We start from the raw sequence: 111326 nt of genomic DNA on the forward strand, positions 1-111326 counted from the left end.
GCCCGCCTCTAACCAAGGAGGTTGTAGGTTCGATCACTACCAGTGTTAGAGTGATCTAGTGGTATAGCTGCCCGCCTCTAACCAAGGAGGTTGTAGGTTCGATCCCTACCAGTGTTAGAGTGATCTAGTGGTATAGCTGCCCGTCTCTAACCAAGGAGGTTGTAGGTTCGATCACCACCAGTGTTAGAGTGATCTAGTTGTATAGCTGCCCGCCTCTCACCAAGAAGGTTGTGGGTTCGATCCCTACCATTGTTAGAGTGATCTAGTGGTATAGCTGCCCGCCTCTACCCAAGTAGGTTGTAGGTTCGATCGCCACCAGTGTTAGAGTGATTTAGTGGTATAGCTGCCCGCCTCTTACCAAGGAGGTTGTAGGTTCGATCCCTACCAGTGTTAGAATGATCTAGTGGTATATCTGCCCGCCTCTAACCAAGGAGGTTGTAGGTTCGATAACCACCAGAGTTAGAGTGATCTAGTGGTATAGCTGCCCGCCTCTCACCAAGGAGGTTGTGGGTTTGATCCCTACCATTGTTAGAGTGTTCTAGTGGTATAGCTGCCCGCCTCTAACCAAGGAGGTTGTGGGTTCGATCACTACCAGAGTTAGAGTGATCTAGTGGTATAGCTGCCCGCCTCTAACCAAGGAGGTTGTAGTTTCGATCACCACCAGAGTTAGAGTGATCTAGTGGTATAGCTGCCCGCCTCTCACCAAGGAGGTTGTGGGTTTGATCCCTACCATTGTTAGAGTGATCTAGTGGTATAGCTGCCCGCCTCTAACCAAGGAGGTTGTAGGTTCGATCACTACCATTGTTAGAGTGATCGTGATCTAGTGGTATAGCTGTCCGCCTTTAACCAAGGAGGTTGTAGGTTCGATCGCCACCAGTGTTAGAGTGATCTAGTAGTATAGCTGCCCGCCTCTTACCAAAGAGGTTGTGGGTTTGATCACTACCATTGTTAGAGTGATCTAGTGGTATAGCTGCCCGCCTCTAACCAAGGAGGTTGCAGGTTCGATCACTACCATTGTTAGAGTGATCTAGTGGTATAGCTGTCCGCCTCTAACCAAGGAGGTTGTAGGTTCGATCGCCACCAGTGTTAGAGTGATCTAGTGGTATAGCTGTCCGCCTCTAACCAAGGAGGTTGTAGGTTCGATCGCCACCAGTGTTAGAGAGATTTAGTGGTATAGCTGCCCGCCTCTTACCAAGGAGGTTGTAGGTTCGATCGCTACCATTGTTAGAGTGATCTAGTGGTATAGCTGCCCGCCTCTAAACAAGGAGGTTGTAGGTTTGATCACTACCATTGTTAGAGTGATCTAGTGGTATAGCTGCCCGCCTCTAACCAAGGAGGTTGTAGGTTCGATCGCTACCATTGTTAGAGTGATCTAGTGGTATAGCTGCCCGCCTCTTACCAAGGAGGTTGTAGGTTCGATCACTACCAGTGTGAGAGTGATCTAGTGGTATAGCTGCCCGCCTCTAACCAAGGAGGTTGTAGGTTGGATCGCTACCAGTGTTAGAGTGATCTAGTGGTATAGCTGCCCGCCTCTTACCAAGGAGGTTGTAGGTTCGATCGCTACCATTGTTAGAGTGATCTAGTGGTATAGCTGCCCGCCTCTAACCAAGGAGGTTGTGGGTTCGATCGCTACCATTGTTAGAGTGATCTAGTGGTATAGCTGCCCGCCTCTTACCAAGGAGGTTGTGGGTTTGATCCCTACCAGTGTTAGAGTGATCAAGTGGTATAGCTGCCCGCCTCTAACCAAGGAGGTTGTAGATTCGATCGCTACCATTGTTAGAGTGATCTAGTGGTATAGCTGCCCGCCTCTTACCAAGGAGGTTGTAGGTTCGATCCCTACAATTGTTAGAGTGATCTAGTGGTAGAGCTGCCCGCCTCTAACCAAGGAGGTTGTGGGTTCGATCCCTACCAGTGTTAGAGTGATCTAGTGGTATAGCTGCCCGCCTCTAACCAAGGAGGTTGTAGGTTTGATCACTACCAGTGTTAGAGTGATCTAGTGGTATAGCTGCCCGCCTCTAACCAAGGAGGTTGTAGGTTTGATCACCACCAGTGTTAGAGTGATCTAGTGGTATAGCTGCCCGCCTCTAACCAAGGAGGTTGTAGGTTTGATCGCCACCATTGTTAGAGTGATCTAGTGGTATAGCTGCCCGCCTCTATCCAAGGAGGTTGTAGGTTTGATCGCCACCAGTGTTAGAGTGATCTAGTAGTATAGCTGCCCGCCTCTAACCAAGGAGGTTGTAGGTTTGATCGCCACCATTGTTAGAGTGATCTAGTGGTATAGCTGCCCGCCTCTAACCAAGGAGGTTGTAGGTTTGTTCCCTACCAGTGTTAGAGTGATCTAGTGGTATAGCTGCCCGCCTCTAACCAAGGAGGTTGTAGGTTCGATCACTACCATTGTTAGAGCGATCTAGTGGTATAGCTGCCCGCCTCTAACCAAGGAGGTTGTAGGTTTGATCCCTACCAGTGTTAGAGTGATCTAGTGGTATAGCTGCCCTCCTCTAACCAAGGAGGTTGTGGGTTTGATCCCTACCAGTGTTAGAGTGATCTAGTGGTATAGCTGCCCGCCTCTAACCAAGGAGGTTGTAGGTTCGATCACTACCAGTGTTAGAGTGATCTAGTTATATAGCTGCCCGCCTCTAACCAAGGAGGCTGTAGGTTCGATCACCACCATTGTTAGAGTGATCTAGTGGTATAGCTGCCCGCCTCTAACCAAGGAGGTTGTAGGTTCGATCACTACCATTGTTAGAGTGATCTAGTGGTATAGCTGCCCGCCTCTAACCAAGGAGGTTGTGGGTTTGATCGCCACCAGTGTTAGTGTGATCTAGTGGTATAGCTGCCCGCCTCTAACCAAGGAGGTTGTAGGTTTGATCACTACCATTGTTAGAGTGATCTAGTGGTATAGCTGCCCGCCTCTAACCAAGGAGGTTGTGGGTTTGATCCCTACCATTGTTAGAGTGATCAAGTAGTATAGCTGCCCGCCTCTATCCAAGGAGGTTGCAGGTTTGATCCCTACCATTGTTAGAGTGATATAGTGGTATAGCTGCCCGCCTCTAACCAAGGAGGTTGTAGGTTTGATCTCTACCAGTGTTAGAGTTATCTAGTTTGATCCCTACCATTGTTAGAGTGATCTAGTAGTATAGCTGCCCGCCTCTAACCAAGGAGGTTGTGGGTTGGATCCCTGGCCACCAGTAATAGAGTGATCTAGTGGTAAAGCTGTCCGCCTCTCATGAAGGAGGTTTCGGGTTCGATCCTCACCAGAGTTAGAGTGATCTAGTGGTATAGCTTCCCGCCCCTCATCAAGGACACTAAAATATGTCCCCTCAGTCCTTTGATATTGTTTAAAAGTAATAATATGTCAATTCAATACAATTCTATGTGACGATCATCTTTGGGTTCGAGCTCCATCAGAGTCAAAGATTCCCAGCAGTGAATATAGTATAAGAAGAGTAAAATAATCTAAACTAATGACACTCATTTCATGCGGTAGCTTGTAGTCCATCTGTAACAATTTGAATACGCACCAAAAGAGTTTGTATTTGTGCAATTTTCAATACCTATTGAATACCTAACTGTTTGTTGCTGTGTGTTATTTAGAATTAGTTATGGTTTACTTTCTGTGAATGGCCGCCGAAAGAAGAAATATCGTCACACGTGTTGTTAAACTGTTACAGTTACTTCAAAAAAGGTTGAAGTGACTTTTACAAATTTTATGACTGGAGAATAACACTGTTTCGTTTGTAGTACATATTTTTTTCAGATCTAGAACATTATCATTATCAAAATAAAAGCCATTCATGTATGTTGAACATGCGTAATTATAGCGTTCACTGCTTTCGCTATGTTTGACTTTCAATTAGTTCGCGGTCAAAAAAAATAACCGGTTTAAATGTTTCAGGTACGTCAAACTATCTAATCCAGAGGCGTATCCCGTCCACCAACCAGAAAGCAGCAACAACAAAACAAAAACAAACAGCAAAAAATAATTGTCAATCTTATCGTCCCATATCAGAATCGTAGAAACAAATATGCATAGTTTACATCACAATTTAAAGCTGCACGCTCACAGACTGTTTTTTCAACTTTTTTATTTTTTGTCTTGGAAAGAGCATTTGTTTGCGTAAACATCTGCAAACAAATGATCAAATATTGCTGACAAAAGATCAGATCGCAGGTTTTCATATTTCCGTTAGAAAATGTATTAAGAAAAATGCATAAAACATAAAATATTTTGAACTTAAATACAAAAGTCTGCGATCTAATTTTTGTAAGCAATCTTATATAACTGGTTTCCATGCATTTTCGCAAAAATTGGCTCGTTCCAAGACAAAAAAAATAAAAAGTTGTCAAAACGTACAATCTATAAGTGCAGCTTGAAGTAAAAAAGGGTTGTGGGACTGGGGGTGCACGTCCTAAAGTGTGCCCCCATGCCATAAAGAGCGCCCCTTTAACATCAAATCATTGAACCGCCCCAGCATCATAAGACAACTTGCATATAAAAGAAACTAAAACAATATAAATAGAGCTATTCACTCAATCGAGCGCTCTGACAATATATTAGACTAAACACTTTGATAGCACGAGTATTCAGACTACCGTTTGGGACACTTGATTGTTCAAATTGGTTTGCACTCCATATGAAAGGATCTTTTGACACAAATTCCTTTCGAGGGCTACAATGCGCCTTTGATTACAATTTGGTCTATTTTTTTCTGCTGCGTTTTACAATTTTTTATATATATATATATATTTTTTTTCATTGAGTAAAAGATATCTGAATGGCTTCACAACATGAGAAATAACTTGAAACCCGCTGGCATTTATTGTAATATTTCAATTCGATTGCATATTCATTGACTTATTTTAAGAGGTTTTCAATAACTACTATTTTGCAAAATTATTATTTTGTGCACAATAAGCAATTCCATGAAGGCTATATCTTTAGAAGTGAAATCACTCCTTTGGCGTCCGAATTCCATTTTATTTCGTATAGCATCTAAATTGAATGAAATTCCCATGCTTGTACGTTTCTTCAATATATTTATACGCATGCATGTTTTGATTATTCTAAAATAATGGCATTGCAATGTATACATCACTTCACAGTTTATCTTCCATGCAGAAAAAATATTCCAGTACACTCAATTTAGTCTATACGAACTGCTGTTTAATTGAATTAAAGATGAACTTCATTTATTTATCACGAAAAAAGAGAAGAAATGGGCCGCCGTCCATGAAAGGCAAATACTAGTAGGAAACAAGAAACGTCTCAAGACGTTTAATTAGACTGTTGCAATAATTAATGTGTGTGTAAACTGGCGATTTCTCTTTCTGCAATACGTTTTTAGAATACCGTCGGAATTGTCGGGCCATCAAAATATCGAATCAAAACCACAATCGAAAAAAATCGTAACTTCTCGGACATCTCCGGCAAGCACGGTATATTTTTCTGGACAGTAGCCGGTTGATAAAACCACCACGTTCAAATAAGAGTTCCAAAAATGCTACAGGTGCCCTGGTCGTCCGGGGGGAACATATCTTGGTCTCTACAGCAAAAATGTCTTCACAATCGAAGCAAACATAAACCGTGGTGTAGACGTAGTATTTTTTGCTCGTTTTGGAGACGTCAAATTCTTGCCCGAGCCAGGAAACCGGTTTAAACACCGCATAATGGGTCATAGAAAGTGTAGGTCTTGTTACATTGATGTACAGTCTGTTTCAAACTCACTTTAACTGACACTTTGTGAGTCTAAAAACTCGTGTCAGCCGAGTAAATTAAGTAGTTCACTAAATAAATACGACATAATTGTGCACGATGATTAGGGTCAACAATGCGACGTCTATCTGCAATTCAGAAAAAAACGCTTACTATACAATGGCTACAACGTTTACTGTCATTTAATATATAGTAAGCAAAGTCATACATGTGTATAGGTTTTGTGTACCTCTTGGTATTAAACTCAAGTATAAATATAAATAATTGTAATTGGTTGCTCATATTCAGGGCCGATTCTAGGATTTGAATTTGTTAGAGGGTGCGCAACATAGACCTATGGTGTCCCTATTTTCAGAATCGAAAAATATACATTAGGGTCTAAACATTTTAATAGGGGTTTGATAGACCTCTGACAGGAAATCTTTAGCAAATTTATGGTATAAAATGGTGCATTCTGGATTCGCTTGTGGTATATACATGCTACTATATATACTAGTTTAGTTTAAATACGATTCTTATCCTCATCCTGACCCCAGTACTCTTCGCCGTCCAGTACTGACCACTTGGAGGTCCAACTTAGATGCTTAAAGACCTGTCTACATAATGTGAAATGTCATTACTTATACCACACAGACTGACCGGTATTTATGGTCTACTTGATTGCCCTTTTCTATTATCGGTGTGTACTTATAGATGGTGCAAAAACAGTTGTATGAAAGAATTCAATGATAATACATCTTTATTAAAAATATATAAATATAAAATCGCTGTTTACTTAAGTCCGCCTTTAAATGCCCAATTGCTGTGAAACGTACACCATTTTATCAGCAAACATTTATATTTCTAAAGGACATGTGATATTACATGTATTAAGGAGAAATTATAAAGCGCTCGTGTATAATTTCAATACCCCGAGCTGTGGGTGCTGTAACTGTTGTTTACCATGTTGTCAAGGGCAACGTTCAATAAATAGCATGCGTTATACATGTAAAGGAATAGCGTTGTAATTTGTCAACGTGCTAGAACTTGGATGGCTCAGCCCCGCCTTCTGGTAACCATTCAGAGAAGGGCGTTAATGGATAGACGAATACAAAGAAAATAGTCTCAATCATAGTACAAAAAAAAGATCTTACATCTACCTCGAGTATCATTTGAACCCACGACCTCTTTTTTATAAAGAGACTGGACCACTGGACCACGGAGGCTGTTTATGTGCTGTTGTTGTTGTTGTTGTTGTGAGGGGGGGGGGGTGCATGGTTTGAACAAAGCGTTCTTGAGCCCCAATACAACTTGAACTGTTTCGGCTGTCCGGTTAGCGCAGTGGTTAGCGCACTCGCTTCTCACCTTGGCGACACGGGTTCGATTCCCGGCTTGGGCGCATGTGAGTTTGGAATGTGGTCACCAAGCCGGACAAGTGGGTTTTTTCCAGGTTCTCCGGTTTCCCCCACAACTCAAGACAACACTCTCGTGTAAAATCGTGCCATCGAGAGTGATTAATATAATGTTGTACTAACTTGTTTCACAATCGTTGTAAAATAAATATGTTTAAACTTAACTAAACTAAACTAGCTGTTTTTATGCATGTTCATAGATAAATAATCCGGCCAGCTACAATATACAGTGTATGCTCTGGTATATAGACAATAGCAATAGAACTTTCCCAGCTCGCGGAGATGCCGAGTATTTACGATGGCTTCTATAGACTATGCAGGAGACGAGTGATAGCTATTAAAACGGTGTGTATCGTAGCCAACTAGTGGGCCACTGTATCACTGGGCCATTCATTGACGAGGGCCGATATCTCGCTGGTATAGCTCGCATTTAAGACAATCCGCTACGAAAGCGGCTGTGAAGATGCGCTAGGGGTTGAGTGTCTTTAAAACTTGCTGTTTATTTATTATATTTATCATATTTGCAGTGGTTAAACCTCTTTTATTCAATTCAACGGCAGTTTGAATACAAACGTTTACGTTGTTTGTTATTTTAAACAATATTTCTGTTGACACTTTTGATAGACATTGTTTATAATTACTGGGTTTGAACTGACAGTATAATTGATTGAATAGGGTCGAATAGTAAACTTACAATAAATGTGGTACTCGCTATTGACAGTTTACGCTAAAAAGATTTTGACCAGCGTTTTTTTCTGGTGGCATTTCGGGACGTATTATACCTATTCTGTCTAGGTAAATACTGATTACTTAGCGTAAATTTCAACTCCCACGAATACTTTGCAGGATATCTTTCATCCGCTGGACTTAAAGTTGTGAAAAATATATGATAAATTGACTTTTAGGTAAAGGATAACGCAAAATACATACATATAAAATGATAACTGAAAGTGATATTTAACTTAGAGTTTAAGCGTTGACTCTTGCACTGTACTGCACATAATCGAGTCGAAGTTTGCTCTGAGATTTTGATACAGCCAAAATCTAGGTAATGTTGAATAACTGATTCGTCTAACATTAAATGAAGATGTTTAAATAATGATTACGAACTGGATATGTTCAATGGGATTATGAGATAATCGAACGATAATGGTATTAACATCGGATAATTGAAGTAAAATGTGAAAACTGGAAAATGATTCGCAGGCAGACTGATTATCAACAATGAGTACGAAATTACGGAGTACTCTGCGACTACTTGTTATATCGGTGAGTTTTTTTTGTTCATTTTTGTCCATGCGTGGTATGAAATAATTAAGACCCCCCCCCCCTCCAAAACATCCCTGCAATTACTTGTTATATCATGAATGAGGACTTTTTTTTCCAATTCATCTTATGAAATGTTTGAGCCCCCCCCCCCCCCCCACCGCTTCCACACCCACCCCCACCCACCCCACCCCTTTTAAAAGAATCGCGATATTCGCCAGCATTTGATAATTCCATCAGCGTGGTTGTATGCGTTACGCAGACCTTCAAGCTTGTTGAATACTATTTGGTAGGCAAATTATGGTTATTTAGGGTGCAACGGGGGAGGGGGTACAAACGCAGTGTTATTTAGTTTTAATGTCAAGGTGCTTATGTATAAGCCGGGTTTTAAATGCCATGCCGCGTGATTACAAAGATGGGCTTATTACAGTAAATACATCTACTGGTAAAAAGGACACACTAACCTTATTACTACGGTCATTTTGTCAAATGCAAATGCAAATATTTAAGCTCAGACATAATGCTTTGGTTATACAATGATGGCACAAAGTGCATGAGAGTCAATGTAGTATGGAAGCGTATAGTCGTAATATATACTGATGATGTGGTCATGAAGTCTTGACGAGTTGTTTTATGTCGACCGAAGTTAAGACGTCTTCTCTACTTATTGAATGGATATGTCGACTTATTTCGTGTCGACCACATGTCTGCTTAACCTATTCGTCGACACAATTTATGTCAACTTCTTCTAATTAATAAGTGAAAAAATCGACATCATTTTTACAATATGTCGTGTTATAAATCGTTCTTAAATAGCCATAACACGAGTCAACGAGATGCCATGATCATATCATCAGTATATACGATATACGCTTCCATAATTTAGATTACCATTATATGATCAGACTATCTAACAAAACTTGCATCTACCAAATTATTTACGAAGAATCGCTGATGTGTGCGTATATTAAATCTTGTAATGAAGCATTGCATAGTGAACGCTTTTTCAACCAAAAAAGCAAATTTTGCACTTGATTTTGTCCAAAAAAAAGGAAAAAAGTGATGTCATCATTATTATTGCTAGATAATTTTAACAATTTTAAATGGTTTGCACTGGCTCATAAAAAGGATAGAGTGAATAGTTGGGGAATACTCATGCGAATGAAAGTTCATTGACAGGAACAGTGTGAAATGTTCGTAATATATCATGAAAGGGTCGCTGTTCAAACATGTATTGACCCTGACGTTATCTATGACGTACGGTGGTTGCCAATAATGAGTCACGAGGATGGAGACTAGTTGCTCCTTGACTCAGATAACGAAGAGTTAATGATATATTTTTATTTAGTTATGGTAGTTTATGATTGACAAAAACGGTCGAACGAGATCAAAAAATACACAGAGAAAGGTCCATATCTGTTAATGACTGATTGAATGTTCTATTCAGCGAAGGGGTTTTGTTTTTTGCAACACGCGTTTCAAGACAAGGTCAACTAAGAGAGCCGGACTCTAGAGGAAAGTACTGTACTTTTGTAGATCCGTCGACGACATGATATTTCACGTCTATGTAAAGTAAGGACTCTCAAAATTGACCAGTTAAAATGTCCAGAAAACAGACCACACTCGATGCTTAAAATTGACAATTCAAATACTAGCAATTTCAATTCGATGAAAATATGAGTGTATGAAACCTATTTTAAGGTTTTGCTAAGGGTCTACCTCTTTAGGTGGTCTATATTTCGGCGATATACGATCAAAGTAATATGGTAACAAGTAGAACGTACTCCGATAGTAAGCTCACACAGATAAACCCCTTTGATAGTCGCGACAGAGGTTTCGATGCAGATTAGCAGCGCTTTAAATTGATAGGTTATATGATTAGACAGGTGTTTGGAGTTGCAGTATATGTTTTGTGATATACGAGAGACTTTTTTAAGACTCATTTGATAAGCCAAACTTGCAGTAGCCAGTGTTGAGGGTTGTTTATGTTTTGATGATATACATTTTATATAAATCGTACTGACAGCAAATCTTATAGGGCGGCACAGACTGAGGATGGGGGTAATATTAATAATGTACAATGTTTATTGCCACAAATACTGAAATTGTGCCGTATTTGTGCTAATGAAGGAGGCTGAAGTTGTAATAAACATTATTATGATTTATGATAATCCAACACACAATTTACCATTGGTTACACTGGTTTGTTACGACTCAGGTGCCCCCAACGTTGCACAAACCGATTTTTACTCCATCACCCCCATCCCTCACCCCCATTACCCCACCAACCCCAATTCCTGTTGACGCTTGGAATATTTTTTTTTTAATCCTCACGGATACCTGCGTGGTTCTTAAATAATCATATTTAGCTCTACTGACGGAGCGTAACATTAACAGCAACATGGATGCATGTATTGCAGTCCCATCATTTTTATAGCTAACAAATATCGTTTACTAAGCAAATGTAATAAATAGAAAGATCCCGAAATTTTAGTTGATTTATGTTCATTTTATCTCATATTATGATATTCTACATATAAATCAACACCTGGTTAGAAAATGATCTCTCAATTTGTAAGGATATTTTCATCCGCAGCCAAGATGAAAGTGAATACGATGATATCCGACACGACATCTATATTTATAATATAATACGTACTGTATTTCTGTCGCTCGATCTGCAATTAATAGTTTAATATAGCCTTTTCATTCATTCGGAACACCTTTGCCAGTTTTCATCGAAATGAAAAAAATGCCGAGGAGTTCCGATAACATTAAGCGGAGTGACCTCCCTTGTAATCAATTATGTCACTAAATATTCACGTTAAATTCACACTTTTTTCATCACACAATACGCTTTTGTTTCATAAAATTGTATCACCATATAACATTAAAGACAAAACAAGTGTTTAATTGAGGACACGTGCATTTGTTTGTCCTGCAAACGTTCGAAAACAACATTTATTGTCTTTCACCACAAGACAAATTTACAATTTACAAAACCGCCAGATTTCCCAAAAAATCATACTCTCATGTAACTGTGTATGTGTAAAGTAAACTTCGGAATGGAAGTGGCCCTTAAACCCATGACTTCTCCATATGATATCACTAGGGCAGCTCTCTTACCAAATCGGCTCATTGGGATCTTAACCACAAAACTAGAAAGAGGACAGCTTTTGCGTTTGTTATGTTAGTGATCCAGGGCTTTTTCATTTTCCTTCAGAATGAGGCTATTTCTCAGTTGAAGAAATGAATACTGATCTGTTTGTTTCTTAATCTATATTAATATTCCATTTATAAATTATAAGTGAATAAATTAGCTTCAAGTGCATGTGTTAATCTTTTTCAATTTGTAGTGTTTGGGAGCTAAAATATCCCAGCATGAAGGGGCCAGGCCATTCCCAATTTTGCTGAAAAAGTGCTGTGGTCTAAGCATTACACTGTTTTTAACACAATAGGTTGTGGGATTGAGACCCACCTGATATGTGTTTTCTTGGGCTCTGAAAAAAAACGCCAGCAGTGATGTCGGAGTGGTTAGTATATCAAACTCAGTCTCTGAATGAGTCTACTCTGGGTTCTTTCACCACTCAGACCTTTTTCAATGATTGGTAATTGTTAGCACCTTGAGGAATGGTTAATGGTAATCATCGCAGAGGTTACCAGGTACCGTGATAGAAAGTTATAAAATTGTACCTATGTTTGTCCCCATAAAAGCTTTTCGGAGCTAACAACATTACTTGTTCATCATAGAGAGCCTTAGATGTACAATAAATCTAACTTTTATAAAAAAAAATGGGATTTTTTTTTGTTTTGGTTATATCGCTGTCTTCAAAAATCAGATCAAATAAATTGTAATTAAATAAAGTTGTGGATACCATAACTATTTTGCAAAATTATTATTTTGTGCACAATAAGCAATTCCATGAAGGCTATATCTTTAGAAGTGAAATCACTCCTTTGGCGTCCGAATTCCATTTTATTTCGTATAGCATCTAAATTGAATGAAATTCCCATGCTTGTACGTTTCTTCAATATATTTATACGCATGCATGTTTTGATTATTCTAAAATAATGGCATTGCAATGTATACATCACTTCACAGTTTATCTTCCATGCAGAAAAAATATTCCAGTACACTCAATTTAGTCTATACGAACTGCTGTTTAATTGAATTAAAGATGAACTTCATTTATTTATCACGAAAAAAGAGAAGAAATGGGCCGCCGTCCATGAAAGGCAAATACTAGTAGGAAACAAGAAACGTCTCAAGACGTTTAATTAGACTGTTGCAATAATTAATGTGTGTGTAAACTGGCGATTTCTCTTTCTGCAATACGTTTTTAGAATACCGTCGGAATTGTCGGGCCATCAAAATATCGAATCAAAACCACAATCGAAAAAAATCGTAACTTCTCGGACATCTCCGGCAAGCACGGTATATTTTTCTGGACAGTAGCCGGTTGATAAAACCACCACGTTCAAATAAGAGTTCCAAAAATGCTACAGGTGCCCTGGTCGTCCGGGGGGAACATATCTTGGTCTCTACAGCAAAAATGTCTTCACAATCGAAGCAAACATAAACCGTGGTGTAGACGTAGTATTTTTTGCTCGTTTTGGAGACGTCAAATTCTTGCCCGAGCCAGGAAACCGGTTTAAACACCGCATAATGGGTCATAGAAAGTGTAGGTCTTGTTACATTGATGTACAGTCTGTTTCAAACTCACTTTAACTGACACTTTGTGAGTCTAAAAACTCGTGTCAGCCGAGTAAATTAAGTAGTTCACTAAATAAATACGACATAATTGTGCACGATGATTAGGGTCAACAATGCGACGTCTATCTGCAATTCAGAAAAAAACGCTTACTATACAATGGCTACAACGTTTACTGTCATTTAATATATAGTAAGCAAAGTCATACATGTGTATAGGTTTTGTGTACCTCTTGGTATTAAACTCAAGTATAAATATAAATAATTGTAATTGGTTGCTCATATTCAGGGCCGATTCTAGGATTTGAATTTGTTAGAGGGTGCGCAACATAGACCTATGGTGTCCCTATTTTCAGAATCGAAAAATATACATTAGGGTCTAAACATTTTAATAGGGGTTTGATAGACCTCTGACAGGAAATCTTTAGCAAATTTATGGTATAAAATGGTGCATTCTGGATTCGCTTGTGGTATATACATGCTACTATATATACTAGTTTAGTTTAAATACGATTCTTATCCTCATCCTGACCCCAGTACTCTTCGCCGTCCAGTACTGACCACTTGGAGGTCCAACTTAGATGCTTAAAGACCTGTCTACATAATGTGAAATGTCATTACTTATACCACACAGACTGACCGGTATTTATGGTCTACTTGATTGCCCTTTTCTATTATCGGTGTGTACTTATAGATGGTGCAAAAACAGTTGTATGAAAGAATTCAATGATAATACATCTTTATTAAAAATATATAAATATAAAATCGCTGTTTACTTAAGTCCGCCTTTAAATGCCCAATTGCTGTGAAACGTACACCATTTTATCAGCAAACATTTATATTTCTAAAGGACATGTGATATTACATGTATTAAGGAGAAATTATAAAGCGCTCGTGTATAATTTCAATACCCCGAGCTGTGGGTGCTGTAACTGTTGTTTACCATGTTGTCAAGGGCAACGTTCAATAAATAGCATGCGTTATACATGTAAAGGAATAGCGTTGTAATTTGTCAACGTGCTAGAACTTGGATGGCTCAGCCCCGCCTTCTGGTAACCATTCAGAGAAGGGCGTTAATGGATAGACGAATACAAAGAAAATAGTCTCAATCATAGTACAAAAAAAAGATCTTACATCTACCTCGAGTATCATTTGAACCCACGACCTCTTTTTTATAAAGAGACTGGACCACTGGACCACGGAGGCTGTTTATGTGCTGTTGTTGTTGTTGTTGTTGTGAGGGGGGGGGGGTGCATGGTTTGAACAAAGCGTTCTTGAGCCCCAATACAACTTGAACTGTTTCGGCTGTCCGGTTAGCGCAGTGGTTAGCGCACTCGCTTCTCACCTTGGCGACACGGGTTCGATTCCCGGCTTGGGCGCATGTGAGTTTGGAATGTGGTCACCAAGCCGGACAAGTGGGTTTTTTCCAGGTTCTCCGGTTTCCCCCACAACTCAAGACAACACTCTCGTGTAAAATCGTGCCATCGAGAGTGATTAATATAATGTTGTACTAACTTGTTTCACAATCGTTGTAAAATAAATATGTTTAAACTTAACTAAACTAAACTAGCTGTTTTTATGCATGTTCATAGATAAATAATCCGGCCAGCTACAATATACAGTGTATGCTCTGGTATATAGACAATAGCAATAGAACTTTCCCAGCTCGCGGAGATGCCGAGTATTTACGATGGCTTCTATAGACTATGCAGGAGACGAGTGATAGCTATTAAAACGGTGTGTATCGTAGCCAACTAGTGGGCCACTGTATCACTGGGCCATTCATTGACGAGGGCCGATATCTCGCTGGTATAGCTCGCATTTAAGACAATCCGCTACGAAAGCGGCTGTGAAGATGCGCTAGGGGTTGAGTGTCTTTAAAACTTGCTGTTTATTTATTATATTTATCATATTTGCAGTGGTTAAACCTCTTTTATTCAATTCAACGGCAGTTTGAATACAAACGTTTACGTTGTTTGTTATTTTAAACAATATTTCTGTTGACACTTTTGATAGACATTGTTTATAATTACTGGGTTTGAACTGACAGTATAATTGATTGAATAGGGTCGAATAGTAAACTTACAATAAATGTGGTACTCGCTATTGACAGTTTACGCTAAAAAGATTTTGACCAGCGTTTTTTTCTGGTGGCATTTCGGGACGTATTATACCTATTCTGTCTAGGTAAATACTGATTACTTAGCGTAAATTTCAACTCCCACGAATACTTTGCAGGATATCTTTCATCCGCTGGACTTAAAGTTGTGAAAAATATATGATAAATTGACTTTTAGGTAAAGAATAACGCAAAATACATACATATAAAATGATAACTGAAAGTGATATTTAACTTAGAGTTTAAGCGTTGACTCTTGCACTGTACTGCACATAATCGAGTCGAAGTTTGCTCTGAGATTTTGATACAGCCAAAATCTAGGTAATGTTGAATAACTGATTCGTCTAACATTAAATGAAGATGTTTAAATAATGATTACGAACTGGATATGTTCAATGGGATTATGAGATAATCGAACGATAATGGTATTAACATCGGATAATTGAAGTAAAATGTGAAAACTGGAAAATGATTCGCAGGCAGACTGATTATCAACAATGAGTACGAAATTACGGAGTACTCTGCGACTACTTGTTATATCGGTGAGTTTTTTTTGTTCATTTTTGTCCATGCGTGGTATGAAATAATTAAGACCCCCCCCCCTCCAAAACATCCCTGCAATTACTTGTTATATCATGAATGAGGACTTTTTTTTCCAATTCATCTTATGAAATGTTTGAGCCCCCCCCCCCCCACCGCTTCCACACCCACCCCCACCCACCCCACCCCTTTTAAAAGAATCGCGATATTCGCCAGCATTTGATAATTCCATCAGCGTGGTTGTATGCGTTACGCAGACCTTCAAGCTTGTTGAATACTATTTGGTAGGCAAATTATGGTTATTTAGGGTGCAACGGGGGAGGGGGTACAAACGCAGTGTTATTTAGTTTTAATGTCAAGGTGCTTATGTATAAGCCGGGTTTTAAATGCCATGCCGCGTGATTACAAAGATGGGCTTATTACAGTAAATACATCTACTGGTAAAAAGGACACACTAACCTTATTACTACGGTCATTTTGTCAAATGCAAATGCAAATATTTAAGCTCAGACATAATGCTTTGGTTATACAATGATGGCACAAAGTGCATGAGAGTCAATGTAGTATGGAAGCGTATAGTCGTAATATATACTGATGATGTGGTCATGAAGTCTTGACGAGTTGTTTTATGTCGACCGAAGTTAAGACGTCTTCTCTACTTATTGAATGGATATGTCGACTTATTTCGTGTCGACCACATGTCTGCTTAACCTATTCGTCGACACAATTTATGTCAACTTCTTCTAATTAATAAGTGAAAAAATCGACATCATTTTTACAATATGTCGTGTTATAAATCGTTCTTAAATAGCCATAACACGAGTCAACGAGATGCCATGATCATATCATCAGTATATACGATATACGCTTCCATAATTTAGATTACCATTATATGATCAGACTATCTAACAAAACTTGCATCTACCAAATTATTTACGAAGAATCGCTGATGTGTGCGTATATTAAATCTTGTAATGAAGCATTGCATAGTGAACGCTTTTTCAACCAAAAAAGCAAATTTTGCACTTGATTTTGTCCAAAAAAAAGGAAAAAGTGATGTCATCATTATTATTGCTAGATAATTTTAACAATTTTAAATGGTTTGCACTGGCTCATAAAAAGGATAGAGTGAATAGTTGGGGAATACTCATGCGAATGAAAGTTCATTGACAGGAACAGTGTGAAATGTTCGTAATATATCATGAAAGGGTCGCTGTTCAAACATGTATTGACCCTGACGTTATCTATGACGTACGGTGGTTGCCAATAATGAGTCACGAGGATGGAGACTAGTTGCTCCTTGACTCAGATAACGAAGAGTTAATGATATATTTTTATTTAGTTATGGTAGTTTATGATTGACAAAAACGGTCGAACGAGATCAAAAAATACACAGAGAAAGGTCCATATCTGTTAATGACTGATTGAATGTTCTATTCAGCGAAGGGGTTTTGTTTTTTGCAACACGCGTTTCAAGACAAGGTCAACTAAGAGAGCCGGACTCTAGAGGAAAGTACTGTACTTTTGTAGATCCGTCGACGACATGATATTTCACGTCTATGTAAAGTAAGGACTCTCAAAATTGACCAGTTAAAATGTCCAGAAAACAGACCACACTCGATGCTTAAAATTGACAATTCAAATACTAGCAATTTCAATTCGATGAAAATATGAGTGTATGAAACCTATTTTAAGGTTTTGCTAAGGGTCTACCTCTTTAGGTGGTCTATATTTCGGCGATATACGATCAAAGTAATATGGTAACAAGTAGAACGTACTCCGATAGTAAGCTCACACAGATAAACCCCTTTGATAGTCGCGACAGAGGTTTCGATGCAGATTAGCAGCGCTTTAAATTGATAGGTTATATGATTAGACAGGTGTTTGGAGTTGCAGTATATGTTTTGTGATATACGAGAGACTTTTTTAAGACTCATTTGATAAGCCAAACTTGCAGTAGCCAGTGTTGAGGGTTGTTTATGTTTTGATGATATACATTTTATATAAATCGTACTGACAGCAAATCTTATAGGGCGGCACAGACTGAGGATGGGGGTAATATTAATAATGTACAATGTTTATTGCCACAAATACTGAAATTGTGCCGTATTTGTGCTAATGAAGGAGGCTGAAGTTGTAATAAACATTATTATGATTTATGATAATCCAACACACAATTTACCATTGGTTACACTGGTTTGTTACGACTCAGGTGCCCCCAACGTTGCACAAACCGATTTTTACTCCATCACCCCCATCCCTCACCCCCATTACCCCACCAACCCCAATTCCTGTTGACGCTTGGAATATTTTTTTTTTAATCCTCACGGATACCTGCGTGGTTCTTAAATAATCATATTTAGCTCTACTGACGGAGCGTAACATTAACAGCAACATGGATGCATGTATTGCAGTCCCATCATTTTTATAGCTAACAAATATCGTTTACTAAGCAAATGTAATAAATAGAAAGATCCCGAAATTTTAGTTGATTTATGTTCATTTTATCTCATATTATGATATTCTACATATAAATCAACACCTGGTTAGAAAATGATCTCTCAATTTGTAAGGATATTTTCATCCGCAGCCAAGATGAAAGTGAATACGATGATATCCGACACGACATCTATATTTATAATATAATACGTACTGTATTTCTGTCGCTCGATCTGCAATTAATAGTTTAATATAGCCTTTTCATTCATTCGGAACACCTTTGCCAGTTTTCATCGAAATGAAAAAAATGCCGAGGAGTTCCGATAACATTAAGCGGAGTGACCTCCCTTGTAATCAATTATGTCACTAAATATTCACGTTAAATTCACACTTTTTTCATCACACAATACGCTTTTGTTTCATAAAATTGTATCACCATATAACATTAAAGACAAAACAAGTGTTTAATTGAGGACACGTGCATTTGTTTGTCCTGCAAACGTTCGAAAACAACATTTATTGTCTTTCACCACAAGACAAATTTACAATTTACAAAACCGCCAGATTTCCCAAAAAATCATACTCTCATGTAACTGTGTATGTGTAAAGTAAACTTCGGAATGGAAGTGGCCCTTAAACCCATGACTTCTCCATATGATATCACTAGGGCAGCTCTCTTACCAAATCGGCTCATTGGGATCTTAACCACAAAACTAGAAAGAGGACAGCTTTTGCGTTTGTTATGTTAGTGATCCAGGGCTTTTTCATTTTCCTTCAGAATGAGGCTATTTCTCAGTTGAAGAAATGAATACTGATCTGTTTGTTTCTTAATCTATATTAATATTCCATTTATAAATTATAAGTGAATAAATTAGCTTCAAGTGCATGTGTTAATCTTTTTCAATTTGTAGTGTTTGGGAGCTAAAATATCCCAGCATGAAGGGGCCAGGCCATTCCCAATTTTGCTGAAAAAGTGCTGTGGTCTAAGCATTACACTGTTTTTAACACAATAGGTTGTGGGATTGAGACCCACCTGATATGTGTTTTCTTGGGCTCTGAAAAAAAACGCCAGCAGTGATGTCGGAGTGGTTAGTATATCAAACTCAGTCTCTGAATGAGTCTACTCTGGGTTCTTTCACCACTCAGACCTTTTTCAATGATTGGTAATTGTTAGCACCTTGAGGAATGGTTAATGGTAATCATCGCAGAGGTTACCAGGTACCGTGATAGAAAGTTATAAAATTGTACCTATGTTTGTCCCCATAAAAGCTTTTCGGAGCTAACAACATTACTTGTTCATCATAGAGAGCCTTAGATGTACAATAAATCTAACTTTTATAAAAAAAAATGGGATTTTTTTTTGTTTTGGTTATATCGCTGTCTTCAAAAATCAGATCAAATAAATTGTAATTAAATAAAGTTGTGGATACCATAACTAACAATTTTAATTTGTTCACCACAAACGTGCATATTCCTGATATGTCCCATATGTGCACAACCTCACATGATCCAGTCCAAATGGCTGTCTTTATTTTTCAGATGTGTGCAGTATGCAGTCTATCATATTCCAGTGATATAAACAGCCATATACCTCAAGGTAAATATGTCACAATTTAATGAAAAATGATAAATCATTGAAGTTTTATGTTTGAAAAAATCTGGCTTTACCACAACTTGATTTCGCTATTTTCTCAAATAGGATCAGTTGGATAAGCAGAATTACAGATGAAAAATGCATTCACACCTTATGTTTTTCTTTGTTCTAATTTGGTTTTTAAAGGGACTCATTCATGTTTTTTTATTGGTAAATCATTAGGAGTGTGGAACCATTCAACAAATGTTGATAAATGCTCATATATTGTCTTTGAAGTCCACAATTTTGAGATACTTTACTAACATGGATGATTGTTTGATTGACATTATCACCTGATTGCACCAATGTTTTCAGTTAAAATTAAAATATCTCTCAGCTTGGTATGAGTCCCTGTGGGCAAGTGGATACAGTAACATTTTGTAATTTTTTCTTGACTTACTCACTGGTGTGGGTTCGTTCCCCACTAGAACCAGGTGTTTTTTTTATACTTTTGATTTTTTTTCTGCAATTTCAATATTCATGTAAATTAATTGTTATGTCAAAGTTTTCTGTTGCATTATCAAGAAAATTATTTTTGGTGTCAAAACATGAGCAAGTTCCTTTAAACCCAAGTTCAGAAGTCAATTGAGTATGTAGATCTATGTTTTGTCTCTGTAAGACCCGCCAGGTATTATTTATTAATCAGACAGATTGTTTAATAAATGTCTGGAGAAATTTTACAGGAGATTTATTGAAAGAATAGAAAAAAAGAATGTTATGTTCCTTGTGTACTTGGTGAAATTTATTATTTAGTTATTTTGTGTAAGATTTAATGTCGGTTTAATATTGAAACAATCCCCTAGGTTGTGATACCAGTATGTATGATTCTAAATTGTAAAACAAACATAAATAGGTATTGTGATTTAAAATCACTTCTTAATGTTAAAAGCGGTGAAGTATTGAAGGAAAAAATGACAACTGAATATTTTTTTAGCACGTCCATCGTTGTCTTTCTAGAAAAAAGTATGAATTTGTGGTAGTCTTTGTGTCGTTGTGGTATTTGTTGTCTTGCAGAAACTAACATTGTTTACATAGTTGAGCTTATACATTTAGTTGAATTTTTGTTGATGAGCTATGTCCCTTTATCATCTTAGAAAAACCAAAAAAGCCGATCATTGACATTTGCGTGGGGTGCTCTTGCATATATAACAAATGCTTTGGATTACGGATGTTTCAGTCATCAAAATTAGTATTTTGGATAAACAAGCCTGAATTCTTACACTTCTGCTAGGCATTAAACGTTTCAACAAGCCCTTCTATATAACATTCAGTATTGGAGCCAGCCCAGAAAGCATTTTACCTGGGCATGGCACAGCCTTATGGGCGAATTTCAACCAAAATTTCAGATTATGATTGTAAGACTGCTATTTAAGATTGTTTTTTCTTCAAAAGGGTTTCTTTTACTGTGTTTTCATAATTATATTTGTCTGATGTCAGGTCTACATTTTGACCTCTGTGGAAATTAAAACAGCTTTTTATTCTCATTAAATACACAAAAATATATTGGAAGAGTAGGCCTTTTGGCTTCTTAGTGTTAAAGTTTACAGCTGAATTTAAATACTTCACAGTTGTCTAATACACGATTAACATGCCTTTCTCATCATTGAATGCCCTTATTTTAAACATAAATATTATCATTGTGGTTTTAGTGCCAATGTCGAGGATCAGTAAAACCAAATATTTAAGTTTGGCTAGACTTCTTCCCATGAATGAGTTTTCTGAATGAAATTTTAACATTTTCTTTGATCAGTTTTAAACTGTGACTGTTCTTTGTGTTTAAAGATCCATTAAAAGTACATTTTTTTTCTCAAAGTAATTGTATAATTTATATTAGAGATTGAAAATTGGTTCCAAACCAAATCGATCATTGGAAAAAATTATTAGGCATGCCATCTGATTATGTAATTAAAATGAAACTCATAATAATGTATAAAATTAAGTATGAAGAAAGAATTACAAATTCAAATGTAATCTGTTTCACTTTATAATGAGTAAACATAAAGGATGTCTAATGTTTTGTTTAATTTGTTTAGAAAAAACTTTTCAATGATAAATTTAAGGTTTAAGTACCGTAATTGCCAGATAAAAGACTGATTTTTAATTCCAATGTTCTACTGTTCATTTTTTATTTAATTAAATATAGGCATTTCACGATAATCGATTACGTGATTTTGCAATCGATGAACAGCAACCTCGATGATAAAATGATAGACTTTCAATGGTACGCTGTACTCAATCAACATTTTATCTCGAGAGTATATCAAATGAATGATTTTGCTTCTTTTTTCATTATGCTTGCATGTTACGATAGATGTCTGTTTGCATGCAGTGTGACTCCTGATTTGATATACTAGTATAGGAAATAAAAGAGAAAAAAAAATGATCGTTTGTCATGCTATTCAGACTGGGTGGTACAAAATGTAAAGCTTCCACCTCAAATTGGAGCAAGTTAAATTTTATTCTGAATATCTACTAGTTTTCTTTTCTTCATTATAATTGTAAATTCAATCTTTTTTGGCTTTACAAGTAAGTATATCAAATATCAGTCGCAATGAAAACCTTTATTTTCATATATCTCTATTAAAATTGTTACTTTTATAGTTACACTTAATATGAGGGTAAATTTAGAAAGGCATGACTTTGTTTATAAATGCTGAGGGGCTTGAAAGTAAAAGTCAATAAAAAGTAAAAATTTATATTATAAAGTGCACCAAAACATATATCTGTGCATTTGATTGTGAACTTGATTATTGCTGATTTTGCACATATCTCCTTGATAATAGTTATTTTCAAAAACTAGCTGCAAATATCGCTGTGGTTTGCCACAAGTATGAGTTACTCATAACACGATCTTTGTTCGCTATTTTCATATATATTTTTCCCAACAAAGAGAAGCAGGGAAATGGTGCTTACACCCAATTTATCACTTCTTTGAGCATTAAGGTGTGTAGAAACCTCAAACATACTTTATTGGCCATTAATTGATAGATTGATGATTGAAGAAGTGATTTGATGGTTGTTTATTCAGAGAATATTTTTAAAATGTATGATATGTACTGACTGTTTAAGATCATGTGATCTATGGTAAATTTTGTAAAACATACGTTGGAAAAAAATCAGTATTGTAGAGGCTTTGTTTCGGAACGTTAAAAGCATGTAGGTAATACATAAAATATAAACATTCAAAACAGAATGAGAACATTAAAAAATTTCTCAGAATTTTAAAAAAGAAAGAATTGAATTCTTAAAGATGTGTCATTGATATAAATTGCAAAGAGATAAAAAGATATTTGATGAAGAAAAACAAAACATCCTTCACATTTTCAATGATTTGCAGTACTTTGGACAATCTCATAAGCTGTAGTGGCGCATTTTTTACAAAAGATGTTCCAAAGTTGACAGACAATAGAGCTGAATATTTTTAACCTGCATGTTTAAACCATTTCTGAAACTTCACAAGTCAATGTATCAGAACCTTGATGGTCTTGAATGGATAAAGCTATTAATTGGATAAGTATGTGAAGATTCTACAGGAATCAAGCAGAATCGAACAGAAATAAAAGAATGTCAAAGACTAATTTCATGTTAATCTTATAACATGCTATGATATTGTCCCATTGAGGGGTTTTCAATCCACTCCCTAGTCACCCTGCAGTGGGTGATAAATATCCCCCTTATTATAAATAGTGTGTGAGTGTGGGTTGCTGGGAAATATTCAGACTAGATTGTTTTTTATAAAACATTTTCTCACTAGATATTGACTCAAGACAGCGCTTTTCAATTAAAAAGAAATGCTAGTTTGTTTTTTGCAGAATACCCTAGGAAGCCTTCCAGAAATATGTCTATGGCACACTTGTTCTGTGCAAAATCCCCTGGAAAGCCTTCCAGAAATATGTCTATGAGACACTTGTTCAGTGCAAAATCCCCTGGGAACCTTCCAGAAATATGTCTATGAGACTCTTGTTCTGCTCAAAATCCCCTGGGAAGCCTTCCAGAAATATGTCTATGAGACACTTGTTCTGCACAAAATCCCCTGGGAAGCCTTCCAGAAATATGTCTATGAGACACTTGTTCAGTGCAAAATCCCCTGGGAAGCCTTCCAGAAATATGTCTATGAGACTCTTGTTCTGCTCAAAATCCCCTGGGAAGCCTTCCAGAAATATGTCTATGGCACACTTGTTCTGTGCAAAATCCCCTGGAAAGCCTTCCAGAAATATGTCTATGAGACACTTGTTCAGTGCAAAATCCCCTGGGAAGCCTTCCAGAAATATGTCTATGAGACTCTTGTTCTGCTCAAAATCCCCTGGGAAGCCTTCCAGAAATATGTCTATGAGACACTTGTTCAGTGCAAAATCCCCTGGGAAGCCTTCCAGAAATATGTCTATGAGACTCTTGGTCTGCTCAAAATCCCCTGGGAAGCCTTCTAGAAATATGTCCATGAGACTCTTGGTCTGCTCAAAATCTCCTGGGAAGCCTTCCAGAAATATGTCTATGAGACACTTGTTCAGTGCAAAATCCCCTGGGAAGCCTTCCAGAAATATGTCTATGAGACTCTTGGTCTGCTCAAAATCCCCTGGGAAGCCTTCCAGAAATATGTCTATGAGACACTTGTTCAGTGCAAAATCCCCTGGGAAGCCTTCCAGAAATATGTCTATGAGACACTTGTTCAGTGCAAAATCCCCTGGGAAGCCTTCCAGAAATATGTCTATGAGACTCTTGGTCTGCTCAAAATCCCCTGGGAAGCCTTCCAGAAATATATCTATGAGACACTTGTTCTGTGCAAAATCCCCTGGGAAGCCTTCCAGAAATATGTCTATGAGACTTTTGGTCTGCTCAAAATCCCCTGGGAAGCCTTCCAGAAATATGTCTATGAGACTCTTGGTCTGCTCAAAATCCCCTGGGAAGCCTTCCAGAAATATGTCTATGAAACACTTGTTCTGCGCAAAATCCCCTGGGAAGCCTTCCAGAAATATGTCTATGAGACACTTGTTCTGCGCAAAATCCCCTGGGAAGCCTTCCAGAAATATGTCTATGAGACACTTGTTCTGCGCAAAATCCCCTGGGAAGCCTTCCAGAAATATGTCTATGAGACACTTGTTCTGCGCAAAATCCCCTGGGAAGCCTTCCAGAAATATGTCTATGAGACACTTGTTCGGTGCAAAATCCCCTGGGAAGCCTTCCAGAAATATGTCTATGAGACTCTTGGTCTGCTCAAAATCCCCTGGGAAGCCTTCCAGAAATATGTATATGAGAGACTTGTTCTGCACAAAATCCCCTGGGAAGCCTTCCAGAAATATGTCTATGAGACTCTTGGTCTGCTCAAAATCCCCTGGGAAGCCTTCCAGAAATATGTCTATGAGACACTTGTTCAGTGCAAAATCCCCTGGGAAGCCTTCCAGAAATATGTCTATGAGACTCTTGGTCTGCTCAAAATCCCCTGGGAAGCCTTCCAGAAATATGTCTATGAGACACTTGTTCAGTGCAAAATCCCCTGGGAAGCCTTCCAGAAATATGTCTATGAGACACTTGTTCAGTGCAAAATCCCCTGGGAAGCCTTCCAGAAATATGTCTATGAGACTCTTGGTCTGCTCAAAATCCCCTGGGAAGCCTTCCAGAAATATGTCTATGAGACACTTGTTCTGTGCAAAATCCCCTGGGAAGCCTTCCAGAAATATGTCTATGAGACTCTTGGTCTGCTCAAAATCCCCTGGGACGCCTTCCAGAAATATGTCTATGAGACTCTTGGTCTGCTCAAAATCCCCTGGGAAGCCTTCCAGAAATATGTCTATGAAACACTTGTTCTGCACAAAATCCCCTGGGAAGCCTTCCAGAAATATGTCTATGAGACACTTGTTCTGCGCAAAATCCCCTGGGAAGCCTTCCAGAAATATGTCTATGAGACACTTGTTCTGCGCAAAATCCCCTGGGAAGCCTTCCAGAAATATGTCTATGAGACACTTGTTCTGCGCAAAATCCCCTGGGAAGCCTTCCAGAAATATGTCTATGAGACACTTGTTCGGTGCAAAATCCCCTGGGAAGCCTTCCAGAAATATGTCTATGAGACTCTTGGTCTGCTCAAAATCCCCTGGGAAGCCTTCCAGAAATATGTCTATGAGAGACTTGTTCTGCACAAAATCCCCTGGGAAGCCTTCCAGAAACATGTCTATGAGACACTTGTTCTGCGCAAAATCCCCTGGGAAGCCTTCCAGAAATATGTCTATGAGACACTTGTTCTGCGCAAAATCCCCTGGGAAGCCTTCCAGAAATATGTCTATGAGACACTTGTTCTGTGCAAAATCCCCTAAGAAGCCTTCCAGGAATATGTCTATGAGACACTTGTTCTGTGCAAAATCCCCTAAGAAGCCTTCCACGAATATATCTATGAGACTCTTGTTCTGTGCAAAATCCCCTGGGAAGCCTTCCAGAAATATGTCTATGAGACTCTTGTTCTGTGCAAAATCCCCTGGGAAGCCTTCCAGAAATATGTCTATGAGACACTTGTTCAGTGCAAAATCCCCTGGGAAGCCCTCAAGAAATATGTCTATTGCACACTTCTTCTGTGCAAAATCCCCTGGGAAGCCTTCCAGAAATATGTCTATGAGACACTTGTTCAGTGCAAAATCCCCTGGGAAGCCCTCAAGAAATATGTCTATTGCACACTTCTTCTGTGCAAAATCCCCTGGGAAGCCTTCCGGAAATATGTCTATGAGACTCTTGTTCTGTGCAAAATCCCCTGGGAAGCCTTCCAGAAATATGTCTATGAGACACTTGTTCAGTGCAAAATCCCCTGGGAAGCCCTCAAGAAATATGTCTATTGCACACTTCTTCTGTGCAAAATCCCCTGGGAAGCCTTCCAGAAATATGTCTATGAGACACTTGTTCTGTGCAAAATCCCCTGGGAAGCCTTCCAGAAATATGTCTATGATACACTTGTTCTGTGCTAAATCCCCTGGGAAGCCTTCCAGAAATATGTCTATGAGACACTTGTTCTGTGCAAAATCACCTTGGAAGCCTTCCAGAAATATGTCTGTTGCACACTTGTTCTGTGCAAAATCCCCTGGGAAGCCCTCCAGAAATATGTCTATTGCACACTTGTTCTGTGCAAAATCCCCTGGGAAGCCTTCCAGAAATATGTCTATATATGTCTATGGCACACTTTTTCTGTGCAAAATCCCCTGGGAAGCCCTCCAGAAATATGTCTATGAGACACTTGTTCTGTGGAAAATCCCCTGGGAAGCCTCCCAGAAATATGTCTATGAGACACTTGTTCTGTGCAAAATCCCCTGGGAAGCCTCCCAGAAATATGTCTATGAGACACTAGTGTTCTGTGCAAAATCCCCTTGGAAGCCCTCAAGAAATATGTCTATTGCACACTTCTTCTGTGCAGAATCCCCTGGGAAGCCTTCCAGAAATATGTCTATGAGACACTTGTTCTGTGCAAAATCCCCTGGGAAGCCTTCCAGAAATAGGAGACACTGTTTTTTTTTAAGACCAGGTAATATAATCCACTGGATTAATGTCACAATCTGCTGGGTTCGTATTACAGAAGCTTCTTAAAATCATTTTAATATAATTATCATAACTTTAGTGTAAAATTTGGAACTACTACTTTTTTTTAATAATCTAATTATTCAAAATGGTGTTTCAATTTAAAAAAAACTTATGTTCTGTATTTTAATTGCAGAATATACATTAAAACATAATCCTTTTCTTCCAGTTAAATAAATCAGTGGAATAAGGAAATATTTAAATTAAGGGTAAAGGTAAAGGTCATTGTAATATGTCTCCTGGTTTTCTGACCTAAAATCCATGAGGTTTCCAGATATACGGGCATGTCAGATATAATGAAATTGCACTGGCAGCTAACATAAGAATATCAGGGGCTCAGGGTGCATGAAAGATTTTTAACTATGAAACTTCCTTGTGCATGAAAAACCCATCTTGTACCGACATGTGTGCATTTGTGTCACAATGCTTCATTTACTATGATGCAACAAGTGGATGTCTTACTAGATTTCTCAGAATGATTGTTTAACCCCTACGCACCGTGCGATCATTATCAAATTATGTAATGAATTTCAGATACTCTTCTTTGGAGGTATTGTGCATGTTCCCGACATTCACGCTTAAAATGCATTTTGGCAGTCACTGCCAGGAGTCAAGATGCATTTAATAGAACTTCTTTTCAATTACTCAATTATTGCGGTCATAAAAAAATCTGAGCTAACCCATTTTGGAGTAATAGTCTTTTGTTTATTCTTGTCAAAAATATTAGACTGTTTAGGTTTGTCTGTTTTGCCAGCATTGTCAGTGTTAACGTGAATACAGTAGGCGAGCAAACAATTAAACCTTGGCCACAAAACAAAAGCTTGTGATACTCAATTTAAGCTTGGAACACATGTTGCACAAGACACATGTGCACATGTACAGCAAGGCCCACAACTCTGTGTTCAAAACTTGAACAATTATGCCCCTGGTTTGACTGACAAAAAAACAACCCACATCCAAACCCTGGCATTTGCTTCACAGCGCCTTTGTGGAAAACAATACCTCAGTTCTATCACCTCCAATTTCTGTCACTTCAGCAAAAAGCGTCTGTAAGTGCATCACATAAATATTTTATTATCCTGAGAAGTACACAATTTTCATAGGAAAAACATAAAAAATCCTACTGACAAAATTTTCTGTCATAAATGAAAGAATTTTACATTAACAGTGATGGAATTGTCTTGATAAATTAATGATTATTACTTAAGTCGTATTATCTTTTTTGCTCCACTGACACAAATATGTAACAAATGTCGTTTGATATTGTTCTCTTAACTCATTACGTAATTTATTTATTTATAGTTTTCTACTGGATAATGAAAAGCCAAAATATTTTTTTTGTGAACTGTCAATTTTTATTTTTGCTTCTCTTCGGCCAGTTATTGCTACAGAAATGTATGTACAGGTGTCTGCCTGTCACTCTAGAGGCTGTGGGTTTGATTCCCACCAGGTGGGTCTGGTGGCATTGATATCTGTTCTCATGTTAGAAGTTGGGGGTTAAATTCCCACCAGGGTGAGAGTGGTCTAGTGGTATAGGTGTCTGCCTCTCATCCAAGAGGCTGTGGGTTCAATCCCCACCAGGGTGAGATTGGTCTCATGGTATTGGTGTCTGCCTTTCACTTAAGAGGTTGTGGGTTAGATCTCCACAAAGGTGGGGGTGCTCTAGTGGTATAGGTGTCTGCTTCTCACCCTAGATGTTGTGGGTTCAATCCCTACCAGGGTGAGAATGGTCCAGTGGTTTAGGCATCAGCCTCCCACCCTAGAAGATGTGGGTTCAATCCCAATCAGGGTGATATTGATCAAGTAGTATAGGTGTCTGCCTCTTAACCCAAGGATCCTTAACCCTCCTTAGGTTGTGGGTTTAATCCTCACCAAGAAATGTGGTCTAGTGGTATAGATGTCTGCCTCTCACCCAAGAGGTTGTGGGTTTTAAGCCAACCAGGGAATGGTCTCTTGGTTTCAGTAAAAGGACACAAATACTGGTGTCTATCTAGGAAACAGACTTTAATATCAGCAAACCACTTCACAATAATGCTATACTAAATTAGTATAAACAAAAGAAATGGAATGAATCAAACAAGTTTTCTTAAATTTTACTTGTGAAATTTGTCAGGAATACATTGAAATGATTTTATATTTTTCGAGCTGAAACAAGAGAGACAAAGATATTGCACACCTGTCGAAAAAAAGTAAACCAGTCCACATCTGAAAGAGCATTGTCTGTTTCTAGCCGTCATAATTCACAAATTGTCTTTGATTTCTGTCTGCTGACAGTATATAGTTCCAAAAATCTGCACAAAAATCTGCATCATTTGCCAAATTGCCAACGTCTGCTCTTGTTTGAAACAATGGTGCTCTACATTGTTTTTCTGTCTGTGGATATAACTTTTCCCGCTTTTGTTATTGGGCTGGACATAAATCTTTGTCATCACATTTTTTTTTCGATCAAATTGAAAGAAATATTTTCAGAATATCCTGGTAGTTAAAGGCCCATTAGCTGCAGTTTCAGTGAAGTAATGGAATGTTAAATATTTCTAATTTTTATTTAAAAAACATAAAAAAATATGTTATGTCTTAAAAAAAAAATATGTTACCTCAGTTTAAGACAGATTAAGTAAGAGGGTTTTATGATAAAATTTTACTTCATCATTGTGGTGGAATTTGTCAACCTTACAGTGAAAAGTTTTCAACATTCAAATGTTTGCACAGGTTTTCCTGTTAGCTCAGTGGTTGATTCATTTGCTTCCCATCAAGGTGACACAAGTTGGATTCCCGGCGTGGGTGCCTGTGAGTTTGGTTGGTGGTTACCAACCCAGACAAGTGGGTTTTGTCTGAGATCTCCAGTTTTCCCCACAACACAAGACTACTCTTGTGTAACAAGTTTTCCCCACAACACAAGACCACTCTTGTGTAACAAGTTTTCCCCACAACACAAGACCACTCTTGTGTAACAAGTTTTCCCCACAACACAAGACCACTCATGTGTAACAAGTTTTCCCCACAACACAAGACCACTCTTGTGTAACAAGTTTTCCCCACAACACAAGACCACTCTTGAGTAACAAGTTTTCCCCACAACACAAGACCACTCATGTGTAACAAGTTTTCCCCACAACACAAGACCACTCTTGTGTAACAAGTTTTCCCCACAACACAAGACCACTCTTGAGTAACAAGTTTTCCCCACAACACAAGACCACTCTTGTGTAACAAGTTTTCCCCACAACACAAGACCACTCTTGAGTAACAAGTTTTCCCCACAACACAAGACCACTCTTGTGTAACAAGTTTTCCCCACAACACAAGACCACTCTTGAGTAACAAGTTTTCCCCACAACACAAGACCACTCATGTGTAACAAGTTTTCCCCACAACACAAGACCACTCTCGTGTAACAAGTTTTCCCCACAACACAAGACCACTCTCGTGTAACAAGTTTTCCCCACAACACAAGACCACTCTTGTGTTACAAGTTTTCCCCACAACACAAGACCACTCTTGAGTAACAAGTTTTCCCCACAACACAAGACCACTCTTGTGTAACAAGTTTTCCCCACAACACAAGACCACTCTTGTGTTACAAGTTTTCCCCACAACACAAGACCACTCTTGTGTAACAAGTTTTCCCCACAACACAAGACCACTCTTGTGTAACAAGTTTTCCCCACAACACAAGACCACTCTTGTGTTACAAGTTTTCCCCACAACACAAGACCACTCTTGAGTAACAAGTTTTCCCCACAACACAAGACCACTCTTGTGCACATCCTGCCAACAAGAGTTACTTAGTATAAGTTATCATAACTTTCATCACCATCGTTCTAAAATATATGATGTTTAAACTAAATGTTTATATTGACATTCTGTAGGTTAGTTGAACTTTCTTTGGAACAGTTTTCTTTTTTGTTGACATGTTTCATCAGAATGTTAAAAACAAAACAGAGAGTGGGGCTTTAACTATGTCTGCTCAAAGTTAGCACACATGTTGGCTGCAGCCACTTGTATAACAATGGTTAATTCTATGGTTTGGTTAAAGTTAGCCATTTATTGATTGGTCAATACCGGTATTTATCCAATATTTACTCTTGACCAATCAAATAGCTTTTTGTGCAAACAATGCACTAGATAACCTCAGCACAACTTATTCTTTTCTTTACAATTGGCTGCATTCATTATGTGAAAAAGTTGCTTGGAATTTATATGTATCACATAATCATTGTTAAGTCACTTTCTTTGTTTTTTTGTCAATGAAAAGTAATTGTTTTATGGTGCTTTTATCCTGAAAGACAATCATTTAGTTGCAGATGGCGCTGGCTGCTGCTTAGTTCTACACTCCAAAATATTTTTATATACAAATACAATGTTTCTTTCGTACTCAATGGTACAATATGGTAGAATATTTGATGAAGAAAGCACACTTTATTCTTCGTTAACTACCAAATCAAAATGTTTGTGGCTTAGGCAATGTACTCACTCATATATGTGGTAAATGCCTTGTAAAAATGATGTTATCATAAGAATTGTTTTGTTCAATGTTGATATCTGCTAAGAATGTACATCATTGTGTTGGCGGAAAGCTCAGATATTTTCAGCAAATTAACTGCAACACCTTTTTCAGTTGGTCTGTTATTTTAAGAAGGAAAGTTGAGGTAATGTGATTGCCTTGGTGAAGGTGTTTGCGTCTTTGTGGAGCAAAAAAGCATTTACCGCAGTAATAACTCAAAGCCCACTAGTGATATTCAAGTAAAAATTGAAGACCCATAATTCGGGCTTGAATAATTGTTCAGGTTTGCCCGTTCTTCAACTGAAAGAAAGAAGAAACTTAGGCATTGTTATTAGTTTGATAACTGATGCAGATGTATTCTGAATCTGTCTTAATTCAGTCATCTGTCAATTTTTTTAATTTTTTTTTCATTTATGCATTTGCATCACCTGCATATAATTATGCATTCAGTGTTTTATTCCATCTTTTTGTGAAAGGGGCCAGTGTCCTAAGCACTGTGAAAAAAAGTGACAAAATCCCTCAAATCATGATTTTACTATAGTAGGTTTCAAAGAATGAAATAAAGCAAAGGCAATTCAAGATGCAGAATTTTAAGAGACTAGGAATGCATTTAAACATAACTGTTCTATTTGAGAAACAAAATATGAATGTGAATTTTGAGTCAAATTTTGCGAAAAAACCTATCCTTTTTGAGATTGTGATGGGCGAAATTTTGCGAAAAAACCTATCCTTTTTGAGATTGTGATGGGCGGAATTTCAACAAGAAACACTGGCATAAAAAATCAGAATTCATATTAAATTGTTAATATTTGTTAGAATCAGTCTGATTTTGAATAAAAATGTGAGCTGGATGTTTACCTAGCTGAAGATGTCTTGAAAAATTGGATTACAGAAGTGGATGATGCAATTAGTGATAAAATGATGATCAAGTACTGCCGATAATCCATTGTTTAAAATATATGCATGTCCAAGATTAATTATTTACACATCATTACACATAATTATGTCACATCATTTGTGTGTGTGTGTGTGTGTGTGTGTGTGTGCGTGCGCGCGTGCGTGTGTGTGTGTGTGCTGGGGGGGGGGGTAGGTGTGAGTGTGTGTGTGGGGGAAGCAGAGGTGTGGGTGTGTGCATGCGTTTGTGCATGCACTGTGTATGTGCGTGCTTTCATGCGTGCATGGTGGGTGTGGGGGATTGCAAACTTTTGGAAGTTACCAATTGTTGGTCCCTTCATGCAATACCATTCAAAGGAGCCAGTGAAGTAAACCTCATCATTTCTAATTGATGACTGTTATATCATTCATAAAAGCAGATAATATATTGGTATGTCATTGTTTAATACGATGAATTTAGCAAATAGCTCTTTAAGGAATGTTTATTCTTTCCAAAATTCCATCATGCAGAATGTCAAATCCCATCTCAAATGTATTTTGCATTTTAAGTATCATTTTTTAAGTCTGCACAGTGGTATGGTGTTAAATCTAAATACATGTGCATGACCAAAGGGTTCAAGCTGGGATTAAGTAAGTAGGACTGACGTTTGAATACTGATCCCTCGCAATTGGTTTGTACCGAGAGGGGGATTATGGGAGTTTGGGGCTGAATCAGTTCTGTACATATCCCGTGTGTCAGAGTATGGGGGTTTGAGATTGAATTAGTTCTGTACATAAGCTGCTACAACATTTATTGATGCTCTTAACTATAGTAAGTATACAAAGAAATAAAAACTCTTGATGGGTCGTAAGTTTTCAGCAGATTGGTCCATATATATATCAGCGTATTTTTTGCTCTAGCACAGTATTTTATGTAAGCTATTGGCTAATTTAAATTTTTCCAGCACCAGTGAAAATGGTAGACAAATGTTTTAAGTGTGTGAAAACATTTCTAGGAAACTCTACCAAATCTAATGCTACACATAAAATAAACAAAACTCAATTAGAAATCAATTACCGAATATACACATTTAGAAGGTAAAAGCTGGAACTAGGATCAGATTTAACTATGATATTCTAGCCTATACATTTTTTTCAACATGCATGCAAAATCTTTAAAGTAGCTTGTGACTTCCAAGTCTGGTATTCCATGTGCATTGTGTCCGCATACAACTGTTTTCTTGATATGTTGAAGTCTTACCTGTTTAATTAATACTGTTGGGTCTATTCTATGTGTCCACTTTTGCCTCGGATCTGTGTCCTCTAAAATTGCGCAGTGGGCACACATAAGCTGACTGGGTTTGATTTGAAAAATATATTCTGTTGAATTGGTGGCAAAACACTATTTTATGAAAAGTTAATAAACTATTATGCATGTTTAAAACTCAATTCCATAAAGCAAATATACAGAGAATGTTCAATTATAGTCTTGATTTGTTTATCTTAACTTAAATATTATTTTCATGGAAATGAAAGTCCAAAACTGATGCTGTGAGTCTTCATTTGCGAAAATGTTTGATTTATTACAGGTTAAACGCACAGGTCGCAAAATATAGTAGGCTATAAAAGTAAAAAAATGTGGCATGTTTCTTTAATGTGATACAATTAATGCTGTTAAATAAGGGTACATTATAGTGATTGTTTAGACTGTTCACTTAATTGCATGCCAACAGACAAGAGACCAGCCTTTCAAGCATATTAACTTTCGTTTTGATGGGACAATCTGACAGCAATTATGTAGGGGATGCACAATTTGCCCATTATGTGCATAAAGCATCTTGCCCTTTTTGTAACCAGTCTAATTTACAAGGCGACAAGTATTCTTTTAGTTTGAGTGATACAGTCTCAAGGAGGCAAGCAATTCGGGACTTATATTACATTGCACTTTGATTTCAACGCTGTCAATAGATTCCAGCACTTACAAACTTAATTTATATGTTTTTTATGTTCTTAATTCAACAGATTTTCAAAATACTCACTTACGGGTCAAAGGTCTGAGGCATACAAATTGAATATTGTAGGAATCTAATTAAGGGTATTGTTACCATTGCTTTGGGCTAGATGCAATAAAACTTCAGTAAAACCTTGTAGATATTTTTTGTACCAAGGTGACTCATAATGCACCATTGTATTCTTTTTTTCGTATTTACTTTCAGAATTTGAAGTTATTCTACCCGTAGTCTTTCATTATGACGAGCAGGAAGGGATCCCTCCAACTACCGACGTATATACTCACCTCAAAAATCGGCGACGAAGAAGTTTGTCTTCCGACATTTTCATCAATATTACAACAGACAATGAAGAATTCCATATTCAGCTTACTCAAAATCACAAACTCCTAGCACCTGGGTTTAAAGTGTATCACCGTCATCCCTCAAGAAGTTCTTCACAGAATGACACCGATGATGTCATCACAGAAACTGATGACATCACGGATGGCAGTGATGTTGATATGATGTCACAGTGCCTGTTTAAAGGCAAGGTGCTCTCCCATGATGATGCGCCAGCAGCTTTTTCACTTTGTAATGGTGTGGTAAGTGAAATAGCTTCTGATCATGTGACTATCTCATGCTTCCGTACATAGAATTCTTTCTGAACTTAAAAAAAAAAAAAATTCAAAACTTAAAAAAATGAAGTATTGTCATTGTCTTGTTTTTGCTATGGTTATAGTCAATCATTGAGTGAAAAATGTCCTGTTCGTTGTAATTTAGGAATGTTATAAGAGATTCCCATGAAATGTTAACACATTTTACAATGACACTGCAATTATGTGTATAAGCAAGTCTAGTCACTCTAGTTTACATGTTTGAAAATTATACCCCTTGATAAGCTGAGAGAAACCTATAAATGAAGACTTGCTTTTGAAAATGACAAATAGTGAGATTGTATTTAATTCCTTTTAGTTGGTGAGTGACTTTTTCAGAGGCATTGGACAAATGTTCAAGCAAGCACCTTTTAAGGTTATTTTCAGAATAGGATGATGTTCTGCTTCTGTCGGTGGTGCATTTATTGTTAAGTGTGGTAATCATGTCCAAATATGTTACAGCGCTAATGGCAGACTTTTTGTATTTAAAATGTGATTATGTAATTTATTTTACTGATAATATTAATGTAATTATAACAGTAGCAGTTTTATTAAGTAAGAAAAAGAATGAATAACAAATTACTTTTAATCAGAATTTAATGACACTTTTCATGGATATTTAGGTATTACAGCGGCAAACTTTGATAACTTTAAACTTTCAAAGGAGTCACTTTGTTTATATCTTTTGCCGAATAAATTATGCAAGTTTGTCATATAGTAGGTATGCCTTAATAACTACTTCTAGTGCAGTTTGTTGTTTTTTAAATAGAACATAAAGCAAAGATCGCAAATAAATCACGTTGAGAGGTTTGTAAGTGACAAAGAGAGGGCATTCCAACATAAAGTATGTTACATTATATTAATCGTAAATGCAGTGTTGATGAAATTCTAACATTTATCATAACGGCTTAATCCGTAAATGATAAAGTCAGATTGAAGTTATGTTGCGATATTTTTTCTCCAGTAATTATTGAAGTGATTAACGACATAAGTTGGCTGGTTTTTAAATGAGTCATGTCTGAAGATAATGTGAAGAATAATTTATAAGGGTTTTGTTGTCAAAAAATTTATGTGTTTTAATAACATTGTCATTGATGTCGGTGGCGAATGTATTGACTGGCTGATCTATCAGAGTGATTTATGGCATTCAGAATGGCCTTGTTGTTGTCAATATAGGTCTACGGAATGATTAAACCCATAAAATGATATACTTTCGGTAGATTTTCTGATTAATCTCCGTCATTAATGTTTTCATTTTTGCAGTCGAAGTTATTTTATTGTGAATGGCACAAGTATTCAAAGGAGACACATATTCATTCACTAAAACTAATTACGATGTCAGCAGAAGAGTCCTTGTATTCGGAAAAAAAATGAAGAAGTGAAATATTGAATGGTTATAATCAATGTAAATATAACGATTTATGTCAAGGTATTTTCAACCATTACGTACTTATATATATACGGGCGTCAATGGTTTGTTCCCATACAATGTATGAATACACACAATTGCACATGGATGATTTTTTGAGCAGTTTATTTTTTTCTTGTAATACCTTTTTATGCATTTTAATATGTTTTTAGTTGTTTTGGTGCCTATTTGTATAATATATATTTTTGCAGGCATCCATTAATATAAGAAATGTGCATGGTAGTGTCATAGCCTTGCCATCATCACTGTTTGAATGCTAGCACAATTATCATCATCATCCAAAAACCTTTAATGTTGGAGGCCCTTCCTCTGAACAGAAATTTATTTGGTTTGAAGTGTTGGCAGGGGGGTTAGGGGTACTCCCCCAAGATTATTTAAATAATTTCTAGTCTGAAATGGTGCTTTTTAGGCATATTTTTTTTTTTTTTCTCCTTTATTGAAATAAAAACTAAACATGGACGATTTTAGGGTAAGTGCGTGCCAGGTGCGCCCCGGGATCTGCTAGTGATATGTGTGACAAGTCCAATCATTTTTTATAAATTATTTGTTGAGTTGTGCCCCTTGATAGAATGAGAAAAAAAATGGATGAGCCTTAAAACCTGTTTGCATTGCTCCTATCAAAACAGCAATAAGTAAATTACGCTGGTGTAGGTCTGAATACGAGGGTCAAAGTTTTAAACACCTGTTTTAGCTCTATTGCAAATTGTCACAGAACGTCTCCAATAAAGCATCATTAATTTGTCATAATGGCAATTAAACTTGTAACATCTTATCAACGCTGATCTCTGATTGTCAGATAATTGTGAAATAATTAACGTTAATTGTTAAAACTTAAATCTTGATCTGCCAGTGTTGTATTTCACCTTGTTATATGGGCCAAATAGTTACAGATTGCCATGATAATGGGTTACAGTACTTTTTTTCATTTTGTCTTATATATTACCAAAATATTCTGTATTATTCAACATGTTTTCAAGTATTTGTTAGAATACATTATTAAGTTCCTTTTTTTGTATCTAGTGATTTCCATATTCTGTGGTCTCACATTATTGTGTTGTTTTTTCCATTAATGAGTATTTCTCTCATTATATACTGCTACCTCAATCTGGTTATCATACTACAGGTTTAAAGCTGCATTCTCACAGATAGACCGTTTTTACAACTTTGTTATATTTTGTCTTGAAATGAGCAAATTTTTGCAGAAACATCTGCAAACCAATGATAAAAGATTGCTGACAAAAGATCAGTTCGCAGATTTTTATATTTCTGTTTGAAAATTCATGTTTTATGGCTTAAACTGTTACTAACAGTTAAGAAAAATTCTTAAAACAGCAATTTTTTAACTTAAATATAAAAATCTGTGATCTAATTATTTCAGCAGTCTTATTTAACTGGTTTCCATGGATTTTCGCAAAAAATGGCTCTTCAAATTTTTTCCAAGCATGGCATTTTTTTTTGCTTGTGCTGGGCTCGAGGGCTTATGATACTTTGGGGCACTAACCTAATCATAACTTTTAGACTTGGGTTTGGGCTCTTGATAGTGGTACCTATGGATGATGCAAACGAATAAACTAATCCAATTTAGAATGGGCTGAAATTGATTTACATCAAGTATCAAGTTTTGCAACATTATCAATGATTTCAATCATAAATAAATCAGTCTGCTGATTGCCTTTATGTGAAGTACTGCCATTTTAGTTGTCGAAATTTTTTTGATTGATATTCAGGGTAGTTCTTTGCTTTAAATTGACAGGACACTTCTAAAGTTTCAAGTAAAACAATTGTTCCTAATGACTTTAAGATAACACAGATAAGATTTGGATGATCGTGACATGTGACTGTCCTAATTATCAATATGACTAGCTAGCTATTCAGCGCTTGATTTATGTTCGCGACAAAAAACTGAAGTTGATCACCATGAAATGCATTTCAGTTTTTTTAATGAACCGCAATTGATCATAGAATTGGTTTGATTTTTGTGAAAGAGATTAACTTGTAAGGTTAGAGATTAACTGTCTAGATGGTTTTGAATGTAAAGCAAAATTAGTACAATGTAACCTTTCTGATTTCCACGCTTTAAATCATTTCAGGTGATTTGAGAGACACTTAAATTTGTCATTGTCCCATATAAGATAATGATTACAAATGATGGTAGAATTATAACATAATCTAACTTTAACAGCCTATCATGTAACATATTGATTATGCTTTAATATTCAACTGAGCCAAAAAAAAATTAGTAAAGAAGAAAAAGCGAAATATGATTAATGATTTCCAGGATAATCATAGGATAATCATCCATTTTTATCCTGGATTGAGATCTGCAAAGACTAGATACCTAAGTGTAACAAGAGAGAACATTTGATAGAGAATGGTGTTTTTACCAGATAATCTTAGCCATAAATTAATTAAATAGTTTTTCATCTTTATTTTTCCTCTCACATCTCCCAAGTGCTTTTTGAAAGAGATTTGCCAAATGCAAGAAATATATTGGGGAATTCATCAATTTATTTGATTATTTTATGTAAGAGGTGTAACGCTCTTAAAATCCTAAGTATCTTTTTACTTCTGTTTATAAGAACAGTATACAAATAAGTGGCAAATTTGTCTGCAAGGGAGATAATTGTTGTTTTTTAATTATGACTGTTACAGTTACCTCCACTGTTTCAAGGGGTTGCCATTCATCATTGCATTATGCTATAATTGTTTCTCCTGTTAAGTATGGCAGACACAATAGGGATAACTATGTCCAGCAGTGGCTAGTATTGGGAATCGATTTGAGTTTGACTGTCGATAATCGGTTCCACTGATGTAACCAATTATGGATAGTACAATCGTTTTTTGACAACATGATAACAACTGAAAACGTCCGAATGTATAAATTAACTCAAAGGAGAGAGTTGGCGGAAATTAACGGATCACAAAAAACTAGAGGAAAGAAGAAAAACAACTCGCTGGTTAAATTGATGATTGATTATGACCAGATACAACTGATTGTCAGCGATTTCAGACTATAATTGATCATTGGAACATCACTAGCAGCTGCACACTTTAATTTCTGATCAGTAACTTTTGAATGATTTGTAGAGCCTTAAATATTGGTATGCACATTGGTCAAGGTCAGTAGGTCATATGTGACCCCTATATTGATTTTTGGGTCAGTTAAAGGGTCAAGGTTTTTTATCTTTCCCAGGAAAATTATTTTCGCTCCCTACATTCACGGCAAGCTAGATTGGTAAATTAACAATTGTCTTATTAAATATCAGAATTTCTATTGTCTTATAACACAAACTATATATTAGAAACATTGTCTTCCCAGAAGAAAACTTCAATAACTTTTAAATTAGACAAATAAAGAACTTGTTATTCTATCAAAACAAGAATGTTTTCTTGATAAAACATATTAAATGTTGATATTTCCTCAACTTTCTTTTGTTATATATCTATAACTTGATAATAAAACAAAGTATTAGTTTACACCTAAAACAATTATCGGTTCTTATTTAAACTTAAATGACCCCAAAATTAACTTTGAGATTTTCCGGATTTCTTGATAAAAATGTACAGGTGGCATATCAGTGCATACAAATTCTTGTCTGTTGCAGTCTTGCTGTTTTATTATCGATAAACCAACATATTTTTGCAGGGTTAGAACAGATAACACCTTTTCATTGGATCTTATCTGGCCCTTGATTTATTTACATTTTATAGTCAATTAACTGTTTCTGCTGATATACACTAGTTGTGAAAAATGTTCATTTGCTAATAAAACGCATATTTTTGATAAAACATGGTCCCGTCTGTATATCGGCACTTTTCAAAGAGTTTTTCGCGCAACCATGGGAGTTTTCTACCACTGCCTGATAACATTTTGATGTCTTGAAGGGACCACCTTTTTTAAAAACAATAAATAATTTTTAAGTAGGAAAGAAATCTCTGGATGATTATGATAATCAGGCGAGCATGTAAAGATATAGAACCGTGGGACTGATTTATGCCCCGTTCCGTTTTGGGCGGCATTTCTGGGCCATATTTTATTTCTTGTTATAATTTGTAAAGTTGAATAGTGAGACCAAATTATGATGATAGAATTAACATTTAAACATTGATTAAAATTCTTGAGATATTGCAGAATGATGCTGCAAAGATAATAAATAAATCATTTTTGAGATACCAGACGTTCAAGAATGTTTTAAAGTTATTTGTTTAGGCCAGGGAAAAATATTTTTTAAATTCTCATCCAGATTTTAGAGGAAAAAAATGGGCAGGTGGGCAGATATAATTCTTTAAAGAAACAAAGGTGAGCTAGGTTTGAAATCTCGTGCTATTTTCTTGGATTGTGACCAACTGGGCCAGTATTCAATATTGATCTCATCCTTAGACATGCTTCGGGAATTCCATTCAGCCTATTGGTCAGCTTTATGTACAGGCCAATCAAAACACTTAGTTGCTTATTGAATACGGCCTGGTCTGAGGTCGATCTAAATGTGTGAGATACATGTTCCGAGGCTGAGCAGGGATGACAATAGAAATTAATGATTTGGTCTTATGGAACATTATTATGCATTATGTAAATTTCAGCAAAATAACTTTGTTCCTAAAAAAAACACACAATCTGTCATCATGTGTTAAAATGTGAAGTGAATTGAAGAGAAATTAATAAGTTTTAATAATTCTCTCACTTCTCCTGTATGTACTTTCAACAGACAAGTTAGTATTAATGATGCCATCAGAAATGTTAAAAAGATCATCACTTTTAAGTCGGAGGCTTTTTAGATAGAGGTTATAAACTTCTTTGCCACTACCAAGTTTGATAGGATCATCGGTTTAAAAGGTACCGGTAGATGGTTCATCTGTCTCCACTTCAAACAATCATAATGGTTTATATTTTCTAGTGTACAATCAAGGCCCGATATTTGACCAGATGAAGGGAACGGCTCAAATCTTAAATTTAAGTTTTAGTGGCACTGACATCACAAAAGTATAAAAAAAAGGTGCCTGTCATAAAATTTAACATTTAATTTTTGACAGTCCTGCATCAACTCATAATAAACATTTTGATTAGTCGGTTGTTTGATTGAACAACTGGAAATGTCACTTAAAGCTGCACTCTCACAGATTGGCCGTTCAATGGCAACTTTTATTTTTTACCAGGTTTTCACATACTGAAACCTGGTTATTAGAATGATGTATGTTGTTGTTCTGGGGGGCGGGCGGCCAACTGGCGTACAAAGACACCTATGAAACTGAATAACTAGATAGGATTGACATATCATGACCAAACTTTGTTGATAGGGATTAAGGATACCTTTCATGGGATTGTGTTTAGAGCCCCTATGGTCAAGGTCACTGTTTTTAATTATAGAAAAATGGTGAAACTGAATAACTTTAGTAAGGGTTGACATATCTTGACTAAACTTGGTATTTAGGGAGAGTTAATGGAGACCTTTCATGGTATTGTCGTTGGTGCCCCTAGGGTCAAGGTAAAGGTCATCTTTCCTCAATATAGAAAAAGTCACCAATGAAACTGAATAACTCTAGTTAGGGATGACATACCTTGACTAAACTTTGTATATAGGAAGAGTTCATGGAGACCTTTCATTGGATTGTGTTTGGGGTCAATGTCAAGGTCACTGTTACTAAAAATAGAATAACTGTTAAAACTGAATAACTTAAGTAAGGGTTGACATATCATGACCAAACATTGTTTATTGTAAGGGATTAAGGATATCTTTCTTGGGATTGCGTTTGTGGCCCCAAGGGTCAAGGTCAAGGTCACTATTACTTAAAAAGAAAAATGGTGGAAACTGAGTAACTTTAGTTAAGGATGACATATTTTGACTAAACTTGGTATTTAGGAAGAGTTTATGGATACCTTTCATTGGATTGTGTTTGGGACCCCTAGGGTCAAGGTCAATGTCACTGATATTTAAAATAGACTGTTGAAACAGAAATAATTTTAGTTAGGATTGACATATCTTGACTAAACTTGTTATTTAGGAAGAGATTTTGAGAACTTTCATTGGATTACACTTAGGGCCCCTGGGGTCAAGGTCAAAGTCACTGTTACTAAAAATAGAAAATGATTGAAACTGAATAACTTTATTTAGGGCTAACACGTACACTTTACCAAAAATATGACATCGGAATAGTAAACAAATAGTTATTTGACAAGAAAAAATGTATTTAAAAAAAAAATCAAACTCAATTATTATAACTTTTAAGCGATGTTTAAAAATGGATAGACATTACATCTTCATTATTTTTTTGCATCTGAGCATGAAAACTGTCAGTCAGACAGACAGAACACCTTACAATTTTAGTCTGACTGTATCCAAATTTACTAGTCATGACTGTCAAACAAATGATTATTGCAGTGACAAGTCATGATTGTTGAACAAATGATTTTCGCTATGTGTGCAGTATAATAAATAAGTTGTTTTAACATTCTCAATTGTCTTTGAAAATCACAGTGGAATGTCACACCTCAATGGGGAATGTTGCTAAGTTACATTCTGAATGAAGCAATTGTCTCCAAATAACTTTAAATTTATTGTTAATTGACCTTAGCCAAAAACAGAAGGAAGTTTATGCAGTCAATGCTTAAGTTTGGTTTATAAGAAATTTACCTTATCTCAAGGTAACTTCAAAGCCATAGAATGAGAAGGATTGAAGATAAAGGTGTCTGTCTCCCACCCAAGGGTTTGTAGGGTACGGGGCCTCGTCAGGGATACCTCCTTGTTGCCTCTTGATATGGGATCTATGCCCCTTTGCAGTACTGCATGGGCACATGTTTACATACTGTGTCTCAAGTCTGAGTATAGCCTCAGAGAAGCAATTTTTCTAAAGGACAAAAAATAATTTATATATTTTTTCTATACAATCTGTGTTAATAGATATTGAATATTTCATGTGCTAATATCTTTAATTCAGCAGTTTTTACTATCAATGCTCTGCTTAGAAAGCAAGTTGCAGTTTGAATCTGAGTCTTAATTGCCACTAATATCTCAAAGCAATATTCATGGTGAATTGACATTAGCTCTTTCTAATCAACAAGGTTGTCGGCAATGGCTTCTTTTGTTTAATATAGCTTTGTGGTGCTCTGCTAGAAAGCAAGTTTCAAAGTTGCGGTTTGAATCTGAGTCTGAATTGCCACTAATATCTCAAAGCGATTTTCATGGTGAATTGACGCTAGCTCTTTCTAATCAGCAAGGTTGTCGGCAATGGCTTCTATAGTTTGATATAGCCTTGTGATGTCCTAGTGTGAGGCGGTCAACTAAATAGGAGAGGTGGGGGGTTGTAATTACATGCCACTTGCCTTAAGAGGCTGACCAAGTATACTGGCCTTGTTAGGCCATGACATTGCCTCCGAAGTTTTGCCATTGTGTTTGCAAAACAGATATAGTTCCATTGATAATGAAGATGAAACCTTGATAAAACCAGAGTTATTATAATTTGAGGGGTTAATGGTCGTTTAAATGGTAACTTGATATGGGTAACAGTGGTTTGTAAATAATTGACGGTATGTGATGGTGGTTATGTTTCCTGCATGATATGTATGTTATGTTTCTTAATGCTTTCTAAAGATGTGTATGCTTCTGTCTTATAATTAATTGATACAGCAAAAATGGAATTGGCCGATAGGCTTTAAAAAACAACTCAAACAAGGGCTTGTTCATTTAAACGTCAAATTTTGATGATTTACAAAATTATTGTAAAATAAAGAGAAATAAAGTGAAAGGTGAATATACGGAGTTTTGTTTCTTAATAGAGGTTTCAATTAGAAATGAAAATCTCCGCAGGATGTCTTTATAATTATATGACATAAGACTTCACTTTCGGGGTGGTAAATTATCACCAGAAACGAACACTCAAGTTCAATATCTAATAATTATATGTAATACAAACTATCTCACACACTTAAGCTAGATTCTATTCTTCTACGACTATTGTTACACTCTTAAAGGTATTTTTTATGTCCGCATCAATCTTTCAAATTACCAAATTTGTCAAATAAGTAAAATAAGATACGTCTTGGAGAGGCTCGTTTGTTCGAGGTACGGAAAGAGACACTGGATATCAGACTACCGTACGACTGGATCGTGAAACAAAGTCTCGACAAGTCTATATCAACTTTCTCTCCTTTCATCGAGAAAGCAACTGACAGGCCGCTGTCGTGTGGAGTAATGTTTCAAATATGGCTGATTGTTATGTGGAACAGTTCCTTTTTTGATGAAGATTTAGTAACAACCAAGTAGAAATTTGAAGTATTTATGCAATAATTTTTCAATGCAGTGTGTGTCAAATTTACAATATACAGTAATTTGAAATGGAAATTCAAATTGTCATACATTCAAGATCTTTGCAGTAACTGAAAAATAGGGTAAACTCTAGAACAAGAAATTGTTGAAAGAAATAGATTTTCATTCGCTTAAAGAAAAAAAAGCTTCCCATTGTTGATATAGAAGTGGGCCCTTTGGGGTTCTGTTTGTAGCTGCACATTGTTAGGAGGGAGTTATGGCCCTTCAATAAGCAAAAATAAGCAATTTTAAATTATGTTCCTTGCATTTGATGGTAGAGACAATTATATGAACATGTTTTATAAAAAGAGGATGGAGCTACATGTTTGCAGCTCTAAATATTCCAATTTGTTCCCTTTCATTTTGGTTGGAAATAAATTAGATCAGGTGTGAACATTTCCCATAAACTAACTATCTCCCGTTTGACTGTACAAAACAATGCATTGGTATAAATACAGCTTCTATTGGCTGTGACATACATTTGTTACAAACATAAACTAATCATATGATTAAAGTTGATACTTTGTTGTGTAAATACTCTAAAAAAAATTGCTAACCTTGAACCTAAATGAAAAATTAAAAATCTATGAGCTAGCCTGGTCGAAAATTTTATTTCCTGTGTAAGTGATTTTTGCCTATGCACACTGCACACTGCATCTTTAACTTCTTATAATATATACCTGGTGAAAAGAGTTGTAAACCTGCTGAGATGTTTGAAGCACCTGATTGATAATAACCAGGCGTTTGATATTTAACTTCCAAAATGAGGCAAAAATCACAACTGTGAAAACAACTCTGTTCAAGAACTATTTTCCTACTGGTAGCTATAACTCAGGAACAATTTAAAGATTTGTTTGAAACTAATGGTATACATGTTAACAATGGCAGTACAAACATTTCTAGTAAAGAACAATGGATAAACACTAATATTCATTTGTAAACTTTGTGGTACTTTTGTTATAGTTCTGTTTATACTAATTTATCTAAGTTTCATTGTGATTAGACAGATATAAGCTTATATGAATCAAGTCTGTTTCAGGGGTAGGAACCTGTACTCATGTTCATTTTAAGCGGACAAGAGAAGTACCACTGGTGGTGCTCAAACCCACAACCTCTTGGGCAGGGCTTCTTAGAAAATAAATGACAATTTGCTTGTCTTGACTGATTTTGACTTTGCTGGACCTATTTTAGTAACAGAAAATGACCAAAAAAAATGTTCACTCCTTTTTAGCTTGTTTGATTTTTTAGCTATTGTCGTCAAGTTCTATTGTCGTCAAGTTCAATTGTCGTCAAGTTCTATTGTCGTCAAGTTCTATTGTCGTCAAGTTCAATTGTCGTCAAGTTCTATTGTCGTCAAGTTCTATTGTCGTCAAGTTTTGTGTTTATGTGACTTACATGAAAACTATCAAAGCTATCACTTTCAAATTTTGGAATACCTGTTCACTATCAAATGTACAATATGAAATAAATAAACCGTAAAAGGATAAAATCAGATGAGTGCTCAGCACCCGCAGGCTGTGCTCTTGTTTAATTTCGGTCCAAACCGGCTCAAACAAAGAACCTCTTGGGTATTGTTAAGATTAGCTCCAAAAATCACTGTTACATTTTGGGATAAATACTATATAGTTCTGCTGTTCATGCATGCAAGATAAAAAAAAATCAATGACTCAATATTAAATTCAATCTTTTTATTTTTATTTAAATGATTTCAATTATTCAATACTTGATGAAGGACAGAGCTTTACTGTTAAAAAACATAATAGAAAAGAATGAGAGGGTTTGTCATGTTAATGTCAAAAATTAGCATTTTCACTTTGTTCTTACTTACCATTAATCAACTTAATAAACTGGTTAGTATGTTTCTTTTTTATGCGTAAATGAAAAATAGTCCTTTCATCTTAGGTTATGCTGGTTCAGGAAGAAAAATAGGTAATTAAACGCAGAATCAGCTTCGTTGTGAAGCAATCATCTTGGGACCTTTTTGTTTAAGAAACATTCACATTTGACAGGTTCAGACATTGAAAAAAAATTTTTTGAGTGAATTGAGAACAACACCCTTGTTTCAATGATAAAACATTATCAGTGGTTCATTTTAGAGCTGTATTTTAATATTTATTTAAAAATTTGGTGTAGGATGCTCTTTTTTACTGAATAGCATTAGTAACATTATTTCAAATTAAATCAGTTTAGTTTTTGATTTACAAATTCAAAATTTGCTTTAAAAATCTTTTTTATTCAAATGAATATAAAATAATTCATTTGTTATATATCAAATATATCTTTTGCACTAAAAACTATTTGTTTTCTTATGTTTCGGGGATTTTTTGAGAGACAGGTTTTGATTTTTTTTTGTTATATATCTGATAGTTATGATAGAAAAGTCCATTTTTGTAAATGGACATTAAGTTTATTTTTCACAATAGCTGTTTCACATTCAATATTGATTCTAATATACATATATAGCTATTTTCTAAATTGTGGAAGTTAGGAATTATTTCTCTGTATCTTGAAAATAAAATGTAGTATTTGGGAGTACCGTATTTTCTCGACTATAAGGCGATTCGCTTATAAGACGGCCCCCTAACTTTGCCCATGAAATCTGGTGCTTTTTGTTTCGACTTGCTTATAAGACGGGGTCAATTTTTAAGCAAATCTAAAATGCTTTAATTCCTCCGAATGTGTAAAAATGTTCAAGCTCAACGGACAATTATCGACTTTCGCGGTAACTGTTTTTGTTTTTACTCAAAAATGGCGGTCAACTGTGAGCTCTCTATTTGGAGGTAGGTTAAAAATTAGTACATGGTTACGCGTTAAAGTTTGCAGGACAGGTCGTTACTTATCCGAATTGTAATAATTAATCAATAACAACTTATGTTATATCTGTCAAACTAATTACTGTATACTGACACGCGCCATGAGAAAAATGCAGATCAAACGGTACACTGTGTGACGTCAGAGCACGCACGGTGAAGATATTTCGTGTTGTTGTTTACTTAATCGCCCCATACTTGTATCAGCAGACGATATACTGGATAGACGAATACCCTATGTAAAATTTTACTGATTTTGACTTGATTCTTTTTTTAATATTTTATCGACTCGCTTATAAGACAGGTCCCCTACTTTGGGGTTAAAAATCGGGACCCAATTTCCCCGTCTTATAGTCGAGAAAATACTGTACTACTATAATACTGCTATAATTTCTTACAACGTTTATTCCTTATGAAACATTTTTTTATTTAGTTCAATTTCAATACTTTAGTACTGGAGAAAGCACTATAATGAGTATCTGACAGTAGTTAAATCTGGTATTGAGTACCTTTAAAGTGGCAGAAAACAATGAAGTGAAATCTGGTATTGAGTTCCTTTAAAGTGGTAAAAAACAATGAAGTGAAATCTGGTGTTGAGTTCCTTTAAAGTGCTGGAAGACATTGAAGTGAAATCTGGTATTGAGTCCCTTTAAAGTGCTAGAAGACATTGAAGTGAAATCTGGTATTGAGTCCCTTTAAAGTGCTGGAAGACATTGAAGTGAAATCTGGTATTGAGTCCCTTTAAAGTGCTAGAAAACAATGAAGTGAAATCTGGTATTGAGTCCCTTTAAAGAGGCAGAAAACATTGAAGTGAAATCTGGTATTGAGTCCCTTTAAAGTGCAAAAAACATTGAAGTGAAATCTGGTATTGAGTTCCTTTAAAGAGGCAGGAGACATTGAAGTGAAATCTGGTATTGAGTCCCTTTAAAGAGGCAGAAAACATTGAAGTGAAATTTGGTATTGAGTCCCTTTAAAGTGCTAGAAGACATTGAAGTGAAATCTGGTATTGAGTCCCTTTAAAGAGGCAGAAAACATTGAAGTGAAATCTGGTATTGAGTCCCTTTAAAGTGCTAGAAAACATTGAAGTGAAATCTGGTATTGAGTCCCTTTAAAGTGCTAAAAGTCATTGAAGTGAAATCTGGTATTGAGTCCCTTTAAAGTGGCAGAAAACATTGAAGTGAAATCTGGTATTGAGTTCCTTTAAAGAGGCAGGAGACATTGAAGGGAAATCTGGTATTGAGTCCCTTTAAAGTGCTAGAAAACATTGAAGTGAAATCTGGTATTGAGTTCCTTTAAAGTGGCAGAAAACATTGAAGTGGAATCTGGTATTGAGTCAATTTAAAGTGCTAGAAAACATTGAAGTGGAATCTGGTATTGAGTTCCTATAAAGTGGCAGAAAACATTGAAATGAAATCTGGTATTAAGTCCCTTTAAAGAGGCAGAAAACATTGAAGTGAAATCTGGTATTGAGTTCCTTTAAAGTGGCAGAAAACATTGTAGTGAAATCTGGTATTGAGTCCCTTTAAAGTGGCAGAAAACATTGAAGTGAAATCTGGTATTGAGTTCCTTTAAAGTGGCAGAAAACATTGTAGTGAAATCTGGTATTGAGTTCCTTTAAAGTGGCAGAAAACATTGAAGTGAAATCTGGTATTGAGTTTCTTTAAAGTGGCAGAAAACATTGAAGTGAAATCTGGTATTGAGTCCCTTTAAAGAGGCAGAAAACATTGTAGTGAAATCTGGTATTGAGTCCCTTTAAAGAGGCAGAAAACATTGAAGTGAAATCTGGTGTTTAGTCCCTTTAAAGTGGCAGAAAACATTGAAGTGAAATCTGGTATTGAGTTCCTTTAAAGTGGCAGAAAACATTGAAGTGAAATCTGGTGTTTAGTCCCTTTAAAGAGGCAGAAAACATTGAAGTGGAATCGGGTATTTAGTTCCTTTAAAGTGCTAGAAAACATTGAAGTGGAATCTGGCATTGAGTTCCTTTAAAGTGGCAGAAAACATTGATGTGGAATCTGGTTTTGAGTCCCTTTAAAGTGGCAGAAAACATTGAAGTGGAATCGGGTATTTAGTTCCTTTAAAGTGCTAGAAAACATTGAAGTGAAATCTGGTATTGAGTCCCTTTAAAGTTCTAGAAAACATTGAAGTGGAATCTGGTATTGAGTCCCTTTAAAGTTCTAGAAGACATTGAAGTGAAATCTGGTATTGAGTCCCTTTAAAGTGCTAGAAGACATTGAAGTGAAATCTGGTATTGAGTCCCTTTAAAGTGCTAGAAAACATTGAAGTGAAATCTGGTATTGAGTCCCTTTAAAGTGCTAGAAGACATTGAAGTGAAATCTGGTATTGAGTTCCTTTAAAGTGCTAGAAAACATTGAAGTGAAATCTGGTGTTGAGTCCCTTTAAAGTGCTAGAAAACATTGAAGTGAAATCTGGTATTGAGTCCCTTTAAAGTGCTGGAAGACATTGAAGTGAAATCTGGTATTGAGTCCCTTTAAAGTGCTAAAAGACATTGAAGTGAAATCTGGTATTGAGTCCCTTTAAAGTGCTAAAAGACATTGAAGTGAAATCTGGTATTGAGTCCCTTTAAAGTGCTAGAAAACATTGAAGTAAAATCTGGTATTGAGTCCCTTTAAAGTGCTAGAAAACATCGAAGTGAAATCTGGTATTGAGTCCCTTTAAAGTGCTAGAAAACATCGAAGTGAAATCTGCTATTGAGTCCCTTTAAAGTGCTAGAAGACATCGAAGTGAAATCTGGTATTGAGTCCCTTTAAAGTGCTAGAAGACATTGAAGTGAAATCTGGTATTGAGTCCCTTTAAAGTGCTAGAAGACATTGAAGTGAAATCTGGTATTGAGTCCCTTTAAAGTGCTAGAAGACATTGAAGTGAAATCTGGTATTGAGTCCCTTTAAAGTGCTAGAAGACATTGAAGTGATATCTGGTATTGAGTCCCTTTAAAGTGCTAGAAGACATTGAAGTGAAATCTGGTGTTGAGTCCCTTTAAAGAGGCAGAAAACGTTGAAGTGTATAATTTGTTAGCAAACAGTTTTTCATTAATATCATTCTTATGTAGGGGTTAATAAAGGGAAACTAAACTGTTGGTTTTGATTTCTTTGTAATTCATTATATTAAGTTGCATCTGATGTATTTAAGTCACTTATTAACCAGTGTGCCATAAAATTCATAAATTGTGACTCGACGCAGCTGATGTCGTGATAGTAGTAAGTTATTAAAAAAAAGTGAAATGTTTTACACTGAAAATGATATAAATATTAATTTCATAAAGTATTATAAAATAGGAAGTACAGTATTAATTTTTTTTATATTTATATACATTAAATACACATCATAATGGCTTGCTTAATGATGCACATGAATTTAAGTATTTTATAATATGTTTTATTTTTTCTGGAAATGCATTGCCAGTCCACATACTTCAAATTTCATATTTGTTCAGTGTGTTTTTAAGAAAAAACACATTATGATTTATTAAAAAACTATTTCTTTACATATATAAATACTAATAATAAATAGATGGTGTTACACCATAAAGCATAACAAACTCTGTATGAGAACCAGTAGCTGTTACAGAATCTGACAGTTCATGACATATAATTTTTTACTTCAAAGTATGACAAAACTAAAACTGAACTTAACATTTAATCAAATTGTAACTTTAGCATTTGACAATCTTTTTGACAATCATTCATGAACAGTCTTTTAAGCATTGTTTTCTGTGTCTATATTGTGAATCAAAATAATGGTTTTCTGCTTCATGTCATGAATGAGCAAGTGCTCACTCATTTTGGGCTCTTTGAAAGACTGATGCATTTAGCCATAACAAGCTCATTGAAAAAGTTCTGTCTTAAGTCAAACCACCCTAGCTGCGCTCATTGAAAGAGCTCTGCCTTGAGTAATAATAACGTCATTGAAAGAGCTCTGCTTTAATGCATAACAATCTGTGCTCATTAAAAGAGCAGTACCTTTAGCCGTACAAGCTGTGCTCATTTAAAGAGCTCTACCTTTAGCCATACCAGCCTGTGCTCATTGAAAGAGCTTTACCTTTAGCCATATCAGCCTGTGCTCATTGAAAGAGCTCTACCTTTGGTCATACCAGCCTGTGCTCATTGAAAGAGCTCTGCCTTTGGTCATACCAGCCTGTGCTCATTGAAAGAGCTCTGCCTTTGGTCATACCAGCCTGTGCTCATTGAAAGAGCTCTACCTTTGGTCATACCAGCCTGTGCTCATTGAAAGAGCTCTACCTTTGGTCATACCAGCCTGTGCTCATTGAAAGAGCTCTACCTTTGGTCATACCAGCCTGTGCTCATTGAAAGAGCTTTGCCTTTGGCCATACCAGCCTGTGCTCATTGAAAGAGCTCTGCCTTTGGTCATACCAGCCTGTACTAATTGAAAGAGCTTTACCTTTGACCATACCAGCCTGTCCTCATTGAAAGAGCTCTGCCATTGGTCATACCAGCCTGTGCTCATCGAAAGAGCTTTACCTTTGGCCATACCAGCCTGTCCTCATTGAAAGAGCTCTGCCATTGGTCATACCAGCCTGTGCTAATTGAAAGAGCTTTACCTTTGGCCATACCACCCTGTCCTCATTTAAAGAGCTCTGCTTTTAGCCATACCAGCCTGCCCTCATTGAAAGAGCTCTGCATTTAGCAGTTCCAGCCTGTGCTCATTGAAAGAGCTCTGCCTTTGGTCATACCAGCCTGTGCTAATTGAAAGAGCTTTGCCTTTGGCCATACCAGCCTGTGCTCATTGAAACAGCTCTGCCTTTGGTCATACCAGCCTGTCCTCATTGAAAGAGCTCTGCCTTTGGTCATACCAGCCTGTGCTCATTGAAAGAGCTCTGCCTTTGGCCATACCAGCCTGTGCTCATTGAAAGAGCTCTGCCTTTGGTCATACCAGCCTGTCCTCATTGAAAGAGCTCTGCCTTTAGCCATACCAGCCTGTGCTCATTGAAAAGAGCTTCTGCTGATGAAAAGCACTGCTTACAGAGTTAGAGAGGTCAGTATGTTGCATTGTCATTGTTTAAAGATGAAAAACCAATTTTTGACCTCATAACTTTCACTTCTTGTTCCTTATTTAAAATAGGTCATGAGTCTGCCATTTATTAAACTTGAACCTTATTAAAATACAATTTGATAGTCGTAAGAGTTGTATTTTGCAATCTTAAGTATTGTGCTTGTAACAGTGCCTTTCTTCTTTTTTCTCCTTTTTTAGAGGCCCTTCCATAATGAATTGGCATTTATAATGTCATTTGCGATGATATTTACGAGTTTGTGTGCTTGGGTTGTGACTGCAAAATTAAGAGGAAGGAGTTATAATTACCTGTTTCGGATATCAGTCAAAAGTAAATTCTGTTTGAGTATACCCTTTTTCAACCTTTCGCTTAGATTTATGTGTCATTTCGTGACAGAATATGCTTTGACAAAAGGGCTTCTCCAAGTTTTTGGGCTTTACTTCAGAATAAATGGATTAGTGCTGATTCTTAAATCAAAATGATACAGACATAAAAAGATTATTGCTAAAAAGTGGTTCAGACCTGGTGCTCTACAATTTATCATAGGGGATGTGATCTTTTTCTCTTTCCTATTGAATTTTAAGTCTTTTTGTATGTTATAGGATGAATTTTATTTTGCTTTTTTTTTCTGTTTAAAAGGTTGATTGTCTACTGAGAAATCTTATATTGTCTTATATAAGCAAAATTTCTTGTTTTGTATTTAGATTGTTGATACTTTAATTATCAATTATCTTCATATTGGAGTTCATTTTGAATGCCTATTAAATTTTTAGATGTCCAAGTAAGACTCCTTGTAGTTTTTTCTTTGATTGATTAATATAATCGAAAATCGATTATAAAAAGGTCAAGATTCAGGATTGTCGATAGTGATTTTGTCATAATTGATTATCAAAAATATATATCCTACAGTGGTGTGTTTAAATAACTTTGGACCTTTTGGCCCCATTTTTCACATTTTAAACATTAAAGATTTCCTACCTTCATGACGAAAAATGAATCGTCCCTTTTAGAAGCTTCAATGTTACATGAATTAAAATTACCTAACAGACAAGTCAGAAATTGCATTTAAACAAAAAAGTGTTAGTACATGCATGAAATTATTTTGTTTGTTAATTATACCCCCACAAACGAAGTTTGAGGGGGTATATAGGAGTGAGCTTGTCGGTCGGTCGGTCGGTCGGTCTGTCGGTCGGTCGGTCTGTCGGTTTTCATGGTTTCCGGACGATAAATCATGAAAGGCTAGACAGATTTGAAAATATTTTGGTACACAGGTGTAACATCAGAAGATACAGGTCAAGTTTGATATTGGGGCTGGTGGGGCCAAGGTCAAGGTCACTGTTACTAAAAATAGAAAAATGGTTTCCGGACGATAACTCATGAAAGGCTAGACAGATTTGAAAATTTTTTGGTACACAGGTGTAACATCAGAAGATACAGGTCAAGTTCGATATTGGGGCTGGTGGGGCCAAGGTCAAGGTCACTGTTACTAAAAATAGAAAAACGGTTTCCGGATGATAACGTATGAAAGGCTAGACAGATTTGAAAAAATTTTGGTACACAGGTGTAACATCAGAAGATACAGGTCAAGTTCGATATTGGGGCTGGTGGGGCCAAGGTCAAGGTCACTGTTACTAAAAATAGAAAAACGGTTTCCGGACGATAACTCATGAAAGGCTTGACAGATTTGAAAAATTTTGGGTACACAGGTGTAACATCAGAAGATACAGGTCAAGTTCGATATTGGGGCTGGTGGGGTCAAGGTCAAGGTCATTGTTACTAAAAATAGACAAACGGTTTCCGGACGATAACTCATGAAAAGCTTGACAGATTTGAAATTTTTTTGGTACACAGGTGTAACATCAGAAGATACAGGTCAAGTTCGATATTGGGGCTGGTGGGGCCAAGGTCAAGGTCACTGTTACTAAAAATAGAAAAACGGTTTCTGGACAATAACTCATGAAAGGCTAAACAGATTTGAACAATTTTTGGTACACAGGTGTAACATCAGAAGATACAGATCAAGTTCGATATTGGGGCTGGTGGGGTCAAGGTAACTGTTACTAAAAATAGAAAAATGGTTTCCGGACGATAACTCATGAAAGGCTTGACAGATTTGAACATTTTTTGGTACACAGGTGTACATTTCAGAAGATACAGGTCAAGTTCGATATTGGGGCTGGTGGGGCCAAGGTCAAGGTCACTGTTACTAAAAATAGAAAAATGGTTTCTGCTTCATAACTTTAATTGGGCATGAGATATTGTGATGAAACTTGCTGTATAGGCAGCCTCTGTGAAGACAATGCTTGTGATTGAAAATGGGGCCAGTGGAGTAAAGGTTTTTGTGCACTGTTACGAAAATAGAAAAACGGTTTCCGGACAAACAATACATGCATGATAAAAGAAGATGCAGTGTGCAGTAACCTTGGAGTTATGGCCTCTTTTCAAAGGAATGGTTTGCCATTCCTGTGTCCAGGCGGCATTTTGGGGTATTCGTCACTCCTGTGACAGCTCTAGTTGAACATTGATCAGTTTTGCAATCTCGATAATCGTTTGTAAAATCTGGTCCAGATTCCCAACACAAGTTTCTTATGAACATGAACGTTGTGAAACGTGTCTTTAACCTAAACAAGTGAATAAGAGTATCATAATTATGATGAATGCCTTGACGCCCCCATCGCACCCCCCCCCCAAAAAAAAAACAACAACAACAACTCCTCCAACAACACATTATTTTGTCCACTAACCAGCAGAGTGACCAACAGGCTCATGTCACGTAAAAAAGGCTGTTTGTTAAACATTATTAAAGTGGCTTCATGGAAGGTGTCTTCCATGCAAATAAAAGATCTGAACAAGAATATCATATGATGAATGGCTCCCACCGACTCATTATTTTCATTATTCTGTCTCCTGACCAGTCGAATGACCACCCAAAATTAGCCATCTCAAGTGAACATTGACAGTGTGGACAACCCCTTGACCACAAATGACCCTGTCTAATCATGGCTGACTACAGTCTTGCATTTACGGTCACCTTAAAGATTAAAACCGACTACTCTAGTTGCTCCATGGCGTTTCAAGTGTCTGTCATTTACACTTGATATCACTTGTGGGGCCCTGTTTGAACCTTTAATAAGATTTGGTAGAAACTGGATGCTAATTTTCACATGTCGCTGGCAAGGTCTGTAATACAAGATGACAGTTAGGATGGCGAAATCGGTCAAATTGTGTACTGCTCTTGAATTATTAGGCATCTGTTCTGAATGATTTTGTCAGTTTAAGACTAGGTTTTTAATGTGACATCCAAATGAAATTCTTAATGGTCTTCTATTTGATAAGGTGTCTCTTTGATAGTGGTTACAATATGATAGAGCTCTTAGTCAAGGATGGTTCTCGATGGATAAAGTCAGTCGAACATTTAACAAGTTGATAATTAAGAAGTAGAAAATGTATACAAGCAATTAACAATGATTGCTGCGATAGTCTAAAATATTCCAGTGTTTGAAGACATATTAAATGTATGTCTTAGCTTGTACTAGTTATGTCCTTAATAGATACTCATGCCGTTATAGATGTGTAAGAGTCCTATTTATGGGTAGTTTGTCTGATTCTGGGAGACATTGGGTTCTGGGCTCCATTTTGCTCAAATTTTTACACCAATATTATAAAACAAAATAATACAATGTGTCTTTTTGGACATATTTATACAAATGAAAGTATTAAAGTGTATATTAAATCATGTGGATGATACATGGTATTCTGTTTTCTCCTATTTCAGACAGGAGTGCTGATGTTTCCCCATGATGATTATGTTATAGAGCCTCTCCCAGCCCACATGGCTGATCTTCAACGCCATGGAACCAAACACCAGAATCACCATAGCAACACACCTACCAGTCTCCATGACAACCAGCATCACCATAGCAATGCACCTACCATTCACCATGACAATGAAAATCACCATAGCAACAAACCCACCAGTCTTCATGAAAATGCTGATAATCAAAATCATAGTAAACACAGACATTATGAAAATGGTGACACACAAAGAAGACGACATCAACGTAAACATGACCATAGTAACCATGACAACACATATCATAAAACTAATAACAGTGACCATGAAATTAGTGTAGAATCCATGTATGAAAGGAAAAGTTATACAAATGAAAGGGATACTAGAACTTTATCTATACATGACAGTGACCTTGACCAAAATAATAGTTCTACAAATGTCAAGGATACAAAAACATTATCTATACATGATAGTTATGAAGATAGTGATGTTGACCCCAGTATATTAGATTCTTCAAACAGTAGAACTTTTGACATAGGAAAACCAGAATCATCACTCAGAGGAGGTAGTAAGTATCAAAGTGCCAAAATAGGTAGTGCCAGTTCAAAAGCTAAACATGACCTTGACACTGATGATGTGTCAAAAACTGATCTCCATGGAAACAGTGTAAATAGTGACTCATTAATAAATGGAGTAGTTACAGATGGAAATATAGGTGACAATGTACTTAGTGATACAGTTAATAGTGATCTCAATGACAAGTTTTTACATGGAATCAAACAAAAAGATGAGGCCAATGTGTTTTCGACTGGAAGACATTTATTGTACAAAAGATCAGCATTACCTCGTCATAGACACAAAAACAATTATCAGATGTCGGAAGGTAATAGTTATAAGGGTTAACTATTTCCTTCAACAAGTTATGGCATGAAAATACATTATTATGTCTAGTTTTTGGTTATATCTTATGCAACAGTCATTATCCAATTAAAAATGAAGTTACTAACAGGTGTTGGTATTTAAGATGATGTGATTTTTATTTTATTACATTTTTATTGAAATTCTTATCCAATTACAATACCTTAATTTTTCATATTTTAAGCATCTTAAAGATGTAAACTTCAATCTTAATTTCTTTTAGCACATTAATTTAATAGTATGCATTTTGAAGAGTCTATAAAAGTATGTAATTTAAAAAAGATGTTCAGAAGGAAATATTGATATTAAATATCTCCAATAAGAAGAGTTGTTAAACGTTCAAGTATCTGTGCTCAGCAAAAAAATCAAGACTAAATTTCTTGCTATTAGTTTCAATGTAGTTATTAATGTATATCCAACAATGGGGATTTTAATGCAGACATACATGCCATATTTCTGGAAGGCTTTCCAGGGGGTTTTGTTCATAAAACCTGGGGATATGCCCTCAACCAGGGGGATTTTGCCCTCAACCAGGAGGATTTTCATTGGTCGACATGAATCACTCTGGTGCGGGCATTTATGGCATGTGCTACTTTTTAAAGCATTTTATTGAAACATTTTAAAAAAAACATTTCTTTTTGACTAAAAGCATTGTATTGATTAACTTTTGTTAGGCAATGTATTCCACAAATAATATACATTTTTCATCAAAATCACACAACATTGGAGGGGGGGGGGGGGAGTGAAAATCTTTATTTTCCACCGGGGACATGGCATGTATGTTAATATATTTTCAGTATTCAAACATCATGTCATAAAAAAGATAAAGCATAAAATATTATGATGCACAAACATGCATGTATAATTATTTGACAAATGCTTTTCTATCTTTTCACAGACTTTAATAACTATGCAAAGTTGGATGGAAGGCGCTCCAAAACTCGCAGAAAGAAGCGCTCCTATGAAACTGTGGGGAGAAGTGTTGAAACCTTGGTAGTTGTCGATCGTGACATGTTTATCAAACATGGCCGACAAAATGTTACCACTTACGTTCTCAGTATTTTTAATATTGTAAGTCACCTGATTGTGTTTTGCTTATGCTCATATGTAAGTCGTGAACAAGTATCCATTTCTTGTCTTGTTGTGTCTTTTGGCTAGGTCAATATCTTGGCTGTATAAACCTTTGATGAAGGTCCATATCTTGTCAAGTTGTGTCCCTTGATGAAGGTCCATATCTTGTCAAGTTGTGTCCCTTGACGAAGGTCCATATCTTGTCAAGCTGTGTCCCTTGATGAAGGTCCATATCTTGTCAAGTTGTGTCCCTTGACGAAGGTCCATATCTTGGCAGGTTGTGTCCCTTGACGAAGGTCCATATCTTGGCAGGTTGTGTCCCTTGACGAAGGTCCATATCTTGGCAGGTTGTGTCCCTTGACGAAGGTCCATATCTTGGCAGGTTGTGTCCCTTGATAAAGGTCCATATCTTGGCAGGTTGTGTCCCTTGTTTCCCTTGATGAAGGTCCATATCTTGTCAAGTTGTTTCCCTTGATGAAGGCCAAATCTTGGCAGGTTGTGTCCCTTGATGAAGGTCCATATCTTGTCAAGTTGTGTCCCTTGATGAAGGTCCATATCTTGTCAAGTTGTGTCCCTTGATGAAGGTCCATATCTTGGCAAGTTGTGTCCCTTGATGAAGGTCCATATCTTTGCAGGCCGTGTCCCTTGACAAGGGTCCATATCATGTCAAGTTGTGTCCCTTGATGAGGGTCCATATCTTTGCAGGCCGTGTCCCTTGACAAGGGTCCATATCATGTCAAGTTGTGTCCCTTGATGAGGGTCCATATCTTGTCAAGTTGTGTCCCTTGATGAGGGTCCATATCATGTCAAGTTGTGTCCCTTGATGAGGGTCCATATCTTGGCAGGTTGTGTCCCTTGACGAAGGTCCATATCTTGGCAGGTTGTGTCCCTTGATGAAGGTCCATATCTTGACAGGTTGTGTCCCTTGATGAGGGTCCATATCATGTCAAGTTGTGTCCCTTGATGAGGGTCCATATCTTGGCAGGTTGTGTCCCTTGATGAGGGTCCATATCATGTCAAGTTGTGTCCCTTGATGAGGGTCCATATCTTGGCAGGTTGTGTCCCTTGATGAAGGTCCATATCTTGTCAAGTTGTGTCCCTTGACGAAGGTCCATATCTTGGCAGGTTGTGTCCCTTGACGAAGGTCCATATCTTGGCAGGTTGTGTCCCTTGACAAGGGTCCATATCATGTCAAGTTGTGTCCCTTGACGAAGGTCCATATCTTGGCAGGTTGTGTCCCTTGACGAAGGTCCATATCTTGGCAGGTTGTGTCCCTTGACGAAGGTCCATATCTTGGCAGGTTGTGTCCCTTGACGAAGGTCCATATCTTGGCAGGTTGTGTCCCTTGATAAAGGTCCATATCTTGGCAGGTTGTGTCCCTTGTTTCCCTTGATGAAGGTCCATATCTTGTCAAGTTGTTTCCCTTGACGAAGGCCAAATCTTGGCAGGTTGTGTCCCTTGATGAAGGTCCATATCTTGTCAAGTTGTGTCCCTTGATGAAGGTCCATATCTTGTCAAGTTGTGTCCCTTGATGAGGGTCCATATCATGTCAAGTTGTGTCCCTTGATGAGGGTCCATATCATGTCAAGTTGTGTCCCTTGATGAGGGTCCATATCTTGTCAAGTTGTGTCCCTTGATAAAGGTCCATATCTTGGCAGGTTGTGTCCCTTGTTTCCCTTGATGAAGGTCCATATCTTGTCAAGTTGTTTCCCTTGACGAAGGCCAAATCTTGGCAGGTTGTGTCCCTTGATGAAGGTCCATATCTTGTCAAGTTGTGTCCCTTGATGAGGGTCCATATCTTGTCAAGTTGTGTCCCTTGATGAGGGTCCATATCTTGTCAAGTTGTGTTTTAAGTGTTACAGCCCTTGACTCACTGAGGAAACAGATCAAAATTTCTAGCACACTGGATATGCATTTCCGGTGACGTCAGCTGTACTGGAAAACTCCATCTGTCACCCCCTAATGCCAGATGATTCACACGCTGTGACACTATACTTTTCTTTTTTTTCTTTTTTATATTATATACTTTATGTAACCATAATTATGAGATTTCAATAGATGAGTTCCATAAACATTAACTTTGCAAAAATATATCTTCATAACTATACAAAATAACCCTTAAAAGATGTGGTACTCAAGGAACTTCTTGACGTATGCAGTGAATACAAAATACTGCGCATCATGACGTCAGTAAACATCATTGCACGCGCTTTTTGGTGAAATGTACAAAAAATCGCTTTTTTTGTTTTTTTCTTCACAAAAAAAGTAATTTAAGGTATGCTAGAAAAATATCTATCATGTGTCCATTCCGGATAGAAAAATCCGACCCTCGGGCACGCTGCGTAGCCGGTAACTCGGCAAGCCTCGTTACCTTGCAACGCAGGTGCCCTCGGGTGAGATTTTTCAATCCAGAAGGGGTACACATGACAGATATTATTATTCTTGCACACTAGATAGGCATTTCCAGTGAATTTAGTTATGCTGGAAAATCCCATCTGGCAGCCCCCATAACAGTTGAGTCATGCACAAAAACACGCCACTTTTTATATCTTTTATTGAATGGTTTATTAAAGTACATTATGTCAATATAGTAAAGCTAAGTATCATAAGTTTGCAAGACTTAAAAACGAAAATTGATTATTGCCAAAACGTGATTTTAAGAGCAACTATTTAACGTCATCACTGATCTAAAATCACTACACTTCATGACGCCAGTAAACAATGTTGCCAAATCACTACACTTCATGACGCCAGTAAACAATGTTGCCAAATCACTACACTTCATGACGCCAGTAAACAATGTTGCCAAATCACTACACTTCATGACGCCAGTAAACAATGTTGCGTGCACTTTTTGGTGAAATGTACAAAAATACACTTTTTCTACATCAAATTTTCCACAAAATTTGGTAATTTCAGGTATGCAAGAAAAAAATATGAATCATATGTTTGCTGTCTGGGTGAAAAAATCAGCCCCAAGGGCTTGCATGTGAGCCGGTATGACCCGCACAATTGGGGAGTCAAGCACTTTTTATGTAGTTGTATTTTTGAGTACCTGTAATAAGAATATTAATTTTTCAAAACTTAAACTTATCATTGGTCAGTTTTAGCAATGTTTTTTTTTTTTTTTTTTTTATTTTGTAAGTAAAGCTTTTCATTTAGTTTGTGACACTTACTTAATTGGTTTTATGATATTGCATTGTAGGCTTTATGATATTGCATTGTAGGCTTGCTGTTAATAAGATGGCCCATTTGTGTCTAACCAATTTTGCTTCAATGGAGATATGAGTTGTCAGTTAATTTATCAGCAGCAAAACCTAAACAAACAGATCTTAATTAGAATAAACATCTTGCATCAAAACCTTTGATTTTATAATTGCATATTTATGTTTTCCTTTAATTGCTGTTTTAAATTATGAGAACAATACAAGATTTTGCTTGTATTTTTTATTTTTTTCTGAAATGTTTTTGAGCGCCATGCAATTTTTAACCTAAAATTTTAATTAATTCACATAGATAAGGCGATATGATGTCTGATATATTTCATGGTAAAATATAAAAAAAATACAGGATTTAATTGGTTCAACAGTGAAGTACTTTTAATGGGCATAATTTCAAGTATGAGGAAAAGATGATGAAATTAAAGTAATAGTTAGAGCATCTAAGGTTAATGAAGAATGGCAGAGGGAACAAAAATTTTGTCATTAAGATTTGACCTAATGTGTTTTAACTGTCTTCGATTGTAACCTGTTTTTGGTAGACAGGGAACAAAATTATGATGTCATGTCTGTTGTATGAAAACAAATCTTAACGATAAAGTGGTGGAACTTATTGACTTATTGAAAGGCGATAGGCAATTTCATAGGAAGAAGATGTCGGTTATAATTTAAGTGTGGTAATATTATGATAATGAAATAAGGTAACCGTGGCAACTGCTAAATTTGCAAAAATTGCACAGAAAATTTATTAATTTTGATAGCTGTATTATAAATGTATTCAATAATCTTTTATAAGATAATTATTTAATAGATAATTATTTAAAAAAACATGAGAAGACTTGGAGTTGGCAATCTTTTTGTCCTGTGAAATGGAAGTAAATTCTGGCTGAGACTTATGATTGCTTTAATAATATAATTGAGACAAGATATAACAGTTGAAGATAAGAAATTCTTAAAATAAAGTTTTCCAGACAAAGAAAGAAAAATGTATTTTAAATGTTGTATGAAAGATAAAAAGAAATTATCACTTAGTAGAATCTTAAACAATAATCTCTGTGTAAATTTAGAAGTCATTGGTCCAGCAGACCATCATTGGGTGTATGCTGTAGAAAATAGATTTTTTATGAATCTTATCAAAACTTAAAGGCCGAAAATATTTTAATGAGAAGCTGGTCGGCAAGCTAAAATTGTATTTGGTAGAGAGGGATCGAGGGGTTTTATAACTTGTTTGCATTGTGTACAAGTACTCGATCAAGTCCCGTTCTTCTCTTTATACTTCTTCCTCAGTCACATCAGCTCTACGGCTACAATACGGCAACGGTAGGCCCCAAAAACGGATAGATATGTGGCTTCTGCATAGGATATTTTAAACCCCCACAGCCACCTAGGCAAAGGGGACTGAGGCATGAACATTTAAACAGCGAAGGCTTAACTGCAATTTGAGATTGAGATAAGGGCTTGTATTAAAAAAAAACCTATGGTCATTTCTTAAGTTGATATCCTAAAATTTCCATCGTATTCTAGATATAATTACGTTATTATATCATATGGGAAGGTATTCATTGAGCTAGCATCTTGTGTCCATTTCCTTAAATTTCATAGTCAAATTAAAAGAGCGGTACACAAGTTTTATAACATAAAAGTATATGTTGTCAATAAAGACAATGAAAACAAAAGTATTTCAGAAATTATTAAAAAAAAAATTCATTATTAAATCACCAGTGTGATACTTCAATTAGGAAAGTGACTTAAGTTAGGAAAAGTCTTAAGATGCTTTATGAATACTGGCCAGTATTCAATATTGATCTTATCCTTATCCATAGACATGCCTCAGTGATTCCATTCAGCCTATTGGTCAGCTAAATATACAGGCCAATCAAAACAATTCTAATCTTAAATTTAAATTCAAGTTGCTTATTGAATATGGCCAACATACAGTTCACATTGCAATTAGAAGAGCAGTAATCATAAAAATTGGTGAATCTGTTACATGTAACGTTATGAATCTTTTGTCATAAATAATTATGTCATTTAAGAATCTGATGTCTGGCATCCGAATGATAATTTCTCTATTCTCTTTGTTACTTCATTTAGTGATTCACAATGTACTGCAACAATGCAGCAAGTTGCTGAAAATTTATGAGCCATTTCTCAGAGGTAGGCTCAACATATCTTCCCCAATAAAATATATTGTGATACAAGTTATCTCTGATATAAAATTATCAGATAATGAGGCATTACAAACATCATTTTTCTCAAATAATGTTGCCCTACCAACTGACTGCTCGGAATTAAACTTGCCCAGACTGTTTTTATTCTCAAACTTATGGCTTATTTTATCAGCTTAAGTTTATTGTCTGTTTTTGAAGAATACAGATGAGGTATTGTGATAGCCTTTGTGTCCTCTTCAGTGTCAGAGTCATTGTGATTTGTTTAACCTTGGTATAGGGTTCAAGCTAGAGGGTTATGTGAGGGTGCTGCACCCTGACCTTTTTAGGAAGCACCCTGCTGCCCTTATGGAGACCAGAATGTGCACCCTCATGCCTCGAAAGATAAAATTCTTAAGATAGTTAAATATTTCTTTTGTTTTGATCAAAACTTAAAAATATGATTATGAATTCAAACAAACTTTACATATTTAGTAGTTGAAAACTTAAATTACTTCAAATGAACAATTCTAACATTTACTTTGAAATTCATAATGCTTTAATTATTCAATTTATCAATACAATACGCCCTTTTGTCCCTCTGACAGTTCCCTGTCCATTTTAAAACCGGTCGAAAACCTTCTAGTAACTAGGCGATAACAAAAATACCATTCAAGATATTCAAATGAAACTTGGTATAAATGTTGCCAAAGAAAATATGCGCATGTACAGCAAGGCCCATAACTCTGGCTTTAATAATTGTGGAGTTATGCCACTTTTTTGACTGGAAAAAAGAGAGCGCATGTTCGCTCCATGTCCCTCTTGTTATATAACATGAAATCTCCTACATCTATAAGTTTAATCTGATATGGATTTAATGTGGACCAATATAGATTATTATGAAATATTACTAGGATCTTTTTTCTTTGAACTAGACCATTTTGTGGAAGGGTTGATGGTTTTAAGAGTGTAAAACATTCTTCAAGCATTACCATTATTATTGAGGCCCTCTAGATGTTTTCTTAGAGGGATCGTTAATATCTAATCTCTAAGTTTGAAAATACATTTAAAAGCAAAAAACATAATTATGATCATTTGCTCTTAGTTGTAAATGAATCACATGTCAGGACATAAAGCAAGAACGTATCACAAGTCAGGACATAAAGCAAGAACGTATCACAAGTCGGGACATATTACCGAATGCCTTTATGGCCATTGCTTATGAATGTGTTAATCTGAAACGGGATACTCGATAGAATGATGATGAAAACGCAAAATCACGAAACTACGATGAAACTTCATTCACAGGCGATGGCCCTAACAGCATTCCTTAACATATTGCAATTGCATGAATTTATTTTTTATCAGGACAGTCAATGTAAACGCCAATGTATATCATTAATTATGGCTTCTACATTCAAGGATTGATCGCATTTTGCCTTTGTTTTCACCCATGAGCAAATCCCAGTACGTCATGGTAATTTGCTTGCTTGCCCTACTTGCATATGGCATAAACATAAGAAAAAAAGATCAATTTTTATATTTACATTTAAAAAAATATTCATTAAGATGATTAATTAGCAGTATATTCTGCAATTTAGTATTTGTTCTTAAAGAAATGTATCCCACAACATACATTTGTATAAAAGAAAAGCTGAGATTTGTAATGTCATATATCATTGGTTAAATGAGATAGTGCTAATCCAATCAGAGTGCAATATTGAACTAAACAATGACATAATAACTCTTTGCGTGTTATACAATATGAATGTCAAGTTTTATCTATACAAAGGAATAGGCAAATGTAAATATTGTGAGATAGCATCATTATATAATATTAGAGCCTCATCAGGCGGTTATAGGTCTTCAGTTAAATCATAACTAGATAAACGATACATCGGTTAATTGAGTATTGTTGAAAATCGAGTGTTTAGAATTGAGGTCAGTAATAATCGATTGCATAACATTGGAATCGATTATCACTATGTGGCTTTATTCTCTAACAGTAGGAAAATGTGGTAAAAACAACATGATACATTATTGAATAAAATCTATTTTAGAGCTAAAAATCTCTAGGTTCTCATTGAAATTTTTTGACCAAATAACAAAATACATCATAAGAGTTTGCCTTCATGTTCAAGTACACTTAAAGTGTTATCAAAATTGAAATGCAGCATTTTTTGCTTTTTCTTTTGTACCACTGTTTGAACATTTTTATGAACTTTTGATTGCAATGATTATTACATAATGGAAAATTTATAAAAATGGCTTGAACGCTTATTTCCAATGATTGATTTTGATTTAGTCTGATTTTCTATCTCGAGATAAAGCACTACTTATTTTGTATGTTTTAATTACAAGACGTCCATGTTTCCAGGTATCCCAGTTGTACCAGGACACAACATTGGGTTATCCCATTAACGTGGTTCTAGTTGGGCTGGTGTTTCTAGATGGAAGGGAGGTAAATCTAGTAGCATTTTATTCTGACAGTACAGAGTTGCCCTTCTTTACTTCTTTTCTGGGGGGTGGTAAGAAAAAAAGTAATTATTTTTCTATTCTTGTTGCTACAAAACAGGAAAAGAACAAGTTTGCAATAAGAAAAAAAACTGTTGGATTGATTGATTCATCAGATTCATAGATTGCTGAACAAGTTGTAAAATGATTAAATATTTATGCAGAGTTTTAATGGGTTTACTTCAAACTTAAATTCAAAGTGCAGTCATATTTGTATGACAGAAACATTAATTGATTTTCAATTGATAGTTGTCTTTAAAAAATAATGAATGAAATGTAAATTATACCTGATAGTTTGTATAATTATTTACCAACTTTTGAAGCCAGGCCTGCACATCACGAACCATGCGGACAAGACGCTGAACAGTTTCTGTGCATGGCAGGCAGGGGTGCACAATGGGCGACAGAAACTTCATGATCATGCAGTCTTGCTTACGGGAAAAGATATCTGCTCCTACCAGAATGCACCCTGTGACACTCTGGGTAGGATAAACATGTTATTAACACTGTAAAAATTATAATATTAGTATTTAGTTTTGACATTTTTATCAAGCAAAAAGTAAAACTGAAATAAGGATGGTGAGAGAGGTCTTGTTGTGTTAGCCTTTCCAAGAGGTTGTGGGTTTGAGCCCCACCAGGGATACATTCTCTTGGTCTCTAAAAATGGACATTAGTACTGTTTTATGCCAAGGAAATTGACTCAAATGTTTTTCTATAAGCTATCGTTTTTCATCACCATCAAGTTTTGAAAAATGTAAATTAGTACAAAAAATAAACTAAGAACTTGATTCCTATAGCAAGATACAGGCGACAAGACAAATCAATTTGTAAGTGAGTCAATATAAATCAAATTCATTTTGCTGTCTTGTATATTAATTTGCACCTAATTTTATCAAGAGAGAAATATGAACAAGAACTGGCATATGTTGACAATTCTGTACTATGTATTGTATGTCTTTTTAAGACCGACTCCAAATTTTTTAAAAATATTCTTGCTGGATCTTCCTGTGAAGACATGTATTTCATGTGATTTTTTATCACTGAATATCCGTCAGTCATGACTGAGTCCACATGCATGAAATATTCTTACAGGGTTTGCCCCTATCGACGGGATGTGCAGTGAACTACGGAGCTGTATTGTGAACGAGGACACTGGACTGTCAACCGCCTTCACTGTAGCACACGAGATGGGACACAAGTAGGCTTTATGTCTCATTGGCATTCACACTTATTTGTAGGCCAATGGCAGTTGAGGGTTTTTAAAGTTTCTGGCCAATGGCAGTTGAGGATTTTCAAAGTTTCTGGCCAATGGCAGTTGAGGATTTTTAAAGTTTCTGGCCAATGGCAGTTGAGGATTTTCAAAGTTGCTGGCAGTTGAGGATTTTCAAAGTTTCTAGCCAATGGCAGTTGCAGATTTTTCAGATTTTCTGTGGCTTAATTCCCTGCATATCAATTTTGGCAAAAAAGCATATGGGTGGTTTTCAAAATAATGAGGCAAAAGTGTGACATAGGGGTTGAAAATTCAAACCCAGTTTTCATGATTGTCACCTATTTTACATGAAAGTAAATACTTCAAATTACACAGAAACAACTTTGGGAAAGTATCAGGAAATACAAATAAAAAAATATTTTGACCTTAAATCCAAATATTGCGAACATTTCTTACAATATGGTTGATTTATAAAAGTGACTTATGACAAGAACCTAGCATAAATCATATGCTTTTTTCTGAATTATATAATCAGAAATTGGTACCTGTGTGTAGTCATGTGCATAATAACTCAGTTGTTTAAGAAAAATAGAAAAAATCAACACATTTTGTCTAAATTTGAAACCAAAAATTAATTGTTACCTCACAAAGTTTTTGCTGTAATTAAAACAAGAATCAAATAAGGGAAAAATCTACATTAACCTCACCTTATGCATCTTTATAGACCACATACCAAATTTCAAGAATGTATTGTAACTTACAATTGCCAAAATTGTATTCCTCAAAATTTCTTCAGTATCACATTTTTCACAACAATTTCCTCAAATTCAACAGCATGTAATGATGCAAATGGAAAATAGTGGCTAAGAGAACAATTTACAGCAAACAATCACATATATAATATTTATTACTTCATATTGAGTCTAAAAATAAGAAAATATCATCAATGGTAATATAAAGTACTAGAATTCATACATGTTTAATACTTTGTTATGTAATGGAAAGGGTGCACAGGGGACAAATCATAATGCAAGTAATATTTTTTAATTATGTAATTATTTTTGTAACTTAACTTTTCCTGGTAAACATTTTTACAATAAGAGGAACTGTACTTTCAGTAAAGCTTGAAACAATACTGTAAATGTTTGAAAGATAACATTTAAGAGCCTACAAAACTAAATTTCTAAACAATGGAATACAATATGTCCACAGAGTGGAATAAAGTTTTTGGTCTCAATGCACCTGTTTAATACCATTAAACAATATGTGAACATGTCTAAATTTAAAAAATGCCTCTTTGCCTTTGGCATCCTACTCAATAGAATAGTATCTTTTTTATTAGGCATTATTCAAGAATTAAATTCAAGAAAATTCTCAACTTTTGGTTTCCACAAGGATTTAAATACACCTGGCTTTGACATGGTTTTACTTTGGTCCATTTTTAGGCGCTCAAATTGTCTAAGACTTTTCTTGCAACTCCACATATTCTTAGCATTGCTTGTGTATACTATAGCTGCCTTTTTATTTTTCCTAATTTAGTTGGTGTACCTACTTTTCTTATGACTATGACTGACAGACATCACCAATTGTGTAATTTTCTGCAACATGACTTATTTTAAGACCTTCACTTTGGTGTGGCATTCTTTACCAGACGGTTAATTGTGGAGGCCCATGCCATGGAATCCCTCCGAAGGGGTTGTTTTGCATACATGTTGTGCTTTTTCTGAACTGATGCTGCTTCAACTGTGTGTGTTCATACCTTCTCATTTTTTATTCTGCCCGTCATTTTCTGAACTTTTGTTGTTTCCTCATTTCGCTTCATTTTATTTCTTCTCTGCCCCTGCTTCTTTAGTTTCTCCTTTTCTTTTATTTGTAAATCATATAGGATCTATTTGTCCTCTTTCTTTAAATAGCATTTGAGCAATACCTGGCAAATTCTGCTCTTTTTCTCAGTATCTCGATCTCTGTCATACATTTTCTGCAACTTTTGATCTTTCCTTAAAGTCATTCTAGGCACTTCCTAGACTTCATTGTGTTAATGTTTTCAAAAGTCTTTTCTTCATTTGTTTTCAAATTTTCTATGTGATCTCTTTGGAAAAGGAAGCTTAACTACAAGCTTTTCCACTAGGGTAAAAATTATTTCCTGTACAAAATTATAATCTGGTATATTTGCTATCCATATGAAAAAAATTGTCCCCTGTGCACTGAATTGAAGCATATAATACCTTGCACATATAAAAGCAGTACATGAATAGTTTCAATTTGATTTGATGTTTTTTAATTGTCATGATAAAATCAAAATAGAATATTTAAACATATTTAAACAAAATATGTTATCATATGTGCCTCAATACTGAAACTGTATTTAAATTAATTTGATAAACCTTTAAAAGTAAACATTTAATGGCTTTATAATTAAATAATAAAAAAGTATTTATAACACAGTTACCATCAAGTTGCTAAACTATCAAGTGATGCCTAAATATAACATACACACTTCTCAGAATGTGGAAATAGCACCATATTTGTTAGTTTATGACATTTTATTGAAATCTGCTAAAACAGGGTGCACAGGGGACATTGCTTTAAACCATGCAGATGCTTCAAATCTCTGTATGTGAGAGGCTGAAAACTGTTTTTGCATCTGTTGTAACTTTCTTTTCTGGGAAATACAGCAGAATATCATTTTATTGAAGAAATTATAGAACTCTGACAACTAACAACCGAAAAGGTGCACAGGGGACATTTTGGGGTAATAAGTCATGCATCTGAGTTACGGACAAAATAATGTATGAAATAATAAAACTGTGTCATTTATATAAAGCTGGCAGGTTAAAGTTATTAAAATAACATAGTAATTTAATATAAATAGTGCTTAAATGGAATGGTAGTGTTCTCAATGTGAATTGAATATTCTATCTTCTTTTTTAAACGAATGGGGGTCCGTCATATGACATTAAAATTTGAATAAGATAATACATATTTTTTTATTTGAAGTATGTTTTTTTAAAATGAGAAAGGGTTAAGTTACATAAAAAAACAATAATACAATACTATATCATTCAGTTTCAAAAAATAAAACACATTTGAATAAAGGTCTTCATGTAAAATGTCACACTTTTTTTGGTGCACAGGGGGACAAATTAGGCAACATATTCTTACATAACTTTTTTGCTGAATGAGCCATCCATTTGAAACTCTACAATTTTCTTAACAAGATTGATTGGCCCATAATGTGTCTGCAAACACTTTCCAAAAGTGAAAGGAATAAAAGTTAGGAGAGATAAAAGAAAAAGCCTCATTATTTTGAAAAGCACCCAAATGTAGAATACCAGAATTGAATTCTAACATATATGAAGAAGTCATTTTCTAATAGCTTGTGGGGTTAATATCTAATTATGCTATTTTTGCTAATTAACATTGGGTATAGGCAATGTTGTGGACATGCAACCAAGAATGCTGTTGATTATGATGTATATAACCCTTGGTGATATTCTAAATTATCTTGCTACCGGTATATTTATTGAGTGTATGGTCCGTTGCAAAAATTTGATAGACTGTACCGGCTCCCACTGTCTAATTTGCAGGTTTTAGTATTGGTAAATTCACTATATGCAAACTATTGATTAAAAATCTTTTTCAGCTTCGGGATGATGCATGATGGTGATGGAAATGATTGTAAGGACACCTCGGGATACATTATGTCGCCCACCCTCGCTGCCCAGGGTGGGACGTTCCACTGGTCGCCATGCAGTAGGCAGTATATGAGGAAATTCCTAAAGTAAGTGAATACTTCCAGAAAATAGGGAAGTATCAATAAATCTAATCATCCACCTTAACTGCCTGAAGTGAAACCTTTCAACGGTTGTCATGTTTAAAGCAGTATATGAGGAAAAAACAGGAAGTAGCAAACACTTCACCCACTCGTGCAGCTAAAAGTGGAACATTTCATTGGTCTGCATGCAGTAGGCAGTAACATATATATATATAGAACATATGTTATGTAAATGGACTCTTCCTAAAACTAGGGATGTATCAGTCAAAGGATTACACCATGACCTGGAACCTTGGGCCCCAAAATGACCACACTGTTTTAAGTGTTAGATATTGTTTAATTCCATTTTGACTGGGAAACAAGATCAAAATGTTGATAACAATCAAATTATATTTTGAATGGAATATATTACTCAGACTTCTTTTTGTCTTATCTCTAATTTTAAAAACTACCTTAACCTTCAGCGCCGTACAGTCTGAGTGTTTGACCAGTCAGTCACAGGGCACTGCAGAACTGAAATTTCCAAACAAGTTGCCGGGGGAGATATTCGACGCTGACACCCAGTGCAAATGGCAGTTTGGAAGCCATTCAAAACAGTGTACAATCATGTTTGGCAAGGTAAGATAGTAGCTAAGGGAAATAAATGTTTTTTTAAACTGTGTTAATTTTTGGCAAAAAGTACATTTTATATAAGAATATCTATCTTATAAGTGAATCGTCTGAATGAAAAAAAACTTGGCCATAATTCAATAAATGTAACAAAAATGAAAATATTCAATGAAACTCGGTACAAATTTTGCCATAGACAATAAACGCATATAATAATTGTCAAGTTATGTACATTTTTAAATTAAAAAACAACAACAATACAACAGCAGACATACGATGATGTTCTCTCAGCATGCCACTTATTACACTATAAAATAATAAAGGAAATACTTCCTGCTTCCATGCTATATTTAACATCATATTTTAAAGTTGAATTTCATTTCATGAAAAGATTTTTAAAATGAAGAATATCCAGAATAGTTACATTTTAAAGTAAAAGCTGGCTTGAAATCTTAAACAGCAACCTGTTGCTTACTTCCGTCAAGAACTCTTTAACACTTCTTCTTACTATCCGTCCTAGGACATCTTTGCCACAAGAGTGGAGAATGTGTAAGACCAAGTTCCTGAGCACCGCAGAGGGCACCTCCTGTAGTCCTATAAGATGTTAAATATCTCCTGACAACTCTTTCATCTTTTGTATATTCTAGGACCCATGTGTTAGCCTGTTTTGCCACAAGCGAGAGGGAATGTGTGAGACCAAGTTCCTGCCGGCCGCGGAGGGCACCTCCTGTGGTCCTGGTAGGGTAGGTGGGCACTTACTTCATAAATTGTTATATTTAACTTATTTATATGCTGTCTATTGGTATGAATCAAGTTTGAGTCTGATTTCTGGGCAGCACTGGTAAAAGTCACAAAAAAGTCGATCCCCAATGTCAAGGGCGAAGTGGACACCTTTACCGCAAAGCCATCTCACTATACACTTGTCGTAAGTTGGTATGAATAATATTTAAGTCTGATTACTGAGCAGGAGACAGTGCAAGTCATAAAAAAGTTAGCATTGATCCCAAATGTCAGGGGAGATGTGGACACCTTTACCATGAGGCCAACTGACTTGCATAAAAAAAAAATTAAACAATGTTTCACTCAATATTTAGTTTGGAGGATTAACAAACTTATATATACCTGGAAATTCAGAGTTATAGATTTCCAAATGTGTTTTGATTGATGTTTAATGTGTTATGGTACATGTATTTCAGTGGTATGCTGTAATTGGACCCAGTATGTGAGCTAAAATAAATAGAAGGAATCAAAGCCGCACCAAGCCATGCAAACATCATAACTGTTATTAATGTATATTCATGTCCATATATTTCAGTGGTGTAAGCAGGCTCGCTGTGTGAGCTATGGTAGGAAGGGGCCAAACCCTATACACGGGTGGTGGACGGAATGGGGAAGTTGGTCAGCATGTACACGGTCCTGTGGCGGGGGAATCAAGACTCGAACACGGGAATGCAACAATCCTAGGTATGAATACATCCTATGCACAAAAAGCCATACCTAATTGTTTCTTAGTTTATCATCAGACTCTAAAAAAAAGGAAAAAAAACTAGCGAACCAGTAAGAAATAAATGCCTTAAAAATAAATCAATTGTATTCTCTTTACAAAAAAGGCATTTGGTAATCTAGCAGATTTCACCATTAAAAAGCATACAGAAAGCATCATTTAGAATTGCAGGATAATCCTGTTCCAAGTGTATGGAATGTTTCTTGCTCATGTCATCAATATTTTAATTATTAAGGCATAGGAAATGGTATTTTTTTTAGCTTTTTCTATATAACACTTTGGCATGGCCTTATGTACATTTGGATTTGCTTCATGCCTGTAGTTCAATCTGAAATTAACTTTTTATGATAATTGTGAAACACGTTATAACAACATAATATTAAAGATGATAGCTGCCACAATGTTGTGGAAGATTTGGTCTTGCCCACTGATAGCTTTGTTACACTCTACTATAATCACAAGGAGATGGAGTTTGGATGGAATCCGGGACACGCTGGAGAAAAGATGCAAGTGTGCTAAGCCAGATAAAATTTCTTTTGCATGTGAAATTTTATTTGAATAAAAATGAATGCAATTTTATAAATAATTTGTCCTACTGTATACATATTTTTACACTGCAGGCCCCAGTATGGAGGCAAAACCTGTACTGGACCAGAAGTCATCCACAAAATGTGCAACCTCCTGGTAAGCAATTATGTCAACTAAATTGTATTAGTCCTTTTCGTAGCTTTATACCACCTGTTGCCACAATTTACATGGCACTTTGTATGGACAGTTCAGCTCACAATTCAAAACAATGACATGGTGATTCACACGGTCAGGAAATGGATAATCTTTGAATTTGTTTTGGCGCAAAATTGGATTAAAATCTGTATCAGTGAAAAAGGGCTGTATGACTTTATAGACATGCATGCTGTAATGACACACAGGGCCTGTTGTTTGTCTGATTTTGGACCCTACACAATACTGAATACTTATGAAACTTTCGAAAAATGCAGGTTCTTTCTCTGTAAGACTTTGTATTGGTCACCATGTGTTAGCAAAGGACCAGCTGATGTCTTCTATATAAATTCCTACTGCAATATACTACTACTTATATAGAAATCTTCTTTCCAACCTTGTTCAATCTCTTTTTATAGGAGTGTGAACAAGATGTGCCTGACTTCAGAGAACAGCAATGTAAACAACTTGCACAGGAGAGTTTCCGAGGCTGGAATTATCGCTGGCGGTCATACAGGGAATATGATTCATATGAAAGTAGGTCTATTCTAAAATGTTAATGTCTGAATGAATTATAGGATTAGAAAATCCATTTGTGCTTGTACCATACACTCAACATCTTATTATGCCCCCAAAGGTGGTCAAATTAAAATGGAGCACTGGCCGTCTGTTTGGTTTATCTGTGTCGGGGCTGTAACTTGGTCATGCAGGGAGGGATTTTAAAATTTCTTGGCACGTGTGTTTGGTATATGAAGATTACATGTTACGTGCAGATCCACATCCTTACCTCAAAAGTCAAGGTCATACTTACAGGTTTATAATTATTGAAAGGAAACTGTCATAAACTTACATAAAATTTATTTCGTTGTGCACAACGCAATGAATGTAACTGATGTATCATATGGCTTACGACAAATGTATCTTTCACATTTTTGCGTTGTTTTCCAATCCGAAATTTATTGGGTTTGTCCACCACCTAAATCCCTGTTAATTTGAAAATAGCGTTGGTATATGTATCTGTACTTTCACATGCTAAAGATACACACTATAAATTGGGAAATCATTTTGCGGGTAAACTCAGCTGAGACAGCAACAATATATTCTTTTAATCGTGCATTATGATATATAATTGGACACATACTAGCTCGTAGTGACAATTCTAGGCTTGTTTTGTTGAAATATTGTATTTGCCGATTTTGGGACCATCTGGTGTCTAGCCCCTTTAATGAACATTACGCAACACTCGTATCATTTTCAAAAGCATTGTACCACATTGACATCTTATTCGTTGTATGACAGAAAAGTTTCACTTTTACCCACACAGCTGAAGATGAATGTAAACTTTACTGCAAGGCAGATGGCTACAACTTCTACTACACCATGCCTCGTGAGGTTACGGACGGTACTCGATGTAACGACTACACAACAGATGTCTGTGTACAGGGAAAATGCCAGGTATAACTATTGTATCTTACTACTAGGAGTAAATGGAATTTTGTCAATCATAAAATTTGCTAATTACTTTGACCTAAATAATTGTTTAAATGTTTCAGTGAAATATCACAATAAATTTCACTGAGTGAGCAATGAAAGTAAGATTTTCACTTCTGTTATCTTCTTTTTATTAAATGCCTTAAAGAAAAATTAAAAGATTCTTAATTGCATTATATAAGAAAAACATGTGAAACTATTCACATGTAGCAGCTTCTGAAATGATGTTGGTCATATTGTGTTTTAGTCCTGTGCCTGCTAATGTTTAGCAGAACATGCTAAAGTTTCAAACAGTGAAAATATTGGAAGTTATATTTCACTAATAAATTCTCCAGGAATAAACTAGGTTTCTTATTATGTAGCGTGTTGGCTGTGACTTGGTGGTTGGTTCCGAGGCTCACAAAGACCGGTGTGGGGTGTGTCAGGGAAACAACTCCACTTGTAAGATCGTAGAAAATACATTCACCGCTCATCCTCCAGAGAAAGGTACACCTTAAGATATGACTGTGATTCTCAGATTACCAATTTACTTAAAATTAAAGGCCCCTTTACAATAAAAATTGTAAGACTTAAGATTGTAACTTTCTAGGTGTAACTGTGTTTCAATTAGAGTATATTAAGGATGTTTATTGCATACATTCTGCCCAAAACTTTATGGTTGTCCCTGCCCTCTCTTAAGCAGCGTAAGTTTTAAGACTTAGATATCTTATTGAAAAGGGGCCCTAGCTGTGACTGCTCAAGACAATTTATTGGAGATCCAAAGAAAGTAATAAATCTGTATAATGCTATACATATATATATGGATAAAATCATGTTAAGGGCAGATATTTTTTTCTGTTTAGTAAGATTAAGCTTTGACACTTTTCTGGTAATATCAGTATCTTTAAGAACTTGTACAAAAACAAAAAAATAAATGTATGATTTGGTTAAAATATACCGCATGCAATGTCATATATTGGAATCCTTACATAAGTCTTTTGTTGAAACGCTACTTAGTGAAATAAAACATTTATGTATGAAGTCCTTAAACTTCATCAACAGCCATAGATAATTTATTATGGACAAAGCAACCTATTTATTTGCCATTTCAGGTTACTTTGGTGTGGTGTTTCTACCTCGCGGTTCAAGCAGCATTGAGGTAGCTGAGGTGGAGATAGCCCGGAGTAACTACCTTGCCCTACGGGACTCCCACGGGAATTACCACCTTAACGGGAACTGGAAACTCAACGGGGAAGGGGTGTATGACATCGGGGGGACAAAGTTCGTGTACAGGCGACCGTATAACAGCCCGGAGTCCCTGACTGCCAAGGGACCTCTGCTCGAAGACCTTGTTTTAGAGGCAAGTTTGTAAAAAATATTTCATGGTAGATTTTCTTTTTTAAAACATATAATGGGCAGCCCATTTTCTTTCTACTGTTTATGAAGGACATATATAAGAATTAAGGTCATCATTGAAGTTTTTGTTCATTTATGACAGTGTTATAAATGTGCATTGTTGTTCTGTACATAGTTTAATCTTATTTATTTTACAACCATTGTGAAGTAAGTTATTACAACATTATATTAATCACTCTCATTGCCACGATTTACGCGAGAGTGTGGTCTGGGGTTGTGTGGGAAATGGGAGTTTCCAGAGGAAACACACTTGTTCGGCTTGGTGACCACAAACCAAACTCACATTAGCCCATGTCGGGAATTGAACCCCGGTCTCCTAGGTGAGAAGCCAGTGCACTAACCACTGTGCTAACTGGACAACATGTATTGTACATGTTCACTCACATTGTCAAAGTGTTTGTTCTTATATCCTGTTCAACATTTTACTGTCTAAAGGCTCTTTTGGCAGTGCATATACTTCTCCTTTCATAAGTCTAAGTGTATTGGTCTTTCAGGCGTTGCTTCAGTCGGAGAATCCTGGTATCCGGTACAGTTTCATGGTTTCCAAGCAGACGAATCATCTGCCCCCAGCCCATAACTACACATGGAGAGTCACACTGACGGAGTGTAGCCAGGCCTGTGCCGGAGGTAAGGCTTACTTGGGCCAGCTTAACTGAAAGAGTCTTATATTTAAGATCATAAAGCTTGTAAGTTCTTTATAGGAAAGTAAGTTTAGAAAATGTCAAGGTCTTGTTGTCGACAACACTCATTTTATTAAATTTGGTCATATTCTAGCTAAAATTGTTAAGTATTCATTAAATGCAGTCCTAATATGCATACATTTAGCCTGTCCATTGACTTTTGATACAATATTTTGAGTTATGCTCCTATTTCCTCTGAGAAAAAGACAAATACTCCTTAATTTTGGCTTGCAGTCTAATTTATAAATTGTTTGGTCTATATTAAAAGGAAGTTATTTTCCACTGTCAGCTGTAATAGTGCGCCATGTAGACCCAGATATATATCAGTTACCAGATCTATGTTGTCTTTCTCAGGAGAGCAGATAGTGACTGCCCACTGTCAGCTGTAACAGCGTGCCATGTTGACCCAGATATATATGAGTTACCAGATCTATATTGTCTTTCTCAGGAGAGCAGATAGTGACTGCCCACTGTCACAGAGACCAGGGGGAGGAGGTGGACCCAGGGTACTGTGTCACTGAACAGAAACCTGCCACTGGCAAATACACCTGTAACACCGCACCATGTAGGCCCAGGTATTCATTTGACACATCAAATTGACAGGCGCTGTTATTTGTCATCGCTGGCTGCATGTCTTTCCTCAAATCTGTTTATAATTTTGTTTCCACTCAATTATCAAAGGTTGTAAAGATGGCAACTTTTACATAAAAATTGTTTCCTTTTGATATACCGTAAATGACTGGGTATTAGACGCCCTTTTTTTCCTCAGATTTCGATGCAAAAAAATGCCTGCGTATAATACCCCGTAACAATTTTTCAAAGTTTTTTTCTGAGGTCGATTTTTAAGCTGAGAGTTTGTTTACTTTATGTAGAAAGGGAAGTTACTCGCGTCATATTGATCGATTATATACGGGTTAAAACGGCAAGTTAAAGATCGGTATACGGTATATCGTAAGACGTTTATAATTTTAACAAAAATATTTTTGGATTAAATGTTTTTCGATTAAAGTTATTCAATTTAATTTTGAATAATAAATTGAATTGAACAATAATTAAACTTGCATATAAGAAAGCAAAGTTGGGCACTGTCAAAATATTTTTTGTCAGTTGTACGATAAGGTGTGAAAAACTCGACTGCCTTTAACCTGTTAACATACCAATACTACAAACTGTTGCGATAATGGTCTTGTTTTTTTCGCACTTTGTCACGTTCTTTATTCTTTTCTGTAGGTGTTGACATTTTGAGAACAAACTCGTACAATATAAGGTCTTTGCAAAACTTAACTTATCATTCTTGACGTATTTTGTTTACGATATACTGTCAGAAAGAATCTTACAAATTGTCATAAAAGGTACTTTTTAGTGCCATCCAACAACAAATTGTCACACTAGGTACTTTTTAGTGCCATCATGGGGAAAGTGCGTACATCGTACACAGCACGAGAAAAGCTAGCTGTTATCAGCTATGCTGAAGAGCACGGCAATCGTGCAGCGGGTCGCCAGTACACCATGAATGAGGTCAACGTACGCAAATGGCGAAAACAGAAGCACGAATTAATGGCCATGACGAAAACGAGAAAAGCCAACCGGGGCATGGGGGCGCTCTATCCCGCTATTGAGACGGCTATTCTACAATACGTCAAAGAGCGAAGAGAGGGGGGTGTTGCCGTATCAACGATTGATATCCATCTCGAGGCTATGAAGTTGGCGAAGACACATCAAGTTCAATCAACCTTCAAGGCATCAACAACATGGGTCCGCGCCTTCATGAAACGTCAACAGCTGTCCATCCGAAGACGTACTCACATCAGCCAGAAGCTACCAGATGATTTTGAGACTAAAATCACAGACTTTCAGCGATTTATTATCCGCCAAAGAAAAGCCACCGACTTCCCACTTAGCCAAATAGGCAATGCTGACCAGACTCCACTGACATTCGACATGCCTGCGTCAACAACGTTGAATGCTCTTGGTTCTAAGTCTGTAACCATACATACAACAGGAAACGAGAAAAACAGATTCACCGTGATGTTGGCTTGTACAGCTGACGGAGGCAAGCTCCCGCCATACGTTATATTTAAGAGAAAAACTATGCCGAAGAATATCGAATGGCCAGCAGGGATCCACGTTCGTGTGCAGGAAAAGGGCTGGATGGACCAGGCTCTTTGCTACGACTGGGTTAAAACCGTGTGGAACGAACGACCAGGAGCAGACCTGCATCGCTCTCTACTCGTCCTGGATGCTTTCAGGGCTCACACAACCCCCGGAATGAAAGAGTTGATGAAAGAATCAAGGACAACTCCAGCTGTCATTCCCGGAGGGATGACATCCATTCTACAGCCTCTAGACGTCTCCATTAACAAACCGATGAAAGTGGCACTGAGAAATAAATGGAATAATTGGATGGCCGGTGAAACGCACTCCTACACAAAGACTGGGCGAAGAAGGAACCAGAACTTGATCAAATCTGCGCTTGGATCGTAGACGCATGGAAAGAGCTAGATCTGAAGATCATTGTTTATGCGTTCAAGAAGTGCTCCATATCAAACGCTATGGACGGGACCGAAGATGACACCATATGGGAGGAGTTTGTCAAAAACCCAGGGCACAAACAGACAGATGAGGCAGCCGACGAAGAAGAAGACGATGATGGATGCGGTTACTACACGGACAAGACGACCAAAGACATGACGGAGGATGAAATGGAGCGTTTCTTCGAGAGTGACGACGATGACGAGGAATTTGAGGGCTTTGAGGAAAGCGATTTAAGGATTAGTGAATGACAATTTGTGTGTTTCTTTGTGCAATATGTGCTGGTTGAATGTATTTATTTTAAATAATCTGTTATGTTTTATATCACATGAAACGAATAAAAATGGTATTTAATATTATTGATCATACAGTCCTCAAACTTGGTAGGATTATATACCCCTATTGATATTGAGATCAGTACATCAAACTGCATGGTCATGGTGATTTTTACTCATTTTAGTACTAACAGAACTAGCTGTTGATCAAATGTCCTCAAGCTAGGAAGGATTATTGGTCATTACAAGTAGGACCTGGATTGATAGTAAGAGGTCATAGTGTTTGGTTCTAAGTTCAAGGTCATGATGACCTTAATATGGAAAATGCATATTAATCTATATTTCTAAAAATAAATAACATACTGATAATACAGGTGGGCGGCACAGCCTTGGAGCGTGTGTCACAAGGAGTGTGGGGGTGGAAAACAGAAGCGTAAGGTCTACTGCATACAGCGAATGTCCACGAAGGAAGACCGCAAACTTCCTCGGAAATTCTGTGACCGGGAGAGCAAACCCCAGAAGAAGAGGGAGTGTAACACACAAGAGTGTCCCCCGGTCTGGTACAAGGGGTCATGGTCTCAGGTTAGTTGGACTTGACTCTATCTATACTTATTTTTCTATTGATCCATGCAATTCTGTCATCAGATAGGGGGTATAACACACAGGAGTCCCCCCATTAGGTCACAGGTTGGCAAAATTGGCTCTTTTGTGATTGTTTACTATTATTTTATTGATTTGATAGGCTGCAGTATAAGGGTTTATATAGGGTTTATTCTATACGTATCAAAGATGCTTAATGATACACAGGCATTTCCATATGATATATACAACTACAATTCTGGTAACAACTTTACTCATAGACCATGAAATTTCAATGTGTCCAAAACTTTAAAATACCTACTCTGCAGTGTTCAGCCACATGCGGTAAAGGCCTTAAGTCACGAACAGTGGTGTGTCGCAGTAAGACGTTGGGTGGCCAAGTTGTGCTACCAGACAGCATGTGCAGCGGTGACCAGAGGCCCGTACAACACAACGGCTGCAGAAATGTGAGGTGTCCAGATCCCACCGCTCAGTGGACAGTCACATCCTGGACTGAGGTAATTTAAATGTAGACAAGCAATTATCACTGTCTATATATCAATCTTCTGCTAGATGAAATAGGTGTAACATTATTGATTTACCACAATGCCTTTTCCTACAGTCATTCCTTACCAATGTAGATGGGTATAGTTCAGAAAATTATCAAAACCATTTTACTATACAGAAATCAGAAGGGGCACAATAAAGGTTTGTGCAGAAAATATAGAAAAATCAATCCATTATTTAAGCATTTGACTTGAATGATCAACCTTAAAAAAATGTGTACAGATGAAGCCTTTATTTAGTTTGATCATTAAAAACAAATGAGATAAACATAATAATGAATTAAAATTAAAAAAAAAAATTGCATCAACCTACATTGTGCCCCTTAAGGCAAACGACTCTCTAATAATGACTGGATAGGTATTATCCATGCTAAACTGTCATTGGCTCCAACCTATCTGCTGGACAAGTCTGAATATATTTATCATACAACTTCCTTAGCACTTTATTTAGTTGATGTTTTTCATGTTTATAACACCAGTGAATTCAAATATAAGGTGCCTTTAGAATTTTTCATTACATATTCTTCACTTTGCTTTATTTTGCAGAAAACCAAAACTTTCTCTTACATTGATATGTTGACCTTGCTATTTTACATTTTTATGTTGATCTTGACCTTGTTGATCTTGACCTTGCTTTTTACATTTATATGTTGACCTTGACTTTTCTATTTTATGTTTGTATGTTGACCTTGACCTTGCTAGTTTGAATTACATGTTGACCTTGCTATTTTTCAGTGCTCAGCCACATGTGGTAAAGGAAGAATGAGTAGGGCAATCAAATGTACCAGAAAGACCCAGTCCGACAAGGCAATCATTACCCATGACAAAAAGTGTCACCATCTTGATCCCCTCAATGTGACCTTAACCCAGATGTGTGACCTTGAAGCCTGCCCTATGAAGACCTATTGGTATGCCTCCCCCTGGTCTCAGGTACTGTATTTTGAATCAATATGATATAATATTTGTATCACCAGCATGGAAGTTTAGTTTTGGTGACAGTATCACATTGTTAAGAAATATTTGAATTTCAAGACTACTTTTCCTGGAAAGATTAATCTATTTTTATATATATTGTAGCTTTTCTACTTTTTATGGCTTACATTAAAAGGAGTATTGGGGACCTTCTCTGTTATCCAGCTCTCAGTCAGGACACTTGTGCCACCCTCATTTACTATACATTTTGACATAAACTCCTGAAATTTTATAGGAGTGTTGTTCAGCATGTAAATTTGTGCACCTGGGGCTTGGTTTGATTTCACTCGTTAGGACCAGGGTTATTAGCATTGACTGAGTAAAAACTGACCTTATAAATTTAACACTTTTTGAGTGCACTTATCAAAAAAAAACATTTGATCTAGGCTGTTGAAACTTAAAAGAAATTTGTTCAGACTGTGCACCTGTTGTTTCACCCAACATTTCACTTCATTAAACCAGAGTTATGGCCCTTGAGTTTGTAAAATATGTTATGCCATGCATATTTTCAAAGGCAGATGATATATTTACAACACTTTCCTTCCAGTGTTCAGTGACATGTGGGTCAGGTACACAGACCAGACTGGTACACTGTATGCACCAGGAGTTCAGGCGTCTCTCTCACAATTGTGATGATGCTGACAAACCAGTCAACATGCAGAATTGCCTCACTAAACCTTGTGAAAGTCCAGGTAGGCTATAAATAATGGAGTAAACATTACAAAACTATAACCACCTTTTGGCAGACTTACAGGGTAGTGCAGTGACTGTATTGGCGTTTTACGGTAACAATAAAACATTTTGATGCCATCTTGTATCTCTTAGTCAGCAACATTTTGGGGCAGATTTATAAGAGGCTGAAACTTCCCTTTTTGGTACGTGGAAATCATGTTTTTTTAAGGAGTATTTGGTAAGCAAGAAGCAATAGTCAGTATGCACAGAACCTCAAATATGTGTTGTTTTGGTATTCATACAGTTTAATGTATTTGGTATGATGTTGTATTTTGATAAAAAAAAAATGAGGCAAAAAGGTAGGAGTTTACTGTTACCCTCAGATAAAACCCTCCTTCGTTAAAGAAGGCAGAATCATTTTCTACAGGCTGACAGACATTTTCAGAACATAACACTTCACACTTTCATATCTCCATGCCAAAGACATCACACTCTTGCACACAGTGGTCAGAAATTGGCTCAGGGAGAGCAATATTTGGTAAGCATGTAGAGAGCTGATTGTTCTACATTCTGTACCCTGTGTGCTGGACTGATCAGAATATGCCCTTTGTATAATGTATTATAATTAGAGAAGAAAAAGGTCTTAGATCTTGTCACCTTCTATTTCCAGGCCCTGATTGCGGTGATGAGTTTAGCTGGTGTCATCTTGTACCCAAACATAACATCTGTGATCATGAATTCTATGGGACCAAATGTTGTCGATCCTGCTATTTCAGAAGATGATGTTGTTGTTGCTGTAGTTGTTGATGTTGTTGTCATGTTATAGTGTTTTCATCATGTGATTATTTTACAATTGACCATGATTGTATTTTGGTCAAGTTTATTAGTTTTGAAACATGCAAGTTTAAAACAGATAATTTGACTTATATTTGCAATTTATGCTATTATGACTACCGTATTATACTATGTATAGGACGCTACACAGCACCGGTACTTACCATTACCGGGTTTGTCTCCGGTCCGATATTTTTGGGCTGAAATGGACTTGAGAAAAATTGATAAAATCCTAATAGCTTAGAAAGGACACAGGCAATTTTTTCGACGATAATCTGGGGTAAAAAAGTGCGTCCTATGCATAGTATAATGCGGTATGTGAACTTACTGATATTTTAATATGCATTGACAATTCTTCTGTGAGACCCTGGATGTAAATCACATGAATTTGTATCTTTTTCACTGAATTATTAACTTCAACAGTTGATATAAAATATTTCTTTGAAATATAAAATAAAATACAATTGACAAGTGGCATTTCTGTCAAACAGGCCAGTAGCTAGCAGCATAATTCTATATCAACTCAAGAACCTTCCTCTTTCATCCTTTGATATTAACATTCACAAGAGGCATTTATATCTATGAACCTTAGATTATGTCTTCCCATTTAGTCCTTGCTATTTATAAGATTTGTTGAATATAACTTCCATCAGTTGTTATTTTCAGGTGTATTTTTATCTTATTTTGTTGAAAAGTTAAAAAAAGTGTATAAATAGATAAAGCACAAACAAACATATTGCTTTTGGGATTGTAATTTTTTAATTGTTTAATTATTATTTCTAATCAAATACAAATAAATAAAACAGAATCATGCACACTTATTTTAAAGTAATATGTTGTATCCGCTAGAGATTAATTTTCATTTCTGTCAAAAAGGCCAGTAATTAGCAGCATTAAGAGTCCTATACCAACATCAGTTGCCTTTACTGTTATGATGTGTTTGGGATGATTTGAAGCATACTATATGCTTTTGTGTGGTAGACTGAGTTTAGATTGAGAATTTACTTGAGAATTTTTGTAATATTGGGGCTTCTCTTCATACAGAGATATTCATATAAGTCCATGAATAAGCTGCAAATAGCCCCACTTCTTGACTTTTCCATGACTGTTGAGATGTATGTGGACTTAAACAATCTTTATACATGTGAGAATGGTTTAAACCCTATTAAGTTGATGATGTGGTATTAAAGATAAGAAGTGTTTTATGTAGATTATTTTTTGTTTTAACATGTAACATGTATTCAACATTCACAACGAAAATCATACCATGGGATGCGATGACGTTCTTTTCGACCATATTAATACATTTTTACATTACTATACTCTTTTTGTACCTCATCATATGCTCATGTTTAAGTACTGTAAACATGTGTACAGAAATATTGTACATGTATGTGCTTGTTAATAATATAACTCTGATCAGCCAATATTGTACTTCTATGGCCTTTTCGGATTCAATATTATTATTGTTGTTATTTTCTTGTTTCATTTGTGTAACATGATGAGTACACAACATAAATGTATCATGATTAGATTCAATGTTTATTGTGTGTATTCTGTCTTTGTATTATGGAAGTTGAGTCATATATATGCATAATATGCACATACATGCATACATGTTATTTTGATGTTATAAGATTTGCAGACATTCAAAAATGTATAACACTTCTTAAAGTCCTTCTCTCCAATACCACTTGATGCCTAATTTCTAAACTGCATATTGTAGTTTCGCCTTGATAGTTTAGCTCTCGCTTTGAAACAGTGAAGATGCGATTCAAACTGTCCTGATATTGAAAGATTCTGCTGAAAATGGTATCGAATCGAAGGATTATTGATTGCTTTTTCTTTTATTTACACTAACACATATTTCGTGTGCTAATTGCTACGATAGTATTCTTTTACTTATTTAGAAGAACACTTTATTGTGAACATGTTTGTCAAGACAGAGATTAATAAAACTGATAAGCCCTTTGATATGTCTTCAATTAAGTTTTATGTAATTCTGTACAATCATTTAATAATATTACATTAACAAGGCATGAATGTTTTACCAAATCTTTATGAAACTTGGTCAGAATGTGTCTCTATGAAATCTAGGTCATGTTTGAGTATGGCTCAATTCGTGTAAAAAGTAGGTCACAAATTTAAATATTCATTATAAAAACATGAAAACATTCCAGATGCCACCTTTTCTGTACAATCTCTTATGAAACTCATAAAATTCATTGCCCTCTTTTAAAGAAACTTGTATTCCTGCCTATTTCCTGGCCGTTGGCTGCATGCAATATGGTTCAGTGACTGTGTACTACCAGCAGGATTAAAACAATAGATCAACAGACAATTACAGTTCCTCCTGATTTTTTTATGCCATCCTTAAGTGTCTCCATTACCCTTTAAGAGGTATCCACAACAAATGTTTATGTCATACTAAGTGTCACAACTACGTTCAAGGTGAGAGAATTATGACAAAAGTTTTGGTTATCCTAAAAGCGTCACCACAACTCCTTGACAAGTCTCTAAAACAAATGTGTTGGCCATCCTTAGCGTCACCACAACTCTTTAAAACTGTCTCCACAACAAATGTGTTGGTCATCCTTAGCGTCACCACAACTCTTTAAAACTGTCTCCACAACAAATGTGTTGGCCATCCTTAGCGTCACCACAACTCTTTAAAACTGTCTCCACAACAAATGTGTTGGCCATCCTTAGCGTCACCACAACTCTTTAAAACTGTCTCCACAACAAATGTGTTGGCCATCATTAGCGTCACCACAACTCTTTAAAACTGTCTCCACAACAAATGTGTTGGTCATCCTAAGCGTCACCACAACCCTTCAGAAGGTCTCCACAACAAATGCTATGGTCACCCTAAGCGTTACCAAAACTCTTTGTTATGGCCAACCTTAGCGTCACCACAACCCTTCAAAAGGTCTCCACAATTTAAATGTTATGGTCAACCTCAGCGTCACCACAACCCCTCAGAAGGTCGATCTCCACAACAAATGCTATGGTCAACCTTAGCGTCATCACAACCCCCAGAAGGTCGATCTCCACAACAAATGTTATGGTTAACCTTAGCGTCACCAAAATTCTTCAGGGGGTCTCCACAACAAATGTTATTGTCGTCCTAAGCGTCACCAAAACCCTTTGACGGATCATTACAGCAAATGCGTTGGTCATCATTAGCGTCACCACAACTCTAAAAGGGCTCCACAACAAATGTGTTGGTCATCCTAAGCGTCACCACAATCCTTTCAAAGGGCTCCACAACAAATGCGTTGGTCATTCTAAGCGTCACCAGAATCCCTAGAAAGGGCTCCACAACAAATGTGTTGGACACCCTAAGCTTACCACAACTCTTTGAAATGTCTCCACAGCAGATGTACTGGTCATCATATGCGTCACCACAACTCTCTGACATGTCTCTGCAGCAAATGTGTTGGTAATCCGTAGCGTCACCACAACTCTGTGACATGTCTCTGCAGCAAATGTGTTGGTCATCCTAAGCGTCACCACAACTCTTTGACATGTCTCCACAGTAAATGTACTGGTCATCCTAAGCGTCACCACAACTGTCTGTCTTTGTCATGTATTCTGCAACTGTTACGGTCATCCCAAGTGACATCGCTGTCTTCGGCATGTATGCTGCAACTGTTAAGGTCATCCAAAGTGACATCGCTGTCTTCGGCATGTATGCTGCAACTGTTAAGGTCATCCCAAGTGACATCGCTGTGTTCGGCATGTATGCTGCAACTGTTACGGTCATTCCAAGTGACATCGCTGTCTTCGGCATGTATGCTGCAACTGTTAAGGTCATCCAAAGTGACATCGCTGTCTTCGGCATGTATGCTGCAACTGTTAAGGTCATCCCAAGTGACATCGCTGTCTTTGGCATCTCTGATGCAACTGTTAAGGTCATCCCAAGTGACATCGCTGTCTTTGGCATGGGATGACATCGCTGTCTTTGTCATGTATTCTGCAACTGTTACGGTCATCCCAAGTGACATCGCTGTCTTCGGCATGTATGCTGCAACTGTTAAGGTCATCCCAATTGACATCGCTGTCTTCGGCATGTATGCTGCAACTGTTAAGGTCATCCCAAGTGACATCGCTGTCTTCGGCATGTATGCTGCAACTGTAAAGGTCATCCCAAGTGGCATCGCTGTCTTCGGCATGTATGCTGCAACTGTAAAGGTCATCCCAAGTGACATCGCTGTCTTCGGCATGTATGCTGCAACTGTAAAGGTCATCCCAAGTGATATCGCTGTCTTTGGCATGTATGCTGCAACTGTTAAGTCATCCCAAGTGACATCGCTGTCTTTGGCATGTATGATGCAACTGTTAAGGTCATCCCAAGTGACATCGCTGTCTTTGGCATGTATGCTGCAACTGTTAAGGTCATCCCAAGTGACATCACTGTCTTTGGCATGTATTCTGCAACTGTGTAGGTGCCCAAATAGTCGCGAAAGTGTCACCACTTCCCTTCGACAATCTGATGCAAGTGTTTAGGTCATCCTAAGTGTCACATATACTATTTGGCAAGTCTGCAGCAAAAATGACAAAGCTTGGTGTAATCAATACCATTATTTGGCAAGTCCAATTAATGTTTGGTCATCCGAAGTGTCACCATTATCCTTTGGCAGGAATTTAACACATGTTAAGGTCACCATAGCGTTAGAACGTCCATATGGCAGGTTTTGATAACAAATGTTTAGGTTACCTTAGTGTCACCACTTCCCTTTGGAAGGTCAACAACAAATGTTTAGATCCTCGTTAGTGGCACAATGACCATTTGGCAAATCTCTACAGCATATGTTTATGTCGCCCTTAGTGTCACAACCACTGTCAACACTGCCCTTTGGAAGATTTAATGCAAGTATTAATGTTATCTTAAGTGTAAATGTTAAGCTTGACATAAGTGTCACCACTTACCTTTGGTAAGTCTGCAGCAAATGTTTTAGATCTTCCATAATGTCACAACTACCGTATGGCAGTTAACATCGAATATTTGGTCGACCGGTATACAACACATACATGTCGTTAGTGTCACCATTACACTATGGCAAATCTCTACATCAATGCCTATGCCAATCTTAGTGTCGCCAGCACCTTGTGGCATGCCAGCAGCAAATGTTTAGGTCATCCTAGGTGCCACCACAACCTTTTGGCAACTATCTATATCAAATGCTTAGACCATCCTAATCATCACCAGTACCCTTTGGCAGGTCTACGGCAGCTGTGTAAGTAATCCTAAGTGTCACCACTATCCTTTGGCAAGTATCTACAGCAAATGTTTAGTTCATACTAAGTGTCACCACTATCCTTTGGCAAGTATCTACAGCAAATGTTCAGTTCATACTAAGTGTCACCTCCTCCGTTTGCCATGCATCAACAACATATGTTTAGTTCATTCCAAGTGTCACCTCCTGAGTTTGCCATGCATGTACAACATATGATTAGTTCAACCCAAGTGTCACCTTCTCCGTTTGCCATGTTTCGGCAGCAAATGTAAAAATTCATCTCAAGTGTCACCTCCTCCGTTTGCCATGTATCGGCAGCAAATGTTTAGTTCATCCCAAGTTTCACCTCCTCCGTTTGGCATGTATCTACAGCAAATGTTTAGTTCATCCCAAGTGTCACCTCCTCCGTTTGCCATGCATCGACAGCAAATGTTAAGTTCATCTTAAGAGTCACCTCCTCCGTTTGCCATGTATCGGCAGCAAATGCTTAGTTCATCCCAAGTGTCACCTCCTCCGTTTGCCATGTATCGGCAGCAAATGTTTAGTTCATCCCAAGTGTCACCTCCTCCGTTTGCCATGTATCGGCAGCAAATGTTTAGTTCATCCCAAATGTCACCTCCTCCGTTTGCCATGCATCGACAGCAAATGTTAAGTTCATCTTAAGTGTCACCTCCTCCGTTTGCCATGTATCGGCAGCAAATGTTTAGTTCGTCCCAAGTGTTACCTCCTTCGTTTGCCATGTATCGACAGCATTTTGTAGCTCATCCTTATTATAACCACTATTCATTTGCAAGTGTCTACATCAAATGTTTAGGTCATCTTAAGTGTCACAACTAACATTTTGCAAGTGACTATAGCAAATATATGTGTAACTTAAGTGTTACCACTACCCTTCGGCTGATCTGATACAAATGTTCAAAGATGTGAAAAATATCCTTTGGTAGATTTAATGAAAGTGTTTAGGTCACCTATACCATTTCACAAATCTGCGTAAAAGGTTTGCCATGCTAAGTGTCACAACGATCATTTGGAAAGTCGTCATAAAATATTAAGTCACCAACAGTACCACCATTATCTATTGGCAGGTTTCTTCAGCAAATGTTCATACATCAACAGTGAAACAAAAACCCTTTGACATGCATCTACAACAAATATTTAAATCAAGTGTAACCACTACCCTTTTGGCATGTCTCTTCTGCAAATGTTAATTCATCCTCTGTGCCCCAATAACCCTTTGGCAAGTCTCTGCCGCAAATGTTTAATTCATCCTCTATGCCCCAAAACCTTTTTGGCATGTCTCTACTGCAAATGTTTAATTCATCCTCTGTGCCCCCAACAACCCTTTGGCAAGTCTCTGCAGCAAATGTTTAATTCATCCTCTGTGTCCCAATAACCCTTTGGCAAGTCTCTGCTGCAAATGTTTAATTCATCCTTTGTGGCTCCAATAACTCATTAGGCATGTCTCTACTGCAAATTTTGAATTCATCGTCCGTGCCACCAAACCCTTTTGGAATGTCTCTTCTGCAAATGTTTAATTTATCCTCTGTGCCCCAATAACCCTTTTGGGATGTCTCTACAGTAAATGTTTATTTCATCCTCTGTGTCCCAATAACACTTGTGGCAAGTCTCTACGGTAAATGTTTTATTCATCATTGGTGTCCCAATAACCCTTTGGCAAGTCTCAACAGTAAATGTTTAATTCATCCTCTGTGCCCCAATAACCCTTTGGCAAGTCTCTACAGTAAAGGTTTAACTCATCCTCAATGCCCCCATTACCCTTTGGCATGTCTCTACAGCAAATGTTTAATTCATCCTCTAGGCCCCATTACCCTTTTGGCAAGTCTCTACAGCAAATGTTTACTAGTAAGTCATCCTCTGTGCCCCAATAACCCTTTGGCAAGTCTCTGCCGCAAATATTTAATTAATCCTATGTGGTCCCATTACCCTTTTGGCATGTCTCTACTGCAAATAGTTAATTCATCGTCTGTGCCACAAAACCCTTTTGGCATGTCTCTTTTGCAAATGTTTAATTCATCCTCTGTGCCTCCATTACCCTTTTGGAATGTCTCTTCTGCAAATGTTTAATTCATCATCTGTGCCCCAATAACCCTTTTGGGATGTCTCTACAGCAAATGTTTAATTCATTCTCTGTGCCCCAATAACCCTTTCGGCATGTCTCTACAACAAATGCTTAAATTCATCCTCTGTGCCACCATAACCTTTTGGCAAGTCTCTACGGCAAATGTTTAATTCATCCTCTGTGCCACCTTCACCCTTTGGCAAGTCTCTACGGCAAATGTTAAATTCATCTGCTGTGCCCCCATTACCCTTTGGCAAGTCTCTACAGTAAATGTTAAAATTCATCCGCTGGGCCCCTTTAACCCTTTGGCAAGTCTCTACAGTAAATGTTAAAATTTATCCTATATGCAACAATAACCCTTTTGGCATGTCTCTACAGAAAATGTTTTAATTCATCCTCTGTGCAACAACAATCCTTTGGAAAGTCTCTACTGCAAATGTTTAAACTCATCCTCTGTGCCCCATTACCATTTGGCATGTCTCTACAGCAAATGTTTAATACATCCTCTGTGCCCCAATAACCCTTTGGCAAGTCTCTACAGCAAATGTTAAATTCATCCTCAGGGGCCCCAATAACCCTTTGGCAAGTCTCCACAGAAAATGTTAAATTCATCCTCTGTGCCCCAAAAAACCTTTGGCAAGTTTCTACAGTAAATGTTTAATTCATTCTCTGTGCCACAAAAACCTTTAGGCATGTCTCTACTGCAAATGTTTAATTCATCGTCCGTGCCACCAAACCCTTTTGGCATGTCTCTTTTGCAAATGTTTAATTCATCCTCTGTGCCCCCATTACCTTTTGGAATGTCTCTTCTGCAAATGTTTAATTTATCCTCTATGCCCCAATAACCCTTTTGGGATGTCTCTACAGTAAATGTTTATTTCATCCTCTGTGTCCCAATAACCCTTTTGGCAAGTCTCTACGGTAAATGTTTAATTCATCATTGGTGTCCCAATAACCCTTTGGCAAGTCTCAACAGCAAATGTTTAATTCATCCTCTGTGCCCCAATAGCCCTTTGGCAAGTCTCTACAGTAAAGATTTAACTCATCCTTAATGCCCCATTACCCTTTGGCATGTCTCTACAGCAAATGTTTAATTCATCCTCCGGGGACCCAATAGCCCTTTGGCAAGTCTCTACAGTAAAGGTTTAACTCATCCTTAATTACCCATTACCCTTTGGCATGTCTCTGCAGCAAATGTTTAATTCATCCTCTGTGCCCCAATAACCCTTTGGCAAGTCTCTACAGTAAAGGTTTAACTCATCCTTAATGCCCCATTACCCTTTGGCATGTCTCTACAGCAAATGTTTAATTCATCCTCAGGGGCCCCAATAACCCTTTGGTAGGTCTCCACAGCAAATGTTTAATTCATCCTCTGTGCCCAAAAAACCTTTGGCAAGTCTCTACAGTAAATGTTTAATTCAACCTCTGTGCCCCAAAAACCTTTTGGCATGTATCTACTGCAAATGTTGAATTCATCCTCTGTGCCCCCATTACCCTTTTGCAAGTCTCTACTTCAAATGTTCAATTCATCCTCTGTTACCTCATTACTCTCTGGCATACCTCTACAACCAATGTTTAATTCATCCTCTCTGCCTCCAAAACCCTTTGGCATGTCTCTACTGTAAATGTTTAATTCATCCTCTGTGCCTCCAAAACACTTTGGTAGGTCTCTACTGCAAATGTTCAATTCATCATCTGTGCCCTAAAACACTTTGGCAGGTCTCTATGGCAAATGTTTAATTCATCCTCCGTGCCCCAATAACCCTTTGGCAAGTTCCTACAGCAAATTCATCAATTCATCATCTGTGCCCTAAAACACTTTGGCAGGTCTCTACTGCAAATGTTTAATTCATCCTCTGTGCCCCAATAACCCTTTGGCAATTCTCTGCTGCAAATGTTTAATGCATCCTATGTGGCCCCAATAACCCTTTAGGCATGTCTCTACTGCAAATGTTTAATTCATTTTCTGTGCCACCAAACCCTTTTGGCATGTCTCTTTTAAAAAAGTTTGATTTATCCTCTGTGCCCCCATTACCCTTTTGGAATGTATCTTCTGCAAATGTTTAATTCATCCTCTGTGCCCCAGTAACCCTTTGTGGATGTCTCTACAGCAAATGTTTAATTCATCCAATGTGCCCCCATTACCCTTTTGTAATTCTCTGCTGCAAATGTTTAATTCATCCTATGTGGCCCCAATAACCCTTTAGGCAAGTCTCTACAGCAAATATTTAAATTCATCCTCTATGCCACCGTTACCCTTTGGCAAGTCTCTTCAGCAAATGTTTAATTCATCCTCTGTGCCACCATTACCCTTTAGAAAGTCTCTACAGCAAATGTTTAATTCCTCCGCTGTGCCCCCATTACCATTTGGCAAGTTTCTACAGCAACTGTTTAATTCATCCTCTGTGCCCCCATTACCCTTTGGAAAGTCTCTTCTGCAAATGTTTAATTCATCCTTTGTGCTCCAGTAACCCTTTTGGGATGTCTCTACAGCAAATGATTAATTCATCCTCTGTGCTCCCATTACCCTTTTGTAATGTCTCTTCTGCAAATGTTTAATTCATCCTCTGTGCTCCAGTAACCCTTTTGGGATGTCTCTACAGCAAATGATTAATTCATCCTCTGTGCTCCCATTACCCTTTTGTAATGTCTCTTCTGCAAATGTTTAAGTCATCCTCTGTACCCCAATAACCCTTTGGCAATTCTCTGCCACAAATGTTTAATTCATTTTCCGTGCCACCAAACCCTTTTGGCATGTCTCTTTTGCAAATGTTTAATTCATTCTCTGTGCACCCATTACCCTTTTGGAATGTCTCTTCTGCAAATGTTTAATTTATCCTCTGTGCCCCAATAACCCTTTTGGGATGTCCCTACAGTAAATGTTCAATTTATCCTCTGTGCCCCAATAACCCTTTTGGGATGTCTCTACAGTAAATGTTTAATTTATCCTCTGTGCCCCAATAACCCTTTTGGGATGTCTTTACAGTAAATGTTTAATTTATCCTCTGTGCCCCAATAACCCTTTTGGGATGTCTCTACAGCAAATGTTTAATTCATCCTCTGTGCCCCAATAACCCTTTTGGGATGTCTCTACAGTAAATGTTTAATTTATCCTCTGTGCCCCAATAACCCTTTTGGGATGTCTCTACAGTAAATGTTTAATTCATCGTCCGTGCCACCAAACCCTTTTGGCATGTCTTTTTGCAAAAGTTTAATTCATTCTCTGTGCCCCCATTACCCTTTTGAAATGTCTCTTCTGCAAATGTTTAAGTCATCCTCTGTGCCCCAATAACCCTTTGGCAAGTCTCTACAGTAAATGTTTAAATTCATTATCTGTGCCCCAACAACCCTTTGGCAAGTCTTTACAGTAAATGTTTAAATTCATTATCTGTGCCCCAACAACCCTTTGGCAAGTCTTTACAGTAAATGTTTAAATTAATTCTCTGTGCCACCATAACCCTTTGGCAAGGCTCTACGGCAAATGTTTAATTCAGCCTATGTGCCCAAATAACCCTTTGGCAAGTCTCTACGGCAAATGCTAAAACTCATCTTCTGTGCCACCATTACCCTTTAGCAAGTCTCTACAGCAAATGTTTAAATTAATCCTCTATGCCACCGTTACCCTTTGGCAAGTCTCTTCAGCAAATGTTTAATTCATCCTCGGTGCCACCATTACCTTTTGGAAAGTCTCTACAGCAAATGTTTAATTCCTCCGCTGTGCCCCCATTACCATTTGGCAAGTTTCTACAGCAACTGTTTAATTCATCCTCTGTGCTCCCATTACCTTTTGGAAATTCTCTACAGCAACTGTTTAATTCATCCGCTGTGCCCCCATAACCCTTTTGGAATGTCTCTTCTGCAAATGTTTAATTCATCCTCTGTGCCCCAGTAACCCTTTTGGGATGTCTCTACAGCAAATGTTTAATTCATCCTCTGTGCCCTCATTACCCTTTTGGAATGTCTCTTCTGCCAATGTTTAAGTCATCCTCTGTGCCCCAATAACCCTTTGGCAAGTCTCTACAGTAAATGTTTAAATTCATTATCTGTGCCCCAATAACCCTTTGGCAAGTCTCTACAGTAAATGTTTAAATTCATTATCTGTGCCCCAATAACCCTTTGGGATGTCTCTACAGTAAATGTTTAAATTCATTATCTGTGCCCCAAAAACCCTTTGGCAAGTCTCTACAGTAAATGTTTAAATTCATTATCTGTGCCCCAATAACCCTTTGGCAAGTCTTTACAGTAAATGTTTAAATTCATTATCTGTGCCCCAATAACCCTTTGGCAAGTCTTTACAGTAAATGTTTAAATTAATTCTCTGTGCCACCATAACCCTTTGGCAAGGCTCTACGGCAAATGTTTAATTCAGCCTCTGTGCCCAAATAGCTCTTTGGCAAGTCTCTACGGCAAATGTTTAAACTCATCCTCTGTGCCACCATTACCCTTTAGCAAGTCTCTACAGCAAATGTTTAAATTCATCCTCTATGCCGCCGTTACCCTTTGGCAAGTCTCTTCAGCAAATGTTTAATTCATCCTCTGTGCCACCATTACCCTTTGGAAAGTCTCTACAGCAAATGTTTAATTCCTCCGCTGTGCCCCCATTGCCATTTGGCAAGTTTATACAGCAACTGTTTAATTCATCCTCTGTGCCCCCATTACCCTTTGGAAAGTCTCTAACAGCAACTATTTAATTCATCCGCTGTGCCCCCATTACCCTTTGGCATGTCTCTACAGCAAATGTTTAATTCATCCTCTGTGCCACCATTACCCTTTGGCAAGTCTCTACACCAACTGTTTAATTCATCCTCTGTGCCCCCATTACCCTTTGGCATGTCTCTACACCATCTGTTTAATTCATCCTCTGTGCCCCCATGGCCCTTTGGCAAGTCTCTACACCAACTGTTTAATTCATCCTCTGGGCCCCCATGGCCCTTTGGCAAATCTCTACACCAACTGTTTAATTCATCCTCTGTGCCCCCATGGCCCTTTGGCAAGTCTCTACACCAACTGTTTAATTCATCCTCTGTGCCCCCATTACCCTTTGGCAAGTGTCTACACCAACTGTTTAATTCATCCTCTGTGCCCCCATGGCCCTTGGCAAATCTCTACAGTAAACGTTCAATTCGTCATCTGTTCCCCCCATTACCCTTTTACAGATCTCTTCAGAACACATTTCATTCATCTTTAGTGGCACCATTACGCTCTGGCAAGTATCTTAAGTAAATGTTTAATTTATCCTTAGTGTCACCACCACCCTGATGGCAAAACCTACAGCAAACCTATGGCTCACCATTTCGCCTAAGCAAGTCACTATAGGAAATGTAAGTGACACCACTAACGTTTACCTTAAGACGTGTCTGTAAACTGGATCTGTTAAAACTGGTTGTAATATTTTATCTTTAAACAAAGCAAACATGCTAATTGGTGCATATCGAACTACTAATTATCTAAGAATGTTAGTTCATTACCTTTCGCTGAAAAAGACCGGCCTGGCAAACATTGGAGAGTGGGAATCTGGAGCAAACACAGTTAAAATGGCCATAATAAATTAAGGAAAATGTGGCATGTTATGAAATATTGTCATTGAGTCGATAAAGATAATGTTTTAACGCAGTGTTAATTATTCATTGTTTGCAAAATGAATTAGTCTAGACATCATAATTATTGGAGAACAAGCCGGTTCCGAGGGAAGTACAAGGGCGTTCTTGCAATTTACAATACTACGTTGACATTTTTTTCTACGTTCAATTATTTAATCATCTAAAAATCTAGAACAATGTGGCAGACATATCACACGAGTTTCTCGTTCGACAGGACTACCCCGACTTCCGTATCTTACAACATATCAACGACGACTACGCTGTGGGAGGCGATGCGCCATAACGTTCCATGTAGTTCCATGATGATCTTCGAGATGTATCTGCTAGTCCATTCGAGCTATGAAGTGTGTTCACCCGCGCTATGAAGTGCGTCGTTAATTTGCGCAATGAAGTATGCATATTTGCGCTAAGAAGTATGTTAATTTTGCGTAATGAAGTATAAACATTTGCGCTAAGAAGTATGTTCATTTGCGTAATGAAGTGTGTTCATTTGCGCTAAGATGCATGTTCATTTGCGTACTGAAGTATGAACATTTGCGCTAAGAAGTATGAACATTTGCGCTAAGAAGTATGTTCATAATGATGCGTACCGAAGTGTGTTCATTTAAGCTATGAACTGTGTCCATTTGCATTATGAAGTGTTTTGAGTATTGGTAAAGGTATACTCCTCTCACTAAGAGGTCCATTCTTCAGAACGTTGTTAAAGCTACCAATTCGTTTACGGAAGCGTTGTTAACTTTATAAAGTGACCTGTTTTATGATGTGCTACTAAACATGAATTAACAAGTACGGTTGAAACAGTTGACTCAAATCTTGTATGTTAACTTCCAGAGCAGTTATTAAAGTTAGAAACGAGGACTTTAACAACGTTGTTAGCTTAAACAAAATTCTGAACAATCGACCCAGGATGTATCAGATGGGTTTCACCGACGCAAGTTTCTGATTGGGTTGTACGTTTATTTTACGACGCTACTGACGTCGGACCATATGAGAGCATCAGTCTTTGGAGGTTGTAGGTTATAGTGCACATACATAATATAACACTGGCGCCAGTTTAAATAACTGTTACACGGGACTTCCGTCTAACGTCCCCTTCCGTTTCAGAAGGGGGGCGGGTGATAGATGTCTTATCACTAGATAAAAGACCTGCCAAAAATGTGTTCACCGCGTTTCGAAGTAAAAGAAAGTAAATCATGGACTGTTTCTTATTCCAGTTTGGCTATAAATAGACGATATACTCGCGACTGTCAGGGGCGTAGATAGCTATCTTTTCATGTGGATTCATAATTGTGCTGGGGGGTTCGGGGGCATGTTCCCTCGGAAAAAATTGAAAACCATGGTGCAATCTGGTGCATTATGGGCGTTCTGAGGTGCGTAATTTTGTATTTGAAAAATGAAAGTTTTAGGATCATATAGTAAGTACGCATACTGCAGCTTTGGCTGATTTGTTAAAAAAACATGTCAGAATCATGTGGATCCACCCGCGTACTTGCGTATAGGCAGCTACGCGCCCGAGTCTGTGAGCATATTGAAGGAAGAGAATGGAAAACATTGTCGTAATGAACAAAACTGTCTGTTAATTTTGCTAGTCCTACAACTCAACTTGTACAAGCACACTTGTGTATACTATACCTGTTTTATGGGACATTTTCAAGGCCTGACATCCAAGCTCGTGTTTACTACGTTCTACAAACCGGTGCTAAATTTATGACAAGAATATTGACAGTCCGACAATGCCATATCGTAGAATTTAATGATTATCATATTGATATTAAATCATATTTTATTGTGGCATATTTCATACAACGTCAGGGGCAACCCGCAAACTGAGGGCTCTATCACTCACATGCGAACGGTAATGTATTGTTATTGTAACCACACTCGAATAACATCAATTAAAATATTTTGATAATTTACCACCAGCGAAGAAGTGTTTATGCTTTCGTACCAAATATTCGACCACTAAGGCAGTGAACAGTATGTTATTGGCCATCCTCGGGCGAAAACAAACCATGTAGTCGACACAGGACTGTCTATAACTGCACAAGTATTTCCTTTTAAGGCCATTACCTCAATCGGAACTCCTCGGCTAGTATCAAGATATGGCTATCTCGAAGCTTGCCGGAGATGGCCGAGTTGTTACGATTGGCCATTACCTATCTACCTATGACAGTTATGCTCACTGTTGAAATGCCCTTTTTTAAAGCTGCAGTTTTATAGATTGAAGGTTTTGACAACTTTTTTTTACTTTTTTTGTCTTTCAACGAGCCAATTTTTGCGAAAATGCATGGAAACCAGTTATATAAGACTGCTGACAAAAAATAAGATCGCAGGTTTTTATATAAAATTTACGAAGTTCAGAAATTGAAACGGTATATCTGTGAGAGTGCAACTTTAAATCGAAACGGTGGCGTGGATAGTGCTTTTATCTTGGCCACGACTATGCACGGCTTACTATTTCCATCCACTACTTAAGTAATCGTGTGGCTACGACTTAACGTTACGTTACATCGACTGAGTTATCTCTACGTCGTGGTCACGACATGCGCGAAGTCGGGAAAACGAGATGGCAAGTTTGGACACAAAATAACTAAGTTATGGCCGCGAGATAACAAGTCGGCGGAAGTTCTGTACATCGCTGATACATTTATTTCGATTTTTTTCTTTCTTTAAAAACACAAAATCTTACATAAGAGATACCCTGAGTAAGCGAAGATAATGATTAGGGCGACAGTGTTTGCGCTGATATCTCTGGTTCAGTGCCTGTGGAAGTCAGTGACCTACACATGAAGCGGGAAGACCGAACTGCTCCTTGTGGGTTAGGTTGATAACAAAGTAAGCAATTACATCTGTCGTTCCTGGCTGTTGCTAACGCCTCATAAATAAGCGATTGGGAAAGGCAACACTTGGTTTTGCATTATACGGCCAAGTCTACGGATGCCTATTACAAAATAATTTAAAAATTTATTTATTTATAAAATATTTCAGACGATAAAAATAGTTAAAATAGGTTAACATGTAAATGCCATTGTGTCAAGTTAAGAATCACACCATAAAACGTTAGTGTACGTTGACATAACATAATGATGCATTTCAACTGTGTGCACGTATCACTTGTTTGACGTTTTCTTTTAAAACCTGCAATTAAACGCATCTAAGAATAGAATATTTTTTACATCGAGAAGGCTACATTAAAACACTACCTCCAGGTGGCCCCGCAGTGCCGAGTAGATGCGGTGGCATTTAGTGGGGATTTTACCAGCAGTTTATCCCCGCAGGGCGGGGATTTTACCCGGAATTGGATGGACCGAAAGTCAATTTCCCCGCTATTCCCCGGACCTGGGGGATGTAGTCACAATTGACTGAAGCATTACTGCGTCATCGGGCTTCTAGTTTGTAGCAGGCACGACTCCATGACGTCATTTTCGCTGGGGCGGGACAATGGGCTCTGGTTCTATTCTTAGACGAACTGGGACGGAGGGTTAGGTCGAGAGGTGATATTAACAACCTGCGGAAACCTTGCCATTGAAAACGCTCTCATCCTGGAAAGGAATAATATTCATTGTAACTTCACGTTCAGTCCATGCACGGCCTCATTGTCGCTTGCATTAACTGTAGGCAGGCGCGAAGCTGCCTATACGCGAGTACGCTGCTGAATCCACATGATTCTGACAAAAAACATGCTGCCAAAGTTACAGTATTCGCACTTCACTTAACATGGTGTTACAGGCATATGGACATTGACATTGAAAATGCCATTTTACAATTCAATGGCAAAAAGGACAGAAAATAAGACTTCTGTTAGACAATCTGAATGTTATTTGCATAATCTGGTCTTATTTGTTTGCTATTTTAGAGGAAAAAATATGCCAATAAAGCGTTTATTTGTTAATTTATGATCATAAAACTGTCTATTTTCCAGTACTAAATAAAGCACCTCAGAACGCACAGAATGCAAAAGAGTGCACCATTGTTTTCTTTATGAATTCCAGGCACAGTAATGAATCCACATGAAAAGAGGGCTAGCTACGTCCCTGGCAGGGGTGGCCATACAAGGCTAGCTACGTCCCTGGCAGGGGTGGCCATACAAGGCTAGCTACGTCCCTGGCAGGGATGGCCATACAAGGCTAGCTACGTCCCTGGCAGGGGTGGCCATACAAGGCTAGCTACGTCCCTGGCAGGGGTGGCCATACAAACACACATTCCGGTCAAAGCATCAGACGTGAAACATTTATAATGTCAGTTTGCAAGTTTCCTTTCTTAGTATTTCACCTCTATCTCTTCATTCGTTTGCGAAAAACAAACACTTAAAATGGCAATAATTTCAATTAAAAATGCACATAGAATTAAGAACAAATTGCTTTAATGTTCGATACAAATCATTATTATATTTCTGTCTAAAATAATAGATAAACGATTAAATAAACAAAAACCTCAGTGCACACTATTTTCAAATATCACAATAAGTTGAAATGAACTCAACTTCATATTTACCTTCCGATTCAGCGATTTAAATCTTAATTAATATACAAAATATTTTTAAACTTATTCAAATGTTTCAACAATATGGTTCAATTTGCCTGATTTAATCGTCGAATCATTTTTAAAAATCATTATCAAAAACTCAAAAGGTTCAATTAAGGTTGACAGTATCAATATTCGGAAGGTGTGATCTTTCGACTGGGTGCATCGCAGCAAGGAGCCCATGCGTTGGTAAATGAGCCCAACCCACGATGCGGGGGAGCCCTCATTTGGGCTTCTGTATTGTTTGGTAAACAGTGCCCGTGCCGTGTATCAATACAATTAATACGATATTTCTTAAGGTAATTAACAAATTCTCTTCTCTAACTTAATGAAAAACGTCTTGAGAGTAAAGCATTTAATAGTTTAGTTTAAACTCAACTCAACTCATTTAAGTGCATATAGCATATAAACATGCTTAAAGCAAGTACGTCGGTTGCAAGGGCATGAATTTAAGCAGTATCAAACAGTTTTTTTAAAGAAGAGCAAAACAATAATATCATGGATTAAAGGAAGATAACTATTAGTTTCTTAAGATGTTTGCGTTATAGATAAACTTTGACAGGTTATTTAGAGATTTTTTTTTTAAGTTATCAGATTATAAATTGACATTGTTGGTCACGTAAAATAATATATTTTGGTTTAAACGCATTTTATTCAACATCTTGTATATAAAAGTAATAAACAAGATTTAGAATAAAGTATGTTTAAACTAAAATATGTAGGCAAAATGTGTATCATTGTATTTATTCAGCAACAAAACAATCGAATATTGAAATACCGATTTTGACATTCGAATATCAAACGTTTGATTGAATATTTGAATATTCGTTTGCATCTCTATTATAAAATATCAGATTAGGGCGTTATAAATTATACAATCATATACATAATATATAATATGATAGTATTATATTGAAACATATTGAAACCGGCGACTTAAAGATTTCATCTTGGCGAATGTTTTTGTTTTGAACTGTTTTTAAATTGAGTTAATTGACTTAATTTTATGAACAAACACTTTGCAGCAACTGACAGATATTCATTTGAAAAGAAGGTTGTAAATCCAACCCGAAAAGAATTATATTTTCAATAGCGTTACTACCGCCTTTCGGCGAAACAGAGCATTTCGGTCAAATAAATATTAACACTTAAGCTATACCGTACTGTTGAAGTTGTTGTATTATCACAAGACGAAGCATCTTGTTCACATTTCAAATTGAATGCTTTTCATGTTTCGATCTCTGACTCAATAGCTTACGGATCCAAATAAAACGAGAGCAGTGCTGATGATAATGGTCAATTTAAAACGAAAGCAGAGTCCATTCAAAACGAGTGCAGAGCTGATGATACGGGTCCATTCAAAACGAGAGCAGAGCTGATGATACGGGTCCAATTAAAACGAGAGCATTGCTGATGATACGGGTCCATTTAAACGAGTGCAGAGCTGATGGTACGGGTCCATTTAAAACGAGAGCAGAGCTGATGACACGGGTCCATTTAAGCAAGTGCAGAGCTGATAATACGGGTCCATTCAAAACGAGAGCAGAGCTGATGATACGGATACATTCAAAACGAGAGCAGAACTGATGATACGGGTCAAATTAAAACGTGTGCAGTGCTGATGATACGGGTCCATTTAAACGAGTGCAGAGCTGATGATACAGGTCCACTCAATAAGAGAGCAGAACTGATGATACGGGTCCAATAAAAACGTGTGCAGTGCCGATGATACGGGTCCATTTAAACGAGTGCAGAACTGATGATACTGGTACATTCAAAACGGGAGCAGAGCTAATGATACGGTCCATTTAAAACAAGAACAGAGCCGATGATACGGGTCCATTTAAACGAGAGCAGAGCTGATGAAACGAATCCATTTAAACGAGACCAAAGCTGATGATACGGGTCCATTCAAAACGAGTGCAGAGCTGATGATACGGGTCCATTTAAACGAGTGAAGAGTTGATGATACTGGTACATTCAAAACGGGAGCAGAGCTAATGATACGGTCCATTTAAAACAAGAACAGAGCCGATGATACGGGTCCATTTAAACGAGAGCAGAGCTGATGAAACGAATCCATTTAAACGAGACCAAAGCTGATGATACGGGTCCATTCAAAACGAGTGCAGAGCTGATGATACGGGTCCATTTAAACGAGTGAAGAGTTGATGATACGGGTCCATTCAAAATGAGAGCAGAGCTGATAATACGGGTCCATTCAAAACGAGAGCAGAGCTGATGAAACGAATCCATTTAAACGAGAGCAGAGCTGATGATACGGGTCCAATTAAAACAAGAGCATTGCTGATGATACGGTTCTATTTAAAATGAGAGCAGAGCTAATGATACGGGTCCATTCAAAACGAGAGCAGAGCTGATGATACGGGTCCATTTAAGCAAGTGCAGAGCTGATAATACGGGTCCATTCAAAACGAGAGATATTCATTTGAAAAGAAGGTTGTAAATCCAACGCGAAAAGAATTATATTTTCAATAGTGTTACTACCGCTTTTCGGCGAAACAGAGCATTTCGGTCAAATAAATATTAACACTTAAGCACTTAAGCTATACCGTACTGTTGAAGTTGTTGTATTATCACAAGACGAAGCATCTTGTTCACATTTCAAAATGAATGCTTTTCATGTTTCTATCTCTGACTCTATAGCTTACGAATCCATTTTAAACGGGAGCAAAGCTGATGATACGGGGCCACTCAAAACGAGAGCAGAGCTGGTGATACGGGTCCATTCAAAAAGCCAGCAGATCTGATGATACGGGGCCACTCAAAACGAGAGCAGAGCTGATGATACGGGTCCATTCAAAAAGACAGCAGAGCTGATGATACGGGTCCATTCAAAACGAAAGCAGAGCTGATGATACGTGTCCATTTAAACGAGTGCAGAGCTGATGATACGGGTCCACTCAAAACGAGAGCAGAGCTGATGATACGGGTCCATTCAAAAAGACAGCAGAGCTGATGATACGGGTCAATTCAAAACGAGAGCAGAGCTGATGATACAGGTCCATTTAAACGAGTGCAGAGCTGATGATACAGGTCCACTCAAAACGAGAGCAGAAGTGATGATACGGGTCCATTTAAACGAGGGCAGAGCTGATGATACGGGTCCATTCAAAACGAGAGCAGAGCTGATGATACGAGTCCATTGAAAACAAGAGCAGAGCTGATGATACGGGTCAATTTAAACGAGAGCAGTGCTGATGATACGTGTCCATTCAAAACGAAAGCAGAGCTGATGATACGGGTCCATTCAAAACGAGAGCAGAGCTGATGATACGAGTCCATTGAAAACAAGAGCAGAGCTGATGATACGGGTCAATTTAAACGAGAGCAGTGCTGATGATACGGGTCCATTCAAAACGAAAGCAGAAGTGATAATACGGGTCCATTTAAACGAGTGCATAGCTAATGATACGGGTTCATTTAAAACGAGAGCTGTGCTGATGATACGGGTCTACTCAACACGAAAGCAGAGCTGATGATACGGGTCCATTCAAAACGAGAGCAGAAGTGATGATACGGGTCCATTTAAACGAGTGCAGAGCTAATGATACGGGTTCATTTAAAACGAGAACTGTGCTGATGATACGGGTCTACTCAAAACGAAAGCAGAGCTGATGATACGGGTCCATTCAAAACGAGAGCATTGCTGATGATACGGGTCCATTTAAACGAGTGCAGAGCTGATGATACGGGTCCATTCAAAACGAAAGCAGAAGTGATGATACGGGTCCATTTAAACGAGTGCAGAGCTAATGATACGGGTTCATTTAAAACGAGAGCTGTGCTGACGATACGGGTCTACTCAACACGAAAGCAGAGCTGATGATACGGGTCCATTCAAAACGAGAGCAGAAGTGATGATACGGGTCCATTTAAACGATTGCAGAGCTAATGATACGGGTTCATTTAAAACGAGAACTGTGCTGATGATACGGGTCTACTCAAAACGAAAGCAGAGCTGATGATACGGGTCCATTCAAAACGAGAGCATTGCTGATGATACGGGTCCATTTAAACGAGTGCAGAGCTGATGATACGGGTTCATTTAAAACGAGAGCAGAAGTGATGATACGGGTCCATTTAAACGAGTGCAGAGCTAATGATACGGGTTCATTTAAAACGAGAACTGTGCTGATGATACGGGTCTACTCCAAACGAAAGAAGAGCTGATGATACGGGTCCATTCAAAACGAGAGCAGAGCTTATGATACGGGTCCATTTAAAACGTGTGCAGAACTGATTAAATTGGTCCAATTAAAACGAGAGCAGTGCTGTTGATACGGGTGAATTTAAACAAATGCATGGCTGATGATACGGGTCCATTCAAAACGAGAGCAGTGCTGATGATACGGGTCCATTCAAAACGAAAGCATTGCTGATGATACGGGTCCATTCAAAACGAGAGCAGAGCTGATGATACGGGTCCATTTAAGCAAATGCAGAGCTGATGATACGGGTCCATTAAAAATGAGAGCAGAGCTGATGATACGGGTCCTTTTGAAACGTGTGCAGAACTAATAATACGAGTCCAATTAAAACGAGAGCAGAGCTGATGGTACGGGTTCATTTAAGCGAGTTCAGAGCTGATGATACGAGTCCATTCAAAATGAGAGCAGAGCTGATGATACGGGTCCATTTGAAACGTGTGAAGAACTGATAATACGGGTCCAATTAAAACGAGAGCAGTGCTGATGATACGGGGAATTTAAACGAATGCATGGCTGATGATACGGGCCTTTTCAAAACGAGAGCAGTGCTGATGATACGGGTCCATTCAAAACGAAAGCAGAGCTGATGATACGGGTCCATTTAAAATGAGGCCAGAGCTGATAATACGGGTCCATTCAAAACGAGAGCAGTGCTGATGATACGGTTCCATTCAAAACGAGAGCAGAGCTGATGATACGGGTCCATTCAAAACGAGAGCAGAGCTGATGATACGGGTCCATTTAAACGAGTGCATAACTGATAATACGGGTCCAATTAAAACTAGAGCAGTGCTGATGATACGGGTCCATTTAAACGAATGCAGAACTGATGATACGGGTACATTCAAAACGAGAGCAGTGATGATGATACGGGTCCATTCATAACGAGAGTAGAGCTAATGATACAGGTCCATTTAAAACGAGACCAGAGTTGACGATACGGGTCCAATTAAAACGTGTGCAGTGCTGATGATACGGATCCATTTAAACGATCGCAGAGCTGATGATACGGGTCCTTTTAAAACGAGTGCAGAGATGATGGTACGGGGACATTGTAACGAAAGCAGAGCTGATGATACGGGGACATTTAAACGAGAGCAGAACTGATGAAACGGATCCATTTAAAACGTATGCAGAACTGATGATATGGGTCCAATTAAAACGAGAGCAGAGCTGTTGACGTTATCTCGGAGAAACAGCCAATGCCATGTTTGAAAAAAAAACTGTACTGTCCATGTATTTATTTCATAAAATGTTCAACTGCTTCTGTACAAATAGGTCGGGAACCTTGAAAAGTTTAGAAAGTTGAATGACTGATTTATTTTAATGGAAAGTTATAATAAACAGCGATTGATTCAAGATTACTTGGTAATTAAATATTGTGTCACCTCATAGTTTCGTTACATAAAATAATAATAATCCCTAAATAGAATGGATTTGGAAAAGTCACGTTTAGAAATAACGTGGTGTTTAGAACACTGAGATTGGAATAGGATATGATTAGTTGCAAGTTAAGGTACTACATCTAGCATTTATACAAAACATGCTATTGGTAAAGTTTCATTTTGAAGTTACAAAATGTTAACTTTAAATATTTTAAGGTTTTCACCAAGAGCTTTTTTACAAAGCAGTATGTTATTTAAGAAACAAATTAGTAAAATCGCTTATTATTTGTTTTTATTACCTCCCTTTAAAATAAATTGTACTAGCAGCGTCGTTATGGAGTTTTTCAAAATGTGATTAATGCAAAAATAATTTAATGGTTAATCAATGTCTATTTAAATAAACATAGAAATAATTTCGATGTTAATACCTAAAATGCACTAAATAATCTTTGCATCCTAATTATGGATGGCTTACCTTAAGTGTACATCGCTACTCAAATATGATATGTTTCGTTTCAAGTTGCGTACTAAATTTCGGTTTATTATATTATATTCTCAAACCATGCCCTCGAAAGTCCGCCACCCCCTACAAGGACGTTTTGGGGGCATGTTTTGAATGCATTTTATTGCGTTGATTATAAGAATTATGTAACAATACACAGTCTACTTTTCTTGCCTTTATTGAATTAAAAAAGGAATAATATTTGAGAGAGAGAAAATCATTGACAGTAATGATATGTCTCAGTTGATTGATCAATGACAGCGCTCCGTATGTAAATATATTTTTCTTTGATATCATTGAATCAGTCTGATACAGGAGTACAAAATATTCTTGTATGTAAGTATGCTTAAATAGTTTTCAGTTTTGTTTCTTTACATTGAAACTTGTTAAAAAATGCACTCGGACTATACCAATTGGCAGACATATAAAGAAGGTTACAAACAGCGGGTATTATATGAACTTCAACATCTTTTTGTATCATGAAAGATATGGAATAACTTTGAGTAGTCAAAACATGGATTAAAGATTCCTTGACCTTGACCCCCATACGGACAGAAACACAAGCAAGGTCGAAGAGCCCCCAAAGTGACAGCTAATTGTTTGGCTTTTCAATTAAAAAAATAATATTCGCATAATCGTTGGTACTTGTCAGACACTAGAAAAAAATCATCGTAATAACTTTCATAAAAGGAGCTGTTGATATTAATTAATATGGTTTGTAATGAAAATTAAATTAAATGGGTCAATTCTCAGTCGGTCGTCTTGAAATATGTCTCCTTGTGGTCCGTCTGACAATACTTTAATAACATTTTAACACAAACATGACAATAGCTATCTACAATTGAAAAATGAATAATAGAATTACGCACAAAGAAAAAGCATAGTCAACAAATTTAAATTGAAATATATTTGTCAAAAGCTATTAATTGGGGAAAAACTCATTTTGACAAGCACACTTATATTGAAGGTTGAGACGTTTACCCCCAAGTGACCATTGCAAAAAATGTAAGACAATAAATTCTCTCTTTGTGTGCTTACGTTCAACGGAAAGCACCAGAGCAATAGAATATGTGACATGAAAGTGTCATGCTATCGTGAGCTATAGAATACTTTGACAAGAATGAAGGCAGATGTTTTCATTGCCGTTTTTAATACAAGTATGCAGCGTCCAGCAGAGGCGCGACCACCAGCAACATATTTTTCTCTTCAAATTTCAAAGATGTATTGGTATTATATTGTGCAACCAAAATGCTCGCTTTCAAGTTATTCGGTTATCTGCATGTGTTTACGTGTTCCATATCAAAGCCACATATTACGAAACAAGATATATAAATATAACAATGACTCGATCCATCTACAACAAAACAAGTCTGTTCAATGCTGGTCTGAGACCCACAGAGTGGTAACACAAAAGATCGGGTTGCCTGGATGCTAGAAAGAGATGACAAAGCGATCATCGGGCTTACTAAACTTGCCGTGGGCATGCCGTTTTAAAACTGAAAGTCAGTGCATAAAGAAATTAAAGAATTGCACCCTGTCAGGAATCCAATTGAGAATGACAAATTGACCATAGAAACATGGTGGGTGGCTATAAAGAGTTAAGATCATGTAAAACGTTGAACTGTTGGTCAGATTTCAAACAAAAGTACAGCTTTAGCTATTGCGAACATTGAGGTATGAAACTTGCATGCAGTATTAATTGTTTGACTACAAACGGAGTTATTATTTTTTTTTTGCTTTTACCGTGCAGCGATTTGATGCATGAATTTTACCAAATAATCAAATTGTCATGATGACAAATGTATTTTTTTGTAAAATCACTTCATGGGGTAGCTCGTTGAAACGTAATCCCCGGCTGAGAAGACAAAACAATAGGAGCGCACTGAAACTCAGGATATCTTCGAGATAATCGATGCTATATCTTCTCCATATATCTACTCAAATGAACGTCAGTATTTCAAGATTGACTCATCAGTTCAATAAATATATTATTTCGACGACAATTAGCATTGATATATGGGCGGTACACCTGCCTAATATTAATTATCAAATTTTATAAATGAATTTGGGGAACAATAATTTGACTCTTAGATATGTAACCTTGTTAACATGTACAATGTATGTTCTATCTCCCGCATGCCATCTAACGCAAACATTCTTGAAACAGGAAGCAAAATAAATTTAACGCACTGGTGGATTTAGCCTCCCCACAACCGCCGTAAAATTGTCCAAGCAATACTGGTCTGTCGTTGAAATGACGATAATTATGCTAAAATACACCAGAATGTACAATTCCATTTTAGAGAAATATTTCCAAAACGTTCTCGGGAGAAATTCACTAAATGCATCAAATCACGTTTTAGTAGACGAAATGTTCGGTTACCAATGAGGTTCAGTGGGGTAGGAGGCCAAGTTGCACCCCTACCTCATAATTTCAAAGCATTGAACCGACCCTGGTACTCCACATCAGATACAAGTAGTTCTTTGTTCATGCACATGTTAAATATTAAAATGATCACAGTATACTTAATACATCGACACAGCTGTTGATGGGTAGTGGTCGTGTTGGTCATGATCTGCAATCTGACGAAAACTGAATTTACCAGGAATGTGAAAATAAACTCAAAAGTCTGCACAGGAGATAATGAGCCGTAAGCCTTAACCCAGAGTCATTAGATAACTGACGTTCATCACAAAAAAGGTTATGCTACAGTATGCTGTAACATCTGGAACATGTACATTGTCATTCCTTAACATACAAACAAAGTTAATGAAAAAATAAGAATTATTCGTAAAAATATTTCGACTTTGTTTTGAATAACATCCCTACATATGCGAGCGAACGATGTTTGACGTGAAAGGGGAGGTCACTTTGTAAATGTTTCATCACTAATAGTGATAGATAACCGTAAAAGACAAACAGAAATTACTTCCCTTATTCATATTTTTACCACGATCAGTTCAACATCACGTCATGATGAAATGCAAAATCTGCGCATGAGTTTTAAGAAGTACCTGTCCTTTATTAAATTGCTTTTATTGTATCAGACTAGTGGATATAAAAGACTTGCATTAAAAGCAATATCTAAGAATGATACGATGTTACATTATGATACAATCATAGTAATTCACTTATATTTTGTCAGCAGTCACAATGCAGTTGAAAATTTGTGAAGTCTTTTAGAAGTTTTCTCCCTTAGCTGATGAGAATGCAACATTTGTACACAGATGTTTTGATTTAACAGTTTTAAGTATTGTTAAACTCGTTAAAATAAGCACAATCCCTGTTATTAAAAACGCTTTCTGTGCTTGTTCAAATTCTTGATTTTATATATGAATGTT

At 36.9% G+C, this 111326-nt stretch overlaps 1 protein-coding gene across 1 annotated transcript; it reads left to right on the top strand.

Annotated features, from left to right (window-relative positions):
• Nucleotides 1-15480: 15480 nt before the first annotated feature.
• On the top strand, nucleotides 15481-86393 carry LOC128242632 (A disintegrin and metalloproteinase with thrombospondin motifs 16-like). Its single transcript, XM_052959863.1, has 24 exons — nucleotides 15481-15742; nucleotides 19719-19776; nucleotides 34954-35330; nucleotides 56722-57622; nucleotides 58556-58728; nucleotides 66471-66554; nucleotides 66931-67090; nucleotides 67700-67805; nucleotides 71461-71598; nucleotides 72057-72210; nucleotides 72849-72944; nucleotides 73517-73665; nucleotides 74326-74389; nucleotides 74845-74962; nucleotides 75750-75880; nucleotides 76279-76402; nucleotides 77008-77255; nucleotides 77806-77938; nucleotides 78440-78566; nucleotides 81173-81380; nucleotides 81707-81895; nucleotides 82679-82873; nucleotides 83463-83607; nucleotides 84258-86393. Exons 1-24 carry the CDS (start codon nucleotides 15698-15700, stop codon nucleotides 84368-84370), a joined length of 4236 nt encoding a protein of 1411 aa, XP_052815823.1. The 5' UTR covers nucleotides 15481-15697; the 3' UTR covers nucleotides 84371-86393.
• The last annotated feature ends 24933 nt before the right edge of the window (nucleotides 86394-111326 follow it).

This window comes from Mya arenaria, chromosome 8 (assembly GCF_026914265.1).
Source record: "Mya arenaria isolate MELC-2E11 chromosome 8, ASM2691426v1".
Taxonomy (NCBI): domain Eukaryota; kingdom Metazoa; phylum Mollusca; class Bivalvia; order Myida; family Myidae; genus Mya; species Mya arenaria.

Bases quoted from the DNA above. Each gene is read 5' to 3' on its own strand.
- LOC128242632 (XM_052959863.1), top strand. From the start codon at position 15,698: ATGAGTACGAAATTACGGAGTACTCTGCGACTACTTGTTATATCG. The intron at 71,599-72,056 runs GTAAGTGAATAC...CTTAACCTTCAG, and splicing joins TATATGAGGAAATTCCTAAA to CGCCGTACAGTCTGAGTGTT. The intron at 72,945-73,516 runs GTAGGTGGGCAC...CATATATTTCAG, and splicing joins CCTCCTGTGGTCCTGGTAGG to TGGTGTAAGCAGGCTCGCTG.